General features: G+C 34.9%; 1 protein-coding gene across 3 annotated transcripts; it reads right to left on the bottom strand.

Annotated features, from left to right (window-relative positions):
• Positions 1-26,372: 26,372 nt before the first annotated feature.
• CYLC1 (cylicin 1) lies at positions 26,373-73,832 on the bottom strand. Of its 3 annotated transcripts, none has more exons than XM_072955843.1 (7): positions 73,796-73,832; positions 62,934-62,987; positions 57,991-58,031; positions 42,696-42,814; positions 39,688-41,394; positions 32,856-32,914; positions 26,373-26,531 (listed from the first exon to the last, which is right to left on the bottom strand). In XM_072955843.1, the coding sequence occupies exons 1-7, from the start codon at positions 73,810-73,812 to the stop codon at positions 26,432-26,434; spliced, it is 2,097 nt and encodes a 698-aa protein (XP_072811944.1). In that variant the 5' UTR covers positions 73,813-73,832; the 3' UTR covers positions 26,373-26,431. The 3 variants fall into 3 exon arrangements, with proteins under 3 accessions (XP_072811944.1, XP_072811946.1, XP_072811945.1); XM_072955844.1 differs by lacking the exon at positions 26,373-26,531 and adding an exon at positions 26,722-26,746; XM_072955845.1 differs by lacking the exon at positions 32,856-32,914.
• Between the last annotated feature and the right edge of the window lie 70,347 nt (positions 73,833-144,179).

The following is a 144,179-nucleotide window of genomic DNA, read 5'->3' as shown; positions in this document are numbered from 1 at the left end:
GGCCCCTTTGTCAGTATTTAAACTTTATATATATGAATATATATATATATTTAAACAGGTAAATAAAGCAGACTGTTTGGGTCCCTTTAGTACTGGGGAATTGTAAGGATCCCTTTGGGTCATCTAGCCTAAGATAGTGTTGTGTCAAAACATTTTGTTTTAATCACATTAATTTCCATTTTATTTATCCCATTTCTTAATAACCATCTAAAGATTTTTTTTATTCTTTTGGGACAAGTCTCTTTAAAATTCCCACCTTGTTGTGAAGAAGTCTGTAGACTTTCCCTTCAGTTTTTCTTACTTCCTTGTTAATTAACCCAATTAATATTAATTATACTAATGTTTTTATTAGTATCTGTAAGACCCATTGAGGGAAACTAGGGACCTTAAATAGTGCTTTCCAATTTTTGTTTTTTGTTTGTTTATATCAAACTATGGGAGTTATTATGTTAACCATTAAATATATTTTTCCACCTCCTATTTTTATAGGTTTTTATAAAACAGTTGTTTATGATTGGAGATCTATAAAAAAATTACCAATTTAGAAGCTTGCTGTGGAGTGGGAATGGACAAGATGGAGGGGTATAAGGATGCTTTTAACACAGGCTCTCCCATAAATACACCAATAGACATCCATGGACCCACCCATTCACTCAGAACACCCAGTGAACTTTGACAGTAAATCACCTTCTTCAAAAGACAAAATTCCTCACAAATCTGGTAGGAAGAAAAAAATAAGAAGTAAAAGGAAACCAGAGGGACCTGTCCCATGGGGAGGGAGCAGCAAAGGAGGAATAGTGCTCTTATGCTGGGACTCCCCATCTCCAATGGAGAAGTTAGTGGGGACATAGGGGAAAACTCTGACGCTCAGAGGAGTGCAAAACAGCCCTTAGCTAACAAAATTAAGAGAAATGAGCACAAAAGTTCCCTGTGATCCTCAGCTCTAAACATGAGCTGGCAGGTGTAGGCTGGGACTGGCTCCACAAGCCAGGCTGTGGGTTGAGGCCAACTGCACAGAGGCAGCCTCAGGGGACTGGAGTGTGCTTTGTGCCATGGTTGGGAGTGTATACAGAACAGAATAGCCTGGGTCCCCCATAAAAAAAGAAAAAAAATCAATAGTGCTAGTGAGCATTAGGGGGAATGGGTGCAACATGGCTGGGATAGCCTCTGTCTCCACAAGCCTGTGGCACCATTGCTGGTGCAGTCCTGGGAGAAAAGAGGTGGGGCTTGGCTATAGCCACCATATTTTCTGGTGTTTCTCTCCCAGGCAGAGGTGGGGTTGAAATTTGAGTCCATATCTAAGGACTCAGAAACCTCATAGGTGGGACTGAGATTTGTTTACATTTCCCAGGCAGAGGGGACCGTTTTGCTCTGCAGGTGCCTTTGTGGACCTACACCTCTAAGACAAACTAGCCATGAGTGGAGATCTGGCACACTTCAGGGGTGAGGGCTGGTACAGTTGCAGGCTTGCCTATCATATACAGATATGGTGCTGGGGATGGTATAACATGACTGCACAATTGCTGCAGGCATGGAGGTTCTTTGAGAACAGGCCTCTAAGATGAACAAGCAGAGTTTACACTTGGGGCATGTACACGAGCAGTGTTTGGTGCTGGAGGCATTGCTGACATGATTGTGTGCCATGATCCAGGTGTGTGACCCAGAAGTTGGCAGAACTGCACTGGTAGCTCTGAGGAAAGAGAACCTTGGGGATACTAAAGCAGAGCACTGACATCCCCACAGCTGAAGTGGTGACAATGGCAGAGCCAACAAAGAATATTTAAAGTGCTCCAACTCAGCCTACCACAAACTGAATCTCAGAAATGGGTCTGGAAGCCTCCACTGCAACAAAAGGGGAAGAGACCCAGCCCCTGTCAGGGCTGTGACAACCATACAACAAAAAGGAGACCCCACTCAACAACGAGGGCACACTCTAGTCATCAAAATACCAGCCACACCCCCAATCAAAGGGATAACAGCCAACACACACAAAAGAAAGACATGGTAAACATCCATATTAAAAACAGACATTGTGACAAAATTATTAGAGGTGCACAGTCTACACAGAATCACAACTTCTTTTTTTTAAACAGCCCTTCAGGACCACAGTAGATAAATGATACTCCATAATCGATAGTGCCAGAGGGATATAAGAAAAATGAAGAAGTAGAGGAACTAACCCCAATTAAAAGAAAAAAATTCTGGGGGGGGGGAAGCGAGAAGATGGGGGAGTAAAAGGACGCTCGTAGCTCACCCTCTCCCACCAATGCAACAAGACTCACATCCACAGACCCATTCAGCCAACCAGAGCACCTGCGGAACTCTGACAGAACATTGCCCTCTTCAAAACATAGAGACACCAAAAATTTGGTAGGAGAAAAGGAAAAAAGAAAGAAGAAAAGTCAAAGCAGAGCAGGACGGGTCCTGCAGGGAGGAAGCAGCAAAGGAGGACTGGTGCTTGTTTGCTGGGTCTCCCCTCTCCAACGGAGAGGCCAGCGGGTTGGAGGGGGAACCTCCGAGGCTCGGATCTGTACAGAGCAGCTGGGGGCAGGGCCAGGCTGTCCGAGCCGGGCGGAGGATGGGGATAGCTGTACTGAGGCAGCCCCAGGGGACTGCAGGGGGCTGCATGCCATGGCTGTGGGTGCACAGGGCAGAACAACCTGGGCCCTTCATAAAACAACGTGATGTACCCTGGGGGGAAGGGTGCATACCCCAATCTCTGGAAACCGGGGAAAGTTTTGGGGGAAGAGGTGGGGCTCAGGCACAGCTGCCATATCCTCTGGGGTTTAGCATCCAGGCTGGGGCGGGGGTGAAAGCTGCATCTGCACCTAAGGACTTAGCAGCCTCAAAGGCAAGCCAGAGACTTGTCTACAGCCTGAGGTAGATAAGATCCTTCTGTCCTGGTCCCTCATAGAACTTGCTCCGCCAAGGCAAACAAGGAGCTGGGTTTTGACCCAGAGCAGGGACAAGGCTTTTCCTCGGTCCTCCCTGAGCCCACCTGTGGAGCGCCAACCTGAGACAGAGAGCACAGCAGCAGAGAGCAGCGGAGCTACTGGCTCTGGAGAGGGAGGGTGGCCCCCAGCATTTCGGGAAGGAACACAGCCCCTGACGATGGTGCTGGGAGGGGGCACAACCCGCCCTCCTACCTGGCCTGTCTGCAACATCTGACTGTGGCAACGGGAGGGGCAGTGACCCACCCGCCCACAGCAAAGGAGAGCTGCACCTGACCCCGTGTTAGGAGGAGGCGCTATCTGCTTGCTGACAGGTACTGGGAGCAGCACAGAAAAGGGCGCCAATGGAGGGCCTCTGGAAAGAGCAAGCTGAGTTTCCAAAACAGGGTAAAGATAGAAAGAATTCACATTAAAAGCACACAGTCTCCAGAAGAACACCGAAACACCCCCCTCTTTTTTTAAAATCTGTTTTCACCTGTTCTATTTTCTAATACCCTCTTAATTTTTACTCCTTAATTCATTTTTATTACTCTTGGTTTTGATGTCCTGTTATTGATAACACATCCTTTCTTCTTTTACCACTTTTTTTAAAGGTTTTAAAATGACGTCTCAACCCAATTGCTATTCTGCTTCAAATTGCTCTACTATTATTCATTATACACAGTTTCCAAACCTTGTTTTTTCTCCCTTCTCTTAAAATTCATTCTCTCTCTCTCTTATTTTTTCTTTTTGTCCTAAGTCTTATTCTTACATAGGCTTTAGATAGATAAACTTCTTAAGGACCACAGTAGATAACTGATACTCCATAAACCACAGTGCCAGAGAGGTATGAGCAAGATGAAACAGAGGAATCATTTCCAATTAAAACAACAAGAGAAATCCCCTGAAAGAATGATCACTGGAATAAACGTCGATAGCCAACTAGATCAAGATTTCAAAAAAGGAGTGACCAAAGTACTGAAGGAACTAAAGAGAGATAGTGTTTACAGATATAAAATATGCCAAAAATGAAACTGAAGCTATAAAGAAGAGCCAAGTAGAATGGGAAAACTCATTGACAGAGATGAGGATTGATCGAAAAGCTGTGTAAAGCCGACTAGATAATGAAGAGGAAAAAAATAGTGACCTAGAAGACAGGACAACAGAAAGCACCCAATCAGAAGAGCTACAAGATAAGCAAATAAAAAATAATGAAAATAGTATAAGGGACCTATGGGATAATATTAGGCATGCCAATCTTCGCAAAATTGTGGTCCCAGAAGGGGAAGAAAGATCAAAGGTGATTGAAAAGGTTTTTGAAGAAGTCATGACTGAAAACATCCCAAACTTAAATAAGGAATCAGATTTCCAAGTACAGGAAGATCAGAGGGTCCCAAACAGGAAGAACCCAAAAAGACTCACACCAAGAACATATCATAATCAAAATGGCTAGAGACAAGGAAAAAGAAATGATTCTAACAAAGAAGAATTCATACCAGTCCTTCTCAAATTCTTCCAGACAATTGAAAAGGAGGGAATACTCCCAAACTCATTCTATGAAGCCACCATCACCCTGATACCAAAAACAGGCAAAGACACACAAAAAAAGAGAAATACCGGCATATATCACTGATGAACATAGACGCCAAAATCCTCACCAAAATTTTAGCAAATAGAATTCAACAACACATAAAAAAGATTATAAATCATGACCAAGTGGGGTTCATCCCAGGGACACAAGGCTGGTTCAACATAAGCAAATCAATCAGTATAATACATCACATCAAGAAGAGAAAGGACAAAAAACACATGATCCTCTCAATCGATGCAGAAAAAGCATTTGATAAAATTCAACACCCATTTATGATAAAAACTCTCGCCAAAGTGGGTATAGAGGGAACATATCTCAACATAATAAAAGCTATATATGACAAACCTGCAGCCAGCATAGTTCTCAACGGTGAAAAACTCAAAAGCTTCCCACTAAAATCTGGGACAAGATAAGGATGCCCACTATCACCACTCCTATTCAACATAGTCCTGGAAGACCTAGCCACAGCAGTCAGGCAAGAGAAAGAAATAAAATGGATCCAAATTGGAAAAGAAGTGGTAAAAGTGTAATTATAAGCTGATGACATGTTACTATATATCGAAAACCCTAAAAGGTCCACACAAAATCTACTAGAGCTGATAGAAGAATTCAGCAAAGTAGCAGGTTACAAAATTAACATTCAAAAATCAGTTGTATTTCTTTACACTAATGATAAATCAACAGAAAAAGAAAGTAAACAAATAATCCCTGTTTAACCTAGCACCAAAAGTAATTAAGTATCTGGGAATAAATCTAACCAAGGAGGTGAAAGAATTACACACAGAAAGCTATAAACCATTGACGAAGGAAAATAAAGACTTTAAAAGATGGAAAGATATTCCATGATCTTGGACTAGAAGAATCAATATTGTTAAAATGGTCACACTGCCCAAGATAACAGATTTAATGCAATCCCTATCAAATTACCCAGGACATATTTCACAGAACTAGAACAAATCATAATAAAATTTATATGGAACCAACAAAGACCTCGAATTGCCAAAGCATTACTGAAGAGAAAGGAATAGGCTGGAGGAATCACTCTCCCAGACTTCAGACAATACTATACAGCTACAGTCATCAAGACAGCATGGTATTGGTACCAAAACAGACATATAGACCAATGGAACAGAATAGAGAGCCCAGAAATGAACCCACAAACATTTGGTCAACTCATCTTCGACAAAGGAGGCAAGAATATACAAAGGAATAAAGACAGTCTCTTCAGCAAATGGTGTTGGGAAAACTGGACAGCAGCATGTAAAACTATGAAGCTAGAAGACTCCCTTACACCATATACAAAAATCAACTCAAAATGGATTAAAGACTTAAACACAAGACGAGATACAATAAACCTCCTAGAGGAAAACATAGGCAAAACATTATCTGACATACATTTCAAAAATTTTCTCCTGGAAGAAATAAAAGCAAGAATAAACAAATGGGACCTAATGAAACTTACAAGCTTCTGCACAGCAAAGGAAACCAGAAGTAAAACAAGAAGAAAACCTATGGAATGGGGCAAAATTTTTGCAAGTGAAACCGACACAGGCTTGGTCTCCAGAATATATAAGCAGCTCATATGACTCAATAAGAAATAAATAAACAACCCAATCCAAAAATGGGCAGAAGACCTAAACAAGCAATTCTCCAAGGAAGACATACAAATGATCAAAACGCACATGAAAAAATGCCCATTATCATTAATTATCAGAGTAATGCAAATCAAAACTACAGTGAGGTATCACCTCACACCAGTCAGAATGGCCGTCATTCAAGAATCCACAAATGACAAATGCTGGAGAGGCTGTGGAGAAAGGGGAACCCTCCTACACTGCTGGTGGGAATGCAGTTTGGTGCAGCCACTATGGAAAACAGTGTGGAGATTCCTCCAAAGACTAGGAATACACTTACCATATGACCCAAGAATCCCCCACCTGGGCTTGTATCCAGAAAGAACCCTACTTCAGGATGACACCTGCACCCCAATGGTCATAGCAGCACTATTTACAATAGCCAAAACATGGAAACAGCCTAAATGTCCATCAACCGGTTACTGGATAAAGGTGAAGTGATATATTTATACAGTGGAATACTACTCAGCCATAAAAACCGACAACATAATGCAATTCGCATCAACCATGGATGCTCCTGGAGAATGTCAATCTAAGTGAAGTAAGCCAGAAAGAGAAAGAAAAATACCATATGAGATCGCTCATATGTGGAATCTAAAAAACAAAAACAAACAAACAAACAAAACAAAGCGTAAATACAGGACAGAAAAAGACTCACAGACAGAGAATACAGACTTGTTGTTACCAGGGGAGTAGAGGGTGGGAAGGGATAGACTGGGATTTCATAATTGTAGAATAGATAAAGAAGATTACACTGTATATCACAGGGAAATATACACAAAATATTATGATAACTCATGGAGAAAAAGATTTGACAATGAGTGTGTATATGTCCATGAATGACTGAAAAGTTTTGCTGAACACTCGAATTTGACACAACATTGTAAAATGATTAAAAATCAATAAAAAATGTTAAAAAAAGAAATGATTCTAAAGGCACCAAGAGAAAAGCAATGAGTAATTTACAAGGGAACCCCATAACTATCTCAGCTGCATTCACTACACAAGCACTGCATACCAGAAGGGAGTCGCAAGATATATTCAACTTCCTGAATGAAAAAAAGATGCAGCCTAAGGCTGCAAGATCGTGCAAGGCTATCCTTCGGAATAGAAGGAGAGATAAATAATTTCACAGACAAGAAAAAGCTGCAGGAGTTTAGAAACACTAAACCCATATTAAAAGAAATAGAGAAAGTTCTATTATAAATAGAAAAGAAGCAGGATGATACAGAGATGAGAATCTCACAACTGTAAAAGTTATAACTCATGAATTACAAATAAAATAGACACAAAATTGTAAAAGAAGACATACAAATCATTGAGAGTGGAAGAGGGAGGCAGGGAAATATAAATATATTTTTTCTTCCTTTTTAAAATTTTTTTTGTTGGTAGGATGTGTTTGCGATTATGTTACTATGAGTTTAATAAAAACAATTATAGTAATGAGCTAATATATTTAAGAAAAATGGCAACCAAAAACCAAAAACTTACAAGGGAGTCACAAAAACCAAATAAAATCCTGACAATACAGAGGAATATTACCGAACCACAAATGGAAGAAGGAAGGAACAAAGAGGAAACACCAAATCAACTGCAAAGATAAATTCAAAATGGCAATAAACACACATCTATCATTAATTACTATAAATGTTAGTGGACTAAATGCTCCAGTCAAAAGACATAGAGTGACAGACTGGATAATAAAGCAAGAACCTTCAATATGCTTCATACAAGAGACCCACTTTAGGGAGAAGAACACATATAGATTTAGAGACAAAAGATGGAAAATGATATTCCATTTAAATGGAAAAGCCAAAAAAGCAGATGTTGCAGTATTGATTTCAGACCAAATAGGCTTTGAAACAAAGGCCATAAAGAAAGAAAGATGGACATTTTATAATGATTAAAGGAGTGATTCAAGATGAAGATATTGCACTAATTAATATATATGCACCCAGTATAGGAGCACCTAAATACATAGAACAATTACTAACAGAGATAAATGGGGCTATTGATGGGAATACAATCATAGTCGGAGATTTTAACACTGCATTAACATCACTAGACAGATCTTCCAGACAGAAAATAAATAAGGCAACAGAGAAATTAAATACTACAATAGAAAAACTAGATTTGGTGATTATTTTCAGAGCATTACACCTCCCAAAAATGGGATATATATTCTTTTCAACTGCACATGAAACATTTTCCAGGATTGATCATGTACTTGGGCACAAAAGAAACCTCAACAATTTTAAGAAGATAGAAATTATCTCAAGCATCTTTACTAACCACAATACCATGAAACTAGAAATCAACAACCGAGAAATAAAGGAGAAAAAAGAGAAAAGAATGGATATTAAACACTATGCTATTTAGAAAACAATGGATCAAGGAGGAAAACAAAGGTGAAATTAGAAAATACCTGGAGACAAATGACAATTAAATCACAACCATTCAAAATACATTGGACACAGCAAAGGCAGTGCTCAGGGAAGTTTATAGTAATACAGTCCTTCCTCAAAAAAGAACAATCTCAAATAAACAATTTAACCCAAGAGCTAAATGAATTAGAAAAAGAACAGAAAGCCGCAAAAGGCAACAGAAGGAAGAAAATTATAAAGATTAGGGAGGAAATAAATACAATAGAGATAACAAGACCATAGAAAAAATCAACCAAACCAAAAGCTGGTTTTTGAAAAAGTAATAAAATTGACAAACCTCTGGCAAAACTCACAAAGAAGAAAAAGAGAGAGCACAAATTAGCAAAATAAGAAAGGAAAATGGAGAAACTACAACAAATAACATAGAAATATAGACTATCATATGATTATATTATGAAAAACTATATGGAACCAAACTGGATAACCTAGAGGAGATGGACAAGTTTCTGGAAACATACAGTCCACCAAGACAGAATCAAGAAGTAACTGACCACTTGAAGAATCAGATCACTAGAAATGAAGTAGAAATAGCAATTAAAAACTTCCCTATAAATAAAAGACCAGGATTGAATGGCTTCACCAGGGAACTCTACGAAACATGCAAAGAACTCATACCAGTCCTTCTCAAATTCTTCCAGACGATTGAAAAGGAGGGAAAACACCCAAACTCATTCTATGAAGCCACCATCACCCTGATACCAAAACCAGGCAAAGACACTTCCAAAAAATAAAATTATTAGCCAATATCACTGATGAACAAAGACACCAAAATCTCACTAAAATATTAACAAATAGAATCCAACAACACATAAAAGTGATTGTACATCATGATCAACTGAGGTTCATCCCAGTGACAAAAGGGTGGTTCAACATATGCAAATCAATCAATGTAATACATCACATCAACATGAGAAAGGACAAAAACCACATGATCTTCTCAATACATGCAGAAAAATCATCTGATATAATTCAACACTGATTTATGATAAAAACTCTCACCAGAGTGGGTATAGAGGGAATATATCTCAACATCATAAAAGCTATATATGACATACCTACAGCCAGCAGAATACTCAATGGTGAAAAACTCAAAAGCTTCCCACTAATACCTGGGACAAGACAAGGATGGCCACTATCACTACTCCTATTTAACATAGTCCTGGAAGTCCTAGCCACAGCAATCAGGCAAGAGAGAGAAATAAAAGCAATCCAATTTGGAAAAGAAGAGGTAAAAGTGTCATTATTTGACGATAACATGTTGCTATATATAGAAAACCCTAAAAGGTCTACACAAAAAATACTACAGCTGATTGAAGATTTCAGCAAGTTAACAGGTTACAAGATTAACTTTTAATAATCAGTTGCATTTCTTTACACTAATGATGAATCAACAGAAAAAGAAAGTAAAAAAAAATCCTCTTTAAAATAGCACCCAAAGTAATAAAATACCTAGGAATAAATCTTACCAAGGGGGTGAAAGTATTATACACAAAATCTATAAACCATTGATGAAGGAAATTAAAGAAGACTTTAAAAAATGGAAACATATGCCATGCTGTTGGATTGGAAGAATCAATATTGTTAAGATGGTCACACTGCCCAAGGCAATCTACAGATTTAATGCAATCCCTATCCAATTACCCAGGACATATTTCACAGAACTAAAACAAATCATAATAAAGTTTATATGGAACCATCAAAGACCTAGAATTGCCAAAGCATTACTGATGAGAAAGAAAGAGGCTGGAGGAATAACTCTCCCAGACTTCAGACAATACTATAGAGCTACAGTCATCAAGACAGCATGGTTTTGGTACCAAAACAGACATATAGACCAAATGTAACACTATAGAGAGCCCAGAAATGAACTCACAAACCTTTGGTCAACTCATCTTTGACAAAGGAGGCAAGAATATACAAAGGAATAAAGACAGTCTCTTCAGCAAATGGCGTTTGGAAAACTGGACAGCAACATGTAAATCAATAAAGCTAGAACACTCCCTTACACTATACAGAAAAATAAACTCAAAATGAATCTAAGACTTAAACATAAGACAAGATTCAATAAACCTACCGGAGGAAAACATAGGCAAAACATTATCTGACATACATCTCAAAAATGTTTTCCTAGAAGAAATAAAAGAAACAATAAACACTTGGTACCTAATGAAACTTATTCAAGCTTCTGCACAGCAAAGGAAAACAGAAGTAAAACAAAAAGACAACCTAAGGAATGGGAGAAAATTTTTGCAAATGAAACCGACAGAGGCTTTATCTCCAGAATTTATAAGCAGCTCATATGACTCAAGAAGAACAAATAAACAACCCAATCCAAAAATGGGCAGAATATCTAAATAAGCAATCTTCCAAGGAAGACATACAAATGATCAAAAGGCACATGATGAAATGCTCAATATCACTATTTATCAGAGAAATGCAAAGCAAAACTACAATAAGTTGTCACCTCACAACAGTCAGAATGGCCGTCATTCTATAATTTGCAAATGAGAAATGCTGGAGAGGCTGTGGAATAGAGGGAACCCTCCTATACTGCTGGTGGGAATGCAGCTTGGTGCAGCCACTATGGAAAACAGTGTGGAGATTCCTCAAAAGACTAGGAATAGACTTACCATATGACCCAGGAATCCCCCTCCTGGGCTTGTATCCAGAAAGAACCCTACTTCAGGATGACACCTGCACCCCAATGTTCATAGCAGCACTATTCACAATAGCCATGAAATGGAAACAGCCTAAATGTCCATCAACAGATGACTGGATAAAGAAGAGGTGGTATATTTATACAATGGAATACTACTCAGCCATAAAAGCTGACAACATAACACCATTTGCAGCAACACAGATGCTCCTGGAGGAAGTCATTCTAAGGGAACTAAGCCAGAGAGAGAAAGAAAAATACCATATGAGATCCCTCATATGTGGAATCTAAAACACAAAAACAAAAATAAAAATAAAAACAAAAAACAATGTGTAAATACAAAACAGAAATAGACTCACAGACATAGAATACAAACTTGTGGTTGCCAATGGGACAGAAGGTGGGAAGGGATAGATGGGATTTTAATATTGTAGAATAGATAAACAAGATTATACTGTATAAGACAGGGAAATATACACAAGATCTTATGGTACCTCACAGAGAAAAAAAGTGACAATAAATATATATATGTTCATGTGTAACTTAAAAATTGTACTGAACACGGGAATTTGACACAACATTGTAAAATGATTATAAACTGATAAAGTTAAAAAAAACATATAAGGAAAACAATGTGGATGCAAAAAAAAAAAAGAAAAAAAAAGAAAAAGAAAAAGAAAAAAATTCCCCCAAAGAACAGACAGTGAGATAGACCTTGATCTACTAGATCATGACTTCAAAAAGGGGGTGATAATAGCACTGGAGGAAATGAAAGTGACTATGAACATTGAATAGACAATAATGTAAAAAGGAACCAGAAACTATAAAGGAGAGTCAATTAAAAACAGAAAAGTCAATGCTGAGAGAAAAGCTTATTAAAGACAATCAAAAGCAGACTAGATAGTGCAGAGGAATAAGTAAGTGCCTTAGAAGACAGGACAACAGAAGTCACCCAGTTAGAAAAACAGATGGAATAGCAAGTAAAAATGAATGAAAACAATAAGAGAGATCTATGGGATAATATAAATCTACACATAATATGGGTTCCATAAGGGGAAAAAAGAGCAAAGTGAATTGAAAAGCTATTGAAAGAAATCATGGCTGAAAACTTCCAAAACCTAAAGAAGGAATCAGATATCCAAGTACAGGAAGCACAGAGTGTCCCAAAGAGGAATAACCCAAACAGACCTACACCAAGACATATTATAATAAAGATGGCCAGGGTCAAGTATAAAGAAATGATCCTAAAGGCAGCAAGAGAAAAAGAAAGAGTGAGTTACAAGGGAACCCCTATAAGACTCTCAGCTGATTTCTCTACACAAATACTACAGGTCAGAAGGGAGAGGCAAGATATATTCAAAGTCCTGAATGAAAAAGAAAAAAAAGATGCAGCCTAGGATAATTTATCCAGCAAGGCTATCCTTTAGAATAGATGGAGAGATAAAGAACTTCACAGACAAGCAAAAACTAGAAGAGTTTTAGTAACACTAACCCCATGCTAAAGGAAATATTGAAACGTCTACTCTAAATAGAAAAGAAGCAGGATGTTACAGAAATGAGAATATCATAACTGGAAAGATGATAACTACAATGAATTGCAAATAGAATAAATGTGAAATTGTGAAGGAAGATATCTAAATCATTGAAAGTGGGAGAGGGAAGCAAGAAAATATAGAATTCTAAAAAAATTTTTTGTTCTCGGTGGGATGGGTTTGAGCTTATCTATTTAATACAGTTATAGTAATACGTTAATAGACTTGCAAAAGGGTAACCACAAGCCAAAACCTTGCAAGGGAGTCACAAAAACTAAATAAAATCCATGGTAATACAAAGAAAAATAATCAAACCACAAAAGGAAGAAGAAAGGAACAAAGAGGAAATACCAAATCAACTGCAAGGATAAATTCAAAATGGTAATAAACACACGAATATCATTATTTACTATAAAAGTTAATGGACTAAGTACTCCAATCAAAAGACAAAGAGTGGCAGATTGAATAATAAGGCAAGAACATTTAATATGCTGCATACAAGAGACCCACTTTAGGTAGAAAGATATACATAGATTGAGAGTGAAAGGATGGAAAAGGATATTCCTTGCAAATGGAAAAGCCAATAATGGAGGTGTAGCAATTCTGATATAAGACAAAATAGGCTTTGAAACAAAGGCCATAAAGAAAGATAAAGAAGGACATTTAGTAATGATTAAAGGATTAGTACAGGATGAGGATATTACACTCATTATATATATATATATGTATATATATATATACTCATTACACTCATTACACTCATTATATATATATATATATATATATAATTATATATATATATATATATATATATATATATATATATATATATACCCCCAATATAGGAGCATCTAAGCACATGAAACAATTACTATCAGAGATAAAGGGGGATACTGATGGGAATAAAATCATTGTTGGAGATTTTAACACCACATTAACATCACTAGACAGATCTTCCAGACAAAAAATAAATCAGGCAACAGAGAAATTAAATGATACAATAGAAAAATTAGATTTGATATTTTCAGAGCATTACACCCCCCAAAAATTGGCTATACATTCCTTTCAAGTGGTCATGGAACATTTTCCAGGATTGATCATGGACTTAGGCACAAAAGAAGCCTGAACAATTTTAAGAAGTTAGTAATTATCTCAAGCATCTTTACTGACCACAATGCCATGAAACTATAAATCAACAACAGAGAAACAAAGGAGAAAAAAAGGAAAGCATGGAGATTAAACAACATGGTATTAGAAAACCAGTGGGTCAATGATGAAATCAATGTTGAAATTAAAAAATACCTTGAGATAAATGAAAATGAAAACAAAACCACACAAAATTTATTGGACACAGCAAAGGCAATTACAAGAGGGAAGTTTATAGCGATACAGGCCTTCCTCAGAAAAGAAAAACAATCTCAAACATTCTAACCCATTAGCTAAAAGAATTAAAAAAAGAAGAGCAAAAAGCCCCAAAAGGCAGTAGAAGGAAGGAAATAATTAAGATCAGGGAGGAAATAAATAAAATAGAAATTAAAAAATCCATAGAAAAAAATCAATCAAACCAAAATCTGGTATTTTAAAAGAGTAAATAAAATCGACAAACCTCTGGCCAAACTCACAAGGAAGAAAAAAAGAGAGCACAAATTAGCAAAATATGAAAGGAAAATGGAGAAATTAGAACAAATAAAATAGAAATACAGAAGATCATATGAGAATATTATGAAAAACTACATGGAACCCAACTGGATAACCTAAAGGAGATGGACAAGTTTCTGGAAACATACTGTCCACCAAGACTGAACCAAGAAGAAACTGACAACTTGAACAAAATAATAGCTAGAAATGAAATCGAATTAGCAATAAAATATCCTCCCTACAAATAAAAGTCCAGGACTGGAAGGCTTCACCAGGGAACTCTACCAAACATACAAAGAAGAACTAATATCTGTCCTTCTCAAACTCTCCCAGAAGATTTAAAAGAAATGAATACTACCAAACTCATTCTATGATGCCACCATCATCCTGATACCAAAACCAGGCAAAGACACAAACATAAAAGAGAATTACAGACCAATATCACTGATGGACTTAAATGCAAAATTCCTTACCAAAATATGAGCAAATAGAATCCAACAACACATAAAAAAAGATTATACATCATGATCAAGTGGCATTCATCCAAGGGACGCTAGGGTGGTTCAACATATGCAAATCAATGTAATGCATCACATCAACAAGAGAAAGGACAAAAACCACATGATCATCTCAATAGATGCAGAAAAAGCATTTGATAAAATGCAACACCCACTTATGATAAAAACTCTCATCAAAGTGGGTATAGAGGGAACATATCTCAACATCATAAAAGCTATATATGACAAACCTACAGCCAGCATAGGACTCAACGGTGAAAAACTCAAAAGCTTCCCACTAAAATCTGGGACAAGACACTGATGCCCAATATCACCACTCCTATTCAACATAGTCTTGGAAGTCCTAGCCACAGCAATCAGATAAGAGAGAGAAATAAAAGTGATCCAATTTGGAAGAGAACAGGTAAAAGTGTTATGATATACTGATGACATGATACTATATACAGAAAACCTTAGAAGGTCCACACAAAACCTACTAGAATGAATCAAATATTTCAGCAAGGTAGCAGGTTAGAAGATTAATGTTCAAAAATCAGTTGCATTTCTTTTCACTAATGGTGAAAGAACAGGAAAATAAATTAAAGAAACAATCCCCTTTAAAATAGCACCCAAAGTAATAAAATACCTAGGAATAAATCTAACCAATGAGGTAAAAAACTCATATATGGAGAACTATAAAACATTATTGAAGGAAATTAAAGTAGGCATAAAAAATGGAAAGATATCCCATGCTCCTGTATTGGAAGAATCAATATTGTTAAAATGGTTATACTGCCTTAGGCAATCTACAGATTTAATGCAATCCCTATCAAGTTACCCAGGTCATATTTCACAGAAGTAGAACAAATCATAATAAAATTTATATGGAACCACAAAACATGTAGAATTGCCAAAGCATTACTGAAGAAAAAGAAAGAGGTTGGAGGTACACCTCTCCCAGACTTCAGACAATACTATAGAGCTATAGTCATCAAAATAGCATGGTATTGGTAAAATAAACAGACATACAGATCAATGGAATAGAATAGAGAGCCCAGAAATGAACCCACAAATTTTTGGCCAACTGATCCTTCGACAAAGGAGGCAAGAATATACAATGGAATAAAGACAGTCTGTTCAGCAAATGGTGTTGGGAAAACTGGAGAGCAGCATGTAAAACAATGAAGCTAGAACACTCCCTTACACCATATACAAAAAGAAACTCAAAATGGATCAAAAACTTAAACATAACAGAAGATACAATAAACCTCCTAGAAGATAACATAGGCAAAACATTATCTCACATATATCTCAGAAATGTTCTCCTAGAACAATCTACCCAAGCAATAGAAATAAAAGCAAGAATAAACAAATGGGACCTAATTAAACTTACAAGCTTCTGCACCCCAAAAGAAACCATAAGCAAAACAAAATGACAACCTATGGAATGGGAGAAAATTATTGCAGAAGATGAACCCAACAAAGGCTTGATCTCCAGAATATATAAGCAGCTCTTATGACTTAATAAGAAAAAAATAAACAAACAACCAATTCCAAAAATGAGCAGAAGACCTAAACAAGTAATTCTCCAAGGAAGACATACAAATGATCAATAGGCCCATGAAAAAATGCTTATTATAACTAATTATCAGAGAAATGCAAATCAAAACTGCAATGAGGTGTCACCTCACACCAGTCAGAATGGCCTTCATTCAAAAGTCCCCAAATGACAAACCCTGGAGAGGCTGTGGAGAAAAGGGGACCCTCCTACACTGTTGGTGGGAATGCAGTTTGGTGCAGCCACTGTGGGAAACAGTATGGAGATTCCTCAAAAGACTAGGAATAGATTTACCATATGACCCAGGAATCCCTCTCCTGGGCATATATCCAGAAGGAGCCCTACTTCAAAAAGACACCTGCTCCCCAATGTTCATAGCAGCACTATTTACAATAGCCATGACATGGAAACAGCCTAAATGTTCATTGACAGATGACTGGATAAAGAAGTGGTATTTTTATAATGTGGAGTAATATTCAGCCATAAAAACCGACAACATAATGCCATTTGCAGTAACATGGATGTCCCTGGAGGATGTCTTTCTAAGTGAAGTAAGCCAGAAAGAGAAAGAAAAATACCATATGAGATCGCTCATATTTGGAAAAAAAATGAGCATAAATACAAAACAGAAACAGTGTCATAGACAATCTTGTCGTTGCCAAGTGGGAGCGTTTTGGGAAGCGGCAGACTGGGATTTCAAAATGTGTAGATACTGACAGGCATATGCAGAAGAGATAAATAAGATTTTACTGTATAGCACAGGGAAATATATACAAGATTTTGTGATAGCTCACAGTGAAAAAGAATGCAACAATGAATATATCTATGTTCATGTATAACTCAAAAATTGTTCTCTACACTGGAAATTGTCACAACATTGTAAACTGACTATAATTCAGTAAAAAAAAAAGAAGTCGTAAAGAGAAATAAGGGTGGATATATATTTATTAAAGGGACAATACAAGATAAGGATATTACAGTTGTTAACATATATGCACCCAATATAGGAGCTCCTATAAATATAAAGGAACTACCAACAGACAAAAAGTGGGAAATTGAGAGGACCAGAATCATAGTAGGAGACTAACACCCAGGTAACATCTTTTACAGATTTTCCAGACTGAAAATCAGTCTGCCAGTGGAGAAACTAAATGACATAATAGAAGCTGACTGTGGAGCCCGGAGGGCCCAGACCTCATGCTAACCTCATAGTGGTTAAGTTGTATCCTGGGGTACATGGCTGTGGGGCTAAGTCTTCTGGGCCTGGTGCTGGCCCACTCTAGGGCAGGCCTAGGTCCCCTCAAAGCTGAATGCTCAGCCTCAGTAGTCCTTGGATCAGTGACAGTCTGCTGGTGTGTTGGTAAATCCCTGGTGCTAATAGGCTAGAAGTAGGACTCCACAATTTTGCTTCAGCATCAATGTCTTTGTGGTAGAATAAGCTCTTGAGAATGGCTGCTGCCATTGTCTGTTTCTACAAGGGGAATCCCAGTTGCCTCTTGCCCCTATAAAGGGCTCTCCAAGATCAGCATGTAGGTCTGACCTATGCCTCTTTTAATTTACTGCCTCTGTATTAAGACTCAAAGCTTGTGAAATTTTGCATCCACCCTTTAAAGCATAGTCTCTGTTTCCTACAGTCCTCAGATTCTCCCATATGCAATCTCTGCTGGCCTTCAAAACCAGACATTCTGGGGGCTCGACTTTCTGATGCAGGATCCCCAGTCTGAGGATCCTGATGTGGGCTCCTTACTTTTTTGGGGTAACCTCTGCAATTGTGATTATCTTCCCTTTTGTGAGTCACCTACCTAAGGGTATGGGTCTTGTCAGTACAGCATCTCCACCCTACCCACAGGTCTCATTGTGATTCCTTCTTTATATCTTTAGTTGTAGAAAATCTTTTCTACTAGTCTCCAGGTCATTCTCATAGATAGTTGCTCTGTAAATAGTTGCAATTTTGGTGTGACTGTGGGAGATGTGAGCTTAGGATCTTTCTAATCTGCCATCTTAGCCATGCTTTTGGCATGACCACATAGATGGAAAACCCAGAAGTATCCACCAAAAAACTGTTAGAATGAATTCAGCAAAGTTGAAGATAGTTAATGAGTTTCATTTTTATACACTAACAGTAAACTATGGTGAGATAGAAGCTAAGAAAACAATGCCATTTACAATAGCATCAAAAATAAATAAAATATAGATGAATAAATTAAATCATGGAGGTGAAAATCTTGTACAGTGAAAACTAAAAGACATTGATGAAAGAAATTGAAGACATAAATAAATGGATAGATATCCTTTGTACTTTGATTGAAAGTATTAATATTATTATAACATCCATACTAACCAAACCTATCTACAGATTGAATGCAGTCCTTATCAAAATTCCAATGGCATTATTCACAGAAATGGAGACAAATCCTAAAATTTGTATAGAGCTACAAAAGGCTATGAATAGCTAAATATATGTTGAGCAGAAGAGCAAAGCTGGAGACATCACACTTCCTGACTTCCCTTATATTGCAAAGTTATTGTAATCAAAATATTAGGTTGGCATAAGAACAGACACATAGACCAGTAGAACAGACTAGAAAGTCCAAAATAAGCCCATATGTATACTGTCAACTAATTTTTGAGAAGAGTGCCAATAATGTAAGGTGGAAAAAGGATTGTCTCAATATGTGATCTCTGGAAAACTGGATATTCACATGCAAAAGAATGAATTTGGAATTTTATCTTACACCACTCACAAAATTAACTCAAAGTGAATTAAAGACAAATGTAAGAAATGTAAGACTTGAAATAATAGAACTCTTGGAATTAAACATAGGGAGAGAGTTACTCGACATTGATTATAGTGATGGCTTAATGGATATGATACCCCAAGCCTAGGCAACAAAAGCAAAAATAAACAATGGGACAATATCAAAATTAAAAACTTCTGCATAGCAAAGGAAACAATCAACAAAATGAAAAGGCAGCATAAGTAATGGGAGTAATTTATTTGCAAACTGTAATTCTGATAAGGGGTTAATTTACAAAATATATGAAGAACTCATATAACTCAATAGTAAAAAAAAACCCAATTAAAAAGTGTGCAATGCTCCTGATAGACATTTTTCCAAAGAAGAGATACATATGGCCATCAGACACATGAAAAGATGGTCAACATCACTAAACATGAGGGCATGCAGACCAAGACTACAATAAGTTATAATCTCACACCTATCAGAATGGCTATTATAAAAATACAAGATATAATAGGTTTTAGTGAGTCTGTGGAAAAAGAGAACACTTGTACACTGTTGATGGAAATGTCATTTGGTACAGACATTATGGAGTACAATATAGAGGTTCTTTTAAAAAAAACATATGATCCAACAATCCCACTTCTGTTTATGTATTCAAGGGAAATAAAATCACTATTTTGAAGAATTATATGTACACCTATGTTGTTTGCAGCATTATTTACAATAGCCAAAATATGGAATCAGCTTGTGTCCATCAATAGATGAATGGAGAAAGAAAAATATGTACATAAGGGAATATTGTTCAGTTATAAAAAGAAGGAAATCCTGCTATTTGTGACAATCTGATGAACCTATAGGACATTATGCTAAGTGATATTAGCCCAACAGAGGAAGACAAATGTTGTATCATCTTACTTATAAATGGAACCAAAAAAAAATTTAAACTCGTAGAATCAGAGTGTTCAATGGTGGTTGACAGGGGCTGGTGAGTGGGGGAAATGAGGGGATGTTGGTCAAAAGTTATAGATTTTAGTTGTAAGATAAACAAGTTCTGATGACCTAATGTACAACGTGGTGACTATACTTAATACTACCGTATTGCATAATTTAAAGTTGCTGAGGGAATAGATTTTAAGCATTTTCACTAAAAATATGTATATGAGGTGATGGTGATGAATGTGTTAATTAACTTGATTGTGGTAATCGTTTCACAATGTATGTGTGTATCAAATTCGTCACTTTGTATACTTTAAATATATATATAGTTTTGTCAATTACACCTCAATAAAATTGGGGACAAAAGATGCAGATAGAAGTGGACATGCTGAAATAGCTATATTATGTGAGTCAGAAGATGCAATGAAGGATAGCGTTCTACTGGATGGCCCAGAGGACACCCCATTCACTAGGGCCATGAGGAATGCACTTGTGAGAGAGGCACTGGCATCGCTAAAAAGAATTCAGTAGTGGCTCTTTCTGCAGGCCAGGGTGACTAGGAAGGGCCATCACAAAATTGGATTTTATTATATCCATGGCAATGGTGAGGCTGCAAAAAAAAGAGGCCAGGTGGGGGCGCTTAACTACCAGAAGCCAGGAAGTTGTAATTACTGTAATAATCAGCAAGGTTGGTGGGGTGCCAATGGTAGCTTAACCCTGAGGGAGCTGAGGAGATGATTAACAAAACATGGCATGCCTGAGGTCAAAATATGTGCGCAGGTGATGAAACTACTACTTAACATCTGCAATCAGAAGAAGACAAGAATCTGAGGACTGTTGCTTCCACAAAAATTCATGATTCCTTGCACAGTACCTAGGTCTGAGCCAATATTAAAATCCAGAACCTATTGGAGATATGGCCAGGTCCCTATGAGAGAGAATTCTGCAAGTAGTATATATTGTAAAGATACCTCCAGTTCTTTCTCAATGTAACTTAGAACCATTTACTTGTACTGTGTTGAATACTGGGGAAATGGGAATACCTAGATAGTTTGAGGACTATTGGACACAAAATATGACTTGACATTGATATTCAGAGGACTGAAACATCCTCGTGGTATCCTTCTTAGTAAGGACTTGGAAATATGTAATGGGTTGAATTGTGTCACCCCTAGGTTTATATGTTGAAGTTAATCCCCAGTACCTCAAAACATTACCTCTTTTGGATATAACATCTTTACAGAGGTAATCAAGTTAAAATGCATTCATTGGGATAAACCTTAACCCACTATGACTTGTGTCCTTATAAGAATGGTTAATTTGGATGCACACAGAGACATGCATAGAGGGAGAACACCATGTGAGCATGAAGACAGTCATTTGTAAGCCAAGGAGAGGGTCATTCCCTCTTAGTACTCAGAAGAAATCAACTCTGCCAACATTTTGATTTTGGACTTCTAGCCTCCAGAATGGTAAGATAATGAATTTTTGTTGTTTACTCAGTTTGTGGTGGCTTGGGTATCTGCCACTTTGCTAGTCAGTCCTAACAAACAAATACATGTGGACAGGAATAAACAGAGTCCTGGTTATAATTTAGCTTATAGTGGGTCTAATGGATCTTGAAACCCTTCCCGGTAGTCATTCCCTCAATTCCTAAATGTATAGTTGCCAATTACATACTTGGCACTTGAAATAGCCCTCTATATGGTTCATGAACATGGGGTAGAAGTTTTATAGTGAGGAAATCCAAGTAGAAACCTCTGAAACTTCTCCTTCCTCTAGGAAAGAAATAAAAAACCATAAATTATCCCTGGGTCTGGTTGGCAATTCTTTGTACCAATTTTAAAGATCTAAAGAATGCTGGGTTAATAATCTCACTTATATCTCTGTTTAATTTGCCAGTCTGGCCATTGAGGAAACTGGATGAATCATGGAGAATATCTATAGACTACCAGAAGGTCATCCATGTAGCAGTCCCAGTTGTAACTGCTCTGCTGGGCATGATATAATTGCTAGATCATCTTAGTAAGTTCTCAGGTGTACTGGTCTGTGCAGTAAATTATTTTCTATCCAATCAGAAAAGAGGGACAGCAACAGTTCAAACTTATATGGGGCAGACAATATTCACTTACAGATTTTCTCATGGCTATGTTAAATCTTTCATTCTCTCTCATGATATAGTCTAAAAATTCTGAAATACCTGGGCAACCCATAGAATACCACACTGATCCATGAAATCAATGACATCATGCTCAGCAGGCAGGATAATACAGAAGGTAAATAGTATGCTGGAATGGTTTGTAGACACATGTATTCCAGAGAATGAAAGATAAATCCTAAAAATATTCAGGAACTTGAAACTTCAGTAAAAAATTTAGAAATCAAGTGGTGAAGGGCATGCTGAGACATTGGCGCCTTTACAGAAAAGAAAAATTGCTGTATCTTGCATTTACTATTACACAGAAAGAAACAATGCTTTGTGGGCTTCTTTGGATTCTAGAGCCAGATTCCACAATGAAACCGTTCCATTTACTGGGTGACACTAAAAGTGTCCAGATTTCAGTGGAGCCTGGAAACAGAAAAGGGTTTGCCAGCAAGTCCAAGTTGTGGTGTTAGTAGCTCTACTGCTTGTGTCACATAATCAAGAATATACTATGGTTTTGGAGGTATCTATGGTGGGAAAAGATGCAAGGTGAAACTTATGACAGGCCCAGTGTGATAATATCAATGCAAGCCCCTGGGATTCTGGAGTAAAGCCATGCCATCTATAGCAGAGAATTATATTCCCTTTGAGAGACAGCTCCTGGCATGGTACTGGGTGATAATAGAGACAAAGTGCTGTACCACAGGGCACCAAATAACCATGCATCCAGAACTTCCAGTTATAGGTCAGGCTCTTTTGGATCTACCAAAAGTAGAATCAGACAGGCCCAGCAGTTGTCCATCATAAAATGGACATAGTCATTCTGGGATCAAGTCTGAGCAAAACCAGAGGGTATAAATAAGCTGAGTTAATAGGTAACACAAATCTTTATATCATCCAACACACTTGCATCTGCACCCTCCCTCGGCTTGCACCTATAGATATATGAAAAGAAGAGGAAGTATGAGATTGGTTTGTAAATAGGTTAGCTATGTGGGTTCATGCTGAAAATGAATGTCACCTCCATTACACAGTCAGTGATTGCCTTGAAGGAGCATAGCATCTGATCAAGGGACCTACCTTACAGTAAAGAAGTTGTGGAAGTGGGCACCTGACCATGAATTCCACTGGCTGTATTACATATTGTGCTATCCAGAAGCAGTTGGCCTCAGAGATAGCTTGAATGACCTACTGAAGGCATAATGAAGTGTTAGCTTGAATGTCATACTATGCAAAATTGAGTGACACCCTTTAAGATACAGTATATGCATTAAATAAGAAACTTTTCTGTGATGTTTTGTCTTCAATAGGAAAAAAATATATGCCCAGAAACCAAGGGATATACTCAGGAGTATATCCCTCACTGTCACTTCCAGTGACTCACTGGTGACATATGTTCCTGTTGCATCAGCTCTGGCCACTAAAGAGTTAAAAGTCCTGAACCCAAAGAGGGACATATTCTTGCCAGGGGACACAACAGTAGCCATTGAAACACAAGTTATGGCTGCTCTCAGGGCACTTTGGACTCCTCGTGCCTAGAATCCAGCTTTTGTGAAGGAGTTACCATCTTGACAAGGGTAATTCAACCTGATGAGACGGAAGAGGTAGAACTACTTTTCACAATATGAGAAGGAAGGAATATCTGCGGATGCCGCATGATCCACTTGGGCATCTCTGGTTACTACTTTGCCCAATTTAAACTGAGTGGAGTTTGAGGAGGGTATGATTACTAGGAGCTCAGACCCTTCAGGAATTAAATTTGGGGTTATACTACTAAATAAGGCATCAAAACCTGTAGAAGCAGTGGCTGAGGGTGAGGAGAATTTAGAATGAATAGTATAAGAAACCCACCAATTGTGGCCCTAAGATCAACTGCAGTGATGGAGGGTATAGTTTTTCCACTATCCTTTCTCTGTTAAATTTCCCCTAAGGAAGAGAAGCCCACGGGAAATTTGGAGGAGTGAATATGGGTGGAACACAGTGGATTTGTACAGTGATAATCATGGGAGTTTGCTGCTCAGATCTCACTTGAAGGGAGATTCTGATGTGAGGAGTGTAGTCACCTGACAACCTCTAGCTGCTGCAAATTTGAGATCTGCCAGTGTGCAAGTGGGCACCACACCCTCACTAGACTGCTCCCAGACAGTAATTGAGAACCATGGGGATACAAAGGCCAAGATATTGCTGCCCAACAGACTTCCGTGCTCCCCACTGATCAACTTGAAACCCTGTCTGAGCTACAGTGCAGTGTGAGGCTCTGCCTACACAGCTCTCCTTTCTTGCCTTTCTCCTTTCACAGAGGTAAGAACTGCATGGTAGTCTGATGGCTCTCCCCAACTTCTTCTGCTCCCTTTCTCCTTTACCCCTCATAAGAGTTTCCCTCCGTAAGTCTCTTAGATGTCTCATTATGTTTTATCTTTTGATTATTGGAGGATCCCCGGGGCTTAAGAGGAGAATGTCAGAGTGACATTTAAGGTGGAGGGTGAACACTGTAGGTGCCATTTACCAACTGTTTTGGAAGTATTTTTCAACCAGAATGGCTCTATCCATGAGTACTGACTGAATTTCAGTATTGAGTTTAAACATCATCCCCATCTCTCATCTATTCATTTCTCCAAGCACCACTCTTCCTTTATAGGTAATTACTTTTATTATTTTATTTTATATCCTTCCAGAGTTTCTTTATGTAATATATACATGTATGATTGTGTGTATATGTGTGTATATATATATATTCTCTCTCCTCACTTAAAAAATACTATAGCTCATACAGCACCTTGATTTATTTCACTTAAATTTACACGAGACATCTTCTCATCTCACTACACAGAGAACTTCCTTATTCTTTTTCACATTCATATGACATTCCATTGTGAAGAAGTACTGTTATATATTCAACTAATCACATTGACAGATGATTGGATTGTTTCTAAGCTTTTTGTTTCTATAATGTTTTGATGAAAAACTTTTTATGTTTCATTTAGGGCATATGTAAGGTTATCAAATGGGTTATAAAAATGACATCTCTTTAAGAATTGGATCTGAAAGCTAGAAACTTATGAGAGTAAATGAAACTCAAGGTTATAATAAAAGGGCACAAAATAGGCTGGATGAAGCTAAGGAGGTCGCCAAATTTATATCTATCAGTAACTCTGTCTGTAAATCTATCATTGCCATAGATTGAATGTTTGTATCCTCCTCAAAATTTGTATAGTAAAATTCTAATGTTCAATATAATATTAAGGTGGGGCTTAATACCTCAAAGGTAGGGCCTTTAAGAGGTGCTTTAGGAGGGTGGAATCCTCACAAATGGGATTAACACTTTTATAAAAGAGACCCTACAGAACTCCCTAGTTCACCTCCACTATGTGAGGACACAGTGAGAAGGGCTGTCTGTGAATTGGAAGTTGGGCTCTTATGAGACATCATATCTTCTGGGGCCTTGATCTTGGACTTCCCAGCTTCCAGAATTGAGAAATACCTTTCTATTCTTTATAAGTTACTTAGTTTATGGTACTTTTGGTATAGCAGCCTGAATAGACTATATCTATGTATCTATTTATCTATGTATCTATATATGTATCTATCTTTCATCCCACATCCTTTTCCTTATTTCAAGAAAGAATGGACAAGCATATTCATGGATATATGTGAAATGGTTGATAAATGTCTGTTATTTTTTTAGGGAACTTGCAGTTTATCATTAAATAAAGTAATAAAGGAAAAAATGTCTAAAGGTAAATGATTGCATTTGGGATTCTGTATATATATACACAGAAGGGGATTGATATCTACATATAGCTCTCTATTTCTTTTAACACTGTGAAAGGTCTAGTTCCTTCCATTCTCTGTTAATTTTTTCTTAATGTAAAGTAAAAGAGACAATTAACTGAACATGATAAGGGCTTTCCAAAGAAGATTGTCAACTTTCAACCTAAACTCGGAAATGCCTTCCAAAGTGAAGTGGTGTAAAATGCTGCAGTATTTTGGTTTCAGTAGGTCAGACTTTTAGTAAATAAAGCACACATCTCTATAAATCACCTTTATAAATTACACGTAAAAATTCAGCTCCTGGTGCTCACGGAAGACTTGTTTTTATTTATTACAGTTCCACAGAAGTAGAAATGCTCATTTGAGAGTAGCTAGCGTTAACTGTGGTAAGGCCATTCTGTGAAACAAAGTGCTCAGCTGTTCTTCAAAGCAGCTTGTGAATCCATTTTGCTTCAGGCTGAGGAATAAAGTAGAAAAAATTAAATTAAAAAAGTAGAATGTTATCTTCTAATTATAGAGAGTTCCTGGTGTGTTAAGGACTACAATGAAGCACAGAATGTCATAGGTGGAAGGAAACTTAAATATCATTTTTATTATTTCTTACCTACCAGGTAAAAATCTGAAATGGAGTCAGCAATGTTAAACAACTTTCCTGGGTGATTCTAATGTCTGCTGAAAGATGTGAAGTACTGAATATTAGTCCAACCACCAGCATTTGTGTAGGAATCAAGTCCTAGGTAATGTTACTTTATGAATCTAAGATCTCACGACTATTTTAGTGGACTAGAACGTCAAAAATTGATAATATAAAAATATAAAAAATAGAATGCTGATAGTCTCTTCAAATTCTACCACACTAATACGAGTGTTTTCACATTTGCATATTACTGTCTACTCTTTGTCTACAAACATGCAGGTTTTTGCTTAGTTACAAGCCCATAGTACTTTCCCCTCCTCCTTTCTCTCAATATTATAGTATAAACTTATTTCTCTAATTCTCAAGGTTTCATAGTATTTCAATGAATGCATGCTATTTTGTTTCATATTTGATAAACCGCTCTTCTAATTTTATACATTTAGTTTAATTCCAAAGTTTTTCTCTTACAGCCAGTATTGCAATCATCATCTTTATGCCTAGAGTTTTTTTTTTATGAGAGGATACACAAAATAAACATAACAAGTAAGTAAATTACATAGTGGAAGGTAGCAAATTTCACAGAAAAAGTAGATGAGGCAAGGATTGGCATGCAATGGTGGAGACTGTTGCAATTTTAAATAGTGTGGTTATATTAGCCTCATTGAAAAATTAAATTTTGAGCAAATATTAGAAAGAGAGAATTAACATTTTAGGTAGAGGAATGGACCAGTGCAAAAGCCCTAAATAGTATTTCTGAGATGTTTGGAAGGATGCCAATGCTAAGGCTTCATTAGATTGATGAAGAGGAAAATATGAAATAGGAAAGAACAGCAAGTCAGATTATCTAGGACATTGTTGGCAATTGTAAGCATTTTGACATTTATTTTGAGTGAAATGGTGAGGTATTAGTTTTTGTTGTTTTCAAGTTAGTTTATTTCTCTTCAGTTTAATTTACCTATGTTAATTCTAAATACATTTAAATCAAGTTTATCAATTAAATTTATGTTCAATAAACTGCATCCGTTTTATTTGTACAGCTTGCTGAATTCGGCAGATATATACACTTGTCAAAGCACTGCCACAATTAAGATTCAGAGCATTTGAATCACTCTTAACAGGTGCTCTGCAAAGTTTTAAGCAGAGGACTGACATGATCTGATGTACATTTTTCAAAAGAACACTCTATTTGCAGTGCTGAGAATATAAAGGGGAAAGATTAAAAGCAGGAAAAACTCTTAGGAGGCCACTGCATTAATATAGGAGAGATATATAGTGGCTGGGACCAGGGTGACAGCAATATAGTTGATGAGAAGTGACCAGATTTTAGATACATCCTGAGGTAACAGGATCCAATAAGAGTTTTGAAAGAAAAAGAATTAAAGATGTCTCTCAAGTATCCTAATCTTATTCTTGATCTTAATGAAAATATATCTTGACTTTATTTAACTGTTTTCTGTAAGTTTTTGATAGATAGCTATTATCAAGACAAGGGAATTATCTATTCCTTTCAAAATTAATGTTTTCATCTTAATTATTGAAATTTATAAAATATTTTTCTAAAGACCTATAATTCTAGTTTTCAAGAATAAAGTAGATAAGGAAAGAATATAAAGGTGAGATGTTCATGTGATATTTCATGTTTCTATTCTAGTTTCAAGAGAGAAGACAATTGAAAGATGAGCTGTAGGCATTTTCATTTCCTGGGGGAAAAGCTTAAGTTTTATGACAGAAATAGGTATGTATCTGTACTGTTTAATTCAGTGTTTGACGTAGAATATTTGCTCAAGAAATATTTGTTGACAGATGAAACAAAGAAATGACGATGGACAATTTACTGAGTACCACAAATTATTCTAAATATATTCTAAATATAAATTTTCAACTTATAAAATAATAAAAACAGAGCTTGGTCTGGAAAATTTTCAAATTTAATCAGTCAAATATATATATTAACTATCTTCTACATGCCAAAAAATGTTCTAGGTGCTATGGTTAATAAAAAGGATTTGGTTCCTGCCCTTGAAGAGCTTTCAGTCTGGTTGGAAGACAATATTAACATCAACCCAATTAATAGATAACAATAAGTGTCATAGGATTTTTAGGGGAAGTTGAGCTTTGAAGAAGACAACTACAGATGGGAACCCAATTGTAGAAAAAAAGGAGAATAATATAAGTGAAGTCATAAAGACAGCAATAACACTAATAAAGTCTTACCTTTGTTTTGGTGATCTAGCATTTACACAACTATTTCACACCCACTTTCTAATTTGAACCTAATAGCAGTTTGTTCTAATGAGTAGGTTAGGCATTGTTATTCTCATTGTCAGATGACTTAACCCAAATCCCACACACACACACACACAAAACTCTACTACTTAATGATAGAGTTAAATCTCAAATCTATTTTTCCTGTCTCCTACAACTTAGAAATTGATAGAAAATAAGAGATAGCCAAAAACAGTATGGATGAAAAAATAGTTTAGGGATACATATTTGGAAATACCTACAGAAAAGTGAAAATTGAAGCTATAATAATAGAAGAAAGCTTACAAAGATAGTATACAGAGAAGAGTACAAGTAAAAAACAACTGAACCATAGAAAACAGCTTTGAGGTCTAAAAAGTGACAGAAATGAATATAGATAAATAGTAGTTAGAAAGGACAAAAGAAAACCAAAGTAGTAGAAATTCAGGAAAGCTGAGGGGGGAGACACATTTCCAATGAAAGCAAGAGGTCACAAAGTAATGAGGATGGAGACAAGGCCATAGTACTTGGCAAAAGTTATTACAGGGGACTATTAAAGGAGCACTTAAAAAATAACTAGAGAGAAGGGATAAGAAAGGAGAACTAAAGATACAAAAGCACTTAGAAAAAAGTTAAAAATACAAAATTAGAATTACAACGGTAGCTAATAAATGAACTAAAAACAAAACTAGAAACATATTAGAAAGAGGGGAGAGAGAATGATGCAGATGAATAAAATCTTCATCCATTTTGGAAGAAAACCAATAGAAAACATGTACAACTGAGAAGAAGCCATACAAATACATCATTTAGAGATATGGAAGTGGCCAGCAAACAAAATAAAAACAAACTAACATTAATATGTACTTATGTCTTTCTCTATGTCTGGGCCATTACACTATACTAAATCTCATCATGAAATGCCGTGAGATGGCTTCAAATTAAAAACAACTGTAGCTTTGAAAAAAAAAAGGATCAAATTAGGTAATTACAGTGTCAGAAAAAAAAGTGACCTCCTAAGTCATGACTCTGTATTGTGTATACATCTTTGAATTCTTTCCAAAAACTCTAGAAATCAGAGTGGTACCTAAGAATTCCTCTATCCTTTCCTAAGAAGGAGTCTATAAGGTTTTCATTCAATGTCATTATTATTTCTTGACTTCTAGTAGTTCAGTCATCTCTGCTACCTCATTAGGGGTATCCTTATTCCATCCCTATTCCATCCCTTTTCCAAGTCAATTATGGGAAGACATATGGCCTAATTCTCTCAGGCACCACTAGAGAACACCAAAACCCTCCTACTATGCTGTTCCACACCTGTTTCAATTTATAGTTCATCTAGGTTTGAGTCCTCATTTTGGAGATGAAGGAACAGGCCCAAAGTAGGAAAGGGACTTACTTATCTTATTTTATTATGAAGCAGCATGTGTTTCAGGAAAAAAAAATGTAGGAATTAAACCAGGCCCCACAGTTCTACAGTCCCTACCTGTTTAACTTGAACTTGTGTTTGGCTTATTTCAGATAGAATAAGTACTTTGAAGTGCATTCTAATTTTATGCAGATGACATCTACTTTCCTGGAATAACAACAATGAATCATCTTGTAGCCTCCTTTTTTGGATTTTCTAGTTATTTGATTGATCTTCTTTTGATCCCTTAGTTAACTGTGGAAATTGACAAGATGTTATTTAATCAAATGCCTAGTATTGAGTAAAATGCCATGTAACATCTGTGCACTCAGTAAATGACAATACCTGCTAGAGAATGAGATAAGATATCGGTTGATTTTATTGAGCAGAAGGTGACAATTAAAATATTGATTGGTTTATTTATTGACTTAAACAATTTGTACTGAGTTGGTTTCTTTTACCTGTGTTCATATAGTCTGGATGAAATTAAAATCTATATGTGTCATTATTTTTGGAATCTTAATAATACTGGGGCTCCATGAATATGCAATAATACAACACCAGATCCTATACTAGGTATTTTATATGCTTCATTTTCCTATAAGGAATGTCCTGTTAATGCCCTATTTTACATTTGAGGAAAATAATGCTCCAAATGATAAAGAAAGTTCCCTAAAAGTATCCCGCTACTAAGTGATAGAGTAAGGATTCAAATTAAAGTTGTCTGATTCCAAAACTATAGATAGTGGCCATTAAATTATACAACATGCATGGCACTTCCTATTTTCCAACAACTTTAATTATTTTGGGAGAGATTAGGGAATCTCTTTTTAAAAACGTATTTCAGTGCAATAAAACCTCAGTTATCACAATGCTCAGAAGTTTGGAGTTGATGACAATTTATTATTTACTGAGGACTAGTTTTTGTGGTTTTTTTTTTTTTAGTCCCCACTGAAAACTATCCAATGGAGAAGATAATTTCCACCAACATAGAAAGCCAAGAATAAATAAAAGAAATTACAAATATATTTGACTTTATAAAAATTTAAAAAAATTGTACAGCAAAATAAACCATGAAAAAAATCAATAGACATATGACAGTTGTGGACAATCCAAAAAGAAGACAGATGAATTAATTTCTAAATACACAAAGAATGTTTCATAAATTGATTAAAAAGACATAAATAATGAGAAAAATAAACAAAGGATACAAAGAAGTAATTCTGAAATTATTAAACTCAAGCAGACACAAAACATTCAAAAGATGTTAAAACTCAATAGTAATCAAGGAAACACAAGTTAAAGTATCAATGAAATAATTTTGTATCCATTAGAATGGCAAAAGTAAGAACCAAAGCATCTATTTCTGACCGGGATGGAGAGAAGTATGTATTATTTCATTGTCTTTAAATAAAATGGTAACAAACCTTCACTCTCTCTCCTGATCTCTGTACCACTCCTCCCATCCTCTAATCCTCCCCACCCTGTATGTGTGTGTGTGTGTGTGTGTGTGTGTGTGTGTATGTGAGTGTGCTTGAAAGTTTGATATAGTAAAGTAAATCTTGGAGAGAAGTATGGAATGATACATAGTAGGTTGTTGATAAGTGTTATCTACAGAGGAGATAAGAGGAAGCAATGAGTGAAAGTAGAAATGGGAAGTGGGGAGAAAACAAAATTAAAAGACTGAAGTAAAACTAATCTGAATGTAAAATATCCCATTACACAAAATTATGTATGTGTTCATAAATAAGTTGGAAATAAAACAATAACATTAGATATATATCTACTGGCTTAGAAGGATGACCAGGATATCATTGAGTGATAAGGTAAGCTATAAAGTACTGCATATGAATAGTTTTATTTCAGTCAAAACAAATTATCTATTTATCAATCTATCCGCTTACATATGTTTCTAAATAGAAGAAGATGATATAAATGAAAAAGGGACGCCAGGTTGCTAACATAGATTACTGCAAGAGGATGCAAGTGTAGGGAAGTATGGAGTAGGCATGAGGGTATATAATTTTCTTTATATATTTGTATTGCTTTATTTTTTGTAATAAATTTGTATTACTTTTATTACTAAAATGCATAAATAAAAATTAATCATACAGAAAGAAAATCAATAAGGAAATATTGGTTTTAAATGACACATTAGACAAGATGAACTTAACCAATATATACAGAGCATTCCATGCAAAATTAGTGAAATACATGTTATTCTCAAGTGCACATGGAACATCCTCAAGGATAGATCATGTTAGGCTACAAAACAAGTCTTAATAGGTTTAAGAAGAAATAATTCATATCAAAAATTTTTTTTCAACCACAGTGGCATGAAATTAGAAATCAATTACCAGAAGAAAACTGGAAAAATCACAGACATGTGGAGATTAAACAACATGGTATTGAACAATGAATATTTCAAAGAAGAAATAAAAAGAGAAATCAAAATATACCTTGAGACAAATAAAAATGGAATTGCAACTTACCAAGACACTTGGAATGCAGTAAAAGTAGATCTAAGGAGGAAGTTCATGATGATAAATGCCTGCCTCAAGAAACAAGAAAAATCTTAAGTAAACTAAATTTACACCTCAAGGAACTAGAAAAAGAAGAGCAAACTAAGCCCAAAGTTAGCAGATAGAAGGTAATAACAAAGATCAGAGAAGAAGCAAATGAAATAGAGCCCAAAGGAACAATAGAAGATATCAGTGAAACTCAGAGCTGGTTCTAGAAAAAGATTTTTAAAAAAAGATAAATCTTTGCTAGATTCACCAAGAAGAAAAGATAGCTGATTCAAATAAAATCAGACATGAAAGAGGAGACATCTGCTACAACAAATACAACAGAAATACAAATGACCATAAGGGACTACTATATACAATTATACACTGACAAATTGTACAACTTAGAAGAAAGAGATAAATATATGACATACCAAGTCTGAATCATGAAGAAATAGAAAAGCTAAACAGACTTACTACTAGTAAGCAGATTGAACCAGTAATCAAAAACCACTCAACGAACAAAAGTCTGGGACCAAACAGCTTCACTGGTGACTTTGACCAAATATTTAAATAATTAATGCCAACCATTCTCAAACTCTTCCAAAAATAGAAGAGGAATTAACACTGCCAAACTCATTTTATGATGCCAGCATTACTCTGATACCAAAACCACACAATAACACCACAAGAAAAAAAGAGATCACTATCCCTGATGAACATAGATGCAAAAAATCCTCAATAAAATATTAGCAAATTTGGTTCAACAATACATTAGAAGAATCATACACCATGATCAACTGGGATTTATTCTAGGGATGGATGGATGGTTTAATATCAGCAAATCAATCAATGTGATATATTACATTCATAAAATGAAGGCTAAAAACATATGGTCATCTCAATAGACTTAAAAATCATTTAACACTGGAATTTGACACAACATTGTAAAATGATTATAAATCAATAAAAAATGTTAAAAAATCATTTAACAAGATTAAACATCTATTTATAATAAAAACTCAATAAAGTGTTCCATAGGGAACATACCTCAACATAATAAAAGTCATATATAAGAACCTCACAGATAACATAATATTCAGTGATATCAAATGAAAGCTATTCTTTTGAGATCAAGAACAAGGAAAGGATGCCACTCTCACCACTTTTATTCAACATACTATTGGAAATCCTGGCCTGAGCAGTTAGGCAAGAGAAGGAAATAAAAGACATCCAAATCAGAAAAGAAGTAAAACTGTTACTATTTGGAGATGACTTGATACCATATATAGAGAATCCTAAAGACGCCACCAAAAATAGTTCAAACTAACAAATATATTCAATAATGCTGCTGGATACAAAATCAATATGCAAAATTCCACTGCATTTTTCTACACTAGTAACGAACAACAGAAAGAGAAATTAAGTAAACAATTCCATTTACAATTGCATCAAAAATAATAAAGTACCTAGAAATAAACTTAACCAGGGAGATGAAAGACCTGTTCACTGAAAACCATAAGGCAACAATAAAAGAAACTGAAGAATACACAAAAAATGGAGAGCTATTCCATGCTCATGGATTGAAAGAATTGATATTGTTGAAATGCCTGTACTCCCTAAAGCAATCTACAGATTCAATGCAATCCCTATCAGAATTCCAATAGCGTTTTTAACAGAATAAAACTAACAATCTTATAATTTGTGTGGAACCATAAAAGACCCCAAATAGCCAAAGAAGTCTTGAGCAAAAAGAACAAAGCAGGGCGCATCAAGCTCCTTGATTTAAAACTATATTACAGAACTATAGTGATCAAAACAGCATAGTTTGGGCATAAAAAAGAGACACTTAGATCAATGGAACAGAATAGAGAATCCAGAAATAAACCCATGCAGATACTGTCAACTAGTTTACAACAAATGAGACAAGAATATACAGGGGAAAAGACAGTCTCTTCAATAAATTGTGTTGAGAAAACTGGACAGCCAAATGGAAAAGAATGAAAATGGACCATTATCATAAATCATACACAAAAATCTGCTCAAGACAAATCAAAGACTTGAATGTTAAGACCTGAAAACATAAAACTCCTAGGAGTAAACACAGAGAAGCATCTCAACATCAGTCTTGGTGATGATTTTTGGGATTTAACACCAAAAGCAATGACAAAAAGAAAAAAAACACTAAATAAGTGGGACTACATCTAACTAAAAAGCTTCTGCATATAAAAGAAGCCATTAACAAAATGAAAAGACAAATCTACAGAACGGGAGATAATATTTGCAAATCATATATCTGATAAGGGGTTAACATAAAATATATATAAATAATTCATACAACTCAATAGCAAAATAAAAATTCAATTAAAATATGGACAGAGGATCTGAACAGACATTTTTTCAAAGAAGACACACTGATGACCAACAGACACACAAAAAGGTGCTCAAAATCACTAATCATCAGGGAATTGTAAATCGAAATCACAATGAGATATCACCTCAAATTTGTTAGAATGGCTGTTATCAAAGAGACAAGAAATAAGTGTTGGTGAGGATGTGGAGAAAAGGGAACCTTTGTGTACTGTTGGTGGGAACGTAAATTGGTGCAGTCACCAGGGAAGTAGTATGGAGGTTTTCAAAAAATTGAAAATAGGACCAACATATGACCCAGAAATTCTACTCTTGGGTATTTATGTGAAGAAAATGAAAACAATAACTCAGAAAGATATACACACTCTCATGTTCATTGCAGCAATATTTAAGACATAGACAAGACATAGAAACAATGTAAGTATCCATCAATTGATTAAAAATAAAATTGTAGAATATATATATATACATATATATATATGAATATATATATATTCACACACACACACACACACACACACACACACCGGAACATTATTCCGTCATAAAAAGAAGGAATTCTTACCATTTACAACATGGATGGAACCTGAGGAATTACACTATGTGAAATAAGTTAGACAGAAAAAGACAAATACTGTATGATCTTGCTTATATGTAGAAACAATGAAAAAACCCAAAACAAAAACAGAAAACAGAGATACAGAAAAACTGAGATACAGGGAACAGATTGGTTGTTGTCAGATGTGGAGATGGTAGGGAGTAGATAAAATGGGTGAAAGGGGTTAAAAAGTACAAATTTCCAGCTATAAAACAAATAAGTCATGGAGATACAACATTCATCAGGGTAACGTTAGTTAATAATACCGTTTGTATATTTTGACAGTGCTAGGAAAGTAGATTTTAAGTTTTCATCACACATAAAAATATTTTGTGACTATGCACATTGATGGAGGTTAACTAGACTTATTGTGGTGATAATTTCTAAATATATATAAATATCCAATCATTATGTTGTATACCTGAAACTAATATAATGATGTATCTCAATTATTTCTAAATAAAAAAATAGAAAGAAAAAATTAGAATAGAAAACAAAACACTCTAAACTTAACACTCTAGTTTTCCACCTCAGTAAGTGGAATATAATGAATTCTTCATCCATAGTGGAGGATCATGTCAAGCTTTACAAACATAATTTCAAATGTGAATTCTTTTAATCCAGGAGTATAAACAGAGCTGACATTGAAACAAGGCACTAGCCTTACTTATGTGCTGCTATGAGAACCAACAGGACTCTGGTGGAAGGAGTAAGGGCATGGTTCTTCAAACTCATACTAAAAGAGACCTAAGATACATGACACAGTCTCATCATAAATTCCCCACACACATGCAAGAAGGATACATATGTTTCCTTTTCAGACATCCGCTTAGAATGTAAACTGCTCTATTGTGACTTCTCTGCCCCACTTCCAAAATGTTTGTTGTTTGGTCACTTTAGTCTAATATTGCTAGAGTAGAACTGCTTGGATAAATGGATGTCAGAAGCCACTAGGGTGATATGATCTACAGCTCTTTTAGAGAGCCCAAATTTCTTAACTGATCAAATGTAGGCCACGTGCTGCTTTTGGAACTTCAGATAAAGGAATGATAAAACAGATCAGGTTCACTATTGCATGGAGCCTGATTTCAAATGATGAATATAATTAATAAGCAAATAAATAAATATAGAATTTTATATAAAGATACATTCTATGAAGAGGAATAAAATAAGATTCAGGGTTAGAAGAGTGACTGGAGTATTGTTGCAAGAGGGGATGACGTAGGATATGGTAATCAGGGAAGGTTTCTCTAAAGAGATAATATAATATTTAATCTGAAAAACTAAATGATGAGAAGTATTAGTCATGCAAAGATCTGGGGAGAAGCATTCCAAGCAGAGGGAATAGCATATGCAAATGCTTGGCAAGAAAACAATCTTAATGTGTATGAGAAATAAAAAGAATGCTAGTTTGCCTAGGTCATAAAATGAAATGGAAAACTGGTTCAAGATGAGGATGGAAAATAGGCAAGGACTGAATAATGTAGGCATTGAAATCCAAGGTAAGATGCCTAGTTTATTCTGAATGTAATGAGAAACCACTAGAATGTTTTAAGCAGTGGAGAGTAGAGGTAGCAAGATTAGTATTTCAGCAGTATTTCAGCAAAGAGGATGATGATGATGGGGACCACTAAGGTGGAAGTGATTGAGATGGAAAGAAGTGAACTGATCCATGATAGATTTTGGAGTTATGGTAGACAAGTCTTATTGATTGATTACAAGGGGGGGATGAGGAGAAGAGCAGAATCATAGATTACATCCAGGTTTTAAAAGATCAAATGAGTGGACAACAGTGCCACTTACTAAGGTGGAGAATACTGGGGAAGAATAGGTTTTAGGATGAGTTGAGTATTATTGAAATATGTTAAGTTTGAGATGCCTAGTAGATTCTATACTGAAATTTTCAAGTAGGTGATTAGACATAAATAATTTAGAATTCATTGGAAAGACCAAAGCTGAATATATTAATTTTGGGGTCATCAATACATAGATGATATTTAAAACTATTGAATTGGATGGACTCACCAAGGGAGAATTTTAGATAGAAAAGGCCCAGGACCAAGTCTTATATCATACCAACATTAAAGGGGAAGAACAGTAGGATACAATAAAGGTGGTGAAATACAACTAGTAAGTAGGGAGAAAAACAGGAACGCATACAGTCAAGTAAAGTAAGTGTTTTTAAAAAGAAGAAAAGGTTGATTTAAATGCTGCTGGATTGTAAAGTAACATGAGGAGAGAAGAGAAACCAGAATATGTGGCTACAAAAAGGTATTTGGTAATCTTGAAAAGAATACTTTCAGTTAAGTGATAGGGATGAAAGAGCCTAACTGGATGGTAGTTATGCAGATAGAAGTGTATTAAAGAGACCTAGTATGAATATATACAAGCCCAGAACATGCCCTGAAAATTGTTTCTTACAATTAAAATTAACCCTTGGCTCCAACTTGTTTTCTTGTATTTTACTTATTTTTCATAAAAAAGATGCTTTTGGAAAAGAATTCAACTTTTTGAGGGTCCATTTTTCTCATTTACCTTAAAATTATCCACAAATATATTTTCATTTCTTATAAATCTTGTTGCTCTAGTGGCTATCCACTCATTAACTCAATCTCTAAGACTGACCCCTGAACAAGGGAGTCATTAATCAGCTTTGAGTATCAAAGCTGACATATTAAGTCCACCAAGAGAAATTCAGGCTTTTTGAGAGAGATAAAAGGAATTTATAAATCCCTCCCCCAAATGGAAGATATATGAAGAGCAAATGAAGATCAATACATAAAATTTTATTATAAACCAGGGATAGAAAAAACTTGAAACACAAGGTAAAGGGAGATTCTCACTGATCAAGAAGATACTAGAAGCCCTTTGTGAAGGAAGAATAAGAGGACTGGGAGGAATAGGAGAAAAGGAGGGAGAAAATTAATTAATTATAAGGCTCAAGGTCAAGACTCAGCCACAATATACAGATGTTCTGAGTTTAGCAGGACAGATAGCATCAGACCTACCATGCTAAGAATAGACAACACTGTGTGAAAGCAGAGGAAACAGAGACCAGAAACCATTCAAATGAATGCACCTCAACCAATAATCGGAGAGCCAGCAAGGGAGGACAACAATGGAACAGGAGCCCTTCTATCCAAAATGAGATGTCTAACTAAGCTTCCCCTTACAGCCAGGTTTTGGAAGAAAGGGATCCTTGGGAAGTGAGAAATAGAAACTTTGAATTTCCAGAGTATCTCCAAAAAGATTGGATTAACCTCAAAGAGACTGTTATAAACCAAAGAAGACCCAGTCACTTCTGGCAAGTTAACATCTTTTCCTGATTAGCAGTAAGAATGACAGCTCATAAAAAGTTTATTTAGTTCAGATATGGATTAAACAATTTTTTGCATATCTGTATCCTAGTATGTTATTTTTCTACCCTGCTATGTCTGAATTTTGGTTGAGTTTTTGCTATATTCAGCAACCTCCTAGGAAGTGTCTTTATATCTCACTTAAATCTGTCCTTTAGAAGTTTTAGTCAATTTTCATTTTTGTTTAATCTTAAGTATAAAATAGTTAACCACTTTTGTAATATGACTCTTTTTACAAGTAATTGTAAATGTTTTCTTAAATCACAAGCCAATTCTCTGCTCCAGAGTAAATATTATTCTTCACTTTTTGGCATTTGTTTTGCAACTTTTGAGTCCTTTTGAAGTACTCTTCATCTTTCTCATCTGTGAGACCTAAACTTGTCAATATTCCAGTAAAAGAGAACTACTTTTTAGAAAAAATATAAATTTAAACTTTTAAAATCTGTCATTTTTAATCCAATTTTTTCTAAAGATAAAACAAGAATAAACATACCAAAGGAGCATATCTTGGTTTTGGAGGTGGAGGAGGCATCTGGCACTGACAGAGACGTTTGACCCTAGGTGATGGCAGTAAAGGCTCACAAGGAGGTAGTGGTGGTCTTTCCCTTGATGGAGGAACTCTACCTGCACCTATTTTTTTTTCTTTTTGTTTGAATGTAGTCCTTCTGGATGGCATTTTGAATTCTCTCTTTAGATTCTGTGCTTCCTTCTTTGAATCTGTAGATGTGGCATCTGATTCATCAGCTTCTCTCTTTTTAGGCCCAAGTTTATACAGTGACTCTTCAGATTCAGCATCTGAGCTTCTGACTATTTGGGACTTCTTTAGGTCTTTCTTGGAAGACACATCAGATTCAGCATCAGTAGACTCCACGTCCTTTATTGCATCATTCCTGGTGCCTTTCTTTGAATCTTGCATAATTTTCTTTGCATCTTTTCTATCCTTCTTTGACTCCCAATCAGACTCAGTTTCAGTAGACTCTTCAGACTTCATTGCAGACTTCTTTTTGACATCTTTCTTTGAACCTTTCTTCTCCTTTGAATCTTTTTTACCCTTTTTAAAATCCCTTTCAGATTCAGAATTGGCATCAGTAGAACTGGTGTCCTTCTTGACATCCTTTTTCTTGCCAACTTTCTTTGAATCTTTCTTACCCTTCTTTGAATCTTTCTTTGCATCCTTTGAGTCTACAGATTCTGCATCAGTAGACTCTGCATCCTTCTTGGCATCTTTTTTCTTCTCATCTTTCTTTGACTCTTTCTTACCTTTCTTTGCATCCTTTGAGTCTACAGATTCTGCATCAGTAGACCCAGCATCCTTCTTTGCATCCTTTTTCTTATCATCTTTCTTACCATCTTTCTTACCCTTCTTTGAATCTTTCTTTGCATCCTTTGAGTCTCCAGATTCTGCATCAGTGGACCCAGCATCCTTCTTTGCACTCTTTTTCTTATCATCTTTCTTACCATCTTTCTTACCCTTCTTTGACTCTTTCTTTGCATCTTTTGAATCTACAGATTCAGCATCAGAACCCTTCTTTGCATCCTTTTTTGCATCCTTCTTTGGAGGCTTCTTTGAATTATTCTGTGAGTAATTCTTCAACCACATATCAAATTCCATGGGTTCAGCACCAGACTCTTCAAAACACATCACTGAATCCATATTTGAACTACTTTTTGAGCTAGTCTCTGATTTGACATCCGAATTGTTTTTTGAGCTCTTAGAATACTTCTTTGTACATATGGATTCAATATCTGTCTCCTTGGAATTTTTTGAATCTCTCTTATCCTTTTTTTGATGTTTTATTGAGATTGACTTAGAATATTTGGATTCTGGGATTGTTTCTGATTTACACTTTGACTTCTCAGATAGTTTACTTTCATGGGATGATTTTGATGGAGTATTATCTGTTTCATTTCCTCTTTTAGGTTTATCATCATTTACTGTTATCTTGTATCCTGGAGTTGTTTCATGTGGGCCTGTATTTTTTTTGGAAACTTTCTTCAAAGTTGTTCCTTTATTGTCGTCTTTGGACTTTTTAGTTTGTGCCTTTTTAGGATGGGTTATAGGAGAATAAGGATGTCTGAATGAAGTCTGTCTCCTGACAGTTAAGTGAATAGATGGCCTCAGAAAATTTTTTCTTAAAGAATGCCTTATCCATATATGAGCTGGCTTCTGAACTTCTTCTAAATTTCTTTTGTCATGTCTCTGAAAAGATTGATTAGAATAATGATAAGCTTTTTTTGAACAAGTTATATCTTTTTATATTGAATCCAAGAAATAATCTAGCTTTTCAATAACTATCTATTAAAAATTGCATTTTTTTCTTTTTCAATGTTCTGTGAGTGTTTTTTTCTGTATGTGAGATAATTCCATTTTGGAAATAAAATGAATTTAGGAGAAACCTCAGAGTTTCCTCAGTGATTCATATTGGGATCAGAGTAGGCCTACAATGATCCATGACATTTCAGGTTCTGTCCTCACAACTGATAGTAGGTTCCCTTTGGAGTCCTACCTGGAAAGCTCTTTTGAAACATTTTGTGTACCCTTCAGCCCCAAGTTAGATAAGAAATAAGCTGATGCCCCTGAATATTGTCATAATAATTCTTGTGATATGCTATGATTCTCTAGGCTTCAGGCCTAGCCTGATTTCTACTCTTGCTTTCCAGGTCTCTGATCAAATTGAGAGTCTAAGTTTCTTCTAAGAAGAACTGCCAAAAACAAAGACATAAAATAAAACAAGTGTTTTATCCACATTAATTGGTTTAGCAATAGTGTATTTTTTTCACTCCCACCCAAACTTTTCTCAAATCTGGTTGTCATAGTGGCCACATAGACTAATTTTACATTTACTTGCTATAATCCTTCAGCTATCCAGTAGGGACATCTCCAGTCAGTGAAATGGTTATATGGGCTTAAAGGAAAACTGTAAAGAGAAGGATGAAACTTGGATCTCTACAAATGTAATAAATGGTCCTTGAATAAAGCATTGACTGTAACTCTGCTTTGGGAGATGTTTTAAAATATATTCTGACATCACCATGGGTGAGCTCTGTAGGCTAGTGCTTCTGTTAGTTGATAGATTAACAGATTAACTCCATTTTATAAAAGCAGTAGAAAACATGAATCTCTGTGTATCTAGTATGTGAATGCCAGATTAAAGAACATGGAGAGGCCTTGAAATCTCATCAAGATTGGCTGTCTTTCTAAGATTCAAATTTTAGATATTTTTGCAGCTGGTAAACATTTCCTGAGAGATCCCATCAGTTGCAGCATTAGACTCTCCAGCTTGCCTAGCCTATGGGCTATATAATGCCTTTGAAATGGAGAACCACATACAAATAAAAGTTTCATCTGAAATAGTTGGGGGTAATCTGCTTTACAGGGAATCATACATTTAAAAATATATGATTCCAACAGGTAGCAAAATTCAAATGACTTATATTTTATTTATATTTATACATTCTATCATCTTAGATTTAGTTAAAAATGACCTTTTCATTACTTACAGGAACTGTGATTTGTAATTCTGAAGGTCTTGATCTCGTTTTTCTACCTGGCTGGGGTGGTTTGGGAAATGTTAAAGTGAAGTATTGTTGATTCCATAATTTTCTGCTTGATTCATTGACTGAAATGACAGAGGATAATAAACAGTTTGCATTAATAACCAAACTTTCATCAGCCATGAAATATTCTTGAGTAAAAAATATATTGTTTAAATTAAATTAAATTGTAAATAAAAATATACCTTTCCTCCTGGAGTTTGTATTTTATTTGCATATTTGCATATCAGTTAGGGGGAAAAAGCAGATTTCTCCATGTGGCAATACATTTTGCTAACATGACATTTATACTTTTATGTTCTAGATAAAACCAGTTTTCACAACAGTTACTTAAGTCATAATAGTTGCAATAATGCAATCAAACAGTAGGAATGGAATGTAGGGAAAGATTCCTGGATCCTTAGAAACATCTCCATCATTTCCTTTATCTTGTTTTTCTTCTTTATGTAATTTTGGCTAGATTGCAGCACATATGATTTATTTTTTTAAACTTCTGTTTTCAACTGAAGTATAGTCCGTTTACAATGTTGTGTCAATTTCTGGTGTACAGCTTAATGTTTCAGCCATACCTAAACATACATATATTCATTTTCATATGATTTTTCATTGTTAGTTACTCCAAGATATTGAATATAGTTCCCATGATACACAGTAGAAACTTTATCTATTTTACATATAATAGTATTTGCAAATATCAGACTCCCAATTTATCCCTTCCCACTCATTCCCCCTGGTAATCATAAGTCTATTTTCTGTCTGAAAGTCTGTTTCTGTTTTGTAAATAGGTTCATTTGTGCCTTTTTTTATAAAGATTCCACAAATAACAGCATCATACAGTATTTTTCTTTCTTTCTGGCTTATTTCACTTAGAATGACAATCTCCAGAACCACTCATGTGGTTACAAGTGTCATTATTTTATTCTCTTTTGTGATTATTATTCCATTGTATAAATACACCATAGCTTCTTTATCCAGTCATCTGTCAATGGACATTTAGGTGTTTTCCAAGTCTTGCCTATTGTAAATAGTGCTACTATGAACATTGGAATGCATGTATCTTTTTGAATTAGAATTTCTTCTGGATATATACCCAGGAGTGGTATTGCTGAATCATAGGATAAGTCTATTTTTAGTTATTTGAGGAATCCCCATACTGTTTTCTATAATGACTGCATCAAACTACATAACTACCAGCAGTGTAGGAGGGTTCCTTTTTCTCCACACCCTCTACAGCATTTATCATTTGTGGACTTTTTTTTCTATTTATTACTGAGTTATAGTCAGTTTACAATGTTGTGTCAATTTCCAGATTAGAGCACAATTTTTCATGTATACATGAACATACATATGTTCATTGTCACATTCTTTTTCACTGTGAGCTACCACAAGATCTTGTATATATCTCCCTGTGCTATACAGTATAATCTTGTTTACACTGCTGGCGGGAATGCAGTTTGGTGCAGCCACTGTGGAAAACAGTATGGAGATTCCTCAAAAGACTAGGAGTAGACTTACCATAAGACCCAGGAATCCTGCTCCCGGGCATATACCCAGAAGGAACCCTACTTCAAAAAGACATCTCCACCCCAATGATCATAGCAGCACTATTTACAATAGCCAAGACATGGAAACAGCCTAAATGTCCATTGACAGATAACTGGATAAAGAAGAAGTGGTATATTTATACAATGGAATACTATTCAGCCATAAAAAAGACAACATAATGCCATTTGCAGCAACATGGATGTTCCTGGAGATTGTCATTCTAAGTGAAGTAAGCTAGAAAGAGAAGGAAAAATACCATATGAGATTGCTCATATGTGGAATCTAAAAAAAAAATAAATACAAAACAGAAACAGACTCATAGACATAGAATACAAACTTATGGTTTCTAGGGGGGAGGGGTGGGAAGGGATAAACAAGATTTGTGGACATTTTAATGATGGCCATTCTGATTGATATGAGGTAATATTTCGTTATAGTTTTGATTTTCATTTCTCTGATAATTAGCAATATTGAGTCTTTTTTTTTCATGTACCTATTGGCTATTTGTATGTCTTCTTTAGAGAATTGCTTATTTCAGTCTTCTGCCTATTTTTGGATTGAGTTGTTTGTTTTTTTCTTGTTAAGTTGTATGAGCTGTTTATTTATTCTAGGAATTAAGTCCTTGACAGTCGAATCAATTCCAAATAGTTTCTCCCATTCTGTAGGTTGTATTTTTGTTTTGTTTATGGTGTCTTTTGCTGTGTAAAAGTTTATAATTTTAATTAGGTCCCATTTGTTTATTTTTACTTATATTTCTATTGCTTGGGTAGACTTCCCTAGGAGAACATTGCTAAGATTCTAGTCAGAAAATGTTTTGTTTATGTTTTCTTCTAGGAGGTGTATAGTGTCTTATGTTTAAGTATTTAAGCCATTTTGAGCTTAGTTTTGTGTATGGTGTAAGGGAGTGTTCTAAATTCATTGATTTACATGTGAGTGTCCAGTTTTGCCAGCACTACTTGCTGAAGAGACTGTCTTTTTTCTATTATATATTCTTGCCTTCTTTCTCAATGATTGACCATTAAGCATGTGGGTTTATTTCTGGGCTCTTTATTCAGTTCCATTTATCCATATGTCTATTTCTATGCCAATACCATGCTGTTTTGATTACTGGAGCTCTGTACTTCTATCTGAAGTCTGGGAGGGTTATTCCTCCAGATTTATTCTTTTTCTTCAGTAGTGCTTTGGCAATTCTGTGTCTTATGTGAGTCCATATAAATTTGAGGATTATTTATTCTAGTTCTGTGAAAAATGTCCAGGGTAATTTGATAGGGATAGTATTAAATTTCTAGATTGATTTGGATAGTATGGCCATCATAATAATATTAATTCTTCCAATCCAAGAGCATGGGATATCTTTCCATTTCTTCAAGTTGTCTTTAATTTCCTGAGTCAGTGTTTTGTATTTCTCTGCTCATAAGTTTTTCACTTCTTTGGTCAGATTTATTTCTAAGTATTTTATTTTCTGGATGAAATTCTAAAAGGGATTGTTTCTTTACTTTTCTTTTCTAATATTTCATTGTTACTGAAAAGAAATGGAAATGATTTCTTTATGTTGTATCCTGCTACCTCACCCTTAATTCTTTTATCAGTTCTGGTAGTTTTTGCATGAAGCCTTTAAGGTTTTCTCTATATAGTGTCATGTCATCCACATATAGTAACAATTTTACCACTTTTCTTCCAATTTGAATCACTTTTATTTCTTTTCTTGTCTAATTGCTATGCCTAGGGCTTCCAATACTATGTTCAATAGAAGTGGTGACAGTGGACATCCATGTCTTGTTCAAGATTTTAGTGGGAAGGTTTTCAGCTTTTCACCATTGAGTGTTATGTTGGCTGTGGGTTTCTCATAAATAGCTTTTATTATGTTGAGATATGTTCCCTCTATACCCACTTTAGTGAGAATTTTTATCATAAATGGATGTTGAATTTTATCAAATGTTTTTTTTGCATCTGTTGAGATGATCATGTGATTTTTGACCTTTCTTTCATTGATGTGGTGAACTACATTGATTAATTTGCATATGTTGAACCATCTTTATGTCCCTGGGATGAACCCAACTTGATTATAGTGCATGATCTTTTTTTATGCATTGTTGGATTCTGTTTGCTAATGTTTTGTTGAGGATTTTTGCATTAAAGTTCATCAGTGATGTTGACCTGTAGTTTTCTTTTTCAGTAGGGTCTTTGTGTGAGTTTGGTATTAGAGTGATGGTGGCTTCATAGAATGAGTTTGGAAATATTCCCTCCTCTTCAATCTCTTGGAAGTTTGAAAAGTATCAGTATGATATTGTATGTTTAGTAGATTTCCCCAGTGAAGCCATTTCATATTGTACCTTTGTTTTCAGGGAGGTTTGTTATTGCTAATTTTATTTCACTTATATTGATCAATCTGCTCAAATGATCTATTTCTTCTTGATTCAGTTTTGGTGGACTGTGTGTTTCTAGAAACTTGTCCATTTCTTCTATGTTGTCCAATTTATTGACATACAGTTGTTCATATTATTCTCCTATGATCTTTTGTATTTGTATGGTTTTGTTTGTAATCTCTCAATTTTCCTTTCTTACAGTGTTTATTTGTGTCCTCTCTCTTTTCTTCTTGATGAGCCTGGCCAGAGGTTTGTCAACTTTGTTTACTCTTTCAAAAAACAAGTCTTGCTTTGGTTGATTTTTCTATTGTTTTTAATCTCTGTTTTATTTATTTCCTCCCTGATCTTTTTTATTTGCTTCCTTTGGCTGAATTGAAGTGTTTTTATACTTCCTTTTCTAATTCTTTTAAGTAGTAGGTAAGGTTGTTTATTTAAGGTTGTTCTTATTTTTTGAGGAAGGCCTGTATTGCTATGAACTTCCCTGTTAGGACTGCTTTTGCTGCATCCCACGGATTTTGTGTGGTTGTGTTTCCAGTGTCAGTTGTCTTAAGGTATTTTTAAATTGTTTTTTATCTCATTATTGATCTATTGTTTTTTAGTAGCATATTGTTTAGTCCCCCCATTTTGTTCTCATTTGTCTTCCTGTTTCATTTCTAGTTTCATGGCACTGTGGCCAGAAAAGATACTTGAAATAATTTCTGCCCTTTTAAATTAGTTGATGCTTCTTTTGTGCCCGAGTATGAGGTCTATCCTAGAGAATGTTACAAGAGCACTTGAAAAGAATGTATATTGTGTTTTTTGGGATGTAATGTCCTAAAAATATCAACCAAGTCCAAGTGTTCTATTGTGTCATTTAGTATCTCCATCGTCTTATTGATTTTGTCTCAAAGATCTGTAAATGATGTTAGTGTGGTGTTAAAATCTCCTGCTATTATTGTGTCCCCATCAATTTCTCCCTTTATATCTGTTAGTATTTGTTTATATATTTAGGTTCTTTTTTAACACTGTGTGTATATATGTTAATGAGTGCAATATTCTCTCCTTGTTTTACCCCTTTTACCATAATATAATGTCTTTATTTATCTTTCTTTATGGCCTTTGTATTGAAGTCTATATTGTCCGTTATGTGTATTGCCACCCCTGCTTTCAGGTCATTTCCACTTACATGAACTATCTTTTTCCATCTTCTCTTTCAGTCTATGTGTGTCTGTCACCCTAAAGTGGTTCTTTTATAGGCAGCATATTGTAGGCTTTGATTTTATTATCCATTGTGCCACTCTATTTCTTTTTAAATTGAAGTATAGTCAGTTTAAAATGTTGTGTCAATTTCTGTTGTACAGCACAATATCTCAGTCATACATGAATATATATATATATTAGTTTTCATATTCTTTTTAACTATAAGATACAACAAGATATTAATATAGTTTCCTGTGCAATACAGTATAAACTTGTTTATCTGTTTATATATACCAGTCAGTATCTGCAAATTTTGAAATCCCACTTTATCCCTTCCCATCCCCTTAACCCCTGGTAACCATAAGTTTGTTTTCTATGTCTGTAAGTCTGTTTCTGTTTTATATATAAGTTCATTTGTCTTTTTTTCTTTTATATTCCACATATAAGTGATATCATATGGTATTTTTCTTTCTCTTTCTAGCTTATTTCACTTAGAACAACATTATCCATGGCCATCCATGTTGCTGCAAGTGGCATTATTTTATTATTTTCTATGCCTGAGTAGTACTCCATTGTATAATATACCATGACTCCTTTATCCAGTCATCTGTCAATGGACAATTAGGTTGTTTCCATGTCTTGGCTATAGCAAATTGTCCTACTATGAATATTGGGGTGCAGGTATCTTTTTGAATTAAAGATCCCAAATGCTGGGCCATATGGTAAACATATTTTTAGTTTTTTGATGAATCTTCATATTGTTTTCCACAACAGCTGCAACAAACTGCATTCCCACCAGCAGTGTAGGAGGGTTCCCCCTTTCTCCACAGCCTCTCCAGCATTTGTCATTTTTGGATTTTTGAATGATGGCCATTCTGACTGGTGTGAGGTGATACCTCATTGTAGTTTTGATTTGCATTTCTCTGATAATTAGTGATATTGAGCATTTTTTCATGTGCTTTTTGATCATTTGTATGTCTTCCTTGGAGAATTGCTTGTTTAGGTCTTCTGCCCATTTTTGGATTGGGTTGTTTATTTTTTTCTTATTGCAAATAGAATCCAGCAACACATAAAAAAGATTATACATCCTGACCAAGTGGGGTTCATCCCAGGGACACAAGGCTGGTTCAACATACACAAATCAATGTAATACATCACATCAACAAGAGAAAAGACAAAAACAACATGATCATCTCAATCGATGCAGAAAAAGCATTTGATAAAATTCAACACCCATTTATGATAAAAACTCTCGCCAAAGTGGGTATAGAGGGAACATATCTCAACATCATTAAAGCTATATATGACAAACCTATAGCCAGCATAGTACTCAACGGTGAAAAACTCAAAAGCTTCCCACTAAAATCTGGGACAAGACAAGGATGCCCACTATCACCACTCCTATTCAACATAATACTGGAAGTCCTAGCTACAGCAGTCAGGCAAGAGAAAGAAATAAAAGGGATCCAAATTGGAAAAGAAGTGGTAAAAGTGTCATTATATACTGATGACATGTTACTATATATAGAAAACCCTAAAAGGTCCACACAAAAGCTACTAGAGCTGATTGAAGAATTCAGCAATGTAGCAGGTTACAAAATTAATGTTCAAAAATCAGTTGCATTTCTTTACAGTAGTGATGAATCAACAGAAAAAGAAAGTAAAGAAACAATCCCCTTTAAAATAGCACCCAAAGTAATAAAATATCTGGGAATAAATCTAACCAAGGAGGTGAAAGAAATATACACAGAAAACTATAAACCATTGATGAAGGAAATTAAAGAAGACTTTAAAAAATGGAAAGATATTCCATGCTCTTGGATTGGAAGAATCAATATTGTTAAAATGGTCACAATGCCCAAGGCAATCTACAGATTTAATGCAATCCCTATCCAATTACCCAGGACATAGTTCACAGAACTAGAACAAATCATAATAAAATTTATATGGAACCATCAAAGACCTAGAATTGCTAAATCATTACTGAAGAGAAAGAAAGAGGCTGCAGGAATAACTCTCCCAGACTTCAGACAATACTATAAAGCTACAGTCATCAAGACAGCATGGTTTTGGGACCAAAACAGACATATAGACCAATGGAACAGAATAGAGAGTCCAGAAATGAACCCACAAACTTTTGGTCAACTCATCTTCGACAAAGGAGGCAAGAATATACAATGGAATAAAGACAGTCTCTTAAGCAAATGGTGTTGGGACAACTGGACAGCAGCATGTAAAACAATGAAGCTAGAACACTCCCTTAAACCATATACAAAAATCAACTCAAAATGGATTAAAGACTTAAACATAAGACAAGATACAATAAACCTCCTAGAGGAAAACATAGGCAAAACATTATCTGACATACATTTCAAAAATTTTCTCCTAGAAGAAATAAAAGCAAAAATAAACAAATTGGACCTAATGAAACTTACAAGCTTCTGCCCAGCAAAGGAAACCAGAAGTAAAACAAGAAGAAAACCTACGGAATGGGAGAAAATTTTTGCAAGTGAAACCGACAAAGGCTTGATCTCCAGAATATGTAAGCAGCTCATACAACTCAATATTCCTAGGTATTTTATTACTTTAGGTGCTATTTTAAAAGTGATTTTTTCTTTACTTTATTTTCCTGTTGATTATTCATTATTGTTAATAAATACAACCAAATTTTTGTACATTAATCCTGTATCCTGTTATCTTTCCAAATTCTTTTATTAGCTCTAGTAGTTTTTGTGGGGAGCTTTTAGACTTTTCTCTCTATAGTATCATGTCATCTGCATATTGGCAATTTTACCTCTTCTTTTCCAATTTGGATCTCTTTTATTTCTTTGTCTTGCCTGATTGCTGTGGCTAGGACTTCCAAGACTACGTTGAATAGGAGTCGTGAGAGTGGATAACCTTATCTTCTCCCAGGTTTTAGTGGGATGTTTTTCAGTTTTTCACCTTTGGGTACTGTCACAGCTGTAGGTTTTTCATATATAGCTTTTATTATGTTGAGATATTTTCCTTCTATACCCGCTTGGTAATGATTTTTATCATGGGTGTTGAATTTTAGCAAATGATTTTTCTGCATGTATTGAGATGATCATATGGTTTCTGTCCTTTCATTTGTGAATGTGGTGTATCACACTGATTGATTTGCGTATGCTGAAACAACCTGTATTCCTGGGATGAACCCAACTTCATCATGGTATATGATGTTTTTTATGTGCTGTTGGATTCCGTTTGCTAATATTTTTTTTGAGGGTTTTTGCATCTATGTTCATCACTGATATTGGCCTGTAATTTTGTTTTTTGGTTGTGTCTTTTTCTGGTTTTGGTATTGGGGTGATTGTGGCTTCATAGAATGAGTTTGGGATTACTCCCTCCTTTTCAGTCTTCTGGAAGAGTTTGGGAAGGATGAGTATGAGCTCTTCTTTGTATGTTCAATAAAATTCCCCATTGAAGCTATCTGGTCTTGGACTTTTGCTCGCACTGAGATTTTTTAATTGCTAATTCTCTTTCATTTCTAGTGATTGGTTTGTTCAGGTGGCCAATTTCTTCTTGATTCAGTCTTGGTGGACTGTACTTTTCCAGAAACTTGTCCATTTCTTCTAGGTTATACAGTTTGTGTCCACATAGTTGTATGTGTGTGTGTGTGTGTGTGCATATATATTACATATATGCAGTGTTTGTGTAGAGAAATCACCTGAGAGCCTTATGTGGTTTCCCTGGTAACTAAGTCTTCATTTTTCTTTTGCTACCTTTAGAATCATTCCTTTATTTTAACCTCAACCATATTGATTATAATATGTGTTGGTGTGGGTCTGTTTGGTTTCTTCTTTTTGGGACCCTCTGTGCTTTCTGTACTTGGATATCCGATTCCTTCTTTAGATTTGGAAAATTTTCATTCATGATTTCCTCAAATACCTTTTGAATTCCTTTTGCTCTTTCTTCTTCTTCTGGGACCCCTATTACATGTAGATTGGCATTCTATATATTATACCATGGGTCCCTTATATTGTTTTCATTGATTAATATTTGTTTTTATCTCTGTTGTTCTGATTGAGTGACCTCTGATATCATAACTTGTAAGTCACTTATTCATTCCTTTGCATTATGTAACCTGCTTTTTACAGCTTGTTGCTCAGCTCTTATCTCAGCAAATGAGTTTTCCATTTTTAATTGGCTCCTCTTTATAGTTTCAGTTTCCTTTTTGACAGATTATCTGTCTCTATTCACAATCTCTTAAGTTACTTCAGTACATTAATCACTGCTTTTTTTGAAATCATGATCTAGTAGACTTTCAAGGCCTATTTCATTGATAGTTCTTTTAGGGGATTTTTATTATTGTTTTAATTGGGAGTGGTCCTTCTCCTCCATTTTATTTATATTTCTCTGGCTCTATGGATTATGGAGTACCAGTTATCTACTCTGGTCATGAAGGGGTTTATTTATTTATTTAAAGTGGATGTATAAATATAAGTATATAGAAAGAAAACATTTTAAAAGAAAAAAGATTTGAAAACTTTATAATCAGTGATAGAAGAACAAAACAGAGAAACAAAAATCAAATTGAGACAAATTTGAAAAATGCAAAAAAAGAAAAAATATTTGAAAACAGTATAATCAATAGCAGAAGAACAAAACAAAGAGAAACAAATGAAATTGAGATAATTTTTTTTTAAATTTGAAAAATTAAAAAGAATAGAAAATTTTAAAAGGGATTAAAAAATAAAAAGAATTAAAAATTAAAAAATAAAAATGAAAAATGAAAAATGAAAAAAGGAGGATGTGTTCCTATGTAGGCTGTGTGCTCCTAATAATTTTGTTGTGAGGTCCTTTTAATTATGGGTGTTTGCCAAGTTTTCCTTCTGTGCCTTTTAGCTGTTATCACTTTGGTTGGAGGTGTTGCTGGTGTTGTGATGGGTGGCCAGAGCCTTCTCTGATTATTGAGTGGGGCCTCCTTTTTGTTCTGTGGTCGCCATTGCTCCTTCCCTTGCCCTGCTGTGCAAACTCCACTTGCTCATTCCAGATGCCCTTGGGTCACACACTCCCCTGCCCCCATCAGTCTGTGCTGCTCCCAGCATCGTGTTCCAAAAGTGGTAGGAGAGCTGGTCATACCCCCTCCCAGTGCTGCATCCCAGCTCCTCCATGCACAGTAGGTGGGCAGGTTGCTCCCCCATTCAGTGCCTCTCTCCATGCAGCATCATGTCCAAGCTCGGTAGGCAGGCTCACAGGAAACAGCCGCACCAGTGCTTGCTCCTGCTGTGTGCCAGAAATCCACTTTTTGTTCATTTGTCTTAGAGGTGTGAGTTCACAGAGGCACCTGGGCAGACTGATCCCCTTTGTCTGGGGCTGTAAACAAATCTCAGTCCTACCTATGAAGTTTAAGAGCCCCTCAGGGATTCAGGTTTTGATCCCACCTCCACCTGGGAGCCTCCCACCTGAGAATATTGTGGCTGTGGCTGAGCTCTGCCTCTCTACTCCAGAGAATGTGCCAGTAATGATGTCGTGGGTCTGCAGAGACAGAGACTATGGTGTCCTTCCCCCCAGGGCACACCAGCTCTGTGGCTTTTTTTTTTTTGTATTTTTATGGAGGACCCAGGCTGTTCTGTTCTTTATACCCTCCCAGCCACAGTGCATGCCACACTGCAGTCCCCTGAGGTTGCTGCTGTACAGTTGATCCCAGTCTTCCAGCCAGCTTAGGCAGCCTGTCCCATCCCACCATTGCTGGTTCGTGTCTAGGGTTGGGGGTCAAAGGGACCCTTTGTGCCTGTTTAACTTAGTTCTGTCAGACAAGGGCTATTCTGTACAGATCCAAGCCTCAGAGGTTCCCCCTCCCTCCCACTGACCTCTCCATTGAAGATGGGGGCAGACAGCATACAAGCACTATTCTTCCTTTGCTGCTCCCTCCCTGTGGGAACAGGTCTGCATTAATTTCCTCTTTCTTCTATCATTTTTACTTTTCTCCTACCTGATTTGTTGTGAATTTTGTCTTTTGAAGAAGATGATATTCTGTCAAAGTTCAGCAGGTGTTCTGAGTGGATGGATGGGTCTGTGATTGTCACTCTTGGTGTATTCATGGGAGAGGGTGAGCTATGAGCATACTTCTACTCTGCCATCTTGGTCGCCCTCCCACTCTATGTCTTTTAATTGGAGCATTTATTCTATTGAAAGTTTCATTAATTATTAAAGGATATGTTTTTTTTCCCATGTTTTTTGTTTTCCGGTTGATTTGGTATTTCTTCTTTTCTTTTCCATTTTTTTTTCTTTCTGGGGTATGATAATTTTCTTTTGTATTAGCCTTGTTTCTTTTGGTTTTTGTGACTCTATTGTATGCCTTTGGTATGTGGTTACCCTGTTTTTCATGTAAGTTAATTCATTAATATATCTGTTTACTATGTCTGTTTGCTTTATATCTGATTGTCTTCTGAGCTCAAATACATCCTAAGAATAATGCAAAGAAAATCTACATTTTCTTGTTTCCTTCTACCACCTTTTAGGATTTAATGTCATTTTTTCAGGTTTATTCTCTTGCAGATCATTGTAATTATCACGTTTCCAATTATGGTTCTCTTGTTTCTATAGCTTCCTGCTACTTTTCTATTTAGAGAAGATCTTTCAAGATTTCTTTTAGTATAGGTTCAGTATTGATGAATTATTTTAGGTTTTGCTTGTCTGTGAAATTCTTTATCTCTTCCTCTACTCTAAAGTATAGTCTTTCTGGGTAGAGTATCCTAGGTTGCAGCTTTTTCTCATTCAGGACTTTGCATATATCTTGCTACTCTCTTCTGGCCAGCAGTGTTTGTATAGAGAAATCAACTGAAATTCTTTTGGGAATTTCCTTGTAACTAACTCTGTTTTTCTCTTGCTGCCTTTAGACTCTTTCCTTTAACTTTGGCTATCTTAATTATAATATGTCTTGGTATAAGTCTGTTTGGGTTCATCCTGCTTGGATCCTTCTGTGCTTCCTGTTATTGGATATCTGTTTCCTTCTTTAGTTTTAGAAAGTTTTCAGTCATGATTTCTTCAAATATCTTTTTGTTCTCCTTTTTTCTCTCTTCTCCTTCTGGGACCCCTATTATGCATAGGTTGGCACACTGTACATTATCTCATACATCTCTTATATTGCTTTCATTGGTTTTTATCTACTTATTGCCTGTTGTTCTGATTGGGTAACTTCTATTATCCCATCTTCTAAATCATTTATTTATTCTGCTTCATTTAGTCTGCTTTTGACTGCTTTTAGCTTGGCTTTGATCTCAGCGATTGTGTTTTCTCATTTTAATTTGCTGCTCTTTATAGTTTCTATTTCAATTTTATACTATTCTGTGTTTCTATTGATAGTTTCTCTTATTTCCTTCAGTGCTCCTATCACCTCCTTTTTGAAATCAGGTTGTAGTAAACTGTCAAAGTCTGTTTCATTGTTCATTCTTACAGGGAATATCTCTTGTTCTTTTAAGTGGGAGTGATTCCTCTGCTTCTTCACTTCAGTTATATTTCCCTGACTCCATGAATTTGGGAGTAACATTTATCTACTCTGGTCTTGAAAGGCTGGGTTTTTTGTTTGTTTTTTAATAGTGGAAGCATCCCTGTGCAGACTGTGCATATGTAATATTTTTTGTCAAGAGGTTTCTTTTTAGTATGGATCATGGCCACATCTTTCCTCTGTGTGTGCTGGCTGCTATCCCTTTGATTGTAGGCATGGTTGGTGACCAGAGCCTGCCCTGGTTGTTAAGTGGGGCTTCCTCTTTGCCCTGTGAATGTCACAGTCCTGATGGGCCAGATTTGCTCCACTGCTGTTGGAATAGAAGTTTCCAGATCTGTTTCTGAGCTGCTATGTGTGGTAGGCAGCATTGGGGCACTTCTGCTGGAAGACAAGCAGCTGAGTTTGCAGGACATATGCAGTGGGAAATGCCCTCTGTGGTGTTATATGTCACTTGTTATGTAGGTGTACAAAGTACAGTTTGTTGACACTGCTCTTGTCCCAGTCTCAGCCATGGGAAGGTCAGCAACCCACTCTGGCATCCCTTAGGTTCTGCATCCACAGAGCACACAGTGCAGATCTGCTGATGGTGAGCACTAGGACCTGCCATAGTGTACATTCAGTCACACATCTGGATCCACTGTACACAATAAGGTCAGCCCAGACTCCAGTCCCGCATCTGTATAAGGTATGCAAACCCACCCTTGCCGTGTGCCAGAACTCCACTTGTTTGTCTCAGAGGCATGGGTCCACAAAGGCACCAGAAGGCAAATCTGCCATTGTTGCCTGGGACTTGAATCAAATCTGTCTTGCCTCTGAATTCATGGGGCCCACCATGGGTATGGATTCAGGTTTCAGCCTCGCCTATGCCCAGAAGCTGCACATCAGCAATTGTGCCTCTCCAGAGCAAGCCGAGAAGGTGGCTATGTCTGAACCCCACCTCCTTTCTCATAAGAATGCTCACCAATAATGGTGCCTAACAATGCCCTCTGGGCTAGTGAAGATGTCTGCTATGGTCGGTCTGCATTGCACCCATCCCTCCATGTGCACCAGCAGTGGTACATTCTGTGGAGAGACCCAGGCTGATCTGTGCTCTCTCCCAGCCTCAGTCTGCACAACACTCCAGCTGCCTAAGATTGCCTCTATGCAGTAAGCCCCAGTCCTCTCCCTGGACTTGTCCATAGAAACCTGAGTTCCTGTAGCCAATCTTAGCCCACCCCCTCCACCTTGCATCTTGGTTAGAGATCACAGGGACCCTATATGTTTGTTTCTCTCAGTTCTGTCTGCCAAGCAACTGCTACTTTCTCCTCCAAGCCTCTGAAGTTCTTTTTCTGTCCCTTTTGAACTCTCAGATGGAGAGGGGCTTCCCAGAGTGAAGGCACTTTTCTTCCTTTGCTGCTCCCTCCCTAGGGGACAGGTTCCTCACTGATTAACTTTTACTTTTTCTTCTCCCCATGTTTGTAATAATACTTCTTATATTTCTGAAGCCAGAGACGTTATGCCAAAGTTCAGTATATATTCCATGCAAATTTTTTTCAATGCAGATATAGTTTTTTTGTGTGTGTATACCTGGGAAAGGGTTAGCTATGTGTCCTTCTACTCCACCATCTTAGCAATCTCCCTTGTCTTCTTCTATAGTCCCATCTTAGCTAGCACAATCCCAAGCATAGTCTGTAAAAGTCTCTATTGATTAAATCTAAGTGCTTATTTTAGCCTTTTTTCTGACCTCAACAACATCCCAAGCCACAGCAATTAGGGCTACAGACCTAAATGCTACATTCAGTTTTCAGAACCATATTTAAAGAAAGGGCACATACACATTTGATGGCACTCAGATTAGAGTGATCAGGAGGATCAAAAGCTATCAAAAGAGGAATTGGTGTGATAACTTGGATTGTTCTCCTGGAAATGAGGAGATTAATGAGAGATGTGATCATTATATTCAAATATTTAAAGAGCTTTTATATAAAAGAGTAGCAGTAAGAGTAATAATAGAAAAGGTGCAACTGCTAACACTTATATAGTGCTTACTATATGTCACACTGTGTTTTCAGCACATTATGTATGTTGACTCATTGATCATTACAACCCTTTGAATCAGGTAATATAATTTATAATTTTATAGATATAGAAAAATAAATCACCAAGAGAGGTTAAATTACTTGCCCCAAATCATAATGTAAGTAGAAGAGTTAAGATTCAAACAGATAGTTTGGCTTCAGAGTCCATGCTCCTAATCACAATGTTAGAGAGTTCTTATATGTGTTTTCTGAGAGAATAACTAGAACTGGGGTAAAGTTGTAGCATTGCAAGCGGATTTCAGCTTAGCATATTAAGAACTTTCCTAAAGTTGTGAACTGTCCACTTTTATCTATTTGAATATATTTTCCTTCTGTATTTTGATTTTTGTAATTGTAGATTTTAAACACAAGGAAACCTCATGCAGTTAAGGTTAGCTTCTACAATGAGGAAGAACAAACCAAATATTTTCCTTTAAAATAGCAAGTACAAATCCACCTCAAGGCAAGAAATGTTTTAAACACACAATCAACATACATGCCTCTCTTAAATTTTAACAAAAAATTAGCTTTATTATATTAGATGGAAAATGCTAGTCATTTTCCTTGAAATTATTTTAAAATATAATCTAAATAAATTTGAACTCAAAAGACTAAATTCTTACTTGGTATGGAATTATCATACATTCTGATGTTTACATCTTGCCTGTTAAAAAAAAGAAAGGAAAATACTTTAATTGAATTTGTACTGTGGTGATAATAACTATTATTATTAAGATGCCTTCAATAGTAATGATTTGAGAAATCTTAATGCATTCTCTGGAATCCTTTAGTTAATAATGTCTATCTATAATTTGCATCACAGTTGGCTTCCCCTATACTAAGTTATAGATGAACAGACTGTATTTTCTTCACAAACTTGAACAAAAATAAGCTATGGACCAAAGATGAAATAAAAACACTATTTTGCAAATTCTAAAATATGTAAAATATCTTACTTAATTATATGAAACAGTAAATTGAACCAGTCCCCATTGTAATCTTCCAGTGAAAATGTCTAAACAAGTAGAATTTATTTTCTAAATTCCCTAGATAAATTCTGAAGAAAAATCATACAATGTTAATGTTCTTAAAACTTAAATTAAATCAAACTACTAATGTTGGTCTGTATTTTGAACAGTTCATATACAAAGGGGAAACTGGTCCATGATATTTTCATTTGGAAAGTAGTCGTTTAAATTGGTAATAATTATAATGTCTACATAGGATACACAAGGCACAATTTATTTTAAAATAGAGCTTCATTTGTGTGCTATTTTAAAGGGTATTGTTTCTTTACTTTCATTGTTAGTGTATAGAAATGCAACTGATTTTTGTATGTTAATCTTGTAACCTGCTACCTTGCTGAATTCTTCGATTAGTTCTAGTAGTTTTGTGTGAAATTTTTAGGGTCTTATATATATAGTATCATGTCATCTGCACACAGTGACACTTTTATCTCTTCTTTTCCATTTTGGATACCCTTTATTTCTCTCTCTTGCCTGGTTTCTGTTGATAGGACTTCCAAGACTATGTTGAATAGGAGTGGTGATAGTGGGCAGCCTTGTCCCAGATTTTAGTGGGAAGCTTTTGAGTTTTTCAACATTGAGTACTATGCAGACTGTAGGTTTGTCATATATAGCTTTTATTATGTGGAGAGACATTCAAAAGTTAACAAATAACAAATTCTGGAGAGGCTGCGGAGAAAAGGGAACCCTCCTACACTGCTGGTGGGAATGCAGTTTGGTGCAGCCACTGTGGAAAACAGTATGGAGATTCCTCAAAAGACTAGGAATAGACTTACCACATGACCCAGGAATACCACTCCTGGGTATATATCCAGAAGGAATCCTACTTCAAAAAGTCACCTGTACCCCAATGCTCATGGCAGCATTGTTTACAATAATTAAGACATGGAAATAGCCTAAATGTCCACTGACAAATGACTGGATAAAGAACAGGTGGTATATTTATACAGTGGAATACTGTTCAACCATAAAAAATGACAACATAATGCCACTTGCAGCAATATGAATGTCCCTGGAGAATGCCATTCTAAGTGAAGTAAGCTAGAAAGAGAAAGAAAAATACCATATGACATCACTCATATGTGAAATCTTAAAAAAAAAAGACCATAAATACAAAACAGAAACAGACTCACAGACATAGAATACAAACTTGTGGTTGCCAAGGGGGTAGGGGGTGGGAAGGGACAGACTGGGATTTCAAAACTTGTAGATACTGACAAGTATATGCAGAATAGATAAACAAGATTATACTGTGTAGCACAGGGAAATATATACAAGATTTTGTGGTAGCTCACAGCAAAAAAATGTGACAATTAATATATGTATGTTTATGTATAATTGAAAAATTGTGCTGTACACTTGAAATGGACACAAAATTGTAAAATGACTATAATTCAATAAAAAATGTAAATAAATAAATAAATAATAAATAAAATAGAGCTTCCTTATTGTTGTTAGCAGAAACAGTAGATAATGACCATTGCTAATTCTGAGATTACACTTATATATTCATAGACAGTAGAACTTTATTTTTTGACTGATCTAAACCATCAAGTTTGTAAAACCAACCAAACAATGAAACAAACAAAATAGGCCAAAATGGTCAAGTGTATTTATATTTGAGTCAAATCTATTTTCATCTCCTATGTACAACTTTAATACCAGCAAAATCCTGGCCCATACTCATCATTAAATAATGATTGACTTACTTAGGAAATATTTTGGGCACACTAAGTAATAAAAATTTCTAGTGCAGTAATTCTCAACTGTAGGTAAACATCAGAATTAACCTGGAAATTTTTAAAATATAATCATGCCTGAGAACTGCTCCCAGATCCATGAAGTAGAATCTCTGGGTGTGGTTTCATCAAGTCTGTATTTAAAAACTCTCTCAGGTTATTTGGATACTCAGTTCTGGTTAAGGACCTCAGCTCTCAATAGTCTTAAAAAAGGAAACTTCATAAATTTATGAAATAATCCAAGCTTGTGCTTTTTGCTTTCCAAAAGGCAACTGAGCAATAGTCTATTAGTCTGTGTTGAAACCGCATTCATTCTGTGGAGTAGCTATAAGATTATATGGTCTGGGCTCCTGGAAATTTAATAGTTTGAAGTCAGACCTGCTAGCTGTGTAGCTGTTTTAAATTCTAGGAAAAATACTTTGCACCTGTGTTGATTTTGATTTTCTTCCTATAGTCTAAAGTAATGCTTTCCAAATTTTCTTTTGAGCACAACTCAATATGTGTGATGTGTTTATAATTCATATTCTACTGTAACAATATACCTTATAAATCATACATTAAGATAGAAAAATTTGAATGTTGAAATAAATATATAAATTGATGTTCTAATATCCTATTCCCACATTCCAATAGATTTTCTTGCACATGCACATCACTTTGGAGAATACTAGAAAAGACAATCAAAGAACAGTGAGAAATGGGAAGATTCAGCCAAATGTCACAACATGTCTGCTTTTTGCAGATGTGGCCTCAGTCTCAAAATATTGGAAGTTTCAAATATAGTTAAATCTCTGAGTAGTTTTCCTTATTTCAAAGAATGTTTTTAGTGTTATGAATGATTATATATTCATTTGTTACATAGGTGATCTGAACCTCTATCTTGTTATAAAGGGGAAAATTAGTGATGGAAGCCAAAATAAAAAGGAATGATACACTTAAAGTTCTAAAAGAAAAAAAAAACCTCTGCCAATTTAGGATTTTAAATATAGCAAAAAGTACTCTTCAAAAATGAACATAAGATAAAGACATTTTTACATAAACAAAACCTGTGAGAATTGTATTGCCAGCAGAAAGTCCTAAAGTAAATACAAGCAAGAATTCTTCAGGTAGAAGGAAATGACCCAAGATTAAACACTTAAAGTTAAGAAAAGAGCATAAAACAGAAAAATTTTGGGTATAGAACATAAAGTATTTATAAATAATAGTAATAATAATAATAGTAATCTGTTAAGTTTCAAATAAAAAAATTTAATAAAATATAAAATTTATAGTAGTAATAGTGCATAAAGATGAGTGGAATGAGTGGAGTTAAAGTGTTATAAGATGTCAGGATTGTCTGGGTGGTAAAAATACTAATTTGTGATAAGTACCAATAAATCAAAGGATTATGTTCTAATTTTTCAGATAATCACAAAATAATAATAAAAGATGTATATATAAGATAATAGAGAATGATGTGTAATAAAAATGCTTTATTAATACAAAGGAAAACAATAAAGGAGAAATAAAGAACAAAAATATGGTACATATAATAAATGAAATGTTAGATTTAAACCAAAATATAACGTAATAACATTAAAAGCAAATGGACTAAGATGAACAAGGTATAGAGATCTTCTCTATAACATAGTGCTGATAGTTAACAATACTGTTTGGTACACTTAAAGGTTTGTTATAGAGTAGATCTCATGTTAAATGCTCTCACCACAAAAAAAGCATATGGACTCAATACATCATTTAAAACATAAAAATGTCACAGTGGCTTATAGGAGATACACTTAAAATAAAAACACATGTAATGGTTATTTTTTTTAAATGGAAAGGGGGGACTGTGTGTATGCTAATGGATAATAAGCTCATGGAGCTAAACTAATGTCAAACAAAATTAACTTTAAGATAAATAAAAATAAATAGGGACATTTTATAATGCTAAAATATTTAACCCAATACAAACATGTAATAAATATAAATTTTATATACCCACTGACATAGCTGTAAAATACATAAAGCCAAATTTATAAAAGGTAAAGTCATAAATGCAAACTCATAATTGTAGTTGGAGAGTTTACCATACTTATTTTAGTAACAAATAGACCAACACAAAAATATATCAGTAGAGATACAGAAAAGTTGAATATCAAGATTAACAAAATTTGACACAGTATAAAGACACTACATCAAAGAACTGCACAATACACATTCACGTTCACACGGAACATTTAACAAAAGTGACCATGGACTGGGTGATAAGCAAGTCTTAGCAAGTATCAGAGTATCATATGGCATATGTTTGCTGACTGCAGCTGAATAACTCTAGAAACCAACCACAAAAAAGAAAACTAAAAAATACTTTAACCTTCGAAAATTAAGAATACAACCTATGGGTTAAGTAATAAAATACAGTGGAAATGAACATATTTTGAGCACTATTTTGAATAACATAAAAATGTAATATTTAAATATTTGTGGGATGTAAAAATCTATTTAAAGTTTGATAACTCTAAATTCATATATTACAAAAGAAGAAAAACTGAAAAAATCAATGACAAGTATCCATCTCAAAGAGCTAGAAGTAGAACAGCAAATTGAAGCCAAGATATGTAAAAGAAAAAAGAATAATAAAGATACGAACAGAAAAAATTGATAGAAAGCAAAAACTTTATGCCAATGTATTTGAAAATTTAGATGGAATAGACAAATTCCTTGAAAAAGAACACAAAAGAAATCTAAAATAAGGGGTAATAGAAAATATGAATTATTGTGTGTACACTAAAAATATTGTCTTGATAATTAAAAACTTACTGAAATAGAGAATTCCAGGTGTGGATGTCTTTATTGATCAATTCTCTCAAACACCTAAGGAAGAGATAGTAACAATTATTCAAAAACTCTTCCAAAGAATAGAAAAAGAGGAACCACTTATCTATTTGTTCTATGAGAAAAGCATAACCTAGATACCAAATTGTGACAAGGTTATTATTAGAAAATAAAATTACAGACCTGTATCTCTCATAAACATAAATGTCCAAATCCTTAAACATTTAATTCAATACATAGAAAGGATATTGTACCACTATCAAATGGGGTTTATTTCAAGTTAGTTTAACATTTCTAAATTCACATTAACATTATAATAAAGAAGAAAAAGTTATATGAACATATCAGTATGCAGATAACATATAAACTATTCATGGTAAATTTTCTAGCAAACAAGGAAACAAGGCAAAATTTTTAGAAGCTTAAAGGGGATCTACAGAAAATTAAAACAAATGTTATACACAATGGTGAAGAATTAGAAATATTCCCCTGGACTCAGGAACAAGAAAGAGATATCTGCTAGTACAACTTTAATGTAACATTGTACTGGAGGTCTTATCTAGTACAATAAGGCAAGAAGAAAAAAAGTCTAAGAATAGAAAAAAAAAGAAATAAAACTATTAGTATTTACAGGCAGCATGTTTACATAGAAAATCCATAATATTATAGACACAAATTAGAATTAATAAAATAATTTAGCAAAAATTGTTAAATACAAACACTAAATATGAGACTCAATTATATTTCTATATACAACAAAACAATTATAAAATATTTTAAATAATAATATGTATACAACATAAATACCAAATAAATAGAAATAAATCTAAAAATATATACAAAATACCTCTATATCCTACACTGAAGGGTACAAATCAATATTAAGATAAATTAAATAAATCCCACTTATTTATAAAGGTATACACCATGTTCAGTGTTTGGAAGATTCAATATTATAAATTTATCAATTCTTTCCAAATTGGTACATTGATTCAATGCAATACTAATATAATTTGTTGTCTTTTTGTGTTAACTGACTAGTTAATTCTAAATTTTATATAGAAATCAAAGAGTCAAGAATATATTAAACAATTTGAAAGAAGAATAATAAATGTTGAGGATATATATATATTAAAATTTTGAAAATATAATAATAAATGTGAAGGATATATATACACACACACATACACACACACACACACAAACACACACATATATATATATATATATATATATATATATATATATATATATATATATAAAACCAAATATCAATATATCAACTTACTACAAAGTGATGGCAATTAAGACAGTGTATTGGCACAAAGATAAATAACCAACAGAATAAACTAAGAAGTACCAAAAAAAGAGACCTATCTATATAGATCTATCATATGGTCATATGAATTATCCCAAAGTTGTTATGCATTTCAATAATGGTACTAGTCAATTGCGTATCTTCAAGGGAAGTGTAATTCTTGACATTATCTCACATTACACATCCAAATCAATCCTACATGTATTATAAACCAAAAGCTGAAAAGTAAAACAATAAAGTTTCCAGGAAGTAACATAGGAGGTTATCTTAATGATAGTGAAGTAAATGTTTCTTAATTAGGACAGAAAAGTTCATAACTATAACGGAATATAATACCATTTTGGGCTTTTGTTATCCAAGGATTATAAATTGAACCACTCTTCCTTTTTCCAATAATGTAAATGTAAAGAAAGGTAAATAGAAGAAAATGCAATTTTCTTCTTTGAACATTATAATGAAGTCTTTCGAGAGAAATGGTATATTCATGACAATAGTGACAAAAATATTAACTAATATGCTTATGTTTTTATAGTATTTTGCTGCTTAAAATGTACTTTCAAAAATACTGTATGATTTAACATAATTTTATTTGCCTGATTTTTACTGAAGTGAAATCTTACTCTCAAATTCTTTATTCCTTCTTATTTTATGTATCCCTTACTTCAAATCTTCTCTTTACAAACATGAATTCCTTCTTGTCCAATTGTTTTAGCTCCACTTTCATTTCATTTATTACTCTACTTGAAAATGTTTTCCCTGATAATTGAATGAGTCAGTCCTTCAAATTTAAATAAGAAATTATGTGGTTTTCTGCAAAAGATGAAACTGACAAAGGCTTGATCTCCAGAATATATAAGCAGCTCATATGACTTAATAAGAAAATAATAAACAACCCAATCCAAAAATGAGCAAAAGACCTAAACAAGCAATTCTCCAAGGAAGACATACAAATGATCAATAGGCACATGAAAAAATGCTCATTATCACTAATTATCAGAGAAATTCAAATCAAAACTACAATGAGGTATCACCTCACACCAGTCAGAATGGTCATCATTCAAAAGTCCACAAATGACAAATGCTGGTGAGGGTGTAGAGAAAAGGGAACCCTCCTACACTGCTGGTAGTAATGCAGTTTGGTGCAGCCACTGTGGAAAACAATATGGAGATTCCTCAAAAAAATAGGAAGAGATTTCCCATATGACCCAGGAATCCCGCTCCTGGGCATATATCCAGAAGGAACCCTACTTCAGGATGACACCTGCACCCCAATGTTCATAGCAGCACTATTTACAATAGCCAAGACATGGAAAGAGCCTAAATGTCCATCAACAGATGACTGGATAAAGAATATGTCATTTATTTATACAATGAAATACTATTCAGCCATAAAAATGACAACATAACGCCATTTGCAGCAACATGGATGTCCATGGAGAATGCCATTCTAAGTGAAGTAAGCCAGAAAGAGAAAGAAAAATACCATATGAGATTTCTCATATGTGGAATCTTAAAAAAGAAAAGAAAAGAAAAGAAAAGATAAAAGAACACAAATACAAAACAGAAACAGACTCATAGACATAGAATACAAACGTGGATGCCAGGGGGTAGGGGGGTAGGAAGGGACACATTGGGAGTTCGAAATTTGTAGATCCTGACAGATAGATATACAATAGGTAAACAAGATTACACTGTATAGCACAGGGTATTATATACAAGATCTTGTGGTAGCTCATGGTGAAAAACAATGAGACAATGAATATATGTATGTTCATGCATAACTGAAAAATTGTGCTCTGTCCTGGAAATTGACATATTGTAAACTGACTATAACTCAGTAAAATAAAATAAAATAAAATAAAATAAAATAAAATAAACCAAAGAAAGAAAAAAAAAGAATACAAAAAATTTAATTATGTGGTATTCATTAATTTATTCATTCAACTAATAAATTTTGATCACTGCAGAAAGCTGATAAATGGCTCTTCAAAATATTTGTATTTAAATTCCTAGAACCTGTGAATGTTGCCTTATATGGGAAAAAGAACTCTGCATATGTGATTAAGAAACTTGAGATCAGGAAATTATTCTGGATTATCTAGGAAGGCACTGAAGGTAATCACCAGAGTTCTCATAATAGGAAACAAGAAGGTGAGAGAAGAAGACAGTGTGGTAATAAATCAGAGATTGTAGTGATGCACCTTAAAGAAAGGGAAAGGAGAAACAAACAAATTATTCAGATGGCCACTAGAAGATTAAATAAACTTTTTTATCCAGTCATATGTTGATGGACATTTAGGTTGTTTCCATGTTTTGGCTATTGTAAATAATGCTGCTCTGAACGATGGGGTGCATGTATCTTTTTGAATTAAGTTTCCCTCTGGATAGATGCCCAGGAGAGGGATTACTGTATCAAATGGTAAGTCTATTTTTAGATTTTGGAGGAATGTCAATACTGTTTTACATAAATGCTGCACCAAACTACATTCCCACCAGCAGTGTAGGAGGGTTCCCTTTTCTCTACACCCTCTCCAGCATTTATCATTTGTGGACTTTTGAATGATGGACATTCTGATTGGTGTGAGGTTTTGATTTGCATTTCCCTGATGATTAGTGACATTGAGCATTTTTTCATGTGCCTATTGATCATTCGTATGTCTTCATTGGATAATTGCTTGTTTAGTTCTTCTGCCTGTATTTGGATTGGGTTTTTTTTTTTCTTATTAAGTTGTATGAGCTGTTTATATATTCTGGAAATTAAATCTTTGGTCAGTCCCATCAATTGCAAACATTCTCTCCCATTCTGTAGGTTGTCTTTTTGTCTTGTTTATGGTTTCCTTTGCTGTGCAAAAGCTTATGAGTTTAACTAGATCTCATTTGTTAATTTTTGCTTTTATATCTATTTTCTGGGTAGACTGCCATAGGATATGATTGCCAAGATTTATATCAGAGAATGTTTTACCTATGTTTTCTTCTATCAAATTCAGAATACTCTAATACTGTTATATGGTGATATGTTAACCATCACTTAATTAAAGTTATGTAGTTATTAGTGTGAAATAGACTATTATATCAATAAGATGTTTTGTAAGTTTGATGGCAACCACAAAGCAAAAACCTGTAGTAGATACACACAAGATAAAAAGAAAGGAGTCAAAGCATATTACCATAGATAAATAATCAATTAACAAAGGAAGAGAGCAAGTGAGGAAAAAAGAAACAAGAGAAATACAAAACACTGAGAAAACAATTAATAAGATGATATTAGTAAGTTATTACTCATCAATAATTACTGTAAATGTAAATTGTTTAAATTTTCCAAACAAAAAGACTTAAAGTGGCTGAATGAATACAAAAGCAAGACATAAATATATGATACTTACAAGAGATTCAATTCAGCTTTAGGAATACACATAGTCTCAAAATGAAGTAATAAAATGTATATAAATAAAAACAAGTTTAAAAAAGTATATCCATACAAGTGGAAGTCAAAAGAGAGCAGAGGGAACCATACTTATATCAGACAAAATAGACTTTAATCCAAAAACTGTAATGAAAGAAAAAGAAGGTCATTATAGAATGACAAATGGATCAATTCATCAAGAGGCTATAAGAATGGTAAGTATATATGCAGAAAAGATTAGAGAACCTAAATATATTAAGCAGATACTAACAAATATCAAGGCAGAAATAGACACCAACACAATAATAGTAGGGGACTTCAAAATATACTTTCAACAATAGATAGATCATCCAGACATAAAATCAATAAGGAACCGTTAGATTTGAAATATATTTTATAGCAAATGGGTCTAGCAGACATATACATAATATTCCATTCAATAGCAGCAGGATACACATTCCTCTCAAGAGCACACAGGACAGTCTTCAGGAAAGATCATATGATAGGTCACAGAAGAAGTCTTAGAAAATTTAAGAAGCTTGAAATCATACCAAATATCTTTTCCAAACAAAAAAGTATTAAAATGATTACACACTGTGATCAATAAATCAGTAAATGTGATATCCTACTTTAATAGAATGAAAAATAAAAAATCATATAGTTATCTCAATAGATATAGGAAAGGCATTGACAAAGTACAACATTCTTCCATTTAAGAACTCTGAAAAATTGACTACTGAAGAAAGGTACCTTGAAGTAACAAAGGCCATATGATAAACTCACATCTTATACTGAATGGTGAAATGTTGAAAGCTTTTCCTCTATGATCAGGAATAAAGTAAGTGTGGCCACTCTTGCCACTCCTATTCAACATAGTAATGGAAGTCCTAGTCAGAACAATTAAGTAAGAAAATAAATAAAAGTCATCCAAATTATGAAGAAATAAAATTATTTCTGTTTGCAGATACATGATTATACATATTTGTATATAGTGTGTGTATATATATATGTATATAAATTCTAAAGCATCTAACAAAACTATTAGAACTAATCAACAAATTCAGTAAAGTTGCAGGATGCAAAACACAGAAGTCTACTGCATTTCTATATACTAAAAATAAAATATCTGACAAGTAAGAAAAACAACAATTTTCTTCACAACAGTTAAAAGCAACACAATGCTTATAAATATATTTAACCAAGGATATTAAATAACTGGACACTAAAAACTATAAGATATTGGTGAGAGAAAATTAAGAAGAGATAAATAAATGGAAAAATATCCCAAGTTCATGAACTAGAATAATATTGTTCATATATCCATACTACCAACGAAAAGCCTTAGATGGATTAAATGCAATCTTTATCAAAACTCTAATAGCATTTTCCACAGAAATAAAAAACACAATTCCAAAATTTGTACAAAACTACAAATGGCTATGGATGGAAAAATATTCTCGAGAGAGAATAATGCTGAAGACATCACACATCCTGATTGCAAACTATACTACAAAACTATAGTAATCAAAACAGTACGGTATTTGCAATAAAGCAAAACCATAGACCAATGGAACAGAGTCAAGGATCCAGAAATAAAGCCCTTCATATGTGGTTGACAAATTATTTATGAGGGTAGCAAGATAACAAAATGAGGAAAGGATAATCTCTTCAATAAATGATTCTGGGAAAACTGGATATCCACATGCAGAAGAATAAAAGTGAACGCCTATCTTACACAATTTACAAAAATAAATTTGAAATGGATTAATGAATAAAACATAAAAACTGAAACTGCTCAGCTCCTGGAAGAAAATAGGAAAAAAAATCCCTTTAATATCCTCTTGTCATTGATATTTTGAATATCACACCCAAAGTATAAGCAACAGAAGCAAAAACAAACAAGCGGAACTACATCAAACTTAACAGCTTCTAAACAGCTAAGTAGCAACCAATAAAATTAAAAAGCAATACATGGAATGGGAGAAAATATTTGCAAACTAATTATGTGATAAGGAGTTAATATCCAAGATATTTAAGGAACTCATACAACTTGATAAAATAGTAAATTGATTAAGAGATGGGCAAAGGAACTGAATACTTTTCAAAAAAGATATACAAATGGTCAAGAGGTGTATGAAAACATGCACCCAATGTTCAAGCAACAAAAGACATATAAACAAGTGAGACTACATCAAACTGAAAACTTCTGCACAGCAAAATAAACAATATAAAAATGAGAAAGCAGTCTATGGAATGAGACAAAATACTTGAAAACCATCTCTCTGATAAAAGGTTAATATCCAAAATACATGAGACACTCATAAAATACAACAGCAAGTATAATCTAAACAACCTGAATTTAAAAAAAATGTTCAAAGGAATTGAATACACATTTTCCAAAGTATGTATACAAATGGCCAACAGATACATGAAAAGATGCTCAACATACTTAATCATCATGGTAACCCATATCAAAACCAGAGTGAGACATCATTTTGTACCTGTTAGAATGACTCTTACTGAAAAGAGACAAGTATTGGTGAAGCTGTGGAGAAAAATGAACCCTTGAAATCCTGGTGCAGATGTAAATTGGTACAGCCACTATGGACAACAGGATAGAGGTTTTTCAAAAATTAAAAACAGAGCTACCATATGATACAGCAACCTCACTTCTGGGTTTATATTCGAAGGAGATGAAATCATTCTATTGAAGAAGTCTGAGATCTATCTATCTATCTATCTATCTATCTATCTATCTATCTATCTATCTATCTATTTATCTATAATTTATCTAATTTACTCATGATAAAGAAGGAAATCCTGCCATTTATGACAACATGGATGGACCTTGAAGGCATTATGATAAGTAAAGTAAATCACTGAAAGACAAATACTGTATGATCTCATTTATTTATGAATTCTAAAAAAACAAGCTCATAGAACAAACTAGGGGTTGGGGGAAACTCAGAGATGTTATTCAAACTTCCAATTATAATATGAATAAGTTCCAGGGATCTAATTACAGTGTGTTGACTATAATTAGCAATACTGTATTACATAGTTGAAATTTGGTATGAAAGTGGGGTACAAATGTAATTATATGATGTGATAGAGGTGTTAACTAACTCTACTGTGGTAATCATTTTGCAATATATATACATGCATCCAATCTTCACATTGTTCACCTCAAATGTACACAATGTTATATGTCAATGTTATATATCAACTGTCTCAGTAAACTAGGTAATTAAAAATGAGGATATAGAAGAAGAATTATAGGAGCTATACCTTAAGTAGTGAAGACAATCCAGCTCCCAGTGTTGTGAGTTGACTTGTGTCCCCTGTGAAGATATATTCAAGTCCTGCCATCTGATGCCTGTGAACTTGATCTTATTTGGAAATTGTGTCTTTACAGGTGTAATCAAGTTAAGATGAGGTCATTCTGGATTAGGGTGGGCCTTTAAACAATGACTGGTGTCATTATGACAAGAGGGAAATTTGGCACATGCCCAAGGATAGTGTACCTTGCGATAATGGAGGCAGAGACTGGAGTGATGCATCTACAAGCCAAAGAATGAAAATGATTGCTAGTAACTGCCATAAGCAAGGACAGAGGCATGGAAAATATTCTTCTTCAGAGCTTCCAGAAGTGTGAAACACTTGGACTTCTAGCTTCCAGAAGTGTGAAACAATAAACTATCTGGTTTGTGGTTGTTTTGGCTACCTTAGGATATTAATACACCTTAATTTATACTTAGGTATGAGCAAAAAGAGGACATCTGCTCTAGTAGGAGGGAAGGCAGAGAATAATGTTGTAAAGATGCATGTAGGTCAGTATATTTGGCTGTAATAATGGTGAAAATTCCCTCTATTTGTCTGTACTAGCCAAGGTTAGTGTAGAATGAAGTATTGTGTATTTGAGAAGAGAGGTGAGAAAAGGTGAGACATATTCATCTTCAAGAGTAGGAGGGCCATTAACAGATCATAGTAGTTTAACACTATTGCCAGGTAACACTAGCAGCCTACTTGTAGTTCGTCATCATAAACTTAAATTAAAGCCAATTATCATGGTTACATGTCTTTCCTCAACCACATTCATTTGCAAAGTACCATTGTAGAGAAATTGGAAAGTTGGATTTATCTGAAATTAGGGTTTTGTCAGCAGAGATATCAAAAGAAGAGTGGGAAAGGAAATTGAGAATGTATTCAGGAAAGTATTTGTGATGATTCACCTGTAAGAATCTAAGACGGGTAAGAATCTGTAATGGGTAAGAACATAAGTAAAGCCATTGAGAGGGGATTGACGAGTGATAATTCATAGATGGTAAATCAATTCTAAGTTACAGAGGGGTGGAAGAATTGTTGGAATTAAGGTGTTAAAGATACCTGAAGCAGTGGTTGGAGAGTGGAATGTTTGAAATTGAGGTTTTGGAAGGATGTGTATGGAAGTGAGCCACTGAAATAAGATGGAAACCAAGATAATTGGAGAAGATAAAGTCAAAGAATTAAGATAGGGTATGAGAATGTATACATAGGAAAATCACCAATAATTAAAACTAGAGTACTGTTAGTGGAATGACAGTGGGACAGATAAAAAATTATGGCAAAATGAAGGGGAGCAACCTGGGAGTCAGTAGATGAATATAGCAAGAAAAGGTATTAGGTGATATAACCTGATGAGATGAGATTCAAAGTTATTTTTAGGGAGTGAGAAGAATGACTTGGAAATGCCACTGAGGAATCAAACAAACACCTGAGTCCAGTGATATGAAGGGTTGTGGGAGGTGAAATATCTCTCACTGAAGAGGACCTCAGGAATAGCAGTGTGTCTGAGAGAGAGCCAGGTTTTAGTTAGAGCAAGAAAATGGAGGTATCATTCAGATAGAAGGCAGAGGAGGATATGGAGGGTTTTGCTGACGACTGTGTATTTCAAAGAGATAATGCCCAGTGGTGACATAATCCTGAGCACTTTGTGATGTAAGAGGGAAAATCAGATGTAGGCAACACCAAACTAGAACTACATCTATAAAAGTATGAGGGAGTTCAATTTTAATTTCTAGATCATGTCATTCTTTTTCTATCAAACTGGATTGAATTTTCTGATTCTGAAAGTAATACATACTGCAAAAATCCAAGCATTATAGAAACTTACCATTTAAAAAGGGGAAAATCCTTGTAATTTTTTTGAGAATATGAATTTCTGAGTCAAAGATTTTCCATATTTTCTTTTCATTATTGAGGTTGTGCACCTTTTCAAATTTTTACTGTTTATTGACATTTCCTTTTTCATAATTAATTGTTCATACCCTCCAACTATGCCTATACCAGCTTAACTTTATATTTCTTACTGATTTTTGCAAGCTTTTATAATTAGATTGTACCATGAGAAATTTCCATTCTTGTAGGTCAAAAATGGTTGAATATTGACAATCTCATATGGTTCAACTTAATACACTGGGATATTAGCTGGTAGCCCCAAGTCAATATGATCTACATTATCATAATTTTTTTGTATCACTGTTAGCAATATTCTTTTAAAGGAGATTGGCTTTTAAAATAAACACTAACACTGAATGATGTAGCCACTAAGTCCTGCAGAAACACTGCTGTTTAATCTCTATGAATAATATTTTATCATTCACTTAATTATGCCTTTAAAAAAATCAATGTGATATACTTTATTGAAAATAATATGAACTCTTCCTTTTTATCAAAACAACAGAATGGCCTAAATTTCTTTACATATACAATTAAATACACCAAAGTACTATAATAAAGTCTTACTACATTGTATCCTGTTTTACATTTTAAAGTGACTTCACACACATTAATTACTTCCTTTCTCCCTAAAATAAGTTGTGGTTATAAACACATACACACACTGATAGAGATAAAATAGTCAAGCTATATAGCTGTTTTGTGAAAGAGCCTGAATTAGCTAAATCTCAAAGCAAAACACCCAAAATATTGATAGAAATTTTATACCTCTTTTTAAAGTACAAATTTTAATCTGTAAATAAAGTTATCATGGCAGAAACACTATTTACATTAAAAACATAAATGTGCAGCTAAATTGAGCAAATTAACAGTTAAAAACACTACAAAATATTTTTAAAAAGGACTTACAATCTTGGAAGAGACATTTCCCCTGCCTATATGTTGCCAGGACTTCAGCATTGTAAGTTCAAACTGGTGATATTGAGTGATGACATCATAAACAGGCTGTGAATAACAGAAAGTTAAAGGGAAAAGACAGTAGTTATACTTTACAGTGTATAGGTGCTTCTGAAATCTATTCTATAGTTGTAGCTTTGTTTGCACACAATGTTTCACTTGAATGAAAAGAATCCTTTTTTCATTGATTGAATCTACCTGATTATTTAATAAACATTGAATTGTTTGATATCAGCCTATTTTAACACTAGTTTTGAGCTTGCATGTGTGCACACAGACAGATATACATGTGTGTGTATGTGAGCATGAAAGAATTACATGGACTGAGAGGAAAATGTAAGAATACAAACATTCCTCTATAAAGAGCAACTGTAATTGTATACATTTTCCTCACATTTAGGCTTTGTTTCCCCGAAACTATGTATAAGTTTACAGTGATTTTTCCTCAAAATAACTTGAATATAGTTTATTCTTACATATCAAGCAAAGTTAAAATGTCTATTAAAATAGTACCAAGTCTGAAAAATGCTTTTTTTTCTCCCCAAACCTGAACACAACTGTTGTTATGTACAGAGTTATGTTAGAACAAGTTATTAAATACTACTTGGTAGGACATTTACAAATGTGAATCTTTTATTATATGAAATGAAAACTCATGCAGTAGGTAAGGATGCATAAAGGGATAATTGTCTTTTATGTGTTTTAAATAGATGAAATTGAGCACCCTTTTGGCCTTGGGAGGAGAAACAATTCATCAGCTATTCTCAATAGTGTTTTATTTTTTTTAACACTTTCTTTGTCATTGATTTTTTTATTTTTTAAAGTTTATATTTCTTATGTAAAACTGATCCATTTTATTTTAGAATATAGACGGAAATGTGATTCAATACACCAAGTTAGTTTCCAGTTGAGCAAGGTTATGCATTATTTCTCAGAATCCTTCGAGTATTGCTTTTGGAAGGAAAGAAATGCAAAGTCATCCATTTTTTAAGTCAAAAATGGACCACTATCATATAAAGGAGTAAAAGGAATACCAACTAGGTGTAAAAAGCCTTGAAAAGTGTTCCTACTTGGAAGTCAAGAAATTCCACTCCTAGGAATCTATCCTAAGTAACAGTATTTCCACACAAAGACATTCATTATAGTTTTACATAAAATATTAAAATTTGGAAACACTCGAAATGTTCAAGATTAGGGAATGCTTTCAGTACATCACTGGATTAAAATTTCATGAGGACAGGAATCTTGTATGTTTTGTTTGTCACTGTAGCCCCAGCATTCACATCAAAAAAGGAACATAAAACTGTATGTATAGTTTGATACCTACTACATAAAGCAAATCTATTTATTGTGAAAATAAAGTAAGTAAACATGTCAAAATGCAAATAGTAGGGTTATGGGTATTTTTTTCTGCATATGATGTTTTGAATTTAAATATTCCTACAAAGTATGTATATTTGATAAGCAAAATAAGATCATAATACAAATATATGTAAAATATTGCAAATGCAAATAGAAATAATATTTAGAATATTATATTCTTGGATCATTGGTGCTGATAAGATAATAAGCATTACTTTTGAAAAACTGTTGAGGTAAAGCTAATTAGAAATAATCTTGATGTGTTGGGGGAGGGAACAGCTTAGTGGTAGAGTGCATACCTAGCATGCACTCAGTCCTGGGTTCAAGTCCTAGTATTGCTGTTTAAAAAAATAAACAAATAAATAGACCTAAAATTGTCTCCCCTCATTGAGAAAAAAAGGAAAAAAATTTAAAAACCTTGATGAAGGTTTTTAAGATACTTGTTATATCAAGGAAAATATTCAAATTTATATAAATACAGCTTTAATAGACAAAAAAATCTCTGATCAAAATTCCCAATGCTTAGTTAAAGAATATTAACTAGGTAATATGTATGAAAATATAAATCAGTAAATGGCTTATTCTAACTCTTATGAAGAGTATGCTCAAACTTTTGATTTTTCATTTGTACATATCCTTATTTATTTGCAGTTTGAATCATAGGGAAAAAAATGAGTGAGAAAAGGAACCAGAGAAGGGCCTTGTAGTGAGTGCCAGAAAAAAATCTGGGGCTCAAGTAGAGCTCATATGCTATAAACCTCATCACCAAGGAAACACAGAAGTGTGACTGGAAATGGCTAACATCTCCTCTTCTCTTTCTCTTTTGTGACATCTATTTCCCTTTAATTTTTTTTATTTCAAGGATTCCCCAGATTCATTTTAATAGCTTCTATCTGGATATAAAACAGGAAAGACTAAAAGGATACACACACACACTGTATACAATGAGGTTTGGCCTGGGCCCTGGGCTTCTCCAAGGATGACCTTGAATTTTGAAGAAGAATAAAAACATTTTCTGTTTTTAGTTACCAATTTCAGTCTTTGACAGCATTCACAAGGAGACTGGCAGGAGGGCACACCTTCAATTGAACCTAAAGCCCTCATCCACATTCTTCTCTATCCTGGCCCTCCCTGTCACCCTATCTCCCCCCTTTTCCCCATAGCATTTCTTACTTGCTGTATAACTTTTTTATTTATTATTTATCTCTAACCACTAGAATATAAGGTCCTCTATGGCAGGAATTTTTGTCTGTTTTATTTACTGATATGTTCCCAGTGCCTAAAATACTGCCTGGCAAATTGATGGTGCTCAGAAATTTTTATTGAATGAAAAAATAGACGCTATAATTTAAATGATTATTTTGTAAGGAAACGTTGGCTATCTCAGGTGTTTTCTTTCACTAAGGAAGCATCATTAATTTCCTTAGCCACTGAAAAACTGAGATTGAAATGATCAAGTTCTGTCAAAGTAGGTTCTGTCCCCAAATAATTATAAGACTAAGTTGGCCATTAATTTTGAACCAGAATTTATAACTATGTTGCGTTTTCATTTTGCACTGGTCCTGGTGATGAAGATGGAATTTTTTTGAAGGGATGTTTTTGGAAATAAAAACATTGAATTGTAATTCAGGAAACCAGTGCTCAAATATCCTGTGTCACTAATCAGATGTCCCAAGACAAGCCAATTAAATTGCCCTTAACACCTTCATCTGTAATAGGGACGAACCAGATAACTGCTTTACCTGGGGTGATATAGATTTAAGGATCGAGGAAAGTACTTATAGAGTCATCCAGACTTAAATTCCACGTTTCAAAAACTGAATTAAGTTGCATCCTGTGTTGATACATTCTATGAAAAGCAAAGAAATCTGAATGCTTTTGCATATAACATATTAATCCAGAGAGGTAACATTGCCATTTCATACTGAACAGACATTCTGATTGGTAATTATATGTAATGAAAATAAATGCTAATATTGCAACTTTATGAAAGTCAGGGTTTAAGGTAAAAAAATAAAATCAGAAATGTCTCTTCCACCCATTCTTACCATTACCCAGGAAGCACCAGTAAGTTAAAAAGAGTTGAATATATCTCCATTTAGTTAGATTAGTGTTCTCAACTCTTGTATTCTAATCATTCATGAGCACAATCTCAAACTTTGATCAATAGGTAATATAAATTATTGTTGATTGTTACAAGGGAGTATGAACACTTCAAGTCTTGTCAAAATAAACCTTGAGGTGAGTGAATCATGATATTGTGTGGAAATAACTTGCAGCAAATTAAAAGGGGCAAAGAGATAGGTCAAATTTGAGCCAATAATTTTATGTTTCCTGAAACATGAAAGACAAGCCCTACATTAAAATATGGCAATTTCTGTTTTTTTATTTGTTTTTGTTGTCATTCATAATTTAATCTCCTATGCTTATCAGAATGCTGCTTTAAAGTAGGTGTTAACCAAAAACTTTTTGAATGCATAAATTTGTAAGAGAGTGTATGATCAGGAAAGAGTTGTACTAAGGTAGAGATAAAAGGCTGACAGACTAAAACTTAAATAGTACAAAAGTGGATTTTATTTATTTATGAATTTATTTATTTCTCTATTTATTTACTTTAACATTTTTTATTGATTTGTAGTCATTCTAAGATGTTGTGTCAAATTTCAGCATAGAGCACTATTTTTCAGCTATACATGAACATATATATATTATATATATATATATATATATATTCATTGACACACTTTTTTCTCTGTGAGCTACTATAAAATTTTGTGTATATTTCCCTGTGATATACAGTATACTCTTGTTTATCTATTCTACAATTTTAAAACCCTGTCTATCCCTTACCACCCTCCACCCCATTGGAAACCACAAGTTTGTATTCTACGTCTTTGAGTCTGCTTCTGTTTTGTATTTATGCTTTCTGTTTTTATTTTTGTTTTTGTTTTTGTTTTTTAGATTCCATATATGAGTGATCTCTAATGGTATTTTTCTTTCTCTTTCTGGCTTACTTCACCTAGAATGACATTCTCCAAGAGCATCCATATTGTTGCAAAAGGTGTTATATTGTGGGTTTTTATGGCTGAATAGTATTCCATTGTATAAATATACCACTACTTCTTTACCAAGTCATTCGTTGATGGACATTTAGGCTGTTTCCATTTCTTGGCTATTGTAAATAGTGCTGCTAAGAACATTGGGGTGCAGGTGTCATCCTGAAGTAGGGTTCCTTCCAGGTATAAGCCAAGGAGTGGGATTCCTGGGTCATATGGGAAGTCTATTCCTAGTCTTTTGAGGAATCTCCATACTGTTTTCCATAGTGACTGCACCAAACTGCATTCCTACCAGCAGTGTAGGAGGGTTCCCTTTTCTCCACAGCCTCTCCAGCATTTGTCATTTGTGGACTTTTGAATGATGGCCATTCTGACTGGTGTGAGGTGATACCTCATTGTAGCTTTGATTTGCATTTCTCTGATAATTAGTGATAGTGAGCATTTTTTCATGTGCCTAGTGATCATTTGTATGTCTTCCTTGGAGAATTGCTTGATTAGGTATTTGGCCCATTTTTGGATTGGGTTGCTTGGTTGTTTCTAATAAAGTTGTATGAGCTGCTTATATACTCTGGAGATCAAGCCTTTGTCGGTGTCATTTGCAAAAATTTTCTCCCATTTCGTAGGCTGTCTTTTTGTTTTACTTCTGGTTTCCTTTGTTGTGCAGAAGCTTGTAAGTTTCATTAGGTCCCATTTGTTTATTTTTGCTTTTATTTCTTCTACGAGAAAATTTTTGAAATGTATGTCAGATAATGTTTTGCCTCTATTTTCCTCTAGGAGGTTTATTGTATCTTGTCTTATGTGTAAGTCTTTGATCAATTTTGGGTTGATTTTTGTATATGGTGTAAGGGAGTGTTCTAGCTTCACTGATTTACATGCTGCTGTCCAGTTTTCCCAACAGCACTTGCCGAAGAGAGTGTCTTTATTCCATTGTATATTGTTCCCTCCTTTGTCAAATGTGAGTTGACCAAAAGTTTGTGAGTTCATTTGTGGGATCTCTATTCTTTTCCATTGGCCTATATGTCTGTTTTGGTACCAATACCATGCTGTCTTGATGAGTGTAGCTCTATAGTATTGTCTTAAGTCTGGGAGAGTTATTCCTCCAGCCTCTTTCTTTCTCTTCAGTAATGCCTTGGCAATTCTAGGTCTTTGATGGTTCCATATAAATTTTATTACTATTTGTTCTAGTTCTGTGAATTATGTCCTGGGTAATTGGATAGGGATTGCATTAAATCTGTAGATTGCCTTGGGCAGTGTGACCATCTTACAAATTTGATTCTTCCAATCCAAGAGCATGGGATATCTTTCCATTTTTTAAAGTCTTCTTTAATTTCCTTCATCAATGGTTTATAGTTTTCTGTGTATAATTCTTTCACCTCTTTTGTTAGATTTATTCCTAGGTATTATACTACTTTGGCTGCTATTTTAAAGAGGATTGTTTCCTTACTTTTTTTTCTGTTGATTCATCATTACTGTAAAGAAATGCAGCTGATTTTGAACTTTAATCTTATAATCTGCTACCTTGCTGAATTCTTCAATCAGCACTAGTAGTTTTTCTGTGGACCTTTTAGGGTTTTCTATATAGAGTAACATGTCGTCAGTGTATAGTGAAACATTTACCTCTTCTTTTCCAATTTGGATCCCTTTTATTTCTCTCTCTTGCCTGATTGCTGTGGCTAGGACTTCCAAGACTATGTTGAATAGGAGTGGTAATAGTGGACAGCCTTGTCTTGTCCCAGATTTTAGTAGGAAGCTTATGAGTTTTTCAACATTGAGTACTATGTTGGCTGTAGGTTTGTCATATATAGCTTTTATTATGTTGAGATATGTTCCCTCTACACCCACTTTGGCGAGAGTTTTTATCATAAATGGGTATTGAATTTTATCAAATATTTTTTTCTGCATCTATTGAGAAGGTCATGTGGTTTTTGTCCTTTCTCTTGTTGATGTGATGTATTACATTGATTGATTTGCGTATGTTGAACCACCCTTGTGTCCCTGGTATGAGCCCCACTTGGTCTTTATGTATCAGCTTTTTATGTGTTGTTGGATTCTTTTTGCTAATATTTTGGTGAGGATTTTGACGTCTATGTTCATCAGTGATATTGGTCTATAATTTTCTCTTTTGATAGTGTCTTTGCCTAGTTTTGGTATCAGAGTGATGGTAGCTTCATATAATGGGTTTGGGAGTATTCCCTCTTTTTTCAATCTACTGGAAGGGTTTGAGAAGACTGGTATGAGTTTTTCTTTGTATGTTTGTTAGAAATCCCTGGTGAAGCCGTCCGGTCCTGGACTTTTATTTGTAGGGAGATTTTTTTTATGACTATTTCAATTTCATTTCTAGTGATCAGTTTGTTCAAGTAGTTAGTTTCTTATTGATTCAGTCTTGGTGGACAGTATGTTTCCAGAAACATGTCCATCTCCTCTAGGTTATCCAGTTTGTTTCCATATATTTTTCATAATATTCTTGTATGATCTTCTGTGTTTCTATTTTATTTGCTGTGATTTCTCCATTTTCCTATCTTATTTTGCTAATTTGTGCTCTCTCTCTTTTTTCTTCTTTGTGAGTTTGGCCAGAGTTTTGTCGATTTTGTTTACTTTTCCAAAAAACAAGAATTTGGTTTGGTTGATTTTTTTCTATGGTCTTGTTAATCTCTATTGTATTTATTTCCTACCTAATCCTTATAACGTCCTTTCTTCTGCTGCCTTTTGGTGTTTTTGTTCTTCTTTATTAGTTCATTCAGCTAGTGGGTTAAATTGTTTATTTGCGATTGTTCTTCATTTTTGAAGAAGGCATGTATCGCTATAAACTTCCCTCTTAGTACTGCCTTTGCTGTGTCCCATAAATATTGAGTGATTGTGCTTTCATTTTCATTTGTCTAAAAGTATTTTTTAATTTCAGCTTTGATTTCCTCATTGGCCCATTGGATTTTTAATAAAATATTGTTTAATCTCCATGCTTTCCTATTGTTCTCCTCTGTTTCTCTGTTGTTGAATTAAAGTTTCATGGGATTGTGGTCAGTAAAGATGCTTGAGATCATTTCCATCTTCTTAAAATTGCTGAGGTTTCTTTTGTGCCCAAGTACATGATCGATCCTGGAAAATGTTTCATGTGCACTTGAAAAGAATGTATATCCTATTTTTTGGGGGTGTAATGCTCTGAAAATATCCTCCAAATCTAGTTTTTCTATTGTATTATTTAATTTCTCTGTTACCTTGTTTATTTTCTGTCTGGAAGATTTGTCTAATGATGTTAATGCGCTGTTGAAACTTCCAACTATGATTGTATTCCCATCAATATCCCCCTTTATCTCTGTTAGTAATTGTTTTGTGTACTTCGATGCTCCTATATTGGGTGCATACATATATATATATATGTTAATGAGTGCAATATCCTCATCTTGTATCACTCGTTTGATCATTGAAATGTTTTTCTTTAGCTTTCTTTATGGCCTTTGTTTTAAAGTGTATTTTGACTGAAATCAGTACTGCAACACCTGCTTTTTTGGCTTTTCCATTTAAATGGAATATCCTTTTCCATCCTTTCACTCTCAATCTATATGTGTCCTTCTCCCTAAAGTTGGTCTCTTGTATGCAGCACATTAAAAGTTCTTGCTTTATTATCCAGTCTGCCACTCTATGTCTTTTGACTGGAGCATTTAGTCCAATAATATTTACAGTAATTAATGTTATATGTGTGTTTATTGCCATTTTGAACTTATCTTTGCAGTTGATTTGGTATTTCCTGTTTGTTCCTTTCTTTTTCCTTTTGTGGTTTGGTAAATTTCCTTTGTATTATCATGGATTTTATTTATTTTTTGTGACTCCCTTGTAAGTTTTTGGCTTGTGGTTAACCTTTTCTGTAAGTCTGTTAGCCCATTACTATATCTCAAAGCCATCCTACTGAAAACAAAAAATTTAAAAAAAGAAAAAGAGAAAAAAATACTGTGTATTTTCTTGCTTCCCTCTCTCACTCTCAATGATTTAAATGTCTTCTTTAGAGTTTCGTGTTTATTTTATTTGTAATTCATGATTTATCACCTTTCACGTTGTGATTTTCTCATTTCTGAAGCATCCTGCTGCTTTTCTATTTAGAATACACTTTTCAAAATTGCTTTTAGCATGGGTTTATTTTTGCTAAACTCTTTTAGTTTTTGCTTCTCTGTGAAATTCTTTATCCTTCCTTCTATCCTAAAGGATAGCCTTGCTGGATCAAGTATCCTAGGGTGCATCTTTTTTTCGTTCAGGGCTTTGAATATATCTTGACACTCCCTTCTGGCCTGTAGTGTTTGTGTAGAGAAATCACCTGAGAGCCTTATGGGGGTTGCCTTGTAACTCATTCTTTGCTTTTCTCTTGCTGCCTTGAGGATCATTTCTTTATCCTTGACTCTGGCCATCTTGATTAGGATATGTGTTGGTGTGGGTCTGTTTGGGTTCTTCCTGTTTGGAACACTTTGAGTTTCCTATATTTGGATATCTGTTTCCTTCTTTAAGTTTGGGAAGTTTTCAGTCATGATTTCTTCAAAAACCTTTTCAATCCCCTTTGATCTTTCTTCCCCTTCTGGGACCCCTATTATGTGTTGATTGGCATGCTTTATATTATCCCATATATCCGTTATGTTGCTTTCATTTGTTTTTATTTGTTTATCTTGCAGTTGTTCTAGTTGGGTGCTTTCTGTTGTCCTGTCTTCTAGGTTACTAATTTGAGCCTCTGCATTATCTAGTCTGCTTTGTACAGCCTTTAGGTCAGCTCTCATCTCAGCCAATGAGTTTACCAATTCTACTTGATTCTTCTTTATATGTTCAATTTCATTTTTGACATGTTTTATATCTCTAGACACTATCTCTTTTAGTTCCTTCAATACTTTGATCACTGCTTTTTTGAAATCTTGGTCTAGTTGGCTATCAATGTCTATTTCATTGATCATTCTTTCAGGGGATTTCTCCTGTTCTTTTAATTGGGAGTGTTTTCTCTGCTTCTTCATCTTGCTCATATGTCTCTTGTTCTGTGGCTTATGGAGTATCAGTTATCTATTGTGGTCCATAAAGGAATTTATTTATTTATCTATCTAATGCCTGTGTAGGAATAAAACTTAAAAAAAATAAAATAAAGGAGAGAGAGAGAAAGATAATTTTTAAAAAAGGTTAAAAAAAGTTTGAAAACAGTGTATAATCAATTATTGAAGCGCAATTTTTGTCGGGCTAGCTGTCGAGTTAAGACGTCTTTTTTTTCCTACAAACCCTTAAAAAAAAAGGAAAAAGATCCAAAAACAGTATTTGAAACCTATTTATAATCTATAACAGGAGATCAATACCAAAGGAAATGAAAATGAAATCAGGTGGATTTTGTTTTTTTTTTTAAAATAGTAATATAACTACTTTAACAGAAAAATTTAAAAAGGAATTAAAACTAGAAGCATATACAATTATTTAGAAAGTGGAAATTAAAAAGGTAGTAGAAAATAGAGCAGATTTAAAAAAAAGGTGAATTAAAGAGATAATTTTAAGGGAAGGGTGGAAAAAATTTCCTGAAATTGGTTTATAGTCAATTATAGAAGAGCAATTTAAATTAGACTAGCATTCGAGTTGAGATATTTTTAAAAACCCTCAAGCCAAAAAAATAAAGGAAAAAACATTAAAAAAAAAATGACACCTGAAACCCGTTTACAATCAACAACAGGAGATCAAACGCAAAAGAAGTGAAAATGCAAGCCAGTGGATTCTTTTTAGAAAACAACAATATAACTACTTTAAGAGAAAAACCCAATAGGGATCAAAACTAGAAGCACACACAATTGTGTAGAAAGAAAAATTCAAAAAGGAACCAAAATTAGAAGCATACACAACCATCCAGAAATTAGAAATCAAGAAGATAATAAAAAATAAAACAGACATAAAAAAGATATGATAAAGAGAGAATTCCAAAGAAAGGGAAGGTCAAAAAAAGTCCTGAAAACAGCATACAGTGAACAACTGAAGACTAGTTGAAGAACAGCAATTGGGTTGAGACGTCTCCCTAGATTTTCAGAGATGGGGATATGCACCCTTCTCCCCAGGGCACATCAGCCGAGCTGTTTCATGGAGGACCCAGGTTGTTCTGCCCTGTGTACCCACTCTTCCACGTTGTGTAGCCCCCTGCAGTCCCCCCAGGGCTGCCTCAGTGCAGCCTTCCCCATCCTCCGCCTGGCTGGGGCAGCCTGTCCCAGCCCCCAGCCCCCCTCTCGGATCTCAGGCTGGATGCCGCAGGGACCCTCTGTGCCCATTCAACGCAGTTCTGTCAGTCAAGGGCTGCTCCATACAGATCTGAGCCTCAGAGGCTCCCCCTCCATCCTGCTGGCCTCTCCTTTGGAGAGGGGGAGACCCAGCGAATGAGTGCCAGCCCTCCTTTGCTGCTCTCTCCCTGTGGGACTGGATCCGCCCTATTTTGCCTTTTCATCTTCCTTTTTGTTTCCCCTTTTTCCTACCAGATTTTTGGCGTCTTTGTCTTTTGAAGAGGACAATGTTCTGTCAGAGTTAAGCAGGTGCTCTGGTTGGCTGAGCGGGTCTGTAGATGTGACTCTTGATGTGTTTGTGGGAAAGGGTGAGCTACGTGTATCCTACTACTCCACCATCTTGGCCTCTCGTCTCAAAGTATATTTTTTAAACATCTGTTTATTGAGTTATAGTCATTTTACAATGTTGCGTCAAATTCCAGTGTTCAGCAAAATTTTTCAGTTATACATGAACATACATATATTCATTGTCACATATTTTTTTCACTGTGAGCTACCACAAAATCTTGTAATATTTCCCTGTGCTATACAGTATAATCTTATTTATCTATTCTACATATGCCTGTCAGTATCTACACAGTTTGAAATCCCAGTCTGTCCCTTCCCAATCCCAGCCCCCTTGGCAACCACAAGTTTGTATTCTGTCTGCAAGTCTGTTTCTGTTTGGTATTTACGTATTTATGTTCTTTTTTTTTTAGATCCCACATATGAGCGATCTCGCATGGTATTTTTCTTTCTTTTTCTGGCTTACCTCACTTAGAATGGCATTCTCCAGGGACATCCATGTTGCTGCAAATGACGTAATGTCATTTTTTTTATGGCTGAACAGTATTCCATTGTGTAAATATACCACTTCTTCTTTATCCAGTCATCTGTCCATGGACATTTAGGCTGTTTCCATGTCTTGGCTATTGTAAATAGTGCTGCTATGAACATTGGGGTGCAGATGTCATTTTGAAGTAGGGTTCCTTCTGGATATATGCCCAGGAGCTGGATTCCTGGGTCATATGGAAAGTCTATTCCTAGTCTTTTGAGGAATCTCCATACTGTTTTCCACAGTGGCTGCACCAAACTGCATTCCCACCAGCAGTGTAGGAGGGTTCCCTTTTCTCTACACCCTCTCCAGCATTTATCATTTGTGGACTTTTGAATAATGGCCATTCTGACTGGTGTGAAGTGATACCTCATTGTAGTTTTGATTTGCATTTCTCTGATAATTAGTGATATGGAGCATTTTTTCATGTACCTATTGATCATTTGTATATCTTCCTTGGAGATTGCTTGTTTAGATCTTCTGCCCTTTGAATTGGTTTGTTTGAGTTTTTCTTATTAAGTTGTATGAGCTGTCTATATATTCTGGAGATCAAGCCTTTGTCAGTTTCATTGTTTGCAAAACTTTTCTTCCATTCCATGGGTTGTCATTTTGTTTTGCTTATGGTTTCCTTTGTTGTGCAGAAGCTTGTAAGTTTCATTAGTTCCCATTTGTTTATTCTTGCTTTTATTTCTATTGTATGGGTAGACTGTCCTAGAAGAACATTTTTGAGTGTATATCAGATAATGTTTTGCCTATATTTTCTTCTAGGAGGTTTATTGTATATTGTCTTATGTTTAAGTGTAAGGGAGTGTTCTAGCTTCATTGATTTACATGCTGCTGTCCAGTTTTCCCAACACCATTTGCTGAAGAGACTGTCTTCATTCCATTGTATATTCTTGCCTCCTTTGTCGAAGATGAGTTGGCCAAAAGTTTGTGGGTTCATTTCTGGACTCTCTATTCTGTTCCATTAGTCTATATGTCTGTTTTTGTACAAATAACATACTGTTTTCATGACTGTAGCTCTATAGTATTGTCTGAAGTCTGGGAGAGTTGTTCCTCCAGCCTCTTTCTTACTCTTCAGTAATTCTTTGGCAATTCTAGGTGTTTTGTGGTTCCATATAAATTTTATTATGATTTGTTCTAGTTCTGTGAAATATGTCCTGGGTAATTTGATAGGAATTGCATTAAATCTGTAGATTGCCTTTGGCAGTATAACCCTTTTAACAGTATTGATTATTCCAATCCGGGAGCATGGGATATTTTCTAATCAGGAAGACACCACTAAAACAGTATTTCTTTCTGGTACCTCTTTGTTCTGGGTCCAGTCAGTTATACTTAATAGAGATGAAAGCATCAGCTGGTGACAGAGGAATGACTTGCCTACCATTAAAATAAATGCAGTTCTTAACTTATCCATATTTCTCTTATTCTCTAGAATCTTAGGGTTTTCTTTTAGTTCAACTTCTTCCAGAGGGCATAAAGGTGAAATTCTAACAGAGAAAAACAATCCAGTTATAGCAAATAGCTAGGTTTAGATTTCACCCTTCAAATCAGTATAGTACCTCACAGCATCCTCTGGAGTTATCAGTGCTCTTTGCTCTGAATTTCAACCTCTTTTGAAAGTCAAGGGCTTGTAAGCCTTACTAATTTCACACATTCATTGTAATAACTAAAACATATATACAATTCCTAAATGTCAGGCACATATTAAACATTTTACATGCTTGCATTTAACCTCCAGGAAACTTTCTTGAGGTAGTACATGAATTATGACCTCTTTAAGTGCTAGAAACAAATACTCATATAAAAATAACTTAAAATAGTTGGAGTTTATTTTTTAAATATAACTACAAAATTAGAACTAGGAAGTTTGATATTTTAAAAATTTTCTGGCTCAATTATGTCAGGATTCTGGGTTGATTTCTATGATTTTCATGATCCTTATCTTATGGGTCCCAGATAGCAGCAAATATTCCAAAGGCCATGTCCACAAAACAGTATTCAAAGGTAAAAAAATAAACATGGTGTCTTTATACATTTCTCACTTTTTATTTGGAAGGAAAATATTTCCCTGAAGTCCCCAATAGGTGTCTACTTACATACCAGACAGATACATGATTCATGTCTATGACCCAGCTCTAAAAGTGACTTTTAAAATATGGATATGGCATTTTCAGTTTCTATGATGGGAAGTAGACTCTCCTGACAAAGAATAAGAGAAGTGACTGTTGGAAGAGTGAGAAAAAATGTCTTCCACAGACAGATACTAAATGGTGGCCACATAAAAGAAATGTCCCCTCAGAACATTATTGATTGTGACATTATTTGGAAAAGTATATTTGTGTATGTAATTAAGCGAAGAATTTTAATGTAAGATAATCCTAGATTATCTGATTGGGCTTTAAATCCAATGAGAAATATCCCTATGAGAAATAGAAGAGAAGTTACAGGCACAGAGGAAAAAAACATGTGAATATAGAGACAGAGGTTGGAGTTATATAGCTTAGTAAGTCAGTGAATGGCTTGAGTCACAAGAAGGTGAAAGAGCCAAAGAAGGATTCTCCTCTATTGCTTTCCAAGGGAGCATGGTCCTGCTAACCCTTTATTTTGGGATTTCTGGCTTCCAGAACTGTGAGAGAATAAATTTCTGTTGTTTTAAGCTACCAAGTTGCCGGTCATTTCTTACGGTAGTCCTAGGAAGCTAACACAGATATAATTATTCCCCTTTCATAGGTGGAGTAATGAAGTTTTGAGAGGTTAAATAACTTGTCTGAGAGCATATAACTGATAAGTAGAGGGAGTAAGGCTAGAATTCAGGTTTTACTTACTCTAAAGTTGATGTACTTAACCAGCATGCTGTTCTGTCTCCCTTCTAAAATAATAATAATAGTAGTAGTAATAATAATAGTAATAATAATACTACCTGAGTACTTACTATATGTAGATACTGTGATTCACATGTGAGATATACATATACAGTGCCTAACATGTGGTAGTTTTCTATAGATTTTATTCTTTCCAAAAATTATTCTTTATTGATTTCAGTAATATAGGGAAACAAATTATGATGATCACCAGGGCATTTGTTTTCTCAGAAAAATTTATAATAATATAATTTCTTGTCTAAGAGTCATAGAGTTAGTGGGGGTATTGCAGAGGAAGTGAATAGGTACTGCAGAACAGAAACCTTTCTGTTAAACCATATCTTGCCAAAGTATTGGTTTTGGTAACATAAGTTATAACCAAAATGGAAGTTAGAGATTAACTAATCACCTGCTTCAGTTTATAAATAATGAGAACAGAGCTAGAGGAAAGTAGAAAATTGCCCATAGTCACACAGCAAGCGAGTTGTAGAGCTAAAATTCCAGACTTGATCTCCTAATTTCCTTGTCCTTGTTTTTTTCCACTGTATCATATTCTCTGTTATCCTTCTTATATCCATGAAAATTAGAATTTGAAACATTTTTCAGGCACTATCTCAATAATGAATAAATGAATCTATGAATCAATCACAGATAAGCACTGAGTGATTTTACATGTCTATTCCTATTTGGGAAATATGAGAGAAATGTAATACATTCCTAGAGCCTGTCCTCAGGGGGTGTTTTGATGAGTTTATAGGTAGTCATCTTAAATTTATTGTATGTTTATTTTTCAGTTAATGCACCATTCTTTACAGAAAAAACATTTTTAAAAAGAACACTAACAAGAGTTTGAGGGGTGGAGCAGTATTTTCAAGTTGGTATACAGAGTACAGGCTGCAGCTTCCACCCTTAAAATTAACCTCTAAAAGTTCAAGAAAATTTTTTCTATATATTTAGAAAATTAGTGGAGGTATGACCATATTAAAATATAGGAAAGGTTAATCACATAAAAATCTATAAATAATCCCTGAGGAAACAAAACCAGATAGAATTTGAACAAAGAGAGAACCCACAGCCTCACAGCCTAGGAGACATGTGGGATCTAGTGGGAGAGGGCTGACTTTTATAAAAGATAGAATCAACACCAAGGAACTTTCCTAACTAGAGGTTGTTGATACTAGGGTGGAAAGACACTAAGAGACAAATAATTGGGGATTAGTAGGAGCAGAGCAGCATATAACCAAGGCTGGGTTATATGTAAGCATTCTTTCTCTAATTCTTTTATGATTCGGTAAGCTGTGACAAGGATGAAGAAGTACTTGCGAGTGAGAAAGCAGAGGGGCTCAGGTAGCTGTCTATGCTAAGAAACAATTATATACATATACATAGTTCCAGAATATCAATTGTAGTGGAATTATCCAAACTACAGTATGCTCCATTTATTTATCCCTCTCTTAAAAACTTTATCCCTTGTGCCCCAAAGTAGGCTGTATAATCAGAGTCAGCTGATTGTCTCGGAGTTAATATCAACTACAAGGATGAGCTAACAATAAAAAAAATAGGACATTTGAGACATGTGAACATGTCAAAAGAGAGACAATACACACCAGAGGAAACAGAACTAACAGAGCAGGCAGAATAGGACTTATTTAAGTATAATTATTTAAAAATAAGAGGAATAAGGGAGAGTATTGATTCCATGAAACAAGAAAGAATAGCCATAAAATTAAAGTTAATATATGTAATTAAATATTTTTGAGATAAAAATTAAATAGATGGATTGAATGGTAGAATAGAACCACTAGTATAGATAATTAGTAATCTGAACAATTTGGTTAAGCAATTTTCAAATAATGCAACACAAATGAATGAAAAGATGGAAAGTATTTCTATAAGGTTAGGTTAATAAACAAATAAAATGCAGAAGTGCCAATATGCACCTAATTGGAGTTCTAAAAATAGAGAAATACTTACTCTAATATAAAGTTTCACCCAACAGAGAATAAACGTTATTTCAAATTAATATGTAACATTATTAAAAATAGATCACAAAAAAGTCTCAAAAATTTCAAGGAACCAAAATTACAAAGATCATTTGCTCTCACCAGAATTCAATAAAACCAGAAATTAACAAAACTTCCCAAATTTTAGAATCCTAGTTTGAAAATATATGTATGTATTACAAAAATTAATGGATATTGAAAAAGATGACATAATGAAAGTTTTGAGATATTTAGAATGAAATGACAAAATACTATGGAGAGATACTTATGGGAATTCAGAAAGAAGAACAAATAATACACAGTTTGAGGGAAGGATTGACAATAATTGTGAATAACTTAAAAACTGATTATGAAAGAGAGAAATTAGTCAAATGTGACTAGAGTCTGAAAGCTAGGTGTTTTGAAAAAGTGATGTGCATTTGTTTCAATAAAGCTAGAAGGAGAAAACTTGCATGAAGGAAACTAGATTTTGGCAGAAAATTCAGGATATAATGTATAGATTTATAATAGTTTGGAAGAGGTGATAGTTGATGGTATATGAATTAGTGACACCTCAGAGATGAAGAATTTAGAGAAGGAAGAGTCAAAGGACAAAGACTGAACCTTTAGGAGTGCCTGTGTTTTGGTGATGGTAGGAGGAAGAGCTCTTTAGTTCTAAAACAAAAATGTTAGGAGGAGAAAAACCAAGATGCCATATGTCATTAAAGACAAAATAAGAAAGTTTCAATGAATAAGAATGACCAGCAATGTCAAATGCAGTAGAGAAGTTAATAAAAAAAAATGAGATAGATAAAAAGCCATTGCATTTGGCAAGATGCTCACTGCCAACTTTCTAGAAAGCAATACAAATAGAATAATCATGGCAGATGCCACAAGGAGGTGATTGAGTTAAATGGTTTAAGAAAATAAATAAATACAGGAGGTTCTTGAGATGTTCATTAGTAAAATTCGTTACTGAAATCAATTTTCTTGATGATAGACCCTATCTCATAGAAGGTGAAGTGTTCTACCACTAAGTCAAAAACTATGCTATGTCTATCAGTACTCCTTCCTACCTCTTTTCTATCTTGACAGTGTTCTAAGCCTTGGTCACAAAGAGTATGTATAGTTCATAAAGCTTCAGGAGGATTCCTACTATGAGTTTATGATGGTTGCTCTTTTCGATCACAAAGCAGATAATTATGTTGTCTCTGGATATAACTCTAATTATAAGTTAGTCCTCTGTGGCTGCTACATTAATTCTGCTGGCTGCGCATGAATATCTACATTGGTTGTAGAAAGCTAGTGTGACTTCTGAAATGTTGGTTGCATATTAGAAGGATCTGATTCTCTCAGAATTGAATGAAGGAAACAATGGCTAGACAGCTCCAAACTTATGGACCAGATATTTTTCTCAAGTCCATTTGTGATTCACAAGTACTTAACATTGTTTATGGCCTTTGTTTTAAAGTCTATTTTGTCTGAAATCAGTACGGCAACACCTGCTTTTTTGCTTTTCCATTTGCATGGAATATCCTTTTCCATCTTTTCACTCTTAATCTATATGTGTCCTTCTCCCTAAATTGGGTCTCCTGTATGCAACATATTGAAGGTTCTTGCTTTATTATCCAGTCTGCCACTCTATGTCTTTTGACTGGAGCATTTAGTCCATTAACATATACAGTAATTAATGTTAGATGTGTGTTTATTGCCAATTTGAACTTATCTTTGCAGTTGAATTGGTATATTCTCTTTGTTCCTTTCTTCTTCCTTTTGTGGTTTGGTAATTTTCCTTTGTATTATCATGGATTTTATTTAATTTTTGTGACTCCCTTGTTAATTTTTGACTTGTGGTTACAATTTTTCGTAAATCTATTGACCCATTACTATAACTGTTTCTATTAAACTGATAGTAACATGATCTCAAACCCATCCTACTGTTAAAAACATTTAAAAAAGAAAGAAAAAAATATTCTATATTTCCCTGCCTCCCTCTCCCACTCTCAGTGATTTGCATGTCTTCTTTTATAATTTCTTGGTTTCTTTATTTGTAATTCATGAGTTATCACCTTTCCAGTTGTGAGATTCTCATTTATGTAGCATCCAGCTGCTTTTCTATTTAGAATAGCCCTTTCAATATTTCTTTTAGAATGGGTTTAGTGTTGCTAAACTCTTGCAGCTTTTTTTTGTCTGTAAAACTCTTTATTTCCCCATCTATCCTAAAGGATAGCCTTGCTGGATAAAGTATCCTAGGCTGCATCTTTTTTTCATTCAGGGCTTTGAATATATCTTGCCACTCCCTTCTGGCCTGTAGTGTTTGTGTAGAGAAATCAGCTGAGAGCCTTATGGGGGTTCCCTTGTAACTTACTCTTTGCTTTTCTCTTGCTGTCTTTAGAATCATTTCTTTATTCTTGACTCTGGCCTTCCTGATTATGATATGTCTTGGTGTGGGTCTATTTGGGTTCTTCCTGTTTGGGACCCTCTGAGCTTCCTGTACTTGGATATCTGATTCCTTCTTTAAGTTTGGGAAGTTTTCAGTCATGATTTCTTAAAAAACCTTTTCAATCCCCTTTGATAATTCTTCCCCTTCTGGGATCCCTATTATGCGAAGATTGGGATGCTTTATATTATTCCATAGGTCCCTTATGCTATTTTCATTATTTTTTATTTGCTTATCTTGCAGTTCTTCTGAATGGGTGCATTCTATTGTCCTGTCTTCTAGATCATTAATTCGTTCCTCTGCATTAACTAGTCGGCTTTGCACAGCTATTAGATCATTCCTCATCTCTGTCAATGAGTTTACCCATTCTACTTAGCTCTTCTTTATAGCTTCAATTTCATTTCTGACATATTTTATCTCTCTAAGCAGTATCTCTTTTAATTCCTTCAGCAATTTGATCACTCCTTTTTTGAAATCTTGATCTAGTAGGCTATCGATGTCTATTCCATTGATCTTTCTTTCAGGGGATTCCTCTTGTTCTTTTAATTGGAAAAGGTTTCTCTGCTTCTTCATCTTGCTCATACCTCTGTGGCACTGTGGTTTATGGAGTATCAGTTGTCTATTTTGGATCTTAAGGATTTTATCTATCTAATGCCTATTTAGAAATAGAACTTAGAAAAAAAGAAAAAAATAAGAAAGAGAGTGAAAGAATTTTAAAAGAAGGGAGAAAGAAGGTTTGAAAACAGTGTATAATCAATAATAGAAGAGCGAGTTGAAGCATAGTATTAATCTGGTTGAGACGTCCTTTAAAAACCTTTAAAAAGAAACCTGTGTCTAATCATTAACAGGACATCAAAACCCAAGAAAAATAGAAATGAATTAAGAAGTAAAAATTAAGAGAGTAATAGAAATAGAACAGGAAAAAACAGATTAAAAAAAAGGGGGGGTTGTCAGTGTTCTCCTGGACACTGTGTGCTTTTAATGTCAAGTCTTTCTGTCTTCATCCTGTTTTGGAAGCTCAGCTTCCTGTTTTCAGAGGCCCTCCGTTGGCGCCCTCTTCTGTGCAGCTCCCAGCACCCATCCGCAAGCAGATCGTGCCTCCTCCTAACACGGGGTCAGGTGTAGCTCTCCTCTACTGTGGGCAGGCTGGTTACTGCCCCTCCCGATGCTGCAGTCAGATGTTGCAGACTGGCCAGGTAGGAGGGCAGGTCGTGCCCTCTTCCAGCACCTCGGTCAGGGGCTGTGTTCCTGCCCGAAAGGCGGAGGGCCGCCCTCCCTCTACCTGCACCACTTGTAGCCCCACTGCTCTGTGTGGCTGCGTGCTCTGCCCTGGTCGGCGCTCCGCCCTGGTCGGAGCTCCGCAGGTAGGCTCGGGGAAGACCAAGGGACATCCTTGTCCCTGCTCCGAGCCAAAATCCAGCTCCTTGTTTGTCTTTGTGGACCAAGTTCTCTGAGGGACCAGGATGGAAGGATCCTATCTGCTCCAGGCTGTAGACCCGTCTCAGTCTGGCCTTTGAGGCTGCTAAGCCCTTCGGTGCAGGTGCAGGTTTCACCCCCGCCCCCGCCTGGGTGCTCAGTGCCAGAGAATATGGCGGCTATGCCTGAGTACCACTTCTCTTCCCCCGAAAATTTTCCACGGGTTTTCAGAGAAGGGAGTATGCACCCTTCCCCCGAGAGCACATCAACCTTGCTGTTTTATGGAGGGCCCGGGTTGTTCTGCCCTGCACACCCACAGCCATGGCGCACAGTCCCTTGCATTCCCCCGGGGCTGCCTCCATGCTGCTGCCCCTGTGCTCCACCCGGCTTGTGCAGCCTGCCCCTGCCTGCTGCTGCCTGCCCGCATCTAAGGCTGGGTGTCTGGGCGACGCTCTGTGCCCTTTTAAATTAGTTCTGTCAGACAAGGGCTGCTCTGTACAGATCCGAGCCTCGGAGGCTCTCCCTCCGTCACGCTGGCCTCTCAGTTGGAGAGGGCAGACCCAGCGAGCGAGCGCCAGTCCTACTTTGCCGCTCCCTCCCCACGGGACCCGTCCCACGCTGCTTTGACTTTTGTTCTTTCTTTTTTTCCTTTTCTCCTTCCAGATTTTTGGTGTCTTTATCTTTTGAAGAGGGCAATGTTCTGTCTGAGTTCCGCAGGTGCTCTGGTTGGCTGAGTGTGTCTGTAGATGTGGGTCTTGGTGTATTTGTGGGAGAGGGTGTCTCACGAGGGTCCTTCTACTCCACCATCTTCTCCCTATTATTATATGCTGATGACATGTTACTATATATAGAAAACCCTAAAAGGTCCACACAAAAGCTACTAGAGCTGATTGAAGAATTCAGCAAGGTAGCAGGTTACAAAGTTAACATTCAAAAATCAGTTGCATTTTTTACACTAATGGTAAATCAACAGAAAAAGAAAGTACAGAAACAATCCCCTTTAAAATAGCACCCAAAGTAATAAAATATCTGGGAATAAATCTAACCAAGGAGGTGAAAGAATTATACACAGAAAACTATAAACCATTGATGAAGGAAATTAAAGAAGACTTTAAAAAATGGAAAGATATTCCATGCTCTTGGATTGGAAGAATCAATATTGTTAAAATGGTCACACTGCCCAAGGCAATCTACAGATTTAATGCAATCCCTATCCAATTACCCAGGACATATTTCACAGAACTAGAACAAATCATTATAAAATTTATATGGAACCATCAAAGACCTAGAATTGCTTAAGCATTACTGAAGAGAAAGAAAGAGGCTGGAGGATTCACTCTCCCAAGCTTCAGACAATACTATAGAGCTACAGTCATCAAGACAGCATGGTATTGGTACCAAATCAGACATATAGACCAATGGAACAGAATAGAGAACCCAGAAATGAACCCACAAACTTTTGGCCAACTCATCTTCAACAAAGGAGGCAAGAATATACAATGGAATAAAGACAGTCTCTTCAGCAAATGGTGTTGGGAAAACTGGACAGCAGCATGTAAAACTATGAAGCTAGAACACTCCCTTACACCATATACAAAAATCAACTTAAAATGGATTAAAGACTTAAACATAAGACAAGAGACAATAAACCTCCTAGAGGAAAACATAGGCAAAACATTATCTGACATACATTTCAAAAATTTTCTCCTAGAAGAAATAAAAGCAAGAATAAACAAATGGGACCTAATGAAACTTACAAGCTTCTGCACAGCAAAGGTAACCAGAAGTAAAACAAGAAAAAATCCTACGGAATGGGAGAAAATTTTTGCAAGTGAAACCGACAAAGGCTTGATCTCCAGAATATATAAGCAGCTCACGTGACTCAATAAGAAAAAAATCAACAACCCAATCCAAAAATGGGCAGAAGACCTAAACAAACAAATGTCGAAGGAAGACATACAAATGATCAAAAAGCAGATGAAAAAGTGCTCAATATCACTAATTATCAGAGAAGTGCAAATCAAAACTACAATGAGGTATCACCTCACACCATTCAGAATGGCTGTCATTCAAACATCCACAAATGACAAATGCTGGAGAGGCTGTGGAGAAAGGGGAACCCTCCTACACTGCTGGTGGGAATGCAGTTTGGTGCAGCCACTATGGAAAACAGTGTGGGGATTCCTCCAAAGACTAGGAATAGACTTACCATATGACCCAGGAATCCTACTCCTGGGCTTGTATCCAGAAGGAAATCTACTTCAGGATGACACCTGCACCTCAATGTTCATAGCAGCACTATTTACAATAGCCAAAACATTGAAACAGCCTAAATGTCCATCAACAGGTGACTGGATAAAGAAGAAGTGGTATATTTATACAATGGAATACTACTCAGCCATAAAAACCAACAACATAATGCCAGTTGCAGCAACATGGATGCTCCTGGAGAATGTCATTCTAAGTGAAGTAAGCCAGAACGGGAAAGAAAAAATACCATATGTGATCACTCTTTTGTGGAATCTAAAAAACAAAAACAAAAACAAGCAAACAAACAAAAACAAAGCATAAATACAGGACAGAAATAGACTCACAGGCAGAGAATACAGACTTGTGGTTACCAGGGGTGTGTAGGGTGGGAAGGGATAGACTGGGATTTCAAAATTGTAGAATAGATAAACAAGATTACAGTGTATAGCACAGGGAAATATACCCAAAGTGTTATGATAAGTCACAGAAAAAAAAATGTGACACTTATTATGTATATGTCCATGAATGACTGAAAAATTGTGCTGAACACTGGAATTTGACACAACATTGTAAAATGATTATAAATTAATAAAAAATGTTTAAAATAAAACCAAGTACATAACATTGTGTACATCTGCAATGAAAAATAGAAAAAAAGACAATGTAGTTCCAATGCTAGTAATTTAACAGAAAATATAAGAAACCTAAAATAGTTACTTTATTAATACTTTATTTATATATAAATGCTGGTTATTTTAAAGGGAAAACTGGTTATTATAGGAGAATAACGAAATCAAGAAAATTTTTTTTCACATTCTGAAGCATCTTCTGGGTACTTAAAAGAGTTCTGGAATTTGATGGTGCTGGTTTTCTAATATTATTAATTTTGGTTCAAAACTCAACCCTTTCTTTTTCCTTGTGATGAGAGTATAATTTTAACTATTCTTGTCATTTATAATCACCGTTAGTTTCCTTTTTGAATCATAAAGTATAACAGTTACATTTATAAAATATATAACATTTGTCAAACACTGCTAAGAAGCATTTTTATATAGTTGTCTCCTTCAATCCTCACAAGGACCCAATGAGTGGAGTCTTACTTTACTAGTTTTGCATATGAGGAAACTGAAGCTTAGCGAGAGGATAAGCAACTTGTCCCTGGGTACTCAGTGTGAAATAGCAGAACAGGGACCTTTAACCTAAATTTTCTGACTCCAAAGCCCGTGTTCCAACATCTAGACTAAACTGTCTCACAAATAGAATGAAAATAGGAAGAAAGACAATTTTAAATGGAAAAGAAAGGACTTAAAGAAATCTTTCTACTTACATGATGATTAGAAATTGCCTGAGATAGACTAACTAATGGTACAAAATCCCAAGGTCTGTGTGTATATGTGTGTGTGTGTGTGTTTGTAGCTTTGCAGTTGCAAGCGTACCTCAGATATATTGCAAGTTCATTTTCAGACCACTGCAATAAAGCAAATATTGCAATAAAGTGAGTCATATGATTTTTTGTTTCTCATTGCATATCGGTTATGTTTACAATATACTGTAATCAGTTAAGTGTGCAACAATATTATGTCTGAAAAAAAGGCAAACACCTTAATAAAAACTACTTTATTACTTAAAAAAGCTAACTACCAACTGACATTCAAGGTTGTCAAAGTTTGAAAAACACAATAAAGTGAAGCACAATATAAATGAAGTGTGCCTATATTTCCAAATTTGGCTCAAGTGGGCTAAAGGGTTTGGGAATTAGGCTGTAGTGGAATATGAGAGAGAAAGCAATATGTAATTATTCATAACTTGAGGAGAACCAGTTTGCTGTTGCTCTTAGTTTAAATGCAGTATTCTTTCAGAAAAAGTAACTTTCTAATTACTGATAGTATTTTCTAAGTACTGATAACAGGGACATTATTTTCCTGCTGCTCTTAACTCAGCATGGGGTCTGACTATAACATTTTCTTGTTGTGTGATATCTTTCTCAAGGAACTCAGTAATTCCAGAAGCCATTTCATATTTAATATTTTTGAGATTAATAAGAAACAAGGGAGGAGGTGCAAATATAATTATGCACATTTTATAGGTTTAAAACTCAAAATACAAAATAACAAGCTGTTTAGGATCATAGGACATGTTATTCTCAGAGCCAAGAATAGACTAAATCAGTATCTGGAATTTTTTAAACATTTTTATTGATTTATAATCATTTTACAATATTGTGTCAAATTCCAGTGTAAAGCACAATTTTTCAGTTATATATGAACATATATATATATATATATATATACATATATATTCATTGTCACATTTTTTCCCTGTGAGCTACCATAAGATCTTGTGTATATTTCCCTGTGATATACAGTATAATCTTGTTTATCTATTCTACAATTTTGAAATTAGAAAGAAGAAAGTTCTCAGTGTGGGTTTGATAAGAATTCCTTTGTTGTGCTTTCTAATGGAGGAAATAATGACAGTGAACAAAGATTGCCCATAATCATTCGATTTTCTTTTAGTGATTGTTCCTTCTATTCAACAACTCTGTGCAGACACATATCTACTCTAAGTCTATATTAGAAGACTCTAATAAAGTATTTTGTACCTTATGGGTATTCAGTATACTTCATGTTTTGAACTACCTAACTATGGTCAATGATTGCCAACAGTGGCTAATAAAGATATCATTCATTCAATCATTAATTCATCATATCAACAAGATTGACTTTCTACTATGTCTCTATTACTATAATAAGCATTGATGAAGAGATACGAGTATGAGATTATGGTCACTCCTCTAAACAGCTTCCTTCCAATTGAGTGAAGGAAAAATAAGACATGCTGCATGTATTCATTCACTCCTCTCTTAGATATAGCTAGAAAAGGAATTCCTAGTAGTGTGACACAAGTTATAAACAAAGGGGTAGAATATTTCTAGTTTAAAATTATGCATATGCATTGGTGTTAATGCATAAAGATGTTTATCTGAATAAACCTAACTAGAGTTGGCAGTGACCTCTCCCATATCTAATCCCACAGATGGTTCTAAAGCTTGTGATCATTTTCTCTGTTTCAGGAATAGACTATGGATGTCTGCCAAGTGATAAAAAATTCTTCATACTTACATGTTTTAGAGTTTTCAAAGCAATTTCGCATCCATTATTTAACTTGATCTTCACAATGATGCTATGAAATAGGTAGACTATATACCACAGTGCACTAAAGGCCCTGGGGCACCATAGCAAACTCATAGCGGTGCCATGGGATAATTTTAATGTTCAGGAGAAACAGTGATATTCAACACTGAGATAATTCACAGTATCAACATTCAATATCAACACATTTCTTTTGATGACATCATATTAGAAACTGGGTTTATGGAATTTGGTGTGATAAAAAGCAAGTACTGTATGAAATTCATTATCAATAAATAGGTAATGATGGTGGTGCTGTGCAGATTAATTGCAGAATTTGAGAAGTTGTGCAGTGTCCAATAGGCACATTCATCCCATTAGTAATTCTGGCTATATAAGAGTAGAATAAATTATTTTTTTCTTTCCATTCATGTATATTGTTTTTTCAAGCTATTAACTAAGTTATTAGGGCATATATACTTAAGTTGTTTGTACCCAATTACTTGACAGGCCAAAGTGTTAGTTGTTACTTTTGGCCTCGGGGTACTGTGAAAAAAATTACTGAGACAACTAAGGTGCTATGAAATGAGAAAATCTGGGAAATTCTTTATTATCCCAATTTCCAAAGATATTATAAAATAGAGACCCAGAGAACATAAGGAACTTTTCTCAAGATCAGAGATGAAACTAGGACCTTGTTAGGACTTTATTAAAGTGGAGCACATTGTGTTGGAAGGTGAGCCGAGGTTCAATAAGAGACAAGAGGATTTGAGAAAGATAAATTTGTTACTCACAGGTCCTGGACACAATCTCACTCAATTTCCTTTACTTTACAAGTAAGAAAAGCAAATTCCAGATCAACAAAATGCCTTACCAGGGTCACATAGTGAGCTAATAATAGCATTCATACAATTATTTAAGCTTAGAAAGCATTTTCACTTTCTGTATTTCATTTGCCTCTAATCACAACCTTCAGAATTTAGTATTGTTGACCTTACTATAGAGGAAACAGGTGTGAAGACTTGAAAACCACTGAACTAAAGTGAGTTTACCTTCTTAATTCCACAAATGTTGATTCCAATGCCATTTCCTTTCCACTATATCAAACTGTCATTACCAGTGAAACCCACTATGACCTGAAATCTCACTTAGGTTATACAGGAAATAGAACCCAGTATCTCTCACTCATAGTCCATGCTTTTTCCCCAATATGTCATCGTACTTACCTCAGCCTTTATTGAGTAAGAGAGGTTTGATACCTATGCAGAATGAAGACTGCTTTATGCTCCACAATTTAGGGCAAACTAATGAACACAGGGATTACATCAAAAATTAAATCATGTTCTAACCCAGCTACTAATACTAACTCTGCTAGACTGAGAACAACACAAGCTTGTACACCAAAAAAGGAGGGTGGAACCAGGGTTGCCATGGTGGCCCAAGGCTGCATCTTAGGTCACCTCTGAGGCTGTGACAACAGAGGGCACATAAATGATTGCCAGGTAAGCTGAGTCAAGAGAGAACAGAAACATTTCAGTAATACCTAGGAAACTCATGAGCTGGTGCTTTCCTGGAGTGAAAGTCTGGCAGCAAGATTGTTAAGCTAGGGAGTGAACAACATGAGGGTAGAGTAATCCCTACCCTTTAAAGGTAATTACTGTTTTTAAATGGAAGATAAAAGATGTCAGCATAAAAACGTATCTGTATCACAATTTAGGAAATTTTCAATTAACTTTAAATAACTAGCATACACCATTAACCCTGGTGAGAATATTATTTCTATTTTGTCTTCTCTCATATTTTTCTCCATTTATATGTCTATTATTTTAACTTTTTTAATGTTCAATTTATAATTTTCTAGATCATTCTGTTCTGAAGCACATTTCCCCATTGCCCTTTAAATGTCCCCCCTCCACCATATTCTATTTCTGATAGTGGAATGGAGACTTCTAAATATATATATATATAAAATGAAATTTAAATGGCTCTCAGTAGTTGACGGTGTGCCAATACCTGTCAGTGTCCAAAAGGGGGGAATCTCAGTCAGCAGGAAGATTCAGGCTTATTGAAAGCCAGACCAAATAAGCAAAATAAGAAAGAAAAATGGAGAAATTACAACAAATAACATAGAAATACAGACTATCATATGAGAATATTATGAAAAAATACATGGAACCAAAATAAATAACCTAGAGGATATGGTCAAGGTTCTAGAAACATACAGTCCACCAAGACTGAATCACGTAGATACTGACCACGTGAACAAACTGATCACTAGAAATGAAATTGAATTACCAATAAAAAAACCTCCCTGCAAATAAAAGTCCAAGATGAGATGGTTTCACCAGATAATTCTACCAAACGTACAAAGAAGAATTCATATCAGTCCTTCTCAAACTCTTCCAGAATATTGAAAAGGAGGGAACATTCCCAAACACATTCTATGAAACCACAATTACCCTGATACCAAAACCAGGCCAAGAAACTACCAACAAAGAGACTTGCAGGCCAATATCGCTGATGAACTTAGATGCAAAACTCAGACCAAAATATTAGCAAACAGAATCCAGTAGTACATAAAAAAATTATACATCATGATCAAGTGGCATTAAACCCAGGGACACAAGGGTGGTTCTACATATGCAAATCAATGAATGTAATACATCACATCAACAAGAGAAAGGACAAAAACCACATGACCTTCTCAATAGATGCAGAAAAAGCATTTGATAAAATTCAGCACCCATTTATGATAAAAACTCTCACCAAAGTGGGTATAGAGGGAACATATCTCAACATCATAAAACCTATATATGACAAACCTACAGCCAGCATAGTCCTCAATGGTGAAAAACTCAAGAGCTTCCCACTAAAATCTGGGAAAAGACAAGGCTGTCCACTCTTACCACTCCTATTCAACATAGTCTTGGAAGTCCCAGCCACAGCAATCAGACAAGAGAGAGAAATAAAAGGAATCCAAATTGGAAAAGAAGAGATAAAATTGTCAGTATATGCCAATGACATGATACTATATAGAGAAAACTCTAAAAGGTCCACACGAAAACTGCTAGAACTAATCTAAGAATTCAGCAAGGTATCAGTTAACAAGATTAACATACAAAAATCAGTTGCATTTCTTTACACTCATAATGAATCAACAGGAAAAGAAAGTAAAGAAACAATCCCCTTTAAAATAGCACCCAAAGTAATAAAATACCTAGGAATAAATCTAAGCAAGAAGGTGAAAGCCTTGTACCCAGAAAAGTATAAAGCATTGATGAAGGAAATTAAAGAAGACTTTAAAAAATGGAAAGATACCCCATGCTCCTGGACTAGAAGAATCAATATTGTTAAATGGCCATACTGCCCAAGGCAACCTACAGATTTAATGCAATCCCTATCAAATGACCCAGGACATATTTCACATAACTAGAACAAATCATAACACAATTTATATGGAACCAAAAAACACCTAGAATTGACAAGGCATTATTGAGGAGAAAGAAAGAGGCTGGAGGAATAACTCTCCCAGACTTCAGACAATACTATAGAGCTACAGTCATCATAACAGCATGGTATTGGTACAAAAACAGACATATAGACCAATGGAACAGAATAGAGAGCCCAGAAATGAACTCACAAACTTTTGGTCAACTAATCTCCGAGAAAGGAGGCAAAAACATACAATGGAATAAATACAGTCTCTTCAGCAAGTGGTGTTGGGAAAACTGGACAGTAGCATGTAAAACAATGAAGCTAGAACACTCCCTTACACCATATACAAAAATCAACTCTAAATGGATCAAAGAATTATACATAAGACAAGATACAATAAATCTCCTATAAGAAAATATAGGCAAAACATTCTTACATATGTCTCAAAAATGTTCTCCTAGAACAGTCTACGCAAGCCATAGAAATAAAAGCAAGAATAAACAAATGGTACCTAATGAAACTTACAAGCTTCTGCACAGCAAAGGAAACCATAAGTAAAACAGAAAGACAACCTACAGAATGGGAGAAAATTTTTGCAAATGAAACCGACAAAGGCTTGATCTTCACAATATATAAGCAGCTCATACGACTTAATAAGAAAAAAACAAACAACCCCACCTAAAACTGGGCAGAAGGCCTTAACAAGCAATTATCCAATGAAGAAATACAAATGATCAATAGGCACATGAAAAAATGCTCAATATCACTAATTATCAGAGAAATGCAAATCAAAACTACAATGAGGTATCACCTCACACCAGTCAGAATGGCCGTCATTCAAAAATCCACAAATGACAAATGCTGGAGAGGCTGTGGAGAAAGGGGAACCCTCCTACACTGCTGGTGGGAATGCAGTTTGTTGCAGCCACTGTGGAAAACAGTATGGAGATTCCTGAAAGACTAGGAATAGACTTCCCATATGACCCAGGAATCCCACTCCTAGTCATATATCCAGAAGGAGCCCTACTTCAAAAAGACACCTGCACCCCAATGTTCATAGCAGCACTTTTTACAATACTGAAGACATGGAAAGAGCCTAAGTTTCCTTCAACAGATGATTGGATAAAGAAGAGGTGGTATATTTATACAATGGAATAGTATTCAGCCATAAAAACCAACAACATAACGCCATTTGCAGCAACGTGGATGTTCCTGGAGAATGTCATTCTAAGTAGAGTAAGCCAGAAAGAGAAAGAAAAATACCATACGAGATCTCTCATATGTGGAATCTAATAAAAAAGAACATAAATACAAAACAGAAACAGACTCATAGACACAGAATACAAACTTGTGGTTGCCAAGGAAATGTGGGTGGGAAGAGACAGACTGGGATTTCAAAGTTTTTAGATACTGACAGGTATATGCAGAATCGATAAACAAGATTATACTGTATAGCACAGGGAAATATATACGAGATCTTGTGGTAGCTCACAGCAAAAATAAATGTGACAATTAATATATGTATGTTCATGTATAACTGAAAAATTGTGCTCTACACTGGAAATCGACACAACACTGTAAATTGACTATAATTCATTAGAAATGTTTAAAAAATAGAAGAAAACCAGACCTGCAGGCAATAGCTTTTAAAGTATGCAAATATATGTAATTTGGGGCCACAAGTGTTAAGCCCTGCTGTCCAGCAGAGCCAGATGATCTGGAAGTGTTCCCTGGTGGCAGTCATAAAAATAGGGGCTGCAGATAATAGTGTAAGCTCCTTTCTATGTGATACTAGTGAGCTAGAGCAAGGCAAAGGGAAAGTGCAAAGACAACATCCCTAAATCTATATTTCCTGAGAGCACTTGTGTAACTTCTTGATGAATGCCAAATCTAACACTTGCCCTAAGGTTGACACTCCAGAACAAGCAATGGGACCATTTCACAGATAGACTGAGAGTGTATTTCAGTCTTCTATCTGTGCAGTGCCTTGGTGGTAGTAGCCTGCCAAGAACTTTGTCTCTAATTATTATGGTTCCATGGGATCCAGGAACACAAGCCCCTCCAGAGCCAGGTGGTCAAGTAGTGTCCCCTGGGTAGCCACTACAAAAAACAGGGCACCAAATGTAAAACTCCACTGGGAGATCCTGGCACTCTACAGTATGGCAGAGGGTGAGTGTGAATATGGCACCTCCTGCTTGGAGAGAGGCAGAGGGAGAATGTACAGATGGCACTTGTAGGGGAGAGGGAGTAAAAGAACCCAGAGTTTTTAAGAGAAAGGACCTGCTGGCTGGAGTGAGGCAGAACGAGAGTGCAAAGATGGTGTTCACCAGTGAGCAGGTGCCTAGGTATGTGTTAATTAGATGACTGCATTGCAAGCATACATTTTAAGTTAGAAAACAAGCCTCTTTCACATAAAGTCTGGGCTCCTTTCAATCTTCTGCCTCTTCTTTGAGCCCTGCAGTGGGTGAGTCCATGCATGAACTCTTTAAGTGTTGCTTCTCTGTTTGTTATACCTTGTGGGTCTCATGGACAAAAGCCTGATAGGTTTTCAAAGCTAGATGGTTTGGGGACTTATTTCTCAGGCCTTAGAAGTTGGGGCTCCCAATTTGAGAATCAAATTCTTTGCTCCTCAGAGAGATTCTCTAGGTTTTGTGTTCCTTCCTAATTGTGAGTCACTGCTCTGGGGATCGAGTTTATGGTAATATTTTGTCCCAGACTCTCCTACCCACTACAGTGTGGGCCTTCTCTCATTTGCCCAATATTTAGGAGTCACTCAGAGAGATTTTTTGTTTTGTTTTGTTTTGTTTTTCCAGAGTAAGTTGTTCCATAAATTGTTGCAGATCTGCTATGTCCATGGGAGGAAGTGAGTTCAGGATCTTCCTGTCATCATCTTGAACCAGAACCATAATGTATTTTTGAGTTTATTTTCTTCATTCCTTACTTTCCTGTTAACTTTTATTTTTATGTCATATATAGAACTTGAACTCTCTACACATTTTTATATATACTATTTCTTATTGAAGCATACTATTTAATGATTATTAGGATACAATGCTTTATTTAACTATGAAGTATGCAACCACAGCTGTTGCTACTAATATAATTCTTAATAAAATTTGTCTCAAATTTATATCTTGAATTTCTTTATAATTTTCATAAAAACTCCCTTTGGCAAGACAGAAAATATTTTGTCAGTTTAATTTCAACTTAATAAACATTTGATGAATGTCTCATCTCTTTTGTACTAAGTACTGTAGAGGGATACACAGATGAACAAACAATGGTCTTTGCCCTTAAGTAGAAGTGACAAAGTATACACAAAATATAGACAAATAAATGTAACACAAAGCAAAGTGTAATAATGTAAGAGTGGCCTAAAAATGCCTCAGTAGCAATTGGAGCAACATTATTTAAATCAAATCCAGAAGAATAATTGAGATTTCAACAAACTAAGAAGAAAAGAGTTCAGATTTCAGAAGAAAGGAATATCGCAAACAAATGCAAATTCAGTAAAGCTCAATTCAGTAAAGCTGCAGAAGAGCTAGTAGCAAAATGGCAAAATATTTGTTTGTCTAAAATTTAATGGAGAATTCAATATGCAATAGGCAATAATTCTGGGAGGATAAGATGTTTAGACCCAATCACTGAGTACCTTGATTTTTTATGTGAAGTTTAGACTTGATTCTGTGGGTAATGGGGAGATATTACATAGTTCCAAATAGATTGGTGACATGATAAAAGGAAATGCTTTAGGGAGAACACTCTGTTCACAATGGATAAGTTGTATTAATCATAGACTTGGAAAACTTACATAAGTCAGGTCAGGAGAAATTAAGATTGGATGGAGTGGGTTAAATGACAGAGGGAATGAAGAATAGGGGATAGAGATACGAGATATGTTTCACACGTTCATCAATTATTCAATAAATTTCACATTCAAGTGTATTGTATCCAGCATTGACTCTGAAAACAAGAATAAGCACATTATGTACTTCTTTCAGTGGAAATCAGAACATTTAAGAGTAAAAAAAGGTGCCATAGGCAGTTAGGTAGCTGCAAAGAAAGCTAAACAACCCTGCCCCCACAAGATATAAGATAAAGTCGGAGGGAGGATTCTATTTATCTTTGGCTGCATAATCTACACTAATCGCAGACACTGAGACATTTAGATTTAAGGACCTTGCAAATATTTTAGCCAAATCACTTAATTTTGTTTATCAAAAGCAGTTATTAAATAAGAATGGTGATTTCCAGGGGTTGGATAAATGGAGAAATGGAGAGTTGCTGTACAGTAAATGTAGTGTTTCAATCATACAGGACAAAAAAAGTTCTAGAGATCTGTACAAGAATCAATGTACATATAGTCAATAATACTGTTCTGTACAGAATTTTTGATAGGGTAGTCTTAATGTTTTTTACCACATACAAAAAAACCCAATATTGAACGTCTATTGTCTGCTTAGCCCTGTGCTAGGTGAAGTAGAGAATATCAAAGAATTGTAAGACATGCTCATTTCTATCATCAAGTTATAGTCCGATTAAGAAGACAAAATATGGTACATGACACAATAGCAAACAATATAAGATAGATGAGAGCATAAGTTGAGCCGGTACTTTCTGGGGAGGATTTGTGAAGGGTATGGAACTTGATACAGGAGGTGAGAACTTAGTAAGATGTAGGCATGTTGGCATTAAAAACTACACATGAATAGTGTTTTTACATTTTTTCAAAGTGCTTCACATCTACTTACTCAACTATTGTATAAGGTAAGCTGAGCAAGCATTATAATGCCCTTTTGATGATGAATAAATATGTGTGAAGAAATAAGGTGTTTCCCCATAGTCCCTTACCTAACTTAAAATGCAGAACCTTGATTAAGGAGTTAGGTCCACAATGGAGAAAATGGTGTTGTGGTGACTAAATGGCTGCTTTAGGCTTTAAGACTCTGATTTGGGGCTCCATCTCACTCAGTAAAATCCTATTATCTGTGAAAAAAATAATTCTTTGTCTATCTTTCTATAGTGACACATTATTATAGAATATGAAATGTACTCCTTTGAATTAACATGATAATTGTATAGTGACCTAGGAACTCTTCTTAAAAGTAAAACTTTCCTCATTTGCCAACAACTGCTTATCTGATCTTTTATCTATGCATCTTTTAGCTTTGCTAACCTGTCATCTGCTCAAAAATCTGAATAAACAAAGTATAAATACAAAGTATAAAATATATGTTAGAGGTTTGGAGAATTTATTAATTTGGATTAACTATGAAATTTCACTCTGGACTATAGATATTTAACTAACAATTTCTCTTTTGTTAACACACACTTTAAAAATATTTTTACACTTTTACATAGTTCATTCATCTTTGAAGGGTTTGTTGATGATAAATAGTGAGAGATTAGAAGATTTATATTTTGTGGTAATAGACTGAGTCACAGAGGGGACTAAGTGACTGGCTCAGGGTAAAAAAAAAAAAAGAGCCATTTGTGATGTAGAAAACTACTCACCAAGCATTGTAATGACACAAAAACCTTGAGGGCAGTGATTAATTTTTACTGCTTTATTTTTATCTCACTTTATAGGCCATAACTCTTATACTGGATGTGTTTAATTCTCTTTTATGTCATCCATCTCACTGTATAATATTATGCACATTCTATTCAAATATTGGGTTTTCTCACATATGCATAAAAATTAGATCTTTCAACTCCATTTAAAAAAAAAAGTCATATCCTAAATCAGTTCAGCAAAACAAGGACTTTATTTGAAATATTCAGAAAGTATTTCAAATTTGAAAGCACTCAATACTTAAATTTGAACCCAGACTCTACTTCCTTAACTAAGTACTCAGCCATCTATCTAAGAAACATCTAGATCAATAATGAAAATTGAAATTGTATTTCAGATTAGAATTGTATCAGTTAAATTCAAATTTTGTTTAGAATAATTTCCAGTGGACTGATTGTATAATTTCAATGGTTTTATAGAATACACAAGCTTACTATGGGTTTTTACCAGTTCATATTTTTTCAGGTTTCATTTTTTAAATCATATTTCATGTGGAGGTCAGCGAGTAGGCTTAGTGTAAGATTTTAATTATTATTATTATTTTTTGTTTTATAATTCTACTTGCTCAGTTACTGAGGGATGATTTTTTTTAAATCAAACCCTAAACTAGATTTCCAATTTAGAAGGACTGTGAATGTGGTTAATCTTCTGGGCATAGACTTTTTAATTACTTTCCTGATTGGTTTTGGTCCATTAAGTCAGTGAAGATATAGTTCCCCAAATTATGTCTATGGATGATTTAGGAAATCTATTCTATTTATTTATTCTGTCAAATTTTAATTATCCATATTTTGATTTTGGATAATCCGTGGTGCATTTAAAACCACTATGAACCCAAAAATATCATAAAATAAAGAATTTACAAAGATAAGGGCTGTACAAAGTTATGTTTATAATAACAGTTTCCATTTTATTGGGCAGAATAAGATGTTCTGGAGTTTAGATAATAAGATATTAAACAGTGTGCAATACCTACAAAGGGAATCAGTTGTTATTATTAGTGACTTAGTGACTTATTAAAAATTTCTGCTCTTGTAAGAATCTGCCTTATCTACAAAGTATATTCTAAAATTACACTTTAAAATATGAAAACTACTTTCATAAGAGAGTAGGAAATATAGTTTCTCTTTACCCCCATGATCCCTCCTTCAAGCCTGAGTGCATCAGTTCAGAAAGACACAACTTCTCCATGGAAGATGGAGAATTAAGTGAGTACCTAACTTAAATCATGAACTCTTATCACCAGTCTAGTACCAGTGTCAAACCAGCCCCTGTGGTCCCAGACTTCAGGCAGGCTCCCATAACCCTAAGTTTCATACACCCTCACCCCCAAACTAGGCTGGACAGGCCAGCCTCCAAGCTGTCTCCTGTGAATCCAAGCCCCTGAACAACCCCAACACCACACCAGCCACTATGTACCCAACAACCAAGCTTGTTCCTGGAGCCCCAGGCTCTAAGCTAACACCAGACCCAGGCTATAAGCTGTCCCTCATGGACCAACACTCCCTGCCCACACCAACACCAAGCTGAGTCCTGTGGCCCCATCTTCAGGCTTACTTCAGTGCTAGGACAACCTACATGAACCTACATTCTAGGCTAGCTCCCACAGACTTATGTTCCAAGCAAGTCTCAATGATGGGCAGACTTAGCCTCCAAGCTGATAACCATGGATCTAGACACTAGGACTACTTTCACAGTCCCATTTATAAGACCCATCCCAGTGGTCCCCAATACCCTGAAGAACCAGGATCCAGGTCTACACATGTGGATTCAGGTCTCATGCCCATCACTGCATATTCAGGAATATATACACCCTGTGAACCCAAGTGAGAGTCCTGCACTAGTAGATCCATGCTCCAGACCCACTTCCATGGACCCAAGCACCAGGCAAGACCACATGCTAAACCAGGCACCAGATCTGCACATTCAAGGACTCCAGCAACAAACCATCTGTGGACACCATCCGACTGCACATCTGCAATCTCTGGACAGGCTGATTGGTGAAAAATTACCTGCTGAAGCCAGTCTGTAATGGCTGGAAGAGGTGTCTATTTCTTCAAATGCACAGATACCAATTTAAAGACCATAAATATCAAAAATAATCAAGAAAACATGACATACTAAAGGAAACTAATAAAATTCCAACAAATAAATCTAAAAAAGTAGAGATCTGACAAAGAATTCAGAATACTTCTCTTAAAAAAATTCAGTGAACTATAAGAAAACACAGAAAAAGTTAAAAAATAGTTAATCAATGCATGAACAAAATTAGATTTTCAAGACAGAAATAGAAAATATTAAAAATCAAAGCAAGTTCTTGGCCAAGATGGCGGGGTAGAAAGACCCTGAGCTTACTTCCTCTCATGGGCACACCAAAATCACAACTATCTGCAGAAAAACAATCCATGAAAAAACTGGAACCTAGCAAAAAAGATCTTCTACAACTAAAGATATAAAGAAATAACCACTACAGGACAGGGTGCAGATGCAGTAATCTGAGAGGAGCCTGGATCAGACCTACCTGCTAATCTTAGAGCATCTCTCAGAGAGGCAGGAGGCAATTGCAGCTTACCCTGGGAACACAGATGCTGGGAACACAGATACTGGTAACAGCCATTTTTGGGAGTTCCTTTTACCATGTGGACACTAGTGCTGGCAACGCCATTGTGGAATCCTCCCTCTAGCTCAAGACCTGGATCCATCCAACAGCCTGTAGATGCCAGGGCTGGGATGCCTCAGGCCAAGCAACTAACTGTGCAGGGAACACAACCCCACCCATCAGCAGACAGGCTGCCTTACAACCTCCAGAACCTACTGCTATCTCTGGACAAGGCCCTGCCCACCAGAGGGCCCAGGACACAGCTTCACCCACCAGTAGGCAGGCACCAGCCTAGAATCACCTGGGCCCTGGCCTTGCTCTCCAGTCAGCCTTCTCTAGCCTCTGGACCAGCCTCACTCACTAAAGGCATACACCAGACTCAGGAAAACTAGTCACACATCCTGTGGGATAGACCTTGCCCTGGTACCATCTGAGCCAATCCCTATGTATTATCAGTTCAGCACAACCTTCAGGACACCCCAAACCTCATAGTCAACTGTGTCACAAATTGCCCTCACAACAATCCTACACCAGCTCTGGCAACCCTGGGTCCCATAACCAAGCTCTAGGATCCAGTTCTGTCCACCACTAGGCAGGCACTAGTCTCAGGACAGGCTTCACCTTCCAGTGGGAAGGCAACAGCCATGAAGTCTTCTGAACCCTAACTCCACCCAAAAGTAAGCCAGCATAAGTCCCAGGGCACCTTGGGGTTCTGCAGTCAGCTTCCTTGTGACTTTGTCCCATTAACCAGTGGCTGGAAGCCTCTGTACATGGTAGGACCTGACAACCAACTGGACCAGGGAGCAACCAAGACTGCCAGACCACCCACATAATCAGTCTGCCACAACAAAAGAATCCATGAACCCCTCATTGGGGAACCACTGGAGCATTTCCCTTGGGGGATGAGAGAGCAGTGCACAACTGGGAATGCATAGGATGTCTCCTAAAAAGGGACACTTCTCCAAGGTCAGGAAACATAACCAAACTACCATATACATAAAAATAGAAATAACAATTTAAGGAAATCAGGCAACAGTGGTACATTTTCCAGATAAAGGAACAAGATATAATCCCTGAAAAAAAAATATGAAGTAGAGAAAGGCAATCTACCTGAGAAGGAGTTCAGGATAGTGATTGTAATGACGACCATAGAACCTGGGGGAAAATAATGGATGCACAAAGCAAGGGTTAAAACTTTTTAAAAAGAGTTAGAAGATCTGAAGAACAACCAGAGATAAAGAAAACCATAATTGAAATGAAAAATACACTAGAAGGAAGCAATAGTAGACTAAATGATACAGAGTAGTGGTCAGTTAATTGGAAGACAGAGTAGTGTAAATCACTGATGCTGAACAGGAAGGAAAAAAAAGAATGAAAATGAAAATAAACAAGGGCATTTTAAGAAACCTCTGGGACAACATCAAGCACATTAACATTTGTGTTATAGGAGCCTCAGAAGGATAAAAGTGAGAAGACGGGGCTGAGAATATATTTGAAAAAATAATAGCTGAAAACTTACCTAACCTTGGAAAAGAAGCAGACATCAAATTACTGGAGGTACAGAGTCCCATACGGGATTAATTCAAAGAGGAACATGCTAAGTCACATTGTAATTAAAATGACAAGAATTAAAGATAAAGACAGAATATTAAAAGCAGCAAGGGAAAAGCAACAAGTATCATACAAGGGAACTCCATAAAGCCATCAATGGAATTTTAAGCAGAAACTGTAGGCCAGAAGAAAGTGGCATGATATATTCAAAGAGATGAAAGAGAAATGTCTACAACCAAGAATAATCTACTTAGCAAAGATCTCATTCAGATTTGATGGAGAGATCAGAAGTTTCACAGAGAAGCAAAAACTAAAATAGTTCAGCACCACCAAACCAGTTTTACAATAAATGCTTAAGAAACTTCTCTAGGTGGAAAAGAAAAGACCACAACTAGAAACAAGAAAATTATGAAATGGAAAAGCTCATTGCTAAAGGCAAACATATAGTAAAGGTAGGAAATCAACCACACACAAAGCTAGTAGGAAAGTTAAAAGAAAAAAAAGTAGTAAAATCATCTATATCCACAATAAGAAGTTAATGGATACACAAAACACTTATATGTAAAATATGATATCAAAGCAGTAATAGCGAGGGGAGGAGAGTACAAATGTATGGTTGGTAAAATGCATTTGAAAGTAAGAAATCAAAACCAAAAAATCACATATATAGAAAGATTGCTATATAAAAAAACCTCACGGTAACCACAAACAATAAATCTATAACAAATACACACACACACACACACACACACACACAAATATAACACAAAAGACAATTATCAAATAATAAGAGAAGAAAAGGAAAGAGGAAAGGAACCAAAAATACCTATGAAAACAACACCAAAACAATTTACAAAGTGTTAATAAGAACATATATATATCAATAATTTCTGTAAATGGAAATATATCAATAATTACTGTAAATGGAAATGGACTAAAAGCTCCAATCAAAACATAGATTGGCTGAATGTATACAAAACAAAACCTGTATGTATGCTGTTTAGAAGAGACTCACTTCAGATCTAAAGACACACACAGACTAAAAGTGAGGGGATGGGAAAAGGTATCCCATGCAAATATAAATCAAATAAAAGCCAAGGTAGCAATGCCTATATCAGACAAAGTAGACTTTAGAGACTGCTACAAGACACAAAGTTAAACATTACATAATATTAAAGTGATCAACTCAAGAAGACATAAATACATATGCACCCAACATAGCAACACCTGAATATATAAAGCTAATATTAACAAATATAAAGAGAGAAATTGGCAGTGGTACAATAATAGTAGGGGACTTTAACACCTCTCTTACATTAACGGACAGATCATCCAGACAGAGTATCAGTAAGGAAATACTTGCCTTAAATAACATATTATATCAAATGGACTTATCTATATCTGTCTGTTTATCTATCTATCTATCTATCTATCTATCTATCTATCTATCTATCTATCTAGAACATTTCATCTAAAAGCACCAAAATCCACATTCTTTTCAAGTGCACATGGAACATTCTCCAGGATAGTTCACATGCTAGGCCACGAAATACTCCACGGTAAATTTAAGAAAATTGGAATCATATAAGCATCTTTTTTAAACACAATTTTGTGAGACTAGAAATCAAATACAAGGGAAAAACTGCAAAAAAACCCCCACACAAACACATGCAGAATAAACGATGTGCTACTAAAAAATTAATGTATCACTGAAGAAACCAAAGAGGAATTTAAAAAAATACCTGGAGACAAATGAAAATGAAAACACAACAACCCAAGTCTATGGGATGCAGGAAAAGCAGTTCTAAAAATGAAATTTATAGTGATACAAGCTTACTTCAGGAAAAAATAAAAATCTCAGACAAGCAACCTAACCTTAACCCTAAAGGAATGAGAAAAAGAAGAACAAACAAATCCCAAAGTCAGTAGAAGAAAAGAAATCATAATTATCAGAGAAGACATGAAAGAAATAGAGATGAAAGGAAAAAGAATAGAAAAGATAAATAAAACTAGAGTTGGTTTTTTGTAAAGATAAACAAAATGGATAAACCTATAGACAGACTCATGAAAAAAGTAAAAAAAGACAGAGGGCCCAAGTCAGTAAAATCAGAAATGGCAAAGAAGTTATAACCAAAACCACTGAAATACAGAAGATTATGAGAGACTACTATGAACACCTATATGTCAATAAAATTGACAACTAGAAGAAATGAACAATTTCTTAGAAATGTACAGTATACCAAGACTAGACCATGAAGAAATAGAAAATCTGAACAAACCAATTACCAGTAATGGAGTTGAATCAATAATAAAAACTCCCCAAAACAATTGTCTGGGACCAGATGGCTTCACTGGTGAATTCCATCAAATATTTAGAGAAGAGTTAACACCTATTCTTCTCAAAATATTCCAAAAAATTGCAGAGGAAGAAATGCTTCCAAACTCATTCTACAATGTCAGATTTACACTGCTACCAAAACCAGACATATACATCTCAAAAATAAAGAAATTATAGGCCAACTTCACCAATGAACATAGATGCAAAAATCCTCCTCAAGATATTAGCAAACCAAATCCAATAATACATTGAAAGGATCATACACCATGATCATGTGTGATTTATCCTATGGATACAAAGATTTCTCAGTAACTGCAGATCAATAAATGTGATACACCACACTAAGCAATTGAAGAATAGAAATATGTTCAGCTCCATACATGTAGAAAAAGTTTTTGACCAAATTCAACCTCCATTTATGATAAGAACTTTCCAGAAAGTGGCCATAGAAGGAACATAAATCAACATAATAAAGACCATATATGACAAACTCAATGTTAGCATCATACTCAACAGTGAAAAGCCGAAAGTATTTCCTCTAAGATTGAAAGCAAGATAATGATACCCACTCTCACCACTTTTATTCAACATAGTATTGGAAATCTTAACCACAGCAATCACAGAATTAAAAAAAAAAGAATTCATCTTGGAAATGAAGAATAAAATCATCACTGTTTACAAATGACAAGATGCTCTACATAGAGAATTCTAGACACCACCAGAAAAACAAACAACCTAGAATTCATCAATGAATTCAGTAAAGTTGCAGGATTCAAAATTAATAAAATGAAATCTGTTGCATTTCTATGCACTAACAACAAACTATCAGAAAGAGACATTAACTAAACAACCCAATTTACCAATGCAAAAATAAAATAAAATACCTAGGAATAAACCCACCCGAGGAGTTAAAAAAAAAAAAACTGTGCTTGGAAAAATATGACATTGATGAAAGAATGCAACACAAACATCTGGAAAGATATAATGTTCATGAATTGGAAGAATTAATATTAGTTAAAATGACCATACAAACCAAGGATATCTACAGCTTCAATAAAATCCCCATCAAAACACCTAGGGTATTTTTCACCAAACTAGAACAAATAATTTAAAAACATATATGAAAACACAGAATATCCCTGATAGCCAAAACAATCTTCAGGAGAAGATCAGAGCTGGAGGAATCACACACTATCTGACTTCAGACTATACTACAGAGCTATTGTAATCAAAACATTATGGCACTGCCACAAAAACAGGCATATAGGCCACTGGAACAGAATAGAAAGCCCAGAAATAATAAACTCACACACTTTTGGTCAATTAATCTATAGCAAATGAGGGAAGAATATACAATGGAGAAAAGACATTCTTATCAATAAATGGTGTGGGGGAAACTGGATAGCTACATGTAAGAGAATGAAATTAGAACATTTTCTCACATTATATACAAAAATAAACTCAAAATGGATTAAAGACCTAAGTGTAACACCAGAAACCATAAAACTCCTAGAAGAAAACATAGGTGGAACACTCTGACATAAATCAAGCAATATTTTTTTAGATCTGTCTTCTAAAACAAAGGAAATAAAAGTAAAAATAGACATATGGTACCTAATTAAACTCAAATGCTTTTGCACAGCAAAGGAAACCGTTGACGAAATGAAAAGGCAGCCTACTCAATGGGGGAAGTATTTGCTAATGATATGACAAATGAGGGGTTAATATAAAAATTGTATAAAGAGCTCAGGTAATTCAACATCAGAGACTAAACAACCAATTTAAAAACAGTCAGAAGACCTGAATAGACATTTTACCAAAGAAGTCATACAGCTGAACTACTGGCACATAAAAAGATACTCACTATCATTAATCATCAGAGAAATACAAATTAAAGTCACAATGAGATATTTCTTCACACCTGTCAGAATAGCTATCACCATAAAGACCACAAAGAACAAGTTTTGGAGAAGATATGGAGAAAAGGGAACACTTGAACACTGTTGGTAAGAATGTAAATTGGTGTAGCCACTGGGAAAATATTATGACAGTTTCTCAATAAACTAAAAATAAAACTAGAGAGGAGGGGAAGATGGTGGAGTAGAAAGGCGCTCGCAGCTCACCCTCTCCCACAAATGCACCAAGACCCACATCCACAGACCCACTCAGCGAACCAGAGCACCTGCGGAACTCCGACAGAACATCGCCCTCTTCAAAAGATAAAGACGCCAAAAATCTGGTAGGAGAAAAGGAAAAAAGAAAGAACAAAATGCAAAGCAGAGCGAGACAGGTCCCGCGGGGAGGGAGCGGCAAAGGAGGACTGGCGCTTGTTCGCTGGGCCTCCCCTCTCCAACTGGGAGGCCAGCGGGATGGAGGGGTAGCCTCCAAGGCTCGGATCTATACAGAGCACCCCTTGACTGACAGAACTAAGATAAACGGGCACAGAGGGTCCCCCTGGCACCCAGCCTGAGACGCGGGCCAGCAGTGGCGGGCAGGGCCAGGCTGCCCAAGCCGGGCAGAGGACGGGGGCGGCTGCACTGAGGCAGCCCTGGGGGACTGCAAGGGGCTGCACTCCGTGGCTGTGGGTGTACAGGGCAGAACAATCTGGGCCCTCCTTAAAACAGCAAGATTGATGTGCTCTGGGGGGAAGGATGCACACCCCCATTTCTGAAAAACCACGGAAAGTTTTCGGGGGAAGAGAGGCGGGGCTCAGGCACAGCTGCCAAATCCTGTGATGCTTAACATCCAGGCGGGGGCGGGGGCGGGGGCGAAACCTGCATCCGCATCGAAGGCCTTAGCAGCCTCAAAGGCTAGACAGAGACTTGCCTAAAGCCCGAGGCAGATAGGATCCTTCCATCCTGGTCCCTCAGAGAACTTGTTTCACAAAGACAAACAAGGAGCTGAGCTTTGGCCCGAGCAGGGACAAGGCTGTCCCTCGGTCTTCCCCAAGCCCACCTGCAGAGCACCGACAAGGGCGGAGCTCGAAGCTGCACAGAGCAGCGGCACTAACTGTGCAGGGAGAGGCAGAGCGGCTCCCTGCCTTTCGGGCAGGAACAAAGCCCTTGACAGAGGTGCTGGGAGGGGGCACGACCCACCATCCTACCTGGCCAGTCTGCAATACTTGACTGCGGCAGAGGGAGGAGCAGTGAGCCGCCCGCCCACAGCAGAAGAGACCTTCACCTGACCCAGTGTTGGGAGGGGGCACGGTCTGCTTGACGACAGGTAATGGGAGCAGCACAGAAGAGGGCGCCAACGGAGGGCCTCTGAAAACAGTAAGCTAAGCTACCAAAACAGGACGAAGACAGAAAGACTTGACATTAAAAGCACACAGACTCCAGGAGAACACCGACAACCCCCCCCTTTTTTTTTAAATTTGTTTTTACCTGTTCTATTTTCTACTACACTCTTAATTTTTACTTCTTAATCCATTTCTATTTCTCTTGGGTTTTGATGTCCTGTTATTGATTAGACACAGGTTTCAAATACATCTACTCATCTTCCCCCCTCTTTTTTTCTTAAAGGTTTTAAAAGGACGTCTCAACCCGATTAATACTATGCTTCAACTCGCTCTTCTATTATTCATTATACACTTTCTCCCTTCTTTTAAAATTCTTTCTCTCTCTCTCTTATTTTTTTCTTTTTTTCCTAAGTAGTATTCCTACATAGGCATTAGATAAATTCCTTAAGGACCAAAATAGACAACTGATAATCCATAAACAACAGTGCCACAGAGGTATGAGCAAGATGAAGAAGCAGAGAAACCTTTCCCAATTAAAAGATCAAGAGAAATCCTCTGAAAGAAAGATCAATGAAATAGACATCGATAGCCTACTAGATCAAGATTTCAAAAAAGGAGTGATCAAATTGCTGAAGGAATTCAAAGAGATAGTGTTTAGAGATATAAAATATGTCAAAAATGAAATTGAAGCTATAAAGAAGAGCCAAGTAGAATGGGTAAACTCATTGACAGAGATGAGGAATGATCTAATAGCTGTGCAAAGCCAACTAGATAATGCAGAGGAACGAATTAGTGATCTAGAAGACAGGACAATAGAATGCACCCATTCAGAAGAACTACAAGATAAGCAAATAAAAAATAATGAAAATAGCATAAGGGACCTATAGAATAATATAAAGCATCCCAATCTTCGCATAATAGGGGTCCCAGAAGGGGAAGAAGGATCAAAGGGGATTGAAAAGGTTTTTTAAGAAATCATGACTGAAAGCTTCCCAAACAAAAAGAATGAAACAGATATCCAAGTACAGGAAGCTCAGAGGCTCCCAAACAGGAAGAACCCAAATAGAACCACAGCAAGACATATCATAATCAAGATGGCCAGAGTCAAGGATAAAGAAATGATTCTAAAGGCAGCAAGAGAAAAGCAAAGAGTAAGTTACAAGGGAACCCCTATAAGGCTCTCAGCTGATTTCTCTACACAAACACTACAGGCAAGAAGGGAGAGGCAAGATATATTCAAAGCCCTGAATGAAAAAAAGATGCAGCCTAGGATACTTTATCCAGCAAGGCTATCCTTTAGGATAGAAGGAGAAATAAAGAGTTTCACAGACAAAAAAAAGCTGCAGGAGTTCAGCAACACTAAACCCATGCTAAAAGAAATATTGAAAGGGCTATTCTAAATAGAAAAGCAGCAGGATGTTACAGAAATGAGAAACTCATAACTGGAAAGGTGATAACTCATGAATTACAAATAAAGAAACCATGAAATTATAAAAGAAGACATACAAATCATTAAGAGTGGGAGAGGGAAGCAGGGAAATATAGAAAATATTTTTTTCTTTCTTTTTGAATTTTTTTAACAGTAGGATGGGTTTGAGATCATGTTACTATCAGTGTAATAAAACAGTTATAGTAATGGGCTAATACATTTATGAAAAAGGGTAACAACAAGCCAAAAACTTACGAGGGAGTCACAAAAATTAAATAAAATCCATGATAATACAAAGGAAAATTACCAAACCACAAAAGGAAGAAGAAAGGAACAAAGAGGATATAGCAATTCAACTGCAAAGATAAGTTCAAAATGGCAATAAACACACATCTATCATTAATTACAGTACATGTTAATGGACTAAATGCTCCAGTCAAAAGACATAGAGTGGCAGACTGGATAATAAAGCAAGAACCTTCAATATGCTGCCTACAAGAGACCCATTTTAGGGAGAAGGACACATATAGATCGAGAGTGAAAGGATGGAAAAGGATATTCCATGCAAATGGAAAAGCCAAAAAAGCAAGTGTTGCAGTACTGATTTCAGACAAAATAGACTTTAAAACAAAGGCCATAAAGAAAGATAAAGAAGAACATTTTATAATGATTAAAGGAGTGATACAAGATGAGGATATTACACTCGTTAATACATATGCAGCCAATTTAGGGGCACCCAAATACATACAAGAATTACTAAGACAGATAAAGGGGGATATTGACGGGGATACAGTCGTATTTGGAGATTTTAATACTCCATTAACATCACTGGACAAATCTTTGAGACAGGAAATAAACAAGGCAACAGAGAAATTAAATACTACAATAGAAAAACTAGATTTGGTGGATATTATCAGAGCATTACACCCCCCCAAAATAGGATATACATTCTTTTCAAGTGCACATGGAACATTTTCCAGGATCGATCATGTACTTGGGCACAAAAGAAACCTCAACAACTTTAAGAAGATAGAAATTATCTCAAGCATCTTTACTGACCACAAAGCCATGAAACTGAAAATCAACAACAGAGAAACAAAGGAGGAAAAAAGGAAAGCATGGAGATTAAACAATATATTGTTGATAAAACAATGGATCAATGAGGAAATCAAAACTGAAATTAAGAAATACCTTGAGGCAAATGATAATGAAATCACAACCACTCAAAACCTATGGGACACAGCAAAGGCAGTGCTAAGAAGGAAACTTATAGCGATACAGGCCTTCCTTAGAAAAGAAGAACAATCTCAAATAAACAGTTTAACCCACCACCTAAGTGAAATAGAAAAAGAAGAGCAAAAAACCCAACAAGGCAGCAGAAGGAAAGAAATAATAAATATCAGGGAGGAAATGAATACAATAGAGATTAACAAGACCATAGAAAAAATCAACCAAACCAAAAGATGGTTATTTGAAAAAGTAAATAAAATCGGCAAACCTCTGGCCAAACTCACGAAGAAGAAAAAAGAGAGAGCACAAATTAGCAAAATAAGAAAGGAAAATGGAGAAATCACACAAACAAAATAGAAATACAGAATATCATACAAGAATATTATGAAAAACTATATGGAACCAAACTGGATAACCTAGAGGAGACGGACAAGTTTCTGGAAACATACTGTCCACCAAAACTGAATCAAGAATAATCTGAACCCTTGAACAATCCGATCACTAGAAAGGAAATAGAAATATCAATCAAAAACCTCCCTACAAATAAAAGTCCAGGACCAGAAGGCTTCAACGGGAAATTCTAGCAAACATACAAAAAGAACTCATACCAGTCCGTCTCAAACTCTTCCAGATGATTGAAAAGGAGGGAAAACTCCCAAACTCATTCTATGAAGCCATCATCACCGTGATACCAAAACTAGGTAAAGACACTACCAATAAAAAGTATTATAGGCCAATATCGCTGATGAACAAAGATGCAAAAATCCTTACCAAAATATAAGCAAATAGAATCCACAACCTATAAAAAAGATTATACATCATGACTAAGTGGGGTTCATCCCAGGGACAGAAGGGTGCTTCACCATATGCAAATCAATCAATGTAATACATCACACCAACAAGAGAAAAGGCAAAAACCACATGATCATCACAATAGATGCAGAAAAAGCACTTGATAAAATTCAACACCCATTAATGATAAAAACTCTCACCAATGTGGGCATAGAGGGAACATATCTCAACATAATGAAAGCTATATATAACAAACCTACAGCCACCATAGTACTCAATGGTGAAAAACTCAAAAGCTTGCCACTAATATGTGGGAGAAGACAAGGCTGCCCACTATCACCACTCCTATTCAACATAGCCTTGGAAGTCCTAGCCACAGCAATCAGGCAAGAGAGAGAAATAAAAGGGATCCAAATTGGAAAAGAAGAGGTAAAAGTGTCATTATATGCTGATGACATGTTACTATATATAGAAAACCCTAAAAAGTCCACACAAAAACTACTAGAGCAGATTGAAGGATTCAGAAAGGAAGCAGATTACAAGATTAACTTTCAAAAATCAGTTGCATTTCTTTACAGTAGTGATGAATCAACAGAAAAAGAAAGGAAAGAAATAATCCTCTTTAAAATAGCACCCAAAATAACGAAATATCTGGGAATAAATCTAACCAAGGAGGTGAAGGAATTATACACAGAAAACTATAAACCATTGATGAGGGAAATTAAAGAAGACTTTTAAAAATGGAAAGACATTCCATGCTCTTGAATTGGAAGACTTTTAAAAATGGAAAGACATTCCATGCTCTTGAATTGGAAGAATCACTGTTGTAAAAATGATCACACTGCCCAAGGCAATCTGCAGATTTAATGCAATCCTTATCCAATTATCCAGGATATATTTCACAGAACTAGAACAAATCATAATAAAATTTATATGGAACCATCAATGACCTAGAATTGCCAAAGCATTACTGAAGAGAAAGAAAAAGGCTGGAGGAATAACTCTCCCAGACTTCAGACCGTACTATAGAGCTACAGTCATCAAGAAAGCATGGTATTGGTACAAAAACAGACATGCAGACCAATGGGACAGAATAGAGAGCCCAGAAATGAACCCATAAACTTTTGGTCAACTAATCTTCAACAAAGTAGGTAAGAATATACAATGGAATAAAGACAGTCTCTTCAGCAAATGGTGTTGGGAAAACTGGACAGCAGCATGTAAAACAATGAAGCTAGAACACTCCCTTGCACCATACACAAAAATCAACTCAAAATGGATGAAAGACTTAAACATAAGACAAGAAATAATAAATCTCTTAGAGGAAGATATTGTCAAAATATTATCTGACATACATTTCAAAAATTTTTTTCCTAGAAGAAATAAAGGGAAGAAGAAACAAATGGGATCTAATGAAATTTACAAGCTTCTGCACAGCAAAGGAAACCATAAGCAAAACAAAAAGACAACCTACAGAATGGGAGAAAATCTTTGCAAATTAAACCGACAAAAGCTTGATTTCCAGAATATATAAGCAGATCATATTACTTAATAAGTAACAACCAAACAACCTAATCCAAAGATGGGCTGAACAAGCAATTCTCCAAGGAAGACATACAAATGATCAAAGAGCATATGAAAAAATGGTCAATATCATTAATTATCAGAGAAATGCAAATCAAAACTACAATGAGGTATCACCTCACACCAGTCAGAATGTCCATCATTCAAAAGTCCACAAATGACAAATGCTGGAGAGGCTGTGTAGAAAAGAGAAGCCTCCGTCACTGCTGGTGTGAGTGCAGTTTATTGCAGCCACTGTGGAAAACAGTATGGAGATTCCTCCAATGACTAGGAATAGACTTCCCATATGACCCAGGAATACCGCTCCTGGGCTTATATCCAGAAGGAGCCCTACTTCAAAAAGACCCCTGCACCACAATGTTCATAGCAGCATTATTTACAATAGCCAAGACACGGAAACAGCCTAAATGTCCATCAATGGATGACTGGATAAAGAAGAGCTGGTATATTTATACAGTGGAATACTATTCAGCCATAAAAAATCGAGAACATAACACCATTTGCAGCAACATGGATACTCCTGGAGAATGTTATTCTATGTGAAGTAAGCAAGAAAGAGAAAGAAAAATACCATAGGAGATCATTCATATGTGGAATCAAAAAACAAAACCAAAAAGCAAAGCATAAATACCAAACAGAAATAGACTCATAGACATAGAATACAAACTTGTGGTTGCCAAGGGGGCAGGGGGTGGGAAGGGATAGACAGGATTTCAAAATTGTAGAATAGATAAAGATTACACTTTATAGCACAGGGAAATATACATAAGATTTTACGGTAGCTCACAGAGAAAATAATGTGAGAATGAATATATATATGTTCATGTATAACTGAAAAATTGTACTCTTCACTGGAATTTAACACATTTTAAAATGATTATAAATCAATAAAAAATGTTAAAAATAAATAAAATTATGTTAAAAAATAATATATCTAGGAAAAAACTTGATCATAGAGGTAAAAGGCTTATTTCCAAGAACTATAAAACATTGATAAAAGTAATTATAGATGAATAAAAGAAATAGAATGATATCACATGTTCTTGGATTGGAATGATTAATATTGGTAAAATGGCCATACTACCAAAAGTAATCTGAAGATTTAATGCAACCCCTATCAAATTACCCATGAAATTTTTCACAGAACTAGTAGAAACATTCCTCAAATTTATATGGAGCCACAAAAGACCCAGAATTGCCAAAGCAATCCTGAGGAAAAAGAACAAAGCTGGAGGCATAACCCTTCCAGAGTTCAGACAATACCACAAAGGTACAGTAATCAAAACATCATGGTATTGGCACAAAAACAGATATATGGATCAATGGAATAGAATAGAAAGCCCAGAAATAAACCCACAAACCTATGGTCAATTAATCTATGACAAGGGAAGCAGGAATATACAGTTGAGAAGAGACAGGCTCTTCAACAAGTAGTGATGGAAAAACTGCCTAGTCTCATGTAAATCAATAAAATCAAAACTATCCCTCACACTATATACAAATATAAACTCAAAATTGTTTAAAGATCTAAACAAGAAATGACATCATACATCTCCTAAAAGAGAACATAGGCAATCATTTTCTGGCATAAATCACAGCAATATTTTCTTTGATCTGTTTCCCATGGCAAAAGAAATGAAAGCAATAATAAACAAATGGGACTTAGTCAATATTAAAATCTTCTTCGCAGCAAAGCAAACCATCAACAAAACAAAAATACAACATGCAAGATCGGAGAATAATCTTTGCAAATGATGGGACTGAAAAGGGATTAATATCCAAAACATACAAATAGCTCATAAAACTCAATATAAAAAAATCAATCCGATTAAAAATGGGCCAAATATATATATATACACACACACATAAATACTCAGCCATAGAAAATGAAATATTGACATTCTCAGCAACATGGATAGACCTAAAGAATATTATATTTAGTGAAGTAAGACAGAGAAAGACATATACTATATTAAATCACTTATATGTGAAACTAAAATAATGCAAATGAATCTATATACAAAATAGAAACAAGTTAATAGACATAGATAAGAAACTTATGGTTACCAAAGGGTAGAGAGAGGGAAGGAGGCACAAATTAAGAGTATGGGATTAACATATACAAACCACTATACTTAAAATAGATAAACAACAAGAATTTACTGTGTATCACATGGAATTATATTCAATTATCTTGTAATAACTTATAATGTAATATAATCTGAAAAATATATAACTGAATTACTTTGCTATATACCTCAAATTAACACAATATTGTAAATCAACTATACTTCAATAAAAAAAGAAGTGTATGAAAATCATAGAACATTAAACTGGCAAATGCAGTAATCTCTGCAAACAGTATTTGGAGAAATAAGAAAAAGAAAAACAACAGTAAGGTAGAAGTAAGTTTATACATGCATTAACTCACAGACTATCAGAATTTAAAATACCTTTTCAAGTAATCTAGCCCTATATGCATTTGATGATGAGTCCCCTTGGTCACATTTCCTCATACTGCCTTATACAATATTGTATCTTGTATAGGACATATACCTGTATGTTGAATGTTGAATAAAGGGATGAAATTTATACATATTACTTATTATTTACCATTTATAAGATAGCAATTGAACATTTTGCATTTCATACTACTTTTATAATAAAATCATAGAAAGCCAAAAATTAGGTTTCCTTTTCAGAATTTAACTCTATGGTATTATTTGTTAGTTTCTCAGCAAGTATACTTTAACCTAAAGTAGCTCTTTGTTCTAAAATACCACTGTATCATTTAACATACACCAATTGCTCCATCAGACCACCACAATCATTTGGTGCACCAAAATGGAAATTTTAATAGTGCTTTTCTGTTGTCCCAACAGGGAGGTAGACATTTATAAGGGAAAGACTTTTTGATTGAGGATTCTAAAACTGAATCTGCTACTGCCTAGCAGTATGATCTTAAGTAACTTAATATCTCTGTAACTTGATTGCTTTTTCTGTAAAATTGAGGTAATGAAATCTTGTATCCTTAATGGCAGGGATCAGAATAAATTGATATTTTGAGTTTTCTTTTATTTTGAATAATAATGATTCTAAATAATTCTTGGTAATGGGACATTGATAAGAGACCATGAAAAATACTGTTGACATATCAATTGAAAGATAATCCCAATTAAGAAAAAAATGTAAGAAAAGTAACCTGATAAATTTCAGCACTAGCAAGAGGAATCACATAACAACTCTGAACATATTGTTGGCTTTGAATTGGAAAGACTGTGTTTTGTGGCAAAATAATATCAAGGCCATAATAAAATAAGATTGAAACCAAATATTTATGTATCACACTAGATTACACAGACGAAACTTGGACTCTCATTTAAATAAAAGTGATAGAAAAACCCATCTAATTACCATATCCAATCATCAACTTAATTCAATTTAACATATATTTATTGAGTCCCATTATATGAGGCACTGTACAAGTTACAGAAGGTAGTATTTCATTATCCCATCCATCTAGGGGCTTATGCCTTAGTGGAAGGAGACAGACACTTATGCATATAAATAATATATGGCAAAGTGGAATAAGTGCAAAACAGTATTAAAAAGTGTGATGTTACAAAGATGGCATAGTAGGAGACCCCAGCCTCTATTCTGCTACAAAGATCAACAATAGACATGTATCTATGAACAAAAACAGCTCTGTGACATCACTTGAGTTCACTTAAGAAATTTCAGCAACACAGTGGAACAAAAAAAACCTGAGAATAAGTGCACAAAAAAAGAAGAAAGATAATTGTTTTTTTAGATCCTCTGCCCATTGTTGGATCAAGTTATTTGTTTTTCCTTATTAAGTTGTATGAGCTGTTTATATATTCTGGAAATCAAGCCCTTGTAAGTCTCATTTTTGCAAATATTTTCTCCAATTCCATAGGTTGTCATCTTGTTTGGCTTATGGTTTCTTTTACTGTGCAAAAGTTTGTAAGTTTAATTAGGTCCCATTTGCTCATTTTTGATTTTATTTCTATTGTTTGGGTAAACTGCCCTAGGAGAATATTGCTGAGATGTATGTGAGATAATGTTTTGCTGTTTTCTTCTAGGAGATTTATTGTGTCTTGTCTTATGTTTAAGTCTTTAAGCCATTTAGATTTTATATTTGTGTATGGTGTGAGGGAGTAATCTAACTTCATTGATTTACATGCAGCTGTCCAGTTTTCCTAACACCATTTGCTGAAGAGGCTGTCTTTATTTCATTCTATGTTCTTGCTTCCTTTGTCGAAAAATTAATTGACCAAAAGTTTGTGGGTTCATTTCTAAGCTTTCTATTTGGTTTCATTGCTCTATATGCACATGAAAAAATGCTCAATATAACTAATTATCAGAGAAATGCAAATTAAAACTACAATGAGGTACCACCTCACACCAGACAGAATGGCCATCATTCAAAAGTACAGAAATGCTGGAAAGGCTGTTGAGAACAGGGAAACCTCCTATACTGTTGGTGGGAATGAAGTTTGGTGCAGCCGTTGTGGAAAACAGTATGGAGATTCATCAAAAAGCTAAAAATAGATTTACTGTATGGCCCAGTAATCCCACTCCTGGGCATATATCCAGAGGGGACTTTAATTCAAAGACACCTATACCTCAGTGTTCATAGAAGCACTATTTCTGATAGCCAAGACATGGAAACAACCTAAATGTCCATGGACAGATGACTAAATAAAGAAGCTGTGGTATATTGAAACAGCAGAATACTACTCAGCCATAAAAATGATAAAATAATGCCATTAGCAGCAACATGGATGTCCCCGGAGAATGTCATTCTAAGTGAAGTAAGCCAGAAAGAGGAAGAAAAATACAGTATAATATCACTCATTTGTGAAATTTCAGAAATAAAAAAACACAAATGGACTTATATATAAAACAGAAATAGATTTGCAGACATAGAATACAGACTTGTGGTTGCCAGTGGAGAGGGGAGCAGGAAGGGATAAACTGGGAGTTCAAGATTTGCAGATACTGACTGGTATATATAAAATAGATAAACAAGTTTATACTGTATAACATAGGAAAATACACTCAATATCTTGTAGCAGCTTATGGTGAAAAAGAGTATAAAAATGAGTATATGTATATCCATGTATGACTGAAAAAATGAGCTATACATCAGAAATTGACACAGCATTGTAAACTGACTATACCTCAATAAAAAAAGTAAAAATTAAATTAAGGTAAAATTATTAAATTTAAAAAATAAAGTTTATTTTTTAAAAAAGAAGAAAGAACTACTTCATTTTGCCTGGATCATCCCTTTCTCCATGCCAGCACTTCTCAGCACCTAGAGGGAATTCCTCAGCTAGAAAGAGTTATGCTCAATGAGAAAGGGAGATCAGAGTGAGTGACCAGTTTCCACTACTTTTTGGATCACTGCATGAAGAATCCATTTTGGTTTCACCCCACCTAATAGTAGAAAAGATGTGACATATAGGGACAGATAGGAACATGGAAAAATAAGAGAGGCTACCAATAGAATCCATGCAATGGGACCAAGCATGACTTCCAGTTATCTGCTCTACAGAAGACTCCAGTAGCTTTCACCACTGAAGTAACCAAAGACCAACACAGCCACCATGAATCCACTGCAGATTTCACTGATTTTTATCCCAGAGCTATTCCTGATTACAGACACTAGCATCCTGAGTCCCTTCCTACTCCGTTCCCCCTTCAACCCTGTTAGAGCACATTGTCCACACAGCCGAGCAGCATATGAAGATGCATAAATGTAAAACACCAGACTAAACCACCCTTGACTGATCCTTGCTAACATGAGTGCACTTGGGACTAGCCCCTCTGGCTCTGCACTTGCATGCTACTGTTCTAAACCTCATTACCAGTCTTTACTGCCCTGTGCCATGCCAGCGGTGAGACCCTGCAACTATGTAAGTCCATGCTGACAGCCAACATCCTTACAGATGCTTGTGAGCCTGGATTTGGCCCTATCTCCTGTCACTGGCTTACACCACTAAGTGTAGCTGAAGATATCCTTTCCATCTATTCATCTGTATGCCTCTTTGCCCAACCCTTGTCACATGGCTGTGGAGAGACCATGCAGTCACAGGAAATCATGCTGTCAGCCAGGTCCCCACAGTTGCTTGTGGGCCAGGACCTAGCGCTGTCTCCTACACTACTGCACACACCTTCAGCTAGCTCCTCCAGCTGTACACCTGCAAGCCCTCAACCTGACTCCTTTCACTGGCCTCCACTACTATATGTGTCCCTGTGGGGAGAAACTGTAGCCACCGGTGTTCACACTCACAGCAAGGGCCTTGCAGCTGCCAGGTTGCTGGCAGTTAGCTAAAGTCCTCATTACTAGCCTTGGCTTCCAAAACTAAGTGTGTATCTACAACAAGACCTTCCTGCCGCAAAGACACCTGCAGTTGGCCCCATTTCAAGGGTTTAGCTAAAATACTCCATGTTATTGCTACCTCAGCATCTAGTTTATTTGGATACGTGGCCCACAGGGACATTAAACTGACACTATACCCCTCATTCAAGTACATTCCCTAGATAGCAACCAGTGTCACAAGCAAATGTAACTTCCTGCTATGACTTCCCAACAGCCCTTGTGATCAACAGTCTTCCCTGATAGGGCCTGTATGCCTTATACACCTCATAGATAAGACCCCTGTAGGGCTTATCAAGCCTCTCTCTTTTAGCTTTTATTGACTATCCAAGCCTAGCCAGGAAATCAAAATGCACTCCATCTATAGAGCTTAATAAAGACATGACACTCAGTTCTTGTATTTCTCTGCCTACATTTTGTCTTGACCTTCTTATGTAGCCCATCAAGACATGTTGTGTATTTCCTCCAGGACCTGTGAGTAGCAAATTTCTCTATTTCAATTTCTTTTGTAGTCTGTTGAACCATCGCTCACTATTCAGCACCTTGTGATCTACCTAACAAATGCTAATTTAATAAAGTCATAACACATCTATAGCTGAATGTCTGCACACTACTGGCCTCAGCCACCAATGCTGCATTCATTGGTGCCTTGCCACTGGACCAGAAGCTGCCACTGAGGAAACCAACAGTCTTTGTCATCTATACAGAACCCCACAGCACTTTCTAAGAACCATGTATTTGGATCCCAGTGGCCTGGACTGATGAAATTTCATGCTGCCTTCCAGACCTAAAGCCAACATACGCCCCTAACTTTTCTCCTTTAAATACTAGACCTAGGGTCACATTGTGCTCTGACATGCCTCCATCAACAGATCTTTCCTACTGAAGTCAGTGTATAAAATCTGGAATAGGTGATTTTTTCTTCAAGTGTGCAGATACCTACACAAAGCTACAAGGGGTTACAAAGTATCAACCAAAAAAAGCATAATATCACCAGGAAAAAAAACAGAGTAAACACCCAGTAACTGACTCCAAAGAAATGGAAATACAGGAGATGTGCAACAAATAATTCCAAATAATTATTCTAAAGTGGTTCAAACACCTATAATAGAACACAGATGAATAATTTAACAAAATTATAAATGTAGTAAAAGTATAGAATTAGAAGTCCAACAAATAGATAGAAAACATTTTAAAAAATAACTAAATAGAAATTTAGAGCTGAAGAGTATAATGATTGAACTGGAGAGTTTAATAGAGAGATTAAACAACAGAAGAAAGAATCATTGAGCACAATGGCAGACCATTTGAAATTATCAGTCAAAGGAACAAAAAGGAAATAAGAGTGAAAAGTAATGAAGAAGGTATATAATTTACATTAAGAGAAGCAATCTACATATTACTGGAGTCTCAGAAGAGGAAGAGAGGGATAAGTGGACAGAAAATTTATTTAAGAAAAATGACTGAGAACTTCTTAACCTAGGGAGAGATTTTGGCATCCAAGCTAATGAAGTTAAGCAGGGAAAACATAATTTCAATCCAAAACAATCTTCCCCAAGACATACTGTAATAAAAATGTCTAATATTAAAGATAAAAAAGAATTTTGAGAGCAGAATGAGAGAAAATATTTGTACCAAAGGGAACTCTCTTAAGGCTATCAGTGGATTTCTCAGCAGAAACTTTGCAGGTCAGGAGAGTGTGTTGATATAGTCAAGTATTGAAACAAACAAACAAAAAAAGAACCTGCCAATCAAGAATAATTTGCCCACCAACATTGTTCTTCAGAAATGAGATAAATACTTTTCCAAACAAAAGTTCAGGGAGTTCATCACCACTAGATTTGCCTTAGAAGAAATGCTGAAAGGAATTCTTTGTATGAAACATTAAAATACCTCAAAGAGCCAGAGCAATCTTGAGAAAGAAGGACAAAACTGGAGGCACCACAATCCTTGGTTTCACACTATAGTAGTCAAAAACGTATGGTATTAGCATAAAAACAGACATATAAATCAATGAAACAGAATGAGAGCCCAGAAATAAATTTATCCATATTTGGCCAATTAATTCACAGCAAAGAAGCTAACAATACACAGTGGGGGCAGAGTATTCTCTTCAAGAAATAATGCTGGGAAAAATGGTCCACCCCATGCAAAAGAATGAAGCTGGATCACTATCTTACACTATACATAAAAAATAACTCAAAATGGATCAAGGATTCAGACATAAGACCTGAAACCATAAAAAAATTTCCTAGAAGAAAACATAGGTAGTTATTTCCTTAACATTCATAATGGCAATGATTTTTAGATTTGACACCAAAAGCAAAAGTAAGCAAGTAGGACTACATCAAACTAAAAATCTTGTGCACAGAAAAGGAAACCATCAACAAAATGAAAAGAAAAACCAACAGAATGAGAGAAAATATTAATATTTTCAAATCCTCTATCTGACAAAAGGTTAATATACAAAATATATAAATCACTCATACAACTCAACAGCCAAAAAATCAAACAATTTGATTAAATATGGGCAGAGAGTCTGAATAGACATTTTTCCAAAGAAGACATACAGATGGCCAACATGTATATGAAAACATGTTAAAAATCACTAATTAGAGAAATGCAAATCAAAATCACAATAAAATATCACTGCCCACCTACTAGAATGGCTATCATCATAAAGACAATAGATGCAGAGAAAAGGAGATCCTCATGCACTGTTGATGGGAATGTAGACTGATGATGCAACCACTATAGAATACAGTATAGAACTTCCTCAAAAAAAAAATAAATACAGAAATACCATATGATCTAACAGTTCCATTTCTGGGTAATTATTTGAAGAAAATGAAAACATTAACTTGAAAAGATATATGTGCCCCCATGTTCATTGCAGCATTATTTACAATATCCAGGATATGGGAACTGTATAAATGTCCATGGATAGATGGATGGAGTAAGAAAATAATATGTGTATATATTTACATATATATACCAAAATATTATTCTCATATAAAAATGGAATCTTGACATTTGTAATAACATAGTCAGACCTTGAGGGCATTATGCTAGGTGGTATAAGTCAGACAAAGAAAGGAAAATACCATATGATCTCACTTATAAAATATAAAAAAACAAAATATAGAATAAAATCTAAAACAAAACAAAAGAAAACAAAACCAAGTTCATAGATACCAAAAACAGATTGGGAGTTGCCAGAGAATGAACATGAGGTTGAGCCAAATGAGTCAAATAAATAAAAGATACACACTTCCATTTAAAAAATAAATAAATCATAGGGATATAATATACAGCATGGTGGAATACAGTTAATACTGTATAACGCATTTGAAAGTTGCTACTAGAGTAAATCTTTCAATGTTATCATAAGAAAAAAACCTGTAACTATGCATGGTGATGTATATAAACTAGACTTATTGTGGTGATCTTTTGCAATATACACAAATTTCAAATCATTATGTTGTACACCTAAAACTAATATAGTGTTGTTTAAATAAAAGAAATATAAAAGGAGTTATTCAAGCTGAAATAAAAGGATAATAACTAGTAACATGAAAACATAAAAATATACAACACTCTTGTAAAATTAAGACTATAGTCAAATTCAGAATATTCTAATACTGTGATAAGGGAGTTTATTAAACATTTAACTCTAGTTTAAAGTTTAAAGGACAAAGGTATTAAAATTAGCTACAGAAACAATGATTTGTTAAGAGATACATAACTGTATAGAGGCATATTGTAACATTAAACTATATGATGGAAAGTAAATGAGTAGTGTTTTGTATGTGATCAAATTGAACTTACACATATAAACGATAATATTGTATCTCTAAGATATTTCAAGTAAACCTCAAGGTAATTTCAAAACAAGGTGATCAAATCTAAACAAATATTTACAGTATATTATAAATAAACTTCCAGTTATAAGATAAATAAGTACTAAGGATGTAATGTACTCATAATTAGTATAACTAACACTGCTGTATGCAATATATGCAAGTGATTAAGAGAGTAAGTCTTAAGAGTTCTCCTCACAAGGAAAATGTTATTTTTTTTCTTAGTTTGTTTCTATACCAGATGATGGATATTCACTAAATTTATTGTGGTAATCATTTCATGATCTATGTAAATCAGGTCATGCTCTACACCTTAAATTAATATAGTGCTGTACATCAATTATATCTCAATAAAACTGGAAGAAAAAGTAAAAAAAAAAACCCAAAAACTTATTGTAGATACACAAACAATAAAAAGAAGACAATAAAAGTATACCACTATGGAAAAATCATCATTCATAAAGAAAGATAGCAAGAGAGAAAGAAAGGAACAAAGGAATTACAATATAACCATAAATCAATAAACAACATGGCAATATTAAGTCTCTATCTATCAATAATTACTTTAAATATAAATGGATTAAATTCTCAAGTTGAAAAGCACAGATTAATTAAATGGATAAAAATGAGACCCAACTATGTGCTGCCTATAAAGACACACTTCAGATTCAAGAACACATATAGGATGAAAGTGAAAGTACAGAAAGAGATATCGCACACAAATGTAAATCAAAAGAGAATGGGAGTAGCTATACTTATATCAGAAAAAAGTAGTTGTATCAAGAGACAAAGAAGCTCACTGTATAATAATAAAGAGTTCAAGTAATCAACAAAATATGAAAAATTCTAAGTATATATGCACTCAGCATCAGAACAAGTATATATATATATTAAGCATATACTATCAGATCCAAAGGAAGAAATAGATAAGAATATAATAAAGTAGGGTAAATCAATAATCCACTTTCAATAATGGATAGATGATCCAGACAGAATATCAGTAAGAAAACATTGGACTTGAAGTATACTTTAGACCAAATAGTCCTAAAAGACATATAAAAACCAATCCATCCAACAACATCAGAATACATTCTTCTCAAGTGAACATGGATATGTTAAATCACAGAACAAGTATTAGCAAAATGTAAATGATTGAAATTCTACCAAGTATTTTTTCCAATTTCAGTGATATAAATCTATTATAGGACAAAAGTAAAAAATTCACAAATATATTAAAACTAAACAACACACTCCTGAACAACCAATTTGTCAAAGAAGTCCAAAAGAAAATTCAAAATTAAATTAATAAAATAAAAGTGGAAACACAACATACAAAAAAATAGAATACTACAAAAGCAGTTCAAAGAAGGCAGTTTATCACAATAAACAACTACATTTAAAAAAGAGATATCTCAAGTAAAAAATCTAATGTTCTATCTCAAAGAACTAGAAAAAGAAAAATAAACTAAGCCCAAAGTTAAAGGGAAAGAAATATAAGGTCAAGAGTAAAATTAAATGAAATACAGACCAAGAAATAGAAAAAGATTAATAAAACTAAGACCTGTTTTTTTAATTGACAAAGCTTTAGCTAGACTAACTGAGAAGAAAGAGGAAAGGCTCAAATAAATAAAATTATAAATGAAAAAGGAGACATTACAATTATTACCAGATAAATACAAAAGACCATAAATGTTACCATGAATAATGACATGCCAGCAAATTGGATAACCTAAAATAAAAGGATTAAATAACCTACAAACATTGATTTGTGAAGAAATAAAAAAATTGAACTAATAATGTGTAATGAGATTATTTCAGTAATTAACAACCTCTCAGTGAAATAATATCCAGTATCATATGCCTTCCCTGGAGAATTCTACCAAACATTTAAAGAAGAACTAACATCAATCTCTCTCAAACACTTCCAAAAAAATCAAAGAGGAGATAACATTAACAAATTCATTCTAGGCGGCTAGGATATCAGCATTTCCCTGATGGCAAAGCCATAAAAGGACATGGTAAGTAAAGAAAATGCAGGCCAATATCCCTGATGAATATTAATGCACAAATCCTTAACAAAATATTACTAAAATAAGTTATTGCACATTAAAAGGATTTTACACAATGGTCAAGTGGGATACAAGGATGGTTCAACATAAGCAAGTCAGTTAATGTGACACCCCACATTAGAAGAGTGAAAGAAAAAATATGATTATCTCAATAAATGGAGAAAAATCATTTGAAAAAATACAACATTCTTTCATGATAAAAACTCTCAAAAAATTGACTATAGAAAAAGCTTATCTCAACATAGTAAATGTCATATATGACAAACCAACAGCTTACATTATACTCAATGGTGAAATGTTGAAAACTTTTCTTCTGTGGTCATAAACAAGACAAGTATGTTCATTCTCACCACTCCTATTTGACATAGTACTGGAAGCTCTAGCCAGAGCAATTAGGCAAGAAAGGAAATAAAATGCATACAAATAGAGGGGAAGATGCAAAATTATGTCTGTTTGCAGATGACATAATTAATTCAAAAGTCTTTATTAAAAACTGTTAGAAATAATCAATGAATTCAGTAAAGTTGAAAGATACAAAGTCAATATACAAAATCAGTTGGGTGTCTATACACCAAAAACAAAATATCTGAAAAATAAATAAAGAAAATCTCATTCAAAAAATATAAAAATAATAAAATATTTAGGAATATATTTAGCCAAGGAAGTTAAATATTTGTACACTCTACAGTTTTGATGAAAGATAATGAAGAAGATACAACTAAATGGGAAGATATCCTATGGTTATTAACCATATGAATTAATATTATTAAAATGCCTTTACTTCCAACAGCCAATTGTATAGATTAAATGCAATCCTGATCAAAATGCCAATGGCATTTTTTCACGGAGATTGAAAACACAATTCTAAAATTCATATGGAACCACAAAAGACTATGAATAGCCAAACCATTCCTGAGAAAGAAGAATAAAGCTAGAGGCATCAAGAGTCCTGATTGCAAGCTACTCTACAAAGCTATACTATTCAAAACAGTATGGTACCAGCATAAAAAGAAAAACATAGACCAATGTAACAAAATCAAAGACCCAGAAATAAGCCCATGCATATATGGTCAACTAATCACTTACAAAAACACACATTAGGGAAAGAATAATCTTTTAATAAATGGTTCTGAGAAAACTGGTTATCCACATGCAAAAGAATAAAAGTGACCCTTATATTAAACAACCCTTGAAATAGATTACAGACTTGAACATAAGAACTGAAACTGTACACCTAGAAGAAAACATAGAAAAACAGCTCCTTGATATTCTTTTGACATTGATTTTTTTAAGGTATGAAACCAAGAGCAGAAGCAACCAAAGTAAAAATAAACATGTCAGAATCTATCACTTAATTTCTGCACAGCAAAGAAACATTTGATAAAACGAAAAGGCAACATATGGAATGGGAAAAAATTTGCAAACCAATTATCTGATAAGGTGTTAATAACCAAAATATTTACGAAACTAATATAACTCAATAGCAGAATAGCACCTGATTAAAAATAGGTAAAGGACGTGCATAGACATTTTCAAAGCAGACATACAAATGGAAAGATGCACCAGATGTGCAATCACCACCAACAACAAAAATAAACAAGTGAAACTACATCAGATTGAAAAGCTTCTGTACAGCAAAAGAAATAATCATCAAAATAAAAAGGCAGCCTAGGGAATGGAACAAAATATTTGCAAACCGTCTGTCTGATAACGGGTTAATATGCAAAATAAAATAGTAACTCATACAACTCAAGAGAAAAAACTCAGTCTAATTTTAAAACGTGCAGAGGAACAAAATAAACAGTTTTCCAAAGATGACATAGTATGGTCAACAGGTACATGAAAAAATACACAACACTCCTAATCATCAGGGAAATCCATATCATAACCAGAATGAGATATCACCTCACATATGTTAGGATGCTCTTACCCAAAGGAAGAATTTACAACAAGTTTTAGCGAGGTTGTGGAGGAAAGGGAACCCCTGTATTCTCTTGGTGCAAATGTAAATTGGTATAGCCACTATGGACAACAGGATAGAGGTTCTTCTAGAGTTAAAAATAGAACTACAATGTGATCCTGCAATCTCAATTCTGGGTCTATATCCAAAGGAAATTAAATCACTCTATTGAAGAGATAGTTGCACTCCTACATTAACTGAAGCATATTTCAATAGCCAAGATATGGAAGCAACCTAAATGTCAGTCTACAGATGAATGGGCAAAGATGTTATATACAATGGTATATAATTCAGCCATGATAAAGAAGGAAATCCTGCCATTTGTGAAAAGATGGATGAACTTCGAAGGCATTATACTAAGTGAAATAAATCAGACAGGGAAAGACAAATATTGTGTGATCTAACTTATTTGTGAAATATAAAAGAAGTTGAATTCATAGGAACAGATAGAATGGTGATTGCTAGGAGCTGCAGGGTTGGGGGAACGTGAGGATGTCAGTCAGATGGTACAAACTTTCAGTTATAAGATGAATAAGTTCTGAGGATCTAATATACAGGGCTGTAACTGTAACTAACAGTACTGTATTATATAATTAAAAGTTGCTATCAGAGTAGCACTGAAATCTTCTCCCCACAAAAAAGAAATAGTGATTATGTGATGTAATGGCGGTGTTAACTAACCCAACTGTGGTAATCATTTTGAAATACGTACATGCATCAAATAATTACATTGCATACCTTAAACTTATGCAATGTTATATGTCAATTGTGTATCAGTAAAGCTAGGGAACAAAAAGAAAAAAAGGATACAGAAGAGATGTTAATTATAGGAGCTATATCCTTAAGTAGTGAAAAAAAATCCAATGCATAGTATTGTGAGTTGAATTGTGTCCCCCATAAAGATATATTCAAGTCCTACTATCTGGTATCTGTGAGCTTGGCCTTACTTGGAAATAGAGTTTTTGCAGATGTAATCAAGGCCCATAGGGTGGGCCCTAATACAATTACTGCTGTCCTTATGAGAAAAGGGAAATTTGAACACATACACACCCAGACAGGAAGTGTGTGCCATGAGTTGATGAAGGGTGAGATGGGGTCGGGGCCCAGATCAGTCAGTGAGGAAGAAACCACAGGCAGGAGTACAATGAACAGACAATAGAATGTGCTGGGAACATTCAAGGTACCAAGTAGCTTCAAGTGTGTTGGGGGAGCTTTGGTGGAAGTAAAGCTGAAAATGTGGACTAAAAGGCAATTTCTCAGTAACTAGTTTGTATTTTGATTTTTCAAATAAAGTGTTTCCACTTGTTTCAAACTAAGCAAATATGATCTGGCTCTGAGAACTGCAGAGGGCAGTCTAACACTTGCTACTGGAGATCAGAAACAAGTGTAAATTCTTTTATTTTAAATAGGAACACTACATATATATTACTGGGGTTGCGCTACAGATCACCAAAGCAACTAATCACTTGTGTGAAATAATTAACAAAACTTCTCCCTACTGCTGTCATGTTGAGAAAAACTGGTTGATTGACAAACTTTTCATATTTGAGATTGATCTTTTGGCATCATGCAAGCTACTCTCTGAGATCCCTTTATGAAAACTATTTCATAGTGACCAGAGATAAATGTCAGTACTATTTTATGAGTGAGGAAATGGGCAAAGAGTGAGACAATAGCTCAATGGCATTTATACAATGAATCAAAGACATGAACAAAACAACTGGTTTTTGTGAAATCTATTACTTGGTTTCAAGGAGATTGAAGATATATCCCCTTTCCTGTTGGTTTTATGTTGGCATTTGAACACAGCTAAAGATCCCTTGTAAATAAAATCATTTATTTATTCTATTAATAATAATAATAATAATAATAATAATAATAATAATAATAATAATAATAACAACATATACATAAGTGCTTTCACATGTAATATCTCATTTAATCCTTGCAGCAAACCCATATAATAGATATTGAACATATTAGTATTTGCATTTTACAGACTGATAAACTGAAAAATCAAGTAAATTGTTTCTCAAAGTTATAAAGCCAGTAAGTAATACATTTGGGACTAGATTAGAACCCAGACTTGTCACTGCCTAGTCCATTGCCCTTCATAGTATACCCACTACCTCCCTTAGTTTAATATAATTTAACACTTTCCATGAGGTTTAGAAGAGTTCTAAAAACAGCTTCACATGTGTTTACCACTATACACACCCTCAATGTATACTTAATTTAGTCACATTCAATGAAAAATACAACTATATAAACAACAAAGATTTACTATTTGGCACATGAACTATATTCAATATCTTGTAGCAAACTATAATGGAAAATACTATGAAGAAAAAAATACATATGTAACTTAACCACCTGGCTGTTCACCTGAAACACAATATTGTAAATCAACTATAGTCCAAATGAAAAAAGATACTGCTATAAAACTGAAATGACAAGCCATAAGCTTTGAGGAAATATTTGCAAGATATATTTCTGAGGAAGACATTAAGTCTACATTATATAAAGAATATTTATAACTTAATGTTAAAAAGAACCATATTTTTAAATAGGCAAAAAAATTGAATAGATATTTCACAAAGATATATTGATGACAAATGAGTACAAGAAGAGATGTTCAATATCATTAGTCATTAGGGAAGTGTAAATTTTTGTCACAATGAAATATGACTACATGATCACTAGAATGGCAAAAAATAAAAATAATGATCTTATCAGCTGTTGAGAATGTGATGCAATTAGAACTTACATTCATTGCTGTTGGGGATGTAAAATGGTTCAACTACTCTGGAAAATGTTTAAGTTTCTTAAAAAGTTAAGCATAGGCATACTATACAACACATAGTTAACTCCTATATGTTTGCCCAAAGAAATAAAAATATATTTCCAAACAAAGATTTTTACATGAATGTCAACAGCATAATTATTTGTAATAGAAAAAAAAATGAAAGCAATGTATACATCCATTAATATTTGAATGGATAAACAATTAACAATATATTCATATAACAGTAGAATATTACTGCTGATAAAAAGGAATAACTTTGATACACACAATATGAACTTATCTAAAAATAATTATGCTGATTTAAAAAAAGCCAGATAACAAGGAGTTTATACTACATGTTTCAATTTATATAAAGTTCTAGAAAAGCAAACTAAACTGTAATGATAAAAATCAGATCAGCTTTCCTTTTGTGTCAGAGGCCATGAAAAGGGAGAGGAAGAGAGAGAAACAAGTTACAAAGAGGTACGAGAAAATTTTGGAAGTGATAGATATGTTCATTATCTTGATTGGAATATGTATACATATGTCAAAACTTATCAAATCTTATGCTTTAAATATAAGAAGTTTATCAAATATCACTTTTACCTCAATAAAACTACAAAATGTATTAAATGCTAAATGTCTACCTCAAACAACAACACAAATACAACTATAAATTTTCCTGAATATTTTTGGTCATTGATCTCAGTATACTCGAAATTACAGAGAAAACTGTACATAAGGAAATGACTATAGACATTTTTGTTGTTATTAATATGATCAATGGGGTAAATAAATAAAGGTAGCATTTCAGTTGTTAATTATAGGTTATTTTGTTCCCTGATTATAATATGTAACATTTAACATTCACCCACAAATTATTGGTGTAAAGTGTATCACTAGCAAAGGAAGATTGCTAAAAAGGAATAATGACATTTTTATTGCTGGAAGTTATGATACTTGTTTAGCAATTTAGGCTTAGTATTGCAAATATTGTTCTTGCTAGCACTTTAAAAAATATTGATGATAGGAATACCAGCTCAGAATGGAGTGGATACAGTTCAATTTAAATTCTTCTCCCTCAAACAATCTCCTTCATTCTGGGAAAGAGTCCAATTCTAACAATTTCATGTGTTCTAGGGTGTAGAATCTATCATTTGAGGAGCATCAAAGCAGTCCTAAGGGGCTCTTAAAAAGGGACAGGAACCTGGGAGGGAGACTTCAAAATGTTGGCAAGGAGACAAATAAAATACACTTCACTTTTAAATGAATGCAAAATATTGTGAAACTGTGTCTTAAAGATTATTCCCAATGTGTAATTTAAAAAAAAACATTGGCCTGTGTTCACAAAGAAGGGGGGCATGCTTACCCATAACCTTCAAATAATAAGTATTCAAAATCTCCTTTACATGAAGATTCTCATTCATAAATTTAAACAAACAACATTTGAATATCTTGGGAAAAGGGAAAAACAAAACTGTTTTTCTCATCTATCCTATTTAAGTGAAATAATTGAAAAGATTAGCTTCCATTCATAATTTGAGAACTCTCTAGTTAATAGATTTTGGGAGAAAGGGGGATGGGATTCTAAAGAAGCTCATTTGAAGTATGAATGTGTAGCTAATAGTTGAGAGTTTATTTTTATTCAGAGTAAAACATAAAGAGAAATATAAAACCTTCCCTACTGCCTTAGTTTTTCATTTGCATGTTTCCTCTCACCATGCCCATGGGATTGTCTTATATACTAAAGAATGTGCATTTGTCAAAATTCCTCCCAGGTCATAAATGATAATATCTCATTTGTCCAGAATGAATATAGCTAGTCATAAAAAGTGCCTTGTTTCTCCTAGAATTGACAGTGTTACTAGATTTTTCCCCTTAGGGAGTTAGAACTGAATTTAGAAATGTTGATTTTTGCCAGATTCTCAAAATTCCAGAGTTCTACACTAAGTCTCTGCTTCTGAAAGTTTCTTTGGATATAATATGATTTACGTGAGTGAACTACTGATCAAAGGGAAAATAACCCTTAAAAATAAAAGGCAGAATATGTAGTGCAAAAAGAATAGTTAATAAATTCTAAATATAAGAGTATGGCTAGCCTGTTGATATTAGTTGTTACTATACTACTAATATATATCTTTAGCAAACCTTCACTGTATTCCTCTGACATAAGATAAGCTAATTTATTCATTTCAAAACTGAATTTGGCAGGTGAGCCTCCAAGAATCCATAACTAAAAGGAAACATATTAAATCATACCATTTAAAATTATATGACTAATTAAATGGCACAAATATGGGATATTAGATAGCACAGTGAAAAATACATTCAATGAGATTTTAAAAATATTCTCCAAAGGGATGATTCTTGCAAGAGTATTTCACAAGAAATGAGGAGACTGCAATGAGATAATTTCAAAATATTCTTCCATGTAGTTAAGTGTTTTGACATTTTGAATGCAGTTAAGATTGATCACCAAAATTCTGGGTAAACACAAACCAAGTAAAAAATATTCATTTAAGATAAGTTGCTCTTTCTAGTAGTAAGTGATCAACAGTTTCAAGTATTCATAAGACTGCTTGTAGTACAGAAAATACAACCTAATGACTTCACAAAGTTCTTAAGAAAGTATTAAAAAGAAAGTATGCTAGGATGCAATCTTGGTTAACACTGTTGAAGATTGAATTATCATTCTACCTAATTTTATTATAGTCATGGTATTTTAAAAATGATTTCAAAGAAGAATCTATAGCCTAGTATCTATTTTTAGGTTGTAAAATTTTATTTGACCCACATATTTTTTCTCTGAAAATAAGGATGTTAGTGAATCAGTGACAAACAAAATAATTTTAAAAATCATTAGTGATTTTCATACATTTATTTACCAAGATATGTGCTAAGCACTATGAATACATTATCTAATTTAATTCTTCTATCAATCCTATGAAGCAAGAATTGAAGTATTATAATGATCTCAATCTGCAAATAAGAAAATTGAATCACAGAGAGAGAGAGATAAAATAAGAAGAAATATCTGTCTGGTAAGAGTACCACGTAACAAACCCAGGTCTATCAAATCCCAAAATTTATTTCTTCTAGAAAAAAGTTGTAAAGACATTCACCAGTTCCTTAAACAAAATATTAGTTTGAAAATTTAGTCTTACTTTCTGATGAAACCTGGCATGAAATTTTTAAGGAATCCCTAAAAGACTTAATGGTCCCAAACATAAGGGTAGAAGGAAATCCTTTTTTTTAGATAGGACATTAAGAAAATTTCAGACTAGGGAGCCCCAGGCCCTTATTACTACAAGAAAACATTAAAAAAAACCTAGAGATTAGCTAAAATAATTTAATAGGAGCTCTAGAAAAAAGTCAAAGTAATCAAGTGAATAGCTAATTAAGAAATAACCACATTAAAAACTGTTGCAAATTTTGGGGGCATTTTAATTTACCTTTTCCTCATACCTCACGGATGCAGTGTGGTCTTGATTTGGAGGAGGCTGCCACCCAGATCCAAATCCACTCCCTCAAATATGAGGGATCAGAGAATCCTTTATTTTTCAAAATTTGTAGTGGTCTGGGGGAAGGCTTAAGAAACTAATCTCTGTTTTGATTAAATAAAAGATAGAGAATAAAAGCAATATAACTTACCATAAAAAAACGACAACATAATGCCATTTGCAGCAACATGGATACTCCTGGAGAATGTCATTCTAAGTGAAGTAAGCCAGAAAAAGAAAGAAATATACCATATGAGATCACTCATATGTGGAATCTAAAAAAACCCCAAAAAACAAAAACAAACAAACAAAGCATAAATACAAAACAGAAACAGACTCATACATAGAATACAAACTTGTGGTTGCTAAGGGCGTGGGGGGTGGGAAGGGATAGACGGGAT

Source organism: Vicugna pacos, chromosome X (assembly GCF_048564905.1).
Source record: "Vicugna pacos chromosome X, VicPac4, whole genome shotgun sequence".
Lineage (NCBI taxonomy): Eukaryota > Metazoa > Chordata > Mammalia > Artiodactyla > Camelidae > Vicugna > Vicugna pacos.
This window is presented reverse-complemented; position numbering and strand designations above follow the sequence as displayed.

Coding starts and splice junctions, on each gene's coding strand:
- CYLC1 (XM_072955843.1), bottom strand. Junction 58,032..62,933: donor ACCTGGAATTCTCTATTTCA/GTAAGTTTTTAA, acceptor TTTTTTTAACAG/GCAAGATGTAAACATCAGAA. Junction 32,915..39,687: donor AACCAAGATATGCTCCTTTG/GTATGTTTATTC, acceptor TTCTTGAGGCAG/GCATTTATCATCATGAACTT.